The sequence below is a fragment of the Scophthalmus maximus genome, chromosome 7 (genome assembly GCF_022379125.1).
Source record: "Scophthalmus maximus strain ysfricsl-2021 chromosome 7, ASM2237912v1, whole genome shotgun sequence".
Classification (NCBI taxonomy): domain Eukaryota; kingdom Metazoa; phylum Chordata; class Actinopteri; order Pleuronectiformes; family Scophthalmidae; genus Scophthalmus; species Scophthalmus maximus.
Genome location: NC_061521.1, coordinates 3,523,638 through 3,648,153, shown reverse-complemented (window position 1 = coordinate 3,648,153; position 124,516 = coordinate 3,523,638). Strand labels below are relative to the sequence as shown.

General features: G+C 43.5%; 6 protein-coding genes across 13 annotated transcripts; 2 read left to right on the top strand and 4 right to left on the bottom strand.

Annotated features, from left to right (window-relative positions):
- Positions 1-3,035: 3,035 nt before the first annotated feature.
- Positions 3,036-16,409, top strand: drd4a (dopamine receptor D4a). Its single transcript, XM_035642582.2, has 4 exons — positions 3,036-4,106; positions 9,663-9,775; positions 13,235-13,815; positions 15,939-16,409. Exons 1-4 carry the CDS (start codon positions 3,795-3,797, stop codon positions 16,142-16,144), a joined length of 1,212 nt encoding a protein of 403 aa, XP_035498475.2. The 5' UTR covers positions 3,036-3,794; the 3' UTR covers positions 16,145-16,409.
- Positions 16,410-18,634: 2,225 nt separating this feature from the next.
- deaf1 (DEAF1 transcription factor) lies at positions 18,635-33,093 on the bottom strand. 5 transcript variants are annotated; one of them, XM_035642578.2, is made up of 14 exons: positions 32,544-33,093; positions 31,397-31,491; positions 30,810-30,936; positions 30,477-30,626; positions 29,493-29,632; positions 29,317-29,382; positions 28,281-28,325; positions 26,465-26,588; positions 26,046-26,186; positions 21,828-22,117; positions 20,728-20,817; positions 20,353-20,451; positions 20,169-20,255; positions 18,635-19,145 (listed from the first exon to the last, which is right to left on the bottom strand). In XM_035642578.2, exons 1-14 carry the CDS (start codon positions 32,743-32,745, stop codon positions 19,044-19,046), a joined length of 1,758 nt encoding a protein of 585 aa, XP_035498471.1. In that variant the 5' UTR covers positions 32,746-33,093; the 3' UTR covers positions 18,635-19,043. The 5 variants fall into 5 exon arrangements, with proteins under 5 accessions (XP_035498471.1, XP_035498470.1, XP_035498474.1 ...); XM_035642577.2 differs by having other exon boundaries at positions 20,169-20,258; positions 32,544-33,091; XM_035642581.2 differs by having other exon boundaries at positions 20,169-20,258; positions 31,397-31,518; positions 32,544-32,681.
- A 1,279-nt stretch (positions 33,094-34,372) lies between these two features.
- On the bottom strand, positions 34,373-40,216 carry bet1l (Bet1 golgi vesicular membrane trafficking protein-like). Of its 3 annotated transcripts, XM_035642583.2 has the most exons (5): positions 40,133-40,166; positions 38,879-38,932; positions 37,111-37,196; positions 36,386-36,442; positions 34,373-35,657 (listed from the first exon to the last, which is right to left on the bottom strand). In XM_035642583.2, exons 1-5 carry the CDS (start codon positions 40,149-40,151, stop codon positions 35,490-35,492), a joined length of 384 nt encoding a protein of 127 aa, XP_035498476.1. In that variant the 5' UTR covers positions 40,152-40,166; the 3' UTR covers positions 34,373-35,489. The 3 variants fall into 3 exon arrangements, with proteins under 3 accessions (XP_035498476.1, XP_035498477.1, XP_035498478.1); XM_035642584.2 differs by lacking the exon at positions 38,879-38,932 and having other exon boundaries at positions 40,133-40,216; XM_035642585.2 differs by lacking the exons at positions 38,879-38,932; positions 40,133-40,166 and adding an exon at positions 37,724-38,149.
- A 2,040-nt stretch (positions 40,217-42,256) lies between these two features.
- Positions 42,257-65,271, top strand: LOC118315857 (plasma membrane calcium-transporting ATPase 1-like). Its single transcript, XM_035643488.2, has 21 exons — positions 42,257-42,656; positions 44,316-44,607; positions 47,007-47,204; positions 48,058-48,315; positions 48,976-49,101; positions 50,738-50,941; positions 51,422-51,448; positions 54,771-54,914; positions 55,615-55,829; positions 56,394-56,636; positions 57,479-57,720; positions 57,804-58,041; positions 58,772-58,951; positions 59,357-59,444; positions 59,765-59,871; positions 60,370-60,561; positions 61,456-61,669; positions 62,669-62,880; positions 62,968-63,075; positions 63,263-63,451; positions 64,361-65,271. Exons 2-21 carry the CDS (start codon positions 44,412-44,414, stop codon positions 64,748-64,750), a joined length of 3,771 nt encoding a protein of 1,256 aa, XP_035499381.2. The 5' UTR covers positions 42,257-42,656; positions 44,316-44,411; the 3' UTR covers positions 64,751-65,271.
- Positions 65,272-69,805: 4,534 nt separating this feature from the next.
- rnf141 (ring finger protein 141) lies at positions 69,806-75,953 on the bottom strand. The gene is made up of 6 exons (XM_035643209.2): positions 75,849-75,953; positions 73,510-73,704; positions 72,504-72,612; positions 71,311-71,492; positions 70,203-70,310; positions 69,806-70,092 (listed from the first exon to the last, which is right to left on the bottom strand). The coding sequence occupies exons 2-6, from the start codon at positions 73,644-73,646 to the stop codon at positions 69,942-69,944; spliced, it is 687 nt and encodes a 228-aa protein (XP_035499102.1). The 5' UTR covers positions 73,647-73,704; positions 75,849-75,953; the 3' UTR covers positions 69,806-69,941.
- A 2,170-nt stretch (positions 75,954-78,123) lies between these two features.
- Positions 78,124-117,848, bottom strand: LOC118315933 (alpha-1,3-mannosyl-glycoprotein 4-beta-N-acetylglucosaminyltransferase C-like). 2 transcript variants are annotated; one of them, XM_035643627.2, is made up of 5 exons: positions 117,651-117,848; positions 113,358-113,455; positions 79,932-80,074; positions 79,646-79,793; positions 78,124-79,537 (listed from the first exon to the last, which is right to left on the bottom strand). In XM_035643627.2, the coding sequence occupies exons 3-5, from the start codon at positions 80,058-80,060 to the stop codon at positions 78,369-78,371; spliced, it is 1,446 nt and encodes a 481-aa protein (XP_035499520.1). In that variant the 5' UTR covers positions 80,061-80,074; positions 113,358-113,455; positions 117,651-117,848; the 3' UTR covers positions 78,124-78,368. The 2 variants fall into 2 exon arrangements, with proteins under 2 accessions (XP_035499520.1, XP_035499519.1); XM_035643626.2 differs by having other exon boundaries at positions 117,703-117,848.
- Between the last annotated feature and the right edge of the window lie 6,668 nt (positions 117,849-124,516).

Sequence of the window (124,516 nt, the reverse complement as noted above, 5' to 3'; positions counted from 1 at the left end):
ACATGGAGACAAGTGATGTCGTGTGACCTCGTGTTCGCGTTTCCCGAGAGGCAGACTGACGCTCAGATGTTCAGTCTCCGACTGACTGAGTGGAAACACAAGCAGCTGAGCTCTGACACCGTGACGGACACGCAGACTCTGACACGATCACACACACTGCACCGTTCATGTGTCAGATTATAACATAACACACAGGGCAGAGGTCCGACTGGTCGGCTTCCCTCGGGGAGTCGGCGTGACCTCCATCACCCTCGGGGCTATTTTTAGCCTCCTGTTGGAAGACTGGAGAGGACTCTTTATTTTTAAATATAGGAACATATTTAAAGCTTCACTTTAATTCAAATGATTTCATTTTTTTTTCAACTATTGCAACTGTTTCTGAAGCACGCCCACATTTTTGCCTCCAATAAGGTGCTCATGCTCTCATCAACGTTTGTTTTTTCTGTCAGCAGGATTGCGCAAAAAACTACTGAACAGATCTTCATGAAAAGGCCAGCCTATCACAGGGCCACATCCAGAGACGAACAACCATTCACAGTCACATTCATACCTACGGTCAATTTAGAGTCTCCAATGAACCTAACCCCGATCTGCATGTCTTTGGACTGTGGGAGGAGGCCGGAGAACGCGGAGAGAACCCACGCAATAAAAGGGGAGAACATGCAAACTCCACACAGACAGGCCCTGGTCGGTTGGAACCTGTACTTGAACCCAGAACCTTCTTGCTGTGATGCGACAGTGCTAGCACTGATTGATACCTCAGCTAAACTCATCACAGTGCTGAGGGGTGGGGTATGTGGCCTTGAGAGTTGGTCTGCATATAGACAGTAAAATGTATACCTCTGTCAAGGCCAAACAATCCTACATGTGTATTTTTTTACATTACATTCATTTTGCTGACGGCAAAGCGACTCACAGTGATCAAGGCAGGTAGCATTAAGGGCCTCTCCCAAGGGCCCACACTGGGATGACCTGGAATCGAACCCCAACCCTCAGCGGTGTATCCCACTAAGCTGTACCAGCTGCTGCATCCAGGTCTCTATTCATTATTCATCATTGTCCATTTGAAATATGAAAAGGAAAAAAGTAAACGGTCCGACAACCCAGTTGATTCATTTGTCATAAAAAACATAGTTTAAGAAAGTATCTGCACTGCAAAAAAAAGGAGAAACCGGTCTCGCCAACATGTTTCAGTGTCTCCAGGGCTTTTATTCTGAAACTGACCTTTTTTCTTTCTTTTTTTAACCCCACACACACTTTGGTTTAAACCTTTTAAAACTTTATCCTAAATTATTGGGGAGATCACAAAGTTTCACGAGTTCTGGCCAAATGTGATTAAAATGAATTATTATTATTAGGTCCTTGAAGTAACATCTAAAGTAATACCTGCTGTAAAACGCTCAAGTTTAACCTTTAAATCTAAATAGGATATTTCGATCCATTAATTGATGATAAATTAGAGGCTCATCAACAGGGCTTTAATGTATTATCTGCTGGTGTCCAATGGGTAAATAATGTAAGTTTAACCAGATTGCACACCCCATTCCTACATTCTCATCTTAACTAAAAAATTAAGGCATTTTTAAGATAAATGTTCATGCTATTTGTTCAACTTTAAAAATGTCCACATCTATGGCCTTAACATTCCATTACAGCCAATACATCAGTCATGAAACATTTTAATGGGATTTTAAAGGGATAGATAATGGATAAGTTTATGTAATGTAAAATATCTAGAGGTTTTATAGATTTATCTGCACGGCTTGATGTTGTTTTTAACAGTGTACAAGTGAGGACTTTCATTTCTTTTTAATTTAGGTAAAAAAAAATACCTGCATGCTTTTTTGCCGAGTTATATGATATTCTAAATCATGCAGTAAATGCATTGTAACCTAATTTTTGTCTTAGCTGCAACACATGAAAGTGTGACCGGAGGGAAAACGTCATCTTCACCAAACGCCAGACTATGATTACAGCAAATACAAACAACTTCACTGCATCTCACAGGAGGGTAACGTGTATGTTTCACTCCACTATACATTTGATAGCTTACAGAAGCTTACAGAATAGATTCAGCTCATCAATACATTATGTGATCGACAAATAAATGATCATGTGTTAATATAAATTCATTAAGATATTTGACTCTGAAATTGCCCACTCTGCATAATAGGTATTACTTATATGCAAGGCCGCGGGAAGGTGGGTGCTGCAGCACCCCCTAGTGACAAGGGACGGAACACACAGTCATTTTTCATCACGTCGTGAGCTTAAAATAGAAATTGTTAAACTGAGTAAAGCGCTGTAATGTCCAGTCTATAGCCTTGACAGATGCTCAGCTTTTCAGAATGTCTCCAAGCACAAATATTTGGAAGGGGATTTCATTCTTGCATGTTTTGTTTTGTTGTGCCGACACTCACTTTTAGTGCCTGTGGTTTGGCGTCCTTGTTAGCGCATTGGTCTCAAAGGCTGCAGGATCGTGAGTTTGAGTCCATCCTCTGAGACTTTATTGCATAATCCTTTCCCTTGCATTTTTCACAAATTGCACCGTGCACGTGCACATATATCTTGCACACTTACTGTGCAGCAGCCCTCAGTAAAAAATATTTTCTCGGGCGCCTGCTTATATGGTCCTTTAATTAGCCTATAGCTTTAAGCTCTACTTCTATTGAAGCTGTGGAGATAATGCCTTTAAAATGCCTCAAATCCGCAATTGAAAGATCCAACTAAAATACCTTAAAGTCCCCCTCCATTCAAAAAAGTGTCTTTCTTCTGTTTCCGTTCTCTAAAAATGTCTGGCATTGACCATAGGTACTTGTGTCTGAGCCGAGTGCGTTGGAGATTTCTGCGCGCTGCTCTGAAATTTGAAATTCAATCGAATCCTGGCCAAGCTAGATTTGGTACGTCACAAATACGGTAAAACCAATCGCTGTCCAATATGCAAATGTCAGGCAAAGAAACCGGAAACTTCCAGTGCAGCAGAGCAGGTGTGTCAGCAGACTGACTTTTTTGGGAGGGGTAAACAATATCAATTATATACTTTAAAAGGTGACTGGAGGGGGTGTTTAATTAATGGGTACAATTATGGAAGGGGATTTTGTGTTTCTATGTTCCAGTGTTTACATTTTACAACTATGGTGTACAAGTGTTGTTAATAATGACAGCTATCTGCTTGATAACGTGTCTCTGTGGCCAAGGCTATCGACTGACACCTTCGAATTCAATTTGAATTGTGGACATGTTCTGCAGCGGGCGCTCTCTGGTCTCTGTCTCTCTCTCTCTGGTCTCACACACACACACACACACACACACACACGGACTAGCCGCGGCTCCTATTGGAGCTCAAGGACTGGAGGACACCGCGAAGCACAGTTGATAAGCGGCTTTAATTGGCTAATTTGGCCCCGGTGGCCTCTCTCGGTGTGCGCGGAGCTGAGAGCGGCCGCAGCCCGACGCGCTCGCCGCTCCAGTCGGTCTCCACTCCACTCCAACTGAGCAGACGCGGATTATCTCGGCTTCTCAAAGATGCTTTGAGGATTTTTTTTAATCAAGATGTTGTTTTTTTTATCTCAAGTAGACTGACGGAACTTCGTCGTCATCCATGAAGGTTTCACTTCGGGAGTGAGGCACAAATCCGCCTGCGTGACCGTTCTAGTTTTTACGCGCGGTTTCTTGGCGCAAAGTGCGCACCGGTGCGCTCTGGCGCAACACGGCAAAGTCTGTTTTAAAAAGAAAGGTCTCCGTGACGCCGCGATGAGACCACGGTGCAGGGACCAGAGTCCGGCCCGGGATTCATGAGAGCCCCGAGGCCGCGCTGCTGTGGCTCGGACCGGGACGGAGCGGAGGGCGCCGGGGCGGAGATGGCGGCCAACCTGAGTGCGGCGGCGGCGGCGGCGGCGGCACCGGGCGCGAGGGGACACAACCTGCCGGCCCTGTTGTTCGGGGTGCTGCTGATCGTGGTGATCATCTGCGGCAACCTGCTGGTGTGTCTCAGCGTGTTCACGGAGAAGGCGCTGAAGACCACCACCAACTACTTCATCGTCAGCCTCGCGGTGGCGGATCTGATGCTCGCGGTGCTCGTGCTGCCGCTCTTCGTCTACTCAGAGGTGAGCTTCTGGTCTGTGGACACGTTGCGGGTCACACACACACACACACACACACACACACACACACACACTTGAACAGTGTACCTCTCTGCTGCAGCGTCCGGAGCAACCGCCCCAGGGGCCCCACAGAGCTGGGTGCCTCCTCGGATTTTCCTTCTGTTCTGACTTTGGGAGCTGAATATGCTCATGGGACTTTTGATGTCACAAAATAACCATCAAAATAACCTTGATTGACAGGGATGGCGATCCCCTAAACACTCGTTTGCCTTGGAAAAGGAAGAATCAACCCCGCCAAAGAGGTTATACCATTAATTCCGTAACCCATACCCCCCAATTTCTACAGCCATTTGTTGTTAAGACATCATCAAGTCCATTTTAAGGGGTGAATTCATCACCTTTCTCCTTGACAAACGTCAGACTTGTGTGTATTTTGTCTAATAATCTAATGGAATTAGATTAAGAGCCAAAAGAACCACACCAATTTGTTAATTAATTCATGACACGTTTAGATGTTTCCCTGATGTCAGGGGTTGCAAACCCCTTTCAATTTTTCAAGGACGTCCCCAAAATGTCCCCCCTAATTGAAAGATTGAGGTCATTCTGAGGTCTAAATTAAGGGTTGGCTGTCATGTCAGTGGGTCAAAGGGTTTTACATCCCTTTAACCATGCATAAATCATTAAAATCCATTGCAACGCAATACAGTTTAATTCAGCTCATGACCCAAAATCCCATGAAATATCTCAATCGCATTCTTTTCCTAGTATAAATAAATTAAAGTGTGAGGTAAATGCATTTCACTTTGCTGGTGCAGGAGGAAACAACAGGTTAAAATTTCTTGCCGAAAACTTTATGATCTTTTGTTCACGCAGCTCAGATCAGTTCAGCTCAGTTCAGGTTTTTCATTGTCCCGCCGGGGAGCTGTTTTGGCAGCAAGACAAACGTAAAAACGTAAGCACAAAGAGACAAAGGATGATGCGGCGATGAAACAGCCGTAATGAGAACAGGGATATGAGAACGCGCCGAGCTGCACAGGGAAGGGAGAAAAAAGAACACAGTTTAATAAGGTTGTTGCGCTCGAGATAAGTAAAAACATGGAGCTAAATTTCCTGAATCAGCATCTCCGGAGGAAGTAGAGCGAAAAGGAGAAGGTTGTTCAGGTTTTTTTTTTTGTGTTGATGGGGATAAACCGTGAGGAGGCCGTGATGCACAGTCCACTGACTGATGAGTTTTGTTTTCCCCAGCTCATACGGGCTTGTGAGACACTAGACGCGGAAAGTAACTAAGAACATTTACTCATACTGTACTTACAGTAATACTCCTGTGCTTACAGGGGCTTGTAATCCGAGTCCTTCATTTGCATGCAGCTTTCTACCTCGGCTCCTCTACATTACAGAGGGATTCGTTCAACTTTTTACTTTACAAATTAAGAAAAACCAAATTGCACAAACTCATAGATATCAGTCTCCTAAATATGCCAGATTTTTTCAAGATCAAGATCGATGATGTATTCCCTGGGAAATGGGGGAAAATGGCCGCGCAAAAAAAAACAACCCTATCTCACGATATTAAGGAAAGTGATTAAAAAGACGGTCTCCTGTCTGGATCCACGGCAAAACTTTCACAGAAATCCGCTCAGTAGTTTTTGCGTAGTCCTGCTGACAAACATACAAACCAACCAACCAGTCGGGGAACAAACGGGCGGGGGTGAAAGCATAACCTCCCTGTGGCGGTACTTATGATTCCGTGATATGATGATGCAACAGTCAATATGGCCTTTTGTCCACCGTCAGTATTCTTACTTTGAATAGGTTCAACACATTTTCTTGATTACATACACTTTTAATTCAGGAATTTGACTTGAACAGAGTATTTCTACAGGGTGATATTAGTAATAATAAAACTAACAAAGTACAGAAATGGACTTCATCTTAATCTGACTTGCCTTGTGTCTTTTATAAATCTCACCGAAACAAATTCCTCTCAACAGGCACATAACAACTTACCCGCAGACATACACAACATACAGGACTGATCAGTGCAACACAAAATGAAATAGGTCCGAGCTCAGCCCGCCACATAAACGCTGCACTTCAGGATTTTCACAGTTCCTGTAGTAAGCGTCGGCTTATTCTACATCTCCTTCTTCCATCGCTCCTCAGGGAGCTTTAGTAGCTTCTTGTGACAACACGTCCCCATTCAGCTTTTACTGTAGAATCATTTATAAAACATTCAGTAAATGCTTTATAACGCATCATCATGCGGTAATAAGCAGATATGTGTTCATCCTGGTGTTTATGAACAATCGTAACTCCTCCCCGTGGGCTCGCCTTAGTGATGAACAACACAGTATTAATAGGTATATATCTTCCCAGGAGAAGTTATGTATATTCCATCTATATCGTCGATATAGATATATATGAAAATAATCGTTAGTTGCAGCCGTATACATTTGAAGTCATCAGAGGAAGCTGATGTTTTACGTCAGAGCAGTTGACTTCATCTCACAGTCTTCATCAGCAGAGTGCTTTTGCTCATTTGTCATGAAGGATTTTTGCTTGAAAGTTGAGTTCGACCGTTGGAAACGACAGCAAACACGACCATCTGAGTCAAGGTCCACTCGCGCTCTCATTTTTTTGTCCACCAATTAACCTGTGATGAAATAATAATCAACAAAAATAAATAAATTAATGCAAGCAGATTATTTTTTAAAATGTTTTAAACCATGTTATTGTTGAAATAAGTAATGAATGTCAGTAATTAATTTTTTTTTACAGCTTACATGCACAGTTTATTTTGGTGGCTTCCCTGCTGTTTTGTCAAGATTGTTTTCTAACCCTTCAAATCCATTCCACGGTGCAGATAACCCAATCAGAGAGCCTTGACATCTGTTACTGATCCATTTATCTGTTAACTGACGCACGGACTGATGGACGGAGATGGTTTTCCTGCAGAGGAGCAGTGATGGTATCAGTTCGTTGGTGTTTTGGCAGCAGAAGCAGCAGAAACTAAAAGTCACGTGTGTGTGTTCTTGATTTAAGGTGCTTGGTTTTTACCTGGTCAGACTAATGGACATTCTTATGGAATTCTGGCTTTATTAATGTCATAACATTTATTGGGTATTTTTTAATTAATCAATTAATTTGTATTTTATATACTTATTTATTATTTTGTGATTTATGTGAATCCATTGACTTTTCACCTAGTTTGTTTGTTTGTTTGCTTTTGTCTTATTGGGCAGGCTTATGCAGCGAGTTAATGTTAAGTCGGATTTAAATTCAGTGAACTGTCCCTTTATCTGTCAGCTCTGACCTCCAGCTGACCTCACGGCAAAGCCCCTCCCACTCCTGTGACGTCACCGAGCAGCCAACCACATCACATACTCTGATTTAATTTGCTCTCTACATGACAACTGTGTCTCGAACGCCTACTCTTACCCTTTTCATTTAATTTGATTTCATATTTTATGTAGTTTTTTGTTTTTTTTATCTTCTCTTTCACTCGCGTGGATACAGAACTTTTTTTTTTTTTTGCCAGCGATCACAACTGAGTGACAAACACTTGTCAGCCTGTCTTTGTTTCCCGGCGCTCAGAGAACAACAGTGTGTGCATTCCTCTTCAGGTCGCCTCCCGCCCAGGAGCTACAAGTCTGCCGAGGGGCCCCACAGCCACAATAGATTCAGGAAAACAATCCAGAATGAGCCTGTGTCCCAGTCAAGCGTTTGTCAGTTAGTGGCATGTTTTTCATCTCGTCTTCTTTTATTTATCATTTCATCATATTATCCTGTTGTTCCTTTGTGTCTACACTGTTTTTTGGGGTGTTTTTTTGACGTTTGGCCACAGAAAGTAAACTCATCAAAACAAATCAGCTCCACTCGCCCATGTCTCAGTGTCAGGGTCCTGGTGCAGATTTCTGCTCTGTGCCACAATATACAATAAATTTAGCTGCATATATGCCATAGTTATTACAGGTCCATTAGTGTGTAAGCAGTATTTTGGTGCTTCAGCAGTGTCAAGGATGAGCTGTTCTTATAACAATGAGCTTATATATGTTGCCGTGTGTGAAACATTAACGTACAAAGTATCAACAGATATGTCGCAGCTGAACGTAATCGAGTGGAAGTAAAAAGTAGTACAAATTAGAAATACTCAAGTAAAATACAAAAAGAATTATTAACTATAACTATATAACACCAATAACAATTTGTACTATAACATTAGCTATAAGTATATTTCCACCACAAAAATTGGGATCAATAAAGCACCTATCTATCTCTCTAGACATCTATCTATCTTTCTAGACTTCAAGACACCTATCTATCTCTTTTTCTACACTTCTAGACATCTATCTATCTAGACTTCTAGACATTTATATTTCTAAACTTCTAGACATCTATATCTATCTATGTAGACATCTATCTATCTTTCTAGATATCTATCTAGACATCTATCTATCTTTCTACACTTCTAGACATCTATCTAACTTTCTAGATATCTATCTATCTATCTAGACATCTATCTATCTTTCTACACTTCTAGACATCCATCTATCGTTCTAGACATCTATCTAGACATCTATCTATCTTTCAACACTTCTGGACATCTATCTATCTATCTTTCTACACTTCTAGACATCTATCTATCTATCTAGACATCTATCTATCTTTCTACACTTCTAGACATCTATCTATGTAGACATCTAGACATCTATCTATCAATCTAAACTTCTAGACATCTATCTATCTATCTAGACATCTATCTATCTTTCTACACTTCTTGACATCTATCTATCTAATCTTTCAACACTTCTGGACATCTATCTATCTATCTTTCTACACTTCTAGACATCTATCTATCGTTCTAGACATCTATCTATCTATCTAGACATCTATCTATCTTTCTACACTTCTAGACATCTATCTATGTAGACATCTAGACATCTATCTATCAATCTAAACTTCTAGACATCTATCTATCTATCTAGACATCTATCTATCTTTCTACACTTCTTGACATCTATCTATCTAATCTTTCTACACTTCTAGACATCTATCTATCTATCTTGACATCTATCTATCGTTCTACACTTCTTGACATCTATCTATCTATCCTTCTACACTTCTAGACATCTATCTATGTTGACATCTAGACATCTATCTATCAATCTAAACTTCTCGACATCTATCTATCTTTTCTACACTTCTATCTATCTATATATATATATAATCGATCTATCTAGACATCAATCTATCTAGACGTCTACAGATCTAGACATCTGAAACATGATGAGGAGCTCGAGGTCACTCGAACTGTGAACTAAGAAGTTTAAGATCCACTGGTTTGCTGTATTGTGTTCTTCGAACGTATCATGTGTTTTGTCGGTAAAAATCTTAAGCTGACAAGTGTCGGATACATTTAATGGATTTACAAGTACAACATCTCCCACACACAGTGAAGCAGAGAGTGAAGCAGCGCAAAAAAGAAAGTAAAAGTAACTCAAGATTGTAATGAAGTAAATGACCGAGTGACCACACCACACGTGTCTCTGCGCGTCTCAGTTTCAGGACAGCGTCTGGACGCTCAACACCACCCTCTGTGACGGCCTGATGACCATGGACGTGATGCTGTGCACCGCCTCCATCTTCAACCTCTGCGCCATCAGCATCGACAGGTCAGTGTGCACCATGTGCGGGCACGGGCAAAAACACACGAGTCCCCGCTGCAGAAGAGCGACAAGCAAACGGCCCACGCAAGGAAACGTGTGAATGTGAACCCTCATTTCAAAAACACTCTCCTGAGGATTTAGCTATTCTCAGACCTCTTTCGCACATGCATCTGTACATGTTATGAAAATTTAACAAGCGGCTGTGTCACTTTTATATAAAAAGTCATGTCAGCAGTCTTGGTCAGATATTTTTTTATGATTATGAATATATGAATAATAAAGTGTTATCACAGGAAAGTTATAGACTCACCAGAATCACACTTATCCATCCTCTGGGGAGTATGAATAGATGCAGGGAGCTAAAACTAATGCAGCCTCATCCAACAGCCTTACACTATCACGTCCAGATTTCAGTGGAGCATTGATTCAACTCATTTTTAGAGGATGTAGATTGCAGTATAGATAAAGTTGCATAATACAGAGAGGTTATTTTTTCAATAAAGGAGGGCTAAAAATAATGGGGAGAAGTGGAATTCCCAATGAAAGAACAATGTTAGAATCTTTCACCCAAGCTTCAACAGGAGACATGGTCTGCGCCAAATGTGTGCCAATTGACCAAGACATATGTTCCATGTTAAAATTTGGACCCACTGTTGGCAGGTCAGAGGTCGCAGTCATTAGGGAGAGGTCAAACTGCAGCCGTAACTTATGGACTACGCGTGAAAGCCAGAGCTTTAATCGGCCTAAGGTCAGGGCATCCAGGAACATCAGGCTGATTAATCAAACCGGAGCCCCTGAGCGCTCTGTCAGGATCACTGAGGACGCCCGACTGAGGGTTTCAGACCTCCACCTGAAGGTTGTCATGGTCAGACAGTCACGCCATGGTTCACTCTGATGTGGACATATGACAATGACCTTTTGTCTGTTTCCTGTAAAAGCTCCAAGAGAAGAAGAGAAATCTGAAAAATCCGAGCAGACAGAACAATTTAATGCCCCAGAATGAAGGATGTGCCCGCGGTGATGAACCACCAGCTCCGCTCCGCACTCATTAGTTTGACTCAATGACATTATCTGAACCCTCGGCTGATGTTGAGGGATGAAGCTCTGAGCCGAAAACCCAGGCTGCTCCTCAAATCCCGCGTCCCAACTCCGGAAAATATGATTACGCCAAAGACCGATGGGAGCAGTGAAGCTAACGCGGACTGATGGTGATGATCTGAAGCTTTTTGAAGCAGTTAGAGGTTTAAATGGAAGACGGAGTCTGAATAATTCAGCAGACCGAGGAGGGAACAGATCCTGAGGGTTCCGCGGAGAGAGTCCTTGTGCTGCTGGTGTCCACGGGCTGAGCGAAGGAAGCCTGGTGGTCTCTCTGCAGGTTTGATGGTTTCAACAGCAAACTGACTGATTAAGCTGCTCTATCATTCAGAGATACAGTAGATTACTGAACAGGACCAGGGGCCACAGGGGCCAGTGGGGCCCTGAGCCTTTGAACAAAGTGACTGTTCATTTCTTGTTGTAAAGTCAAAGAGGTCAGTGTCATGTTCGTGGCGCTTATCTTAAAGGAATTTTTTTTTGACATTTTGGGAAATACGATAATGTGCATTCGGTGGAGGGTTGTGAGTTATTAACCATTAAGGTATAGCCAGCAACTGATTATCTTAGCTCAGCACAAAGACTTGAAAGAGAGAGAAACAGCTTGCCTGGCTCTGTCCAAAGGTAACAACATCCTCCCACCGGCACCTCGAAAGCTTAACCTTGGTTTAATCCGTACCAAAAAAACTGTGTGTAAAACTACGTGTAAAAATTTGATTATACATGCTGGTCTGTTTATCGGCTTGTGCCAGTCATTTCTTAAGCTCCTTTGGGAATTAATGAGCTTTATAGGTGCTGGTAGGTTGATTTGGCCTCAGTCTTTAAGCTAAGCTAAAAAGCAGCCGTCTATAGATTCATATTTAATGTACAGATATGAGAGTGGTATTGATCTTCTCAGGTGGAAGGAGCATTCAGATCTTTTACTTTGGTAATGAAAAAGGTCATGTTGACCTCACTTTTAAACGTCTTATCGTCTGAGAACACCTGTGGAGGAGGAGGATTTTGCGCCTAAAGGTGCTGATGTTGGTCAAACCATCAAGCTCTTCCTGCAGCTGCAAGCTTCCGCGTGGTATAAATATCCTCATCTGCTCGTGTGCACGAGGGTTTGCAGCCCAAAATGTGACCGTGGGGAATGTGCACGTCCAATTTCAGCAGTGGTTCCCAATCTGGGGTGTTGGTTGTGTGTGCAGGAAACTCAACTCAACCTTTTCCACTGCTGACATTTTAAACCTGTCAGTCACAAGTGGAATTACATTTTCATGCTCCACTACAATCATGCCACACGTGCAGTAAGTGCTTCACGTGAGGGCGGAAAAACACGAGCGACGGGGTAGAAACATCTTGGCAAGGTCTGTCACATACAGGCGGTTAAGAGCTGCAACTAACATTATCAATTCATCTGCAGAATATTTTATACAATCAAACATAATCTGCACAGTTTTCGACAGCCTAGCCCATAGTTCCTCTGCCGTTGCCGCGGCTATTTCAGCCTATGTGGGCTACGCGGAACCTGACGGTGGAACATTTTAAAGCTTCACCGCAATTGTTGCTGGAAGGCAGTATTGTAAATATCATTAGTTCCTCCTGTGATTTTCCGATGCTGACAGGTCAAAGTGTTTGCTGTAAAAGAAAAAAAGGAGAGAAGAGAAAGCTCTGTGAATCCGATTCTTTTGGGAACAATAAAGAAAGGAGAGTGCTCTGGTTCTGCCAAGATTCAGGTTAGGAAGATGTATTAAGAGAGAAGAGCAACTTTCTGCTGAGTCGTAAAGGTTTGCTGTTGGTGGAAGTGGGATGTTCGGTTTTTCCTGTGTTTGTCTAACTGTTGTATCACTGTCGATTATCTTACTTCCCCTTAAGAAGATTTGTCAAAAGCCGAAAAATCTGAACTTATTGATTATAAATGTGGAAAAAAAAGATAATACACATAACATGTGGAGTACTGCCTCTACTTATTGACATTGGACGATGCTGTGTGTCTGAAGATGAAAGAGTTTTCAAATGCCCTGGCCTTAATGAGGTGGAAATTAATTTCATTTCTCTCTCTAATGTACCTTTTTCATCATCATTTTCTACAAATATTGTTTTAAAATGCCAATTTTCCAGAATTAGATACGACTAGAATTGCAATTGTTTGTGCGCCATAGCGGTTCACCTCTGGCCTTGCTTTCATTCCCTACCAACCATTCCCATGGATGTGTAAATGTGTCTTCACAGACACTGCATGAGAACCACTGTCGTCATAAATATGATAATGTGTCAAGAGAAATGAAAACCAATAAATAACAAATGAATAATGATGTGGCCCTTGTCAGTTTGTGCCACATAAACATCATTTATTGCGGCATGTTATAATGTTTCTTGCCCTTGTTGCAGATTCATCGCCGTGTCAATCCCTCTCAACTACAACAGGAAGCATGTGGACCTGCGGCAGACGGTGCTGCTGTCAGCCACCTGGATCCTGGCCCTGGCTGTGGCCTCGCCCGTCATTTTCGGCATCAACAACGTGCCTGGTCGTGACCCCAGCGAGTGTAAACTGGAGAATGACGACTACGTCGTCTACTCGTCCGTGTGCTCCTTCTTCATCCCCTGTCCCATCATGCTGCTGCTGTACTGCGGCATGTTTCGCGGCCTGCGGCGCTGGGAGGAGGCTCGCAAAGCCAAACTGAGGAAGAGCATCCAGGCCTGTCGCAAGCTTCAGGAGGCTGCTGCCTCGCTGCCGCCACTGGCCTCGCTGCCCCCGCCACTGCCACCCATCATAGAGCAAGAACTGACGGATACTCCGGACGAACCATCTACCTTCCCGTCTGCAGACCACCTGTCAGAGTACAAAGACGGCCCTGTCCCGACGGTCAGCTTCACGGACATCAGGTTCAACCCTGAGCCTCAAAAGAGGAAGAGGGCCAAGATCAACAGCCGCGAGAGGAAGGCCATGAAAGTGCTCCCTGTCGTTGTGGGTGAGTTCGCCCTCATACTCAGCAGCATCGGTGCAATCCCAAACATTCACTACCTCACACAGCTGTATTGGGAACTGTTCCGGGGGTACAAGTATGATTTCAATGTGAGACTGACAAATGACACGAGCTGAAACCCATTGACCTTGCAATAAAGTTGTACGTCCTGGGCCCCACGGCCACAAAGGACGGAAGATTTATGTAGGGGTTTACGCCGTATCAAAGGCTCAAAAATTGCTGTATTAAAACGTAATTTGTTTTCAATGTGTCAATTTGAATAGATACAAAACAGTTCAAACACTGAGGCTCAGAGAAAACCCAGCTCTGGTCTGTCCCTTGACACTGAGGCTCTTGTTTGTCCCTAGACCGTGCAATTGTTCTTTATGCTCAATGTACTGCTGGAGTTTTGACTTCTGACGTCTGTGTAAAAACTACCCTGAATCAGCTCAAGCATGTTTGAAACTAACATGAATTCATGTGTTAATTCACAAACATTAAAAAGTCACTTTGAAGTTACAGAGGGTTCAGAAAAAATGGCATCCATCCATCCATCCATCCATCCATCCATCCATCGACCCAGACACAGCGACATGAATAGGGATATAATGGGTGACTGCAGGTACCCGAATGCCTAACCTCCACCTCTGATGTCTGCTCAGAGGCACTGACACACCAGTTGGAGAAGGATGGCCTATAAATAGCAGCCAACGTTGGTCCTAATACGTAGAAGTGCTTCCCTTTAGCACACGGCAGCTAATCCAGCAGGTCCCTAATCTGAAATCCAATTATTGCTTAAGAGTCGGTCAGACACAATTCTCAGCGTGCGGTTACTTCTCATGCATCTCACTTAGGACACGGCCTAAGAGCAGGAGGAGGAACAGAACATTTTGTATCAATTAAAGTCCAGGCTTCTGTGGCTGGTCTACATACTGTGCTATCAATTCCAGAAAATAAAATGCAGTTGCACAGCCGTCTTCTCCAGTCTAGTTTTCTTTAAATGACGGATTCAGAGAGCTCTGTCCGCCTGCTGAATGTTATTCACACTACCACAGAGCTAGGTAACATATGTCAGCTGGTGGAAGCTCCACATCCATGACGTAGTAGTAGAAGTTATGTAGTCTGGGAAGTGAGTAGATGGGTAGTTAAATTAAAGAGATAGTAAACTGGTATGTTGGTAGGTAGATTAACCTGGATTGGTAAATTGGTAGTTTGTTAAAGGGATGGTTGGTAGGTTTGAAGTGTGGTTGATACTGTAGATCAGTAAATGCCATTGGTGGGTAGAGGGTGGGTACGTTTGTATACTGGTAAGTAGACGGTAAATTGATAGATTGCTTGGTAGGTTTGTCCGTAGGTAAGGAGGTTGCTGTGGTGTGGGTTGGCTAAGAAGTGGGTAAGTAGGTAGGTTTTTAGGATGGAAGGTATAAGGTCAATTGGTAGGAAGACATGTTGGTAAATTGGTGAGTAAGGTGGCGGTTTGATGCCCAAATTGGCAGGGAGATAAGTAGATGAAGCTCTGCCTCATTAGCTAATCTGAGTCAGTGGCAAATTGGGTGATCGGTAAGTAGGTTTTTACATTGGTAATTAGGTAAGAGTGGTTACCAGGGAAGCAAATTGGGTGACCAGCTGATAGTTCTGTAAGAAATGTAAGTTGTAAGTCGGTTGGTAGTTTGATCAGCTCATCTGACCATTTGTTGTCAACCTGCGAGCAACGGCGGATTGGTAGGAGGGTCAGAAAGTTGGTTCGGTAGATAGGAAGGTAGTAACAGTAGATCGCTGATAATTAAGTTAGGATGAAAATCTCCCTTTTCCGAATCAGAATTTCAATATGAAACTTCAAGAGAAAGCTTTCTCTGTTCCTCCTCTGGCCAGAAACTGATTCTATCAAGACTAAGTATGAAGAGTCAATGTCAGGGTGGATATTGTCCTGCTCCTAGTGTTTAGCTAAACCTTTGTCTGTACTGGATGTATTGAGATTCAACCAATATCCGGAATACATCTGCCTCTAAGGAAGAAGAGGTGAGGTTATCTAAACGCTGATAGAATCAAAGTGCGCTGCTTGGTGTCCAAGTCTCGCTGTCGGCAAAAACAACTGACTTCTGATTCTTTTCTTCTCCAACCGCATCCAGGTGCCTTCCTGTTCTGCTGGACTCCCTTCTTCGTCCTCCACACGCTGCGAGCTCGCTGTCAGGACTGCCACATCCCGCCAGGCCTGATGAGTGTGGTGACGTGGCTCGGCTACGTCAACAGCGCCCTGAACCCCGTCATCTACACCATCTTCAACACGGAGTTCAGAAACTTCTTCAAAAAGTTCCTGCACCGCTGCTGCTCCTAGAATTTGCCCCACTGCTGCTGCCGCGAGAGACGCTACTGACTGTTTCGATCTGGTTTCTTTAGTCTGTGTTTGTCGCCATCGTCTCCTTCCTCTGTGAGGTTTTTATTTTTCTACATGTGACGACAGAAAAGTTTGTTTGTGAAGAAGCTTTAGTCTGAGGAACAGACTGTTCAGAGGACCAGCAACACAGCTACATCACATAACCAACAGGAACTGATTTTATATGTGGAAAGTCATCTTTTCAAAATAAAAGTATTCACTAAAATTGCAGGTTGTGCGTTTGTGGTGCAGTGACGACCCTGTGGTCAGTGACAAACAATCTTATCTTACCCCTGGTTTAGAGTGAACTTCATCATGTCCACAGTGATTGGTTGTTGACAGCGGACGGGTCTGTGTCCGTTTACGAAAATAAAATATGCATCAACACGGGGGAGCGCGAGGAACAAATCGAATTGGATGAGCATAGATTTGATTACCTAAATTTCATTAAGAGATGATGGATATTTTATAAACTGTCAGAGATTATAGTCATGAAAAAAAGTGATATATTACTATGTAGATTTGTCATCTAGATTCCACTTGGCATTCTATACCATTACTCAAATGATTACATAACAGGTGAGAATACATTTGTAATAGTTCTACATATAGCAGCAGTTTCGCCGGATAATCCATCAATGGCAACGGCGTCACCTTTATTCACATGTTTACTGCAGGTGATCACGAGTTAATTGCTATTTGAATCAATTTGTTGGTGAGCCAGTTGAATCCTTACTATGCGGCTGCTATCAAAATATTTTAAAAGTTCTCAAACCAAAACTTTGAAGTGTAAAGGTGAGACTGTATTTAGCGTACATACATACAGGTGTGAAACAAAGACACAGGACGGAATAGTAGAAGTGCACTGTCCTCTTACTGTACAGGCACGTCAGAGCAGTCGGAGACGTCCCTGCACGATCTGGTCCTTCACAAAGTCATCTGAAGGTCTTTAAAGTTTTATGACAAAAAGAGACGAGGCTTTAAAAGCTTCTCAGCAGATTTCGTCAGAGTCGAGACAGATGACAGCTTGGAGGACAGACTAACAACAACAACAACAACAACAACAACCACCACACACTCCTGATGCCTGTGGAGTTTCTTCCATGATGGTTTTGCAGGAGAAAGGAGCTTGTTGTGTTGTCAGAGAAACGCACAGTTTCCTTCCATTTCCATTTCAGTTACTGTAGGAGACGTCTGTTCCTGAGTGGTGGTGGACCGGGTGGGGGGGCCTCTTCGCTGTCAGCGAGAAGCAGTAGACGTCTGAAACACAGCAGAATCAATCTTGTCATCTTGTCCGTGGTGATTCATCAGGAGTCGCTCTGACACATCACCCGAGTGCCGACCGCCAGCAATATAAAAAGTAAACTCTTTGTTTCAGCAGCTAAACAAGAAAAACTGTGTGAACATGAAAATAAAAAGTGAGGCAGAAGACATCATCTTTGTCTGTTGGGAATCCTGCATGAGTAATGATGCCAAGTTTTCCCTTCAGAGACTCGCACCTGATCTTTGCATTTAGTAATAAATTCAACATCTGAGGAAATGGATGAGGACGGAAGTCTCTCGCGAGTCCCGCTGACAGAGAAGAGTGACGGAACAAAGAGTTGAGAGAATTCTATTTTCGTTCAGGTTCACCTTGAGGGAAAACGGATGAATCCAGGAATTTATGTTTCACTTTCCTGAACATGAGCGCGAGCGTGTGTGTGTGTGTGTGTGTGTGTGCAAATTGAATTCATCAGCAGTAACAACAGAAAACTACAAAACAACTGAGTCTTTGCACAAGAGAACTTGTGTCTGTAAAAAAAGACATTAGGATTTTTGAGGTCATCTCTAATTAAAAAACTCCTCTGGCGTCTGGCAGTGTATGTACATTAGTCGCCCGTCAAATGGCAAATTAAATACTGGCAACTCTGCTGCAACTTTTTTTTTTTTTTTTGTTTATCTGAGCTTGAATCACAAGTAAACATGGCTGATGATTTTTTTATCTTGCACACTGGAGAAGATTAATAAAAAAGGAGTTTGGTTGCTCTGTAAAAATGTAAACTTTCACATGTGAAAATAAGACCTGGATCCCGAACGTTAGTTTAAAGAGAAGAAAAACCAGGCCGGGATGGGGTGGGGTTTTAATTTAATATCATTTTCTATTTTATTGACGTGTTTGACCTTTTTTCTAACCAGGACGTCTCGGAAGATTCCAATCTGTTTATCCATCATCTATAACGCTTTATTCTTTAAGGGCCGCGGGGGGGGGGGGGAGCCAATCCCAGCTGACTTTGGGCGAGAGGTGGCTACACCCTCACTGGCACAGACAACCATTCACTCTCACATTTCACACCTATGGTCAATTCAACCTAACCCCAATCTGCATGTGTTTGGACCACCCATCAAGAGTTGATGTGACAGCAGAAAATGGTTTCGACCAAGTGACGGCAGCCACTAAGGGAACATCGGGAATAAAAAATATAAAATCTTTATGGCTTATAAATGTGAAATATATACATTTTGTCCACATGGTGTTCACGTGTGACAGTTTTTTCAGGTTTCCAGAAGCAGAAGTCTGACCATCGGAGCTGCAGCTCCGCTTAACGTCCACGTCATCAAACTGTCGACTGTGTTGAAGAGAGTGGGAAAACTCCCAACTTCTCTCTAGAGATAATAAAAAAGTCTTTGCAGTTTTCATACGAGCAGTTCATCTGTCGGGAGATCAAAGACCTTCTTCTCATGCTGCTCTGTGGGGAAGCTTTCACAATGAAAGCCCCTCTAAGGAGTCACTAAGCAGAACGCTCTTCTCCTAGCCCACACACGGACTTCCTGTCGGCTGCGGCCGAAGGCGGGGGTGACGCGAGGTCCAACTGCGACATCGTCATTTTACTTTGTCCATGTCGTATGCTGTGATCGGCTCCTCCTTCTGCATGACCACGCCCCCTGCTGACTGACAGCAGGTGTGCTGATGATCCTTCCAGTCCTGCGTAAGAATAAAAGGAAAAACTGATATGAGAGTCTCTTCACACACTCATAGTTTTCTATTCATACATTTCTTCGTGCTGATTGACAAATTTTCATTCTACTCATATCTCGACTAATATTCGAGGGAACTCCAGAGGAGGCGTTCAGACGAGCAAGCGGAGAGATGTTTTTAAACGCCTAGATGATAAGTTATGTTTGTGATGCAGAGGGGAACACACAGCTCAGCAGAATCAGCGATGACTGTATCAGAATTCATTTGTTTATTTTGTCCGTCATAAATCAGACTTTCGTGGCTCTAACAGCTCCTCATAATGTGCTTGACAAGTTCCTCAGCAACAGCGCTGCATGAGCAATACTTCACAATATATGTGTGCGAGTTGCATTAATAAAGGCATTATAGGACAATGTTACAGGACAGGGCTGGAAAATGTATGTATATTATGTAAATGGTGTATCGGTAAATATCACTATGGGATTATTAAGACATGCATTCATTCTTGCATCATATTTTTGCAAATAGAACTTTTGACCACTCAAGATACACATAAAAAAGTCATATTTGAAAAAAAAAAACAGCAGATGACAGACTCCAATATGTTCTCAGTTCACTTACTTGACCTATATTTCTCATATTAACTTTTAGGTATTTGGAGAGATTAGAGAACGAGGTGAATGTTTGTCTGTAGAAATGCAGAAGTTTGATTCATGATTACACTTGTTCATATATTGTTATCTGTCTTTCCTGATCCTGGCCAGGACACCCTTCAATCAGATTTTCTTTTTTTAGTTTAACCTTAGGAAATAAATACTTAAAGCCCCAGTGTGTAATTTTTGTAATTTTCTGGTGGCATCTGGTGGTAAAGTGTCAAACCGCAACCAACAGAGCACTTGACAGGGGACACTTTATGGTGGCGCACCGCTGATTCCATTTCCGGTTCCCGGCAGAGATGAAAAAAAACGTGACTGCGACGTCCTCTGGATGTTTGCGCAACAACTGTATTCAACACGACGGAAGTCTTACCTTTCTCTGACAGAAGGGGGAACAGTAGTTGACCTTGTGACAGCCCGTACACTCGCTCATCGCCACCCGGCCACAGTTCACACACATCTGCTGCAGAGGCAACACAGCAGAGCACATTTCACAACGTTACCTTCACAGACATGTCTGATAAGTGTGTGCGTGTGCGTGTTTGTGTGTGTCATACGTTGATGATGATCTCAGTAATCTCAGAGCTCCTCTTGACCTCGGGGTCGTCCGGCTGCTGAAAGGAAATGTGGTTCTGAAACGACTGACTGAAACCACACTGAACACACACGCGCACACACGCACGCACACACACACACACACACACACACACACACACACACACACACACACACACACACACACACACACACACACACACACACACACACACACACACACACACAGAGACAGACACACACACACAGACACACACGTGGTCAATAGGCAACTCAGCAATGCTCACCTCTTGTCTTAATGCTTAATACTGATGATTGTAAAACATAAAACATCTTTTTAAATACTTTAACATGGAAGTTTTTATATGAGACCACACCGCTGCATTAAGGATGATCATCGGCTGTGGCTCAGGAAGTAGAGCGGTCGTCCCTAAACCGGAAGGGCGGTGGTTCGATCCCTCTGATGGCTATGCCGGTAGTGTATGAGTGTGACAGGGAAAAAAGCGCGGTAAATAGCAGTGCTGAATGAATGGGTATGTACATGTGACTTGTAGTGTAAAAGGGATCATGGTTAAAAAAGATTAAAAACAATATTGAGATCACGATTATTAATTATGTCTGTGGAGATTCTCACTCATCCAGGTCATAGTTATCCACAAGGGTGTTACATCAGGAGCAACTGGACCTGGTTGTAGTTTCTTGAAGACGTTTGACCTTCATCCAAGAGAATGGATGTCTTCCCTCACTCCTCTAACAAACCATGTCTTCCCTGTCTAAAATATATGTATGTATATATATATATATATATATAATATGTATCTACATCTGTATAATGACACTTCTTTGTAGATACTGAAGAAGCTTCTTGGATGAAGGTGATACGTCTTCAAGAAACTACAACCAAGTCCAGTTGCTCCTGATTAATTTTAATTTTATTGCCCTTTCAAATTGTTCTTTATTTGAATTTTATGCATTATATATATACTTTTTGAAATGTTATTTTATTATAACTAATCATGATTTTTTTGTAACTATTATACTATTCTGAGGGTTTCAATATTTCCATTCTATCCTATTGTCATCTTCTCATTATTTTATCAAGTTGGTTTTAGTTTCCGTCATATGTAACATTAGTTATGGTATTTATTTAACCCTTCAGTTTATGTCTTTTTTTCATATGCTGCATTCAGTGTAATCTCTTCGATGTGCAGCACTTTGAGCTACATTTCTTGTATGAAAGGCACTATACATGTGAAGTTTATTATTATTAATATCATTCTAAATTCTGACAATATATGATTGTAGTAACTGTTTTGCTGTTTGGTTCCAACTTTGTCCTTGTCCTAGTATCAAATTTATCTGTAATTATTGAGTGTAATAATCATAATTTTGATCGATTCTGCTGATCTAAATGTCAGACTGTGTGTGTGTCTGTGTGTCTGTGTGTCTGTGTGCGCACGCGTCCGTTCGCTCTCACCTCCTTCCGGCCTCCCTGACCTTTGAACCCCGCCGTGTCCCCTGCAGAGCTCTTGGCCTGTTCGATCAGAGCCTTCAGCTGCTGGACGTTGCTCAGCAGCGTGTTGGCCATCTCCTCCAGGTAGAGCCACGTGTTCCTCTGGCCCTCGCCCGCCGCTGGACTCACCCCACCCACGGACCCCTCCTCCATACCGCCCACTAGTCCTGCCGACGGAGATGTCACCGCCGACACCTCCATCTTGGCCTGGAGGGGCTGGGGAGTCACGGCCAACGCTGGCAACGCCGTCAGCACTGAGAGAGAAGAAGAAGAAGAGAGACACACAGAGAGAATTTTTGAAACAATCTTCTGTTCTTTCATTCCAATTTTTGGACTCAAATATCCAGAGGACATTCGCCAGATGACAGGAAATGAGTGGACGATGAGCGACAAAATCCCTGATCAGACGCAAGCCAGGGGTACAGTATATCTCAGTTTAACCCTTTAACTGCTTCCTTCACTTGCACCTTTTCCTTTCATCTACGTTCTAACAACGCCGTTGGAAGACACCGGCAAGGATGCAAGGAAAAGATGTGAGGAGAGAGCAGAGCTGGATGAAAAGAAAGAAAAAATATATCTGATTAATCAGGATTTTCAATTGAATGATCCAATATTGATTCATTAAATCTTCACATCTGCACTAAATGTTATGTGTATGCAGAATGCATAAAATGTTTACTTTGTGAAAATCAAGTTTTTAAAATATGTGCAAAAAGAGGTTATATGAAGTCAAAAAGATACATACGAGTATATGTGAGAATAAAATAAACATTTTGTAGGAGAATAAAGTTGTAAATTTCCTGAGAAAAAAAGTTGTAATATTATGACAATAAAGTCGTAATTTTACGAGAATAAAGTCTTGATATTATGAGAATAAAGCCGTAATTTTTAACATTTTTTTAAACGCTTTTGCTCATTGGCCCAGACTGAAATACAGCTTCACAAAGTGGAACCGTTCTTCTGACATTTCAACACTAAAATAACACAGAGACCAAATTTACGACTTCAATCTCATAATATTTTGGCTTTACTCTGGTAAAATTATGACTTTATTATCATAATGTTATGACTTTTTTCTTGCAATATCACAATTTTTTTTCCTTGTAATAGTACGACTTATTACCATTCTCGTAATATTATGACTTTATTCTCAAAGTCTCAAATTTTTTCTCTCTCAATGTAGCCCTAGTACTTAGATATGTTATAACAGTCTATTAAATGTTTGGTTTGAAATGTGCCCACTGACAATTCACCAGGGCAAAAGTAAACCCAGAACCGGAGCTTCAGTTTGCTGTCACAAGAGAAACCCAGCAAATATTCATAACCAGATAAGCCTCACTAATGAGAAACGGAAGAGCGAAAGTGTCAAGCCTGCTGTGACACTTCCTGAGGTTTTACGTCAGTCCCAAGGTTCCGCCACCGGCAGCTCAGGATGCAGTTGTGGAAGCGGAGCGTGAAGAATCGAGCACAAGCAGGTGGTCCTAGCAGAACCAGGCCGGCGTGTGTGTGTGCATCCTCCGTGCGTCCACTCCTGACCTACATACACCAGTCTGTGAAATTATTCCTGCGGCGGTGGAGTCATTGGCTGAGCTCCACTGAGAATAGTCCAAAAATAACTGGACATCCATCTCACACTGTGATTTGACACGTCCCGATGAAAAGTGTGTGTACGTGTGTGTGTGTGTGTGTGTGTGTGTGTGTGTGTGTGTGTGTGTGTGTGTGTGTGTGTGTGTGCGTGTGTGTGTGTGTGTGTGTGCATGCACGCTCACAGGTAAATGGGAGGTCTTCAAGTAACAGTTTATTTTACTGGAAAATGTCCAAGTATTTTTCCAGGGAGCAGTGGTGTGTAACTTGTCTATCTTTAGAACATTTTCCTGCAGTGACTTGCGTCATTTTGCAGGATTGTGACAACAAGAGGAAATATTCAGTCGGTGCAATCGTTAGCAGGGGCATCATTTGCACTCGGAAATGGGGGAACATGTCTCCGAGCGCTGTTCTCTCTCCGTCCTGACACCATGATGTAGATGAGATGTGAGAGAGCAGCTGGTAAAAATGATGATTGTGCCCGTCTGAATGATCTACAATTATGCTCAGCGAGGACTGCTTTACAGACTTTTCTTTTCCCAAAGTTTTGCCTCAGGTTAAATACAGGCTGTCCTGCCTTACTGGTGGAGGTTGCGGGACTTTTTCAGGACAGGACAAGTATTTTTTATTTACGTTTGAGATTCTCCCAAAAAGATGGCAGAATCAACCATCACAGATAAAACAGTAAAGCACAGTATCATGTCTCTTTCAAGGAAACAAAAACGTGTTTTAAGTAGGGTCTGTGCACCAATACACATATTATTAGTATTACTATTATAATGATGGATTTATTAGTTTGTTTTATGGTACCATAATTATGATTGGTCCCCTCAGGTCAGAAAGCAAACCCACACCATTGGCTGGTAGAAACTAACTATCTTTGACTTCGGCTGTTCATACTCAGTTGGACAGAATTAATAGTTTCCACTGATTGTAAATGAAAGGTAATATGATAATAATAAAGTAACTGTGGAGCATAAACTTCACTTCAGTTGTAGCAGATGAAGTTGTTGTTTTTCTTCACGTTGAATTTTACTCTTCGCAATATCTTATATTATTTCCCTCCAGGATTTGAATCATTATTAATGCTGTCTTTTGATAAACTCCAGCGTGCTATGTATGCTGTGTGTTTCTGTCCTGAATCAAAGCGCCTCGTCTGTCTAAATATTTTTGTGTGAGCTGCTTGTAATTTTCTGTGTTTTGGTGGAGCTACGGCGGCAGAGGCTTTTTCAGCTCCCTCTTGCTGGAGATAAGAATAAATAAAGGCTTCAACAGCCTCATCGTTCATCTTCTCTTCGTCGAAAGAAGGAAAAGAAAAACTTCTGTGTCGATTTTTTACAGATTTATCGCGGGATTTAGTTTTGATCTGTAGATTGGAATTGAATACTCACTGAGGCTCAGGAAGCTTCGTTAACCTCAGGGTGAAGGACGGTGTGACGGTCGTAACAGCTGGATCACTGCTGTGTGTGTGTGTGCGTTTCCCAGTAGTCTAATGAAAACCCTTGCCAATCAGGACAGCCTGAATTTAACGCGTACGTGGGAGTGTTTTGACCGGGAGTCGGGTCCACCTAATGTAACTATAATTAACTGATTTTCTCAATTTCTATTACCAAGTTCTTCTAAATATTACACACCGTAGCTCTAAACTCGAGACCTTTTGTTTGACTTCTGGATTAAATATTATCAGTTTGTCTGTTTGTCAGCTGATGTCTGACCAATAATTTATCAGCCCCTGAGAACGTGGACAACTCAGATTTAGTGTTTCGGTGTTTGTCGCATCACTCGGTCAATGTGGCAGAGAGCAGATGTGGGACGATGTCTGATTGGTCCTTTAAAGAGGAGGTTATCATCAGGTAGGGAAACTGGGACGCTGGGCGGTGGGGACGCCCTCATTAGTCAACCAAAGAGCCGTCCTCTCCCAAGAGCTCATTACGGCAACACGACAGCCAATAGAAAAGCTCGACAGGATGATGGATAGGCTGCCGTGTAGCAGCAATGCAGGGGAGTTTGGGAAACCCCCTCTACAGATGATTTAGGAAGGGGAGCATGGATGTACTCAGAGAGCTGGGTACAATGACGCCACCCAGCCTTGCTGATAATTTGTCCCAGTGGCCACTCACGGTTTTGCAACAAAAATAAAATCCCCCGCGGTCCAAAAAATATTTTCCCCAAGAGGTGTTTATAGGTGCGAGTAGATAACATACAAAGTCAATGCAAAGATGCGACTAGACGCAAATTATTTTAGTCGTGCAACGCAAATGGCTCGAAGACGCAAAATTGGTGGCTGTCGCATCAGTCGCATGAGTTGAAATATTTGAACTCAAGCGAAATATTTGCATGACGCTTAGACGCGATAGATGATGCGATTATTTGACCAACAGGTCAAAACCCCAGACATATCCAGTTTACCATCATATAAGACTTAAACAAAAACATCTTCGTATTTGAGAAGCTGGAACAGTTCAATTTCTGCCATTGATGCTTGAAAGTGAATCGATCATTAAAATAGTTTATTTTTCAATGTCAGTCAACTAATCTAACATGGTCCACAAACGATGGACAGCAATTGGAATAAGTGACATGGGCGGTGGATGGTACCTGCTGTGCTGGCGAACACCTCGCTCTGTGCCGAACCCTCAGAGATGATGGCAGCAGCGGCGGCGTTGGCGTCAGCTGTCGGAGAGCGGTCAAAGGTCAAGGTGCCAGGGGCGGTGAACTGTCCTGACGGGGACACGGTGACTGTTGACGGAGGACAGACAAGCCAGACACATGAAGGCAAGGTTTCAAAAGTTTAGAAACTCCAGGACTTTCAATAACTTTTAATGACTGACTTGGATGAATTTTAGGGTCATTTACAAGGGGTCAAAGGACAAGAAATGCCTAACATGATAATTGGAGGACATTTTTCTGCCGTCACCATCCACCTTTTTTAAAACAAGCAGACGTGACTGAGAGCGCATGAACCTGTGATATCGACTGATCTAACAGACACGTCCGACAGAGGTCACCTGACGCACATGTGGTTCCAGGCGACAGCGTAATGTTTTTGGTGGAAGGAAGATCCTTTTTCAGCGGGATGACTGGAGGGTCCGTGTCCTTTTTCCGTCTCTTGTATGGGACGAAGAGGCGGACTGGACCGGTCTGAAGCGAACAGAGAGGAAACAGAGGCAAAGGGCTTTAGGAAGGCTTTACATCAAAAAAAAATACAGAGTTTGATTCAACTGATTCTTTTTTCTCAAAGTTTCAATAGCAATATGTTAAAGGGCCCATATTATGCCCCTTTTACACAAGTTACATTGGTTTTCAGGTGTGTGAACTACATGTCTTTGCCATTCCATGTCAAAACACCTCAAGGATCAAGCCACACAGCACCCTCCTCTTTCTGTATAAACAGCCCTGTGAGACTACGGTCGATTCCAGCGCTTTCCTGCTCACTCCTCGCCCCCCTCCCTTCGTGTTCCGCAAAGCTCCGCCTCGCACCTCCCCGCGTCTGCTGCCATGACAACAAGTCGCACGTAACAAGGCACATACACGATGTAGAGACCCGGGAGGCCCAGAACACGTTCTCCATAATTACACACAGAGCACAAGGGGCTGGGCGATAGAACGTTAACGATAGAACGTTAACAACATCCCGGCCGCGAGTCTAGCTCCGCCGCAAGCCGGGAGCCGCCGCAAGCCGGGAGCCGCGACCAGCAGCCGCAAGACGGGAGCCGCGACCGGCAGCCGCAAGACGGGAGCCGCGACCGCCGGCAGACGCGACCGAACGCCGGCAGCCGGGAGCCGCCGCAAGCCGGGAGCCGCGACCGACCGCCGGCAGCCGCAAGCCGGGAGCCGCGACCGAACGCCGGCAGCCGCGACCGACCGCCGGGAGCCGGGAGCCGCGAGCCGCGACCGACCGCCGGGAGCCGCGACCGACCGCCGGGAGCCGTGACCGAACGCCGGGAGCCGCGATCTGTTTTTCCGCACTTCAAGGGGGGAGGTGCTGCTCAGGTTGGGGGCGTGGTTGCCCCAGTAGCAGGAGTCAACTTATGTCACTTGACGCCCGGGCTGTGAATGGCTCGTTTACAGACCGTCTGCACGATCAACCCAAACCACGAATCAACGACTCATTGTTTTCTTTTCATTCTTCGTGGGCTGGCAGACACCCCAGATAACAAAATATACGTGGAGGCAGGCTGAAAAGGTGCCTGGAGCATAATATGACCCCTTTAAAATGTCTTCTTGTGTCCGACCATACTAAACCCAAATATAGTCAGATTTTAGTGATACTGAAAAGATAAAAAATCCTCACATTGGTGAAAGTGATTTCAGAGAATAGTTGGGAGATAAGTCGGAGGAGCTTGGGGATCAAACCTGCCCGGTAACTAATGGCTGACTCACTGATGTAAACTGTTGCTGTGCTCTACGGTAACAGAGACTGTAGTGAACTCACAATCTGTGCTGCACAGTTAATCATGACACTAAAACAACTAAGCATTAATATACGTAAAGATGAAGGCGAGGCTTTTTGTTGAATATTGTAAATGTACACGGTGAACTACTGTTGTAGTTTAGGATTACACCACACCTTGGCTTGAGTTAGTTTGAACTTTGAAGTCAAAGACCCTTGAAAATTGATACAATAAGATTTGATAATTCAGTTTTCAAAATAATGTGTCTCCTAACGTGCCGACGCGTGATGTTTACAAACTGCACTCGCAGTGTTGTGCGACCCGGGGCATTGTGAACAAAAGTCTGTAAGAGGGTGAGGGTCCAGGTACGGACCACGTGTTCAGAACAGGAGGGGAGGATGATGAACTCATAGAGACAGATTAACAAAATTAACTTTACCATACTGATGCTTTCTGCTACCACGGAGTCTCCATCCTTTGGACACTGAAGAGACAGAGAGGGACAGACAGTGTGAGAGAGAGAGAGAGAGAGAGAGAGAGAGAGAGAGAGAGAGAGAGAGACAGACCCAAACCAAGCTCTGCTGAACAGGTTGGTTGAACCAGGTTAACTTTGACCACAACATGATTATTTCTTCATTAATTGATTAACCCTTTACTTTATCAGATGGCAGCAAGCACCAATGTTTTGTCAGTTCGATTGAGTGTTTCTTCTGCCTGATTCAGTTTACAGTGACACAGAGAACAACCGAAAGTCATCACAGAAACTGGATCCAGATAGTGACACCACATATTTGAATCCCATCCTCAGACCTGCCCAGTTACATCTTTATTTTAAATTTGGATGTCAGATGGTTTGCTTTTCCACATTACGGCAACTTTTGGATTTGTCCTTTGTTGCTGGGACGAAGGAAATTATGATTTGGCCCTTCAGATCTTGGGCTGAGAAACTAGAGTCTGAGTCCGTCTTAAAGAAGTGAAACAAAGTGTGCGGTAAAGATGCACCACCAGTTTCGTTTGGGTGAGCCCACAACCGCAATCCCAATAATGATGAGATTTCTTTTAAACAACGCTACACTGAACAGAAGAAATTTTCACAGAATTAATACATTTGTATGAGGCTTTCATCACACAGGTAAGACTGTGTAACCAAAATATTATGTGGATAGGGAAAAAATGTATCAGCTTGATTGTAACAAATGAAATTACATTTGTTGTTCAGTCATAGTCTGCCCATCTGTGGTCAATCCATTAAAAACTGTCCAATAACTACAGAGGAAAAGTGTTCAAATGGCATCAAAATAAGAACTAGCCGACCCCAAACTATTTTCACCTGCCCATTCAAATAAAAAGCAGCTCAGTTGGGTGGAAAATGGCCCAATCTGGAGACAACCGGCAGGTACATTTTGGATATTTTACTGGAAAATGACTGAACTGAACATTGAGATATTATTAACACCCGAGCTAGAGAGACTCACCCCTGTCATGTCGTCACAGCAGGCTGCACAGGTACAGGAGGCAGCGTGGGGGTTCAGGATTCGTTCCTACACAACACACGCACACGAGTATGGTGTAATACCGTGTATTGCTGCAGTAGTACCAGTAGTAGTAGTAGTAGTACTGTGTTACTACAGAGGTATCAGTGCAGTAGTACCTGTATGAGGCAGAGCAGAGGTCTGCCAGCGTATCTGATGCTCCTCTTCCAGTCTTTGCTGCTCGCTCTTCCTGACATACCTTCAAACTCCGTGGGGGTGAACCACTGCTGGTTGTGTTTGATGCAACGACCTTTACCCCCTGAACACAGCACAACACAACACAACACAGTCAGTGTGGGTAGCAACAGGACAAATTACCCAATAACTAAGAGAAATTACAGGCAAAGTCGAACGCATGCTCTCTAAGACAGTTTGAGGAGACTGACAGGTGGATGGATACTTCTGTCAGCACTGCAGACTGGTTTTGCGTCTTCCTACAGTTTTATCTCAAGTGAGACAAAATTGTCTTTCACTCTGACAGCTATTTTGTAAAAGTAATAATTTACCTAAAATACTCATGCTAGAACATACAGTATATACACTTTTACAAGGCACATGTTGAACACTACTTAGTCCTTTTAAAAAAGAAAAAATTGTCAGTATATGGTAAATGCACTGTAATTGCATAGCACTCTTCTAGTCTTATCGAACCACCCAAAGCACTTTACAGTAGAATTCACATTCACACATTCATAAACACATACAAGCAGCACTTTTATATGCAGCGCTTTCACTATCACACATCATTCGTACACTTGGGTACGTAGACTGGAGGAGCCATGGATCGAACCATTGACCCTCTGGATAGTGGACGACCCTCTCTACTGCCTCCTGAGCCACAGCCGCACGTGTGTCCCACTGTGGTAAATCTTGCATGAAAAGAAAAATCGGAACCTTCATGGAGGAAAAACGGAGTGGTACACACCACTGGTTCAGCCTGAGATGAGGCTAGGCCTGAAAACTAACTTCACCGGGACCTGGTTCATCTGGAGGGAAAACTATCAGTTGAAACTAAACCAGACAATAAACCTGTTGTACTGAAGAATGCCTGGTTTAACTGTGTTGCTGTGTGAAACTGTGCTGAGTAAAGGTGCGTCGATCACCTGATCCCAGTCGGTTCTTGTAGAGGACTCCGCTGGTGTTTCTACAGCGGACCGGCAGCTCGCTGTTGTAGACCGAGGGGTCCCAGTTGTACTTTGAGCAGGAGCCTTTGTCGTGGGGAGGAGTCAGTGGGGCGGACGTGATCCGTGGACCTAAGAGGGTGCACAAGGCAGGATGAAATTACAGATCAACGTCAGAGAGACCAAAGTTCAGGTTTTTATATTTGTTTTTTTTAACAACGTGTTCGATTTGGACACCTCAGAGACTTTTCCAGTACACACACACACACGCACGCGCAAGCACGCACCCACCCACCCACACACACACCCACACACCTGGTGCGATGGCGGTGGCTGACTTGAGGCCGGCAGCCTCCACAATGCTGCCATCGGTGTGAACCACAATCAGGGTGGCTTTCTGGGAACTGAGACCCTCACCCAGCTGGAGGGTCGTCCTCCCACTCTGAAATAAAAATAAAAACAAACACACACACACACACACACACACACACACACACACACCCACACGCAGACACAGACACAGACAGACAAATGTTTTATGCAGAATATTCAGGTGCAGGTTATCTGTAACACACTAGTTTAACCAGCAGATGACAGTGTGTGCTGTTTGACTTAAAGCTTTAGGTACCTTTTAATGATTCACAAAGCTTCATTACACCATCATTATTACCTCACGGTAAACTACACAATAAGGCTGGAACAAATGATCATTTTCATTCTCTATTGATCCGCTGATAATTTCGTGGATTAATCATTCACAAAATGTCACATCCAACATCTCCCAAAGTCCAAAACACAAAGACATTCAGTATAGATTGAGAAAACAGGCCAACTGGAACTGAAACATCTTTGAAAAGGGATCATGTGCGGTAGCGTAACCATCAGTGTGTGAGTTGATCTACCAGCAGTTCAGGGAGGCTTCCCGACGTCGCGACAGTAGTGGTGAAGACGTTGTCCTCCGCAGCCTGAACATCCCCCACCGTCATGTCTGTCACCTCTGATCAACAAGGAGAGATTCAAATATCTGATCATCACACACACCCACCCACACACACACACACGTCCAGATTAGCAGCAAAGCTACCACAGTTCACCTGTAGGATGAGACATGCAGTTAGAATATCACAGGCACACTGGAAGAGGGCTTTCGCAGGGCATGATGGGAATCAATGAATATCACCACAATCAGAAAACATTGTTCTGTTTTATCCATCTGGAATTGCATGCATCTGCGTAAGCAAAAACAGTGGACATCTCGAATTTCTCAGCTGAGTGGTCAACATCCTCAATCTGACGCATCATTTCACGTTCACTTGAATGTCACATGATCACTACTGAAACTTGTGTAAGCTATTGATTTATTTCCCACAGCAGGCTTGGCCAGTCGCTCGTGAAGTCTGTCCACCGGTGACGCCGCCTGACCAGCTGAGGCTGTCCCCCGCCGAACTACGTTCAACATCTGAAATATTAACGCGGAAGAGCGGGCAGAGATACATTCGACTACAACTAAATACACGAGTCTGCGTGCGTCAGACTTAACGCGAACTGCTCTTTAATTCGGCCCGCATGTTGTTCATCAAATCACTCGAATTTGACACAAAATATAGACTTTAAAAGTGTTTCACGGCGCCCACCAGTGACACTGTGGTGGGCGTGTGAACCAACTGTAAAAGTTGGAATAGATTCTTATGAATGGATTAATTATCTCTTTTTTTTCTGCTTCAACTGTATCACGATCAAAAATGTGTAAAGGGAATGCGCACGCTGTGGTGTATATATGTAAGTCGTCGATATGTTGCAAAGCTTTAAATTGTACAATAATTAGACGGGGGTTGGAGCATTTATGTAATCCCGCTTGTTTATTGTAGACCTGCAAGTTTCACGTGAGAATCAATGCTGCTCCACGTTTACCGATGAAGGGTCGAGCACTAAACAGCGTTCGAGTCTGTGATCACTTCGCTAACCACCAGCATTGTGTTTCACTTTGAGTTTTAGCGCCACCACCCAGCACGGCAGCGGCCTGCTTGCTAGCTTAAAGCCCGCCCTCACCCGCGAACGCCGCTTCGGCCTCGTCCGGGTTCGGCGGGGACTCGGCTCCCATGTCGATGTTTCCCGGTTCCGCCATCGCTGCCATCGTGGCGACTTCGGCCTCCGACTCGGTATCCGAGCCCGCTCCCTCCAGCGGCGTGGGCTCGACGAGGGGCGGTTCATCCAGCCCGAGCGCCTTCGTGGCCGAGTCCGCCTCGTCCATTCTTGCCGCGGACCGACAGGAGCCGAGTGAGACCGAGCGGCGGCGGCGAATGAGCGGCGGGTCCGGGTCCGACTCCGAGCGCAGCCGAGCAGCCGAGCCTGGCACGAAGGGGAGGAGCGCCGCGGGGTTCGTGGGACCGTGAAACGATGATCGCTAATAATCTGCGGTATTTCCCCGCTCCCCGAAATTAACGTAAATCGCCAAATAATCCTGGGAGCGACGCGGAGAGACGGAGGCGGCCCAACTGTTTTCTTTCTTTCTCGTTGAGTCAAGGGATGCGATGCGCCGAAGACTGCCGGAAAAACCCGAAGCGCTACCAACAGCGCCCAGTACTACACACATGCAGAAACGAACACAGCGGACAGAGACGGGGGCCAGACACTCTGAATTTACACTCAATTTATTACTTGTCGGATTTTTATATTTAATACCCCAGACGTTCCCATTTTTAAAAAAAAAAATTAACTTTGCTTTGTAAATACGTTAGTTAATGTTTATGTGCCGAAAAGTAGAGCTGACTGCCTGAAAGTTGCAAATGTAATATTCGCCCGAAATAAAATGTGTACACGGTTTAACATGGACGTAGTTCTTTCAAGCTGATTCGGTTTAGTGCGCAATAAAGTGGAAATAAAATTGTTTTCTAAGCCTGGAGCAATAGAACTGAGAATTTGATTTGGGGCCCCCCACCACCACTGATGCCAATGCTTGATCTTTTTTGCACCACTTCTGTAAATCTAACACACCCATTATCAATTGAATTGATGGAAACTGTGTTGCTTACATTATATGTCAACCTTTAAGCTCCTTTGTCTTTTTAATCTTAAAGGTAGCCAACTCACAATAGTGGTCCAGAGTTAAATTTGCACTTTAATATTCAGAGCGACACAGTACTGAGTGGAATCTAGCTGTCGTCATATTTTCTTAGCTAACGTTAGCTGAAGATACCCTGACTGAACCGAAGGCTTGTTTGACGGCTATCTGGCCGGTGAATGTTTATGGTAAAATAGTGAAATTAGTCATACATGTCCCTTTTTTTGTGACATTGCCTTCATCTTTAACTTTATAGGCTACTGCCTTTTCCATCAACTGTCTGCCTGACTATGATTGTATCGTGCCTATAGTTCACATTGGGCATGGGGCCCCCCTTGATGGCCATGGGGCCCCTAAGCAGCCGCTTAGTTCACTTATGCCTTGGGCCGGCCCTGAGTGTTTTTACAGTATTTTTTAAAATTGGTGTAATCACACTGGACTGTACCTTTAGACCACAAAGGCATACATGCAGCACGACGAATGACCAATTATGCATTTCCCCATCACTCAGTGCTTCCGAAATGCTGGTTTCCACCTTGTGTCCAACAGTAACCATGAGTGATATGGTTGTTAAGCTTTTTCAGTCAAAATGACGCTGACGTGATGTAGTGTTGTAGTCTGGCGGAGGTTTATATTGAATTATACTTTATTCTCATTTAGCTATCAAAACTAAAATGACGTCTGTAAGAGTCCCCATAAATATTTTATGACATTCTCATATAGAAGAGCGAATCATAAGTTAATGCCAGTATACCTCACGTGATGCCCAGAGCCGTAATGAATCGTGTAAAAAAGAAGCAATTTTATGTCAAACAAATTCCACAATTAAAACCATTTATTGCAAATGTATTAATAATATGCAACTTCTGCTGAAGTTTATCAGCATCATGAGTGGGAATGTTTTATTTAATTTTACTCCCCAAGTCTCTTTCACCAACTGAGGAATAAAAAAACAAAAAATGTAAATATACACAAAATGTCTGTGTAAACCATGAACATGAAAGATCCCAACATTTAATATTAATGATAAGAAGGGGAATGGGCTGAGCCACATACAAACATTGAACTGAAGCCCACGTTGTTTGTGTGTGTGTGTGTTTCCCCGTCTCCTGTCAATCAACTGCAGCCACTTGTGAACATCTCACAATGTCAAACCATCACCTGCTTCATACCACTTCCAGTGGATTAAAATATATATTCTTACTGCTACAAAACAAAACTTAAAAACGTTGCTGTTGTGCTGATGGGAAATAATAAAATTACTTCTACTTGTGGCTTTAATCGACTCTGACCTCTGAATATCACTGTTGATTTAACTTAGCAAAGAAACACAACTTCATTATATGACCTTTCTGTAGCTGTCACCGTTAAAGATTGAAATTTATTGCGTTTATTTTTGGCGCTGTGAGTTCCTCCTTCATTTCTTCTGCACACTGCTTTAATGTGTAAAGTGTAACATCTACAGCATGGTCACATTTCAAGTTTTTTAACTGAGACAGCTACTCTTTAATGAAAGTTTGTCGTAACTGACAGGTTCATCAGCCAATCACTCGGCTATGGCGGGTATCTTCCCCACCTGCATTCAGGCTCTGCCCTCTTTATGGCCATGTAAGGACTTCCCGACTGGCTACAGAAAAGGTGAATTCAGTGCCAAGCACATAACCCTGTCCAGGTGTGTCCTTTTTTTTTTTTTCTTAGTCGTTGCTATGATCAATACTGCTGCTGTTTCCGACACCGCTTGCTGGTCTGTTGCAACGATTTAAAAAAAAAAAGACTCTGTCCGTTTCCCATTTGTTTTCTCAATTTGGTGTAGAATAAAAAGTCTTTCTCCTGCGCAGGAAACCAAACAGGGATGATATAAATCAGTCAGATATGGCATCAGAGTCAGAAGGCTCCACATCGGGGACCAGCTCCTGGCTGATCTGGTTGTCGCGTCAGCGTTGAATCCTGGAGACCAGGTAGTAGAGCAGGAAGAAGCCCAGGACCAGGCCCCCAGAGACGTAGCAGAGGATGCGACGATTGTCTCTGCTGGATCGGACCATGGTGGAGAAACGCTTCACGCTGCCGCTCAGCAAGCCTGTCACACTCAGGAAGTTCGAGTCCTGAGAGGAAAAGGAGCAGAAGAAGGAAAAATTATTCATCTTAATAATTTTCACAGAGTGAAAGGGACTGAACACAAAAGCCGACATATATTTGTGATAACCAAATATTTAAGAGTGACTTAACATCCCATTTTAGCTAGAACATACCCCCCCTCACATTTTCAGAAAAAATAATGGTTAAATCCTGAAGATTCATGTGGATGTGTCAATTTTAAGGAAGCAACTAACAATCATTTTCATTATCAGTTAATCTGCGGATTCGATTCTGGATTAAATGATTAATTGTTTGGTCTGTCCACATGTCAGTATATAGTGAAAATGACAATGTTCCCAATGTACACAATGTGTAAAACAAGTAAGAAAGGAAGACAGGACAACTGAAAAGCAGCAAATATCTGAGGCTGCAACTGGAACGTTTCTTATTTTTGTTCTGGAAGTGACAGAACAATTAGTTATCGAAATCTGTTTATTGAGAAATGAATTGTTTTATTCTTCTTTTATTCTAATTCAGATAGTTTTGTTTTGTTATCATTCAACAACTACATTTCGCATGAGGCTCAGACGCATGAGGTGCCAAAAAAGAAAGAAGAAAAGAAAGATAGAAAACAAAAAGACAAGTTTTCAGATTCATAAAAAACAGCTCTTTCCAAGGTCATGGCGTGTAAATGAAATCAAAAGCAAAGGTTTATTATATTTTCCATGTAGTTTTACAGATCAGACAGACTCACCATGTTGTCCAGATACTCGTTCTGATCCTCAGCTTCTCTGTCAACGTCGTACGCCAGCTGTCAGACACAGACGGGACTCGGATGAGCAGGTAGGATTGGAAGAGTGTTACACTACACTATAAGTTTCTTGGTTTCATTTAGAAAAGAAATGATTGAATGACGTAAAATGAATCTTTACATCATCTCGGGGTCAGACAACAAGACAGAAGAGAGAACATGGAAGCAAATTTTGAGAGGGGGGGTACATTTAACAACAGAAGGTCCACAACAACAAAACAGAAATGTCTGCGTATTTCTGTAGCCCAATCTGTACAGCATACCACACCATCTGTTCTGAGTAGGGCTTGATTATTTTCATAATCGATTAATCTGTAGATTATTTCCTCGATTAATCGATTAGTTGTTTGGTCCATAAAATGTAAAAAAAATGTTGATCGTGTTTCCCAAACCCCAAGATGATGTTTTGTTTTGTTCACACACCAAAGATATTTAGTTTACTGTCATAGAGGACAGAGAAACCAGAAAATATTCACATTGAAGAAGCTGAAATCAGAATTGTGACTTTCCTTCCTTCATAAAAACTAACTGAACCGATTCATCGATTATCAAAATAGATGGCGATTACTAATCGATTAACTGTTGCAGCTCTAGTTCCAAGACAGTGTGGACACTCATCAAATGTTGAAACTGTTGGATGAAGAAACTAAATGTGTGGGATGGCTCACAGATTTCAGTCTGGAGACTTTGGCGGCCAGGTTCTCAGCCAGTCGCTTGTTTTCAACATCGAGGAGGTCGTCCACGGAGCCATGAGCTGGAAACACACAAAACACACGGGGTTGGAAAAGAAACAATGGTACGAGTGCTGAACTTTGGGGTTGGGAAGCCCGTTTACGGATCCATCACTATGTTTCTGTGTTAAGTCGTCAGTAGGCTCTGTAGGTGAGATCATCCTTCTCATTGACAAAAAGTGAAATTGATGATTAAATGTGAATGTTAGCCTCTTTTAACACTCTGTAATGTGTCCATCCGTGTCTGAAATTGTTTTCATCAGCTGCATGGTTTGCTCACAATCTCCTAGAAAGAGCCCCGTATGTAACTTTGGTTTTTCAGGAAGGTTTTGTGGCGGCAATTTCTAGGACAAGAGAGAAACAAAGTGGATTCTTGTACTTCTCCAAGTTTAATTCAGCGTCAAGTATATCAATCTCAAGTGCATGAGATGTGTAAATGAGTACAGAGCTCAGGAAATGTCTGGTGAGTCACATATTGCCATGGCTTTCGGTACTAGAACTGCATCTCAGAGGATAGTGTTCTGTCTTTGGATATTAAATGAACACTTACAGAGACCCTGAGTGTACTTGCAGAGAAGTAAAACATGGTTCTTCTTCACCTTTTGTCCAGAAGAATACATAAGATCTGGAAATGTCCCAGGACAGTTTCCATGGAAAATGGAGGAATTCATTCCAATTAACTGGTTGCGAACCTGCAGTGTAACATGCTCAGAAAATGTCAAATTTGTCTAAAGAAAATAAACGTATTCAACAAATAAATAAATTCATTTTGGTGTTTAAATTGTTTTTTACAAACAATATGAATCCATTAGTACTTTAAAAATACCTCTCCTAATAATTAAAACCTTCTTGAACTTTACATAATACCTATGGTATAATTTCTTCTTTCTACTGATGTTAAAAGATGAAACAATTTTCAGTGAAGGTTTGTATAGGAGCTTGAGTCGTTCTCTCAAAAGCATGTGGCCAAGGGTGCCCGAAGCTTCGTTTCACATACACCTCTCATTCGTTTCACATACACCTCTCATTCGTTTCACATACACCTCTCATTCGTTTCACATACACCTCTCATTCAAAGGTTTAAAAATGTGTGGCAACACTCATGGGTTTGTTTGTTTATTGCTTTGTGTTGAAATGTGCGTTGTACTGCGAGAGTTAGAAGCTACAGGGCAAATCACCATGGTAACCTGCTCCGGAGCAGGTTAAGTTCGAGATGAGCGATCAAAGCCAGTGACCAGTCCAACTACTGACCAATCAGATCGCTGGAAATCCAGAGTCATCATTCTACACGTTCCTGACTGGGACTGGGTGAATTTAGAGTTATGTGGCAAATATTAAACCGCAGCAGATATTGAGCTTATCAGTGACCGCCCACTTTACGAACACCTACGGTTCCAGAAGTGAATTTCCAATTCACTCACACCATTGACATTTCATAAAAAAAGGAAAGAGTTTTAAGTCTAGGTCCAAGCCAATAAACCACGAGATAAATTAAAATACATTTTATTCGGAGCAAAAAAAATTTGGAAAACGAAGGAACAATTTGAGACTGTGCTACTCATCCCATAAACCATTGCGAATGCCTTTCCAACGACTTCCAACCAATCAGAGATGTCGATGTTACATCATAGGATTGTGGGTAGTGTAGCACTTTTCAATGATATCGCAAATCAAACCTTTTTTCTTCTTAAAACAAGGTTGATACCTGATATCTCCTCTGCTTCAGCAGCAGAACCAGTCTGATGTCCCTTGAGCTTCTCTTCATCATAGTTTGATCATCGTCAGACAAAAAAAGGGCAAAAATATTCACTCATTATTAAACTTGATAGATCCCTGTTCTTAATTACATATTCAAACTGACCTGCACGTATCAGCGTTTCTTTTCGTATCACATTAAAAACTTTATTGATTATGGTTCTGACTGCATCGCTTGTAATAAACGACTAGGTTTGACTGATACAGTTGATATATCCGGCTTCGTAGTACATGTTATTCAGAAAGATCAATGTTTGTTTAAGTCAAACCAGACTACGAATACATATCCTGGGTACGTTGAACTCGCGTCGTAGTACAGGCCTGCAGATTCACACTTAAATCGTGTGTGTGTGTGTACACACATACCTGCATTCATTAACTTCCTCCATTAATGAGTTGTATTTGTTTACAAACAGGAACTTTGTCAAAAATCCACAATGCAAAATATTATTTTGAATGTTTGGATGAGTATGCAATGGAACAGATGAAAATAAATTGTATTTAATCATAACTTGATCCATTCATTCATCTATCCATTCATTTATTTATTTTTGCGTGGAGTTTCATGTATTTGGCTTTACCCGACTTTCACCAGCAGAGGTCCTCGTCGAGCTCCGACTTTAAAAGCTTCGAGTGATGAACCTTTTTTTTCTCGATTCACACTTTTTCCGAAGCTTCACTTCGCCATTATTACTGTCCTTACACATATTATGGAAGATACACACTGGTATCATGATGTGCATTTGAGGAGAAGCAGGCCATGAGCTGTCGGAGGAAGTGTCCACGACCACACACAGTCTTTTATAGCTTTTCCTTTCGGTCGTTTGCAGCAGCCTCGCCAACTCCGTCAGCCAATCGACAACACACGAGTTCGTCCTCTCGCCGCTGCATATTAAATCATTTTTTTCTTCACACATTAACCGCTTTAAAAGTAAAACCTTTTGCGTTCACAGCGGTAGCAGAGGTGTTTACTGTCAGGGCAGCTAGCCGCTACGCTCCCCGGCTAGTAGCCAGCTAGCCGCTACGCTCCTCGGCTAGTAGCCTTTTGGCTAAGTTAATGTGCTCGTTTAAAATTGCAGAGTCAGACCTCGAACGCACCACTGACGTCGAGGTTAGCTCAGACGTTCGCCCCGAGCTGCTGCAGCAACTCTACACGGCCGATGTCTGACTATTAACTAGTGAATACGTGTCCAGAAAAACTTACCTCTGTTCCACTCCGCCATGTTGGAGAGTGTGACGTCACGATCAGCTGTTGACAGGCGCCTTTTGGTAGACACACGTGACCTCCAGCTGATCGCCATTGTTATTGTCTTCTTCTGATGATTATTCATTTTTCCGACCCACGTCGGATTCTCCCGCGCTAAAGCCAGGAAATCACAATTTAATGTGACAGGTTTAAACAAAAAGCCCAACATTTCAGAGCCGACCTTCAAACATCTTTTTTTTAATTGTCTTATATTTCGAATTTTAAGCTTTACAAAATATGTGCAGTCTTCATTATCATGATTACTATTATTACAAAATGTTGTTTGGTGCATGACCTATAAAATGTAGCAAAGGGGCTTTTGTTTGTTTTGTTCATTTATTTATTATTCAAAGAAAAAAATGATGATATGTGACTCTAAATAAGCAATAATACATGGGAGACAAAAGGGGGCTGGGGGGGGCAGTCACCATTTGCAATGTGAGGTCTACTGAGAAAGTATGGTAAACTTGTAAAAAGCCACTGTACAAACACATTTGGCAAGAATTCAGACAAACACCCGGGGACCATTCAGCTCCTTTGTTTTTCCAGAAAATAGGTTTCACAATTCACAATTGTTCACGATCTATTCACAATTTCACAGCACCCAACACCCGCTTGTAAGCATAAGAATGCAACATATGACGACGTGGCTCAAGTGTATTCTGTCGGCGGTGTGTTGACTTCCTGTGACCACTGGGGGGCAGCACACACAAATTGTACAGACTTGTGAGCTGATCCCAGGTCAACCTACCCAGAGACCGACTGAACCAATTCACCCACAATGAATCTATCAAGCAGGTTTACGTAACAGACTTGCCAATCTTCTTCATGCAATGAACTAAACATTTTTCAGCCATAACAGGCTTTATTACTCTCAGGCCAGACGCCAGGACCTCGCGAGGGCGGCTTGTAAACTGATTGGAAGGTCAGAAGTGCTGAATACAGAAGCACTTTGTGAATGTCTGAAAGAGACCTGTAGTGTCAAGAGCTTTGGCTGGTCGGGGAGAGTAGAAAAACACTATACAAAATACAGTTTATTTACCAAATGTGTACTAGATTATAATGTTTGTCAGAAATTTGCACAAGTCACGGTTTTGTTGCAGCATGAATCCAGAGCTGTAATAGACGAATAATGACGCGGCCAGTCGCTGGATGATCTGTCCAATGAGTCCTTGCACAGCTGTCGGGTCAAAAGTTACTCTAGATCAGTGTGAAATCACTATCCTGCAAATGTGAAACAGCGATAACACGTGTGTGTGTGTGTGTGTGTGTGTGTGTGTGTGTGTTCAGTTAATCCTCTGGTTCTCTATGTGCTGTAATCCACCTGTGTGTGAGTGTTTGTGTGCGGGCGTGCATGTGTGTGCGTGCTTGTGTGTGTGTGTGTGTGTGTGTGTGTCACCTGACGTCAGCCGGCTGCTCAGGAGGTGGGGGCAGGGAAGTGTGTGTGAGTTTTGTGCGCATTTGTGTCTGTAACTAATGAAAACTACAGTTGTGAGCAAGAATGTATGCAGTCAGAGCACAGGGGACAGAATAGACAGTAGCTGGTGTCCAGGCTGCTTGTTGCTGGTTGTTGCAAGCTGGTTGCTACAGTCTCTATTGGCTGTTGGCCGTTGCTATTGGAGGCTCACTGGTTGCTAGGGTGTTTTCTGATGGTTGCTTCCTTCCTTACTTCCTTAAGCACACTGTGACCTCCCTGTCTTCAGTTTTACAACCTGTTGTGTAGACCTGGTGTGTGTAGACCTGGTGTGTGTAAACCTGGTGTGTGCAGACCTGGTGTTTGTAGCGGTGGCGTGTGTAGACCTGGTGTGTCCACCCCTGTTGTGCGCAGACCTGCTGGGTGAAGACCTGGTGTGTGTAGACCTGGTGTGTGTAGACCTGGTGTTTGTAGAGGTGGTGTTTGTAGAGGGGGTGTGTGTAGACCTGGTGTGTCTAGACCTTGTGTGTGCAGACCTGGTGTGTGTAGACCTGTGCAGACCTGGTGTGTCTAGACCCTGTGTGTGCAGACCTGGTGTGTGTTGACCTGGTGTGTGCGCAGCTGGTGCGTGCAAACCTGGTGTGTGTAGTGCTGGTGTGTGTGAACCTGGTTCTCTATAGACCCGGTGTGTGCAGAGCTGGTGTGTGCAGACCCGGTGTGTCCCTCTCAGCAGAAGGAGCTGCAGTCGCAGTGTCTCTGCCGCTCAGTGGAGCCACAGATTGTCTAATTAGATTAAGCAAGGCTTTCCTCAGATAAGCATTTAGCCAGCTCCTGTTTTTTCCTCCGATGAAGCACTGCCTGTGACTGTGAGCTCGCTGAAGGTCAAATCGAAATTCCTGGACGACGAGCTGCTTTTGGGAGTAAATTGTGTCCTCGGAGCAGGTCTTGGTGCAGAACTGTGGCCGGGTTATGGGCTGTGTCTGGAGCTGTGTGTGTGACGCTGCCCAGAGTAATCGGACTGCCGCTGATACCTGCTGCTGCTAACGGGACGCGATGGGGGAAGTTTCTGTAAGTGAAGCCTTTCTTCTTCTCGGTAGTCACTAGACGGCTTTATCGCAAATGAATAGGTTTCCTGTGAGCGCGTTTCCCCCTTTGTGGAGGACTGACTGCTCAGTTTATTCCGCTCTTTCACACAGCCATAGTCTCCCGTGCTGCTGTATCATTAGTTCATAAGTAACTGAGCAACAGAGATTTAATTCGCTTCAAATCCCTCAACCTTGTTGCAGCTTCTTTGATAAGAATATGTGCAGGCCCTTGTGTGCCTCTGCTTTGTGAACTGGATCTCTGTATGTGTGTGTTTGGACTTAGTTTTGTACAGCGAGCAGCGAGGCTTTATTCAACCAGTTTGAGCGTCATGACTCCTGCTCAGTCCGGGTTGCGCTCAGCCGCTCGTCTCTTCCTCGCCTTCAGCCTCAAACAGGCTGCTTCTCCCTCGCTCAGATTAAGGCTCGGCTGACTGATTGACACAGATTACAGCTGAAGGCACAGAGGTCACACCATGTGAGGAACAAAGGCTTTCAGGTCACACACCAGCATGCACAGGGCTCCACGCCACACACTGTGTGCAGTTCAAAGTGAATCAACAGTCGAAATGCACGCGTTACTTTTTTTTTCTTTTCCCTCCGGTAACTGGGCTTAAAGAGCTGAGCAGTGTGGCTGGACGGAGGCACGATCAGATATGTTGCCTGCTTCACAGTTTCCTGGTCGATTGTGAGTTTCACACTCGGCTGATTACTGACAGTGATTAGGTGAGACCACGTGACAGCAGTACAAAATTAGACATTTGAAAGTAGGAAATGTTGAGTTTGACGAGGAGAGAATCCAGAACCCTAATACTGTGTAGATGTTGTTTCCTTATATTTATCACTCCCCTGCTGCTCAGAACAAATACTTTTTTATGAATATTTTCTTTTGTTAAATTCCTTCCTTACCTAGATTTAATGTTTACACCCGTTGCTGTCTGGGTCTGATGTGATGATTGATGGAAGAGTTAGTTGCGAACAAGCCAAGCAGTTCTGGAAATATTCTCATCAGTTCAACAAAATCAGGTCATATTAATTAATGAATAAAACAAATCTTATCTGACTGGTAAACAAGTAATTTGGGTGATTTTTTGAAATTTATTTTCAGCTGAATCACGATACGATACGATGCAATGCGATGCGATATGATACAATATTATACGATGTGATTGTATAGATACAGACCTAAGAGTCCAAGTTTCCCAAGTTAAATCCTATTCCAACAATGGAATTACCACCCCAATAAAGATAATTTTGGATTATCATTATTATTTCACATTTTATTTATTGAACAGTTTAATTCAATGTAATCGTTCTTTATGATGATGGACATGCTATTTGACAGCATCCACAATCCCAGGGATTAATAAAATACTAAATCGCTCTTACTTTTCTCACATCAAATGATGGAATATAACATACCAGTATAGTTTTGAAGAATTAGCATGTAATTAGTGAGAGTAATGCTCCACGTTCCTGGGACCATTTCAAAGGACATGACCTCGGTGTCCTGCGCCCAGCCACAACTGTTAAGTCCAGTCACGTCCTTTATATGTTAATATTTGTACAATTTCCCCCTAGAGATATATGTATTTGTTTTCCGATTAGGCCTCTGACATAACTGGAACTGTCTATCCCCCTGCAGTCACAGAGTCCCTGTAAGGCCAGATCTGCACCCCAGGCCCACCACTGAGTCCGTGTTTGTCGGGGAAGGCCTCTGTTGAGTCACAGGGGAGCAGACATGGCCAACAACTCTTTTCGCGGGTCTAAACACGGCCGGCGCGATGAGGCCAACCACGAGGCCGAGTTCAGCTGCTCGCTGGAGGAGCTGCGCTCGCTCATGGAGCTGAGAGGACCGGAGGCTCTGACCAGGATCCAGACAAGTTACGGAGACGTTAATGGGCTGTGTGCCAGACTGAAGACGTCAACTGTAGGAGGTAAACATGTTTTAAAAAGAAAGAAAAAGGATCTGCTTCAGTGCTCAACTTGTGTCCATACAGATTATATTTCTAGAGCAACGGGGTTGACTGCCAGCTGGAGCGTCACGGCAACAATAACGTGAATCCTAAATCTACCCCAAGCTACGAGATGCTCCAATCTAAATACAGCTGATTGTTTTCAGTCACGGTGACATGTGATGATGTTTTAGGCCCCTCCGCCAAGTGACTCACGGACCCCTACCCCCCCTCCCCCCCCCCGCTGTGGATCCCATTAAACCGACAGAGGACGTAAAAAGTTCCAACTGGCTTGAGGGACTGTTGACTGTGCGATGGTCAAAGTCGACCGTGACCTGCAGCCTCTGTTGATCCTGCTCTGCTTTCTGTCAGCTTCAGGACAACATGAAACGAGCACAGTGTCTGTAAATAACGTGTTTAAATGAATGCAAAATTCAGATAGGGGGATATAAAGTAGCGAGGGCAAAATTGTCTAATGTGTCTGGCTGTTTTTCTGAGGCAGTCTCAATGATGTGAAGTGGACACATTTTAGACCAAAGAGGTTTTCAAAGATGTTGTTAGAGCAAAATTGTCCTGTTGGATTATCCATCATCGGCAGTGAAGCTGAGACGAAGATTCTAGGGATGTCTTGAATTGGGGATGCACTGATCATGTGATCAGTCAGTCACTTGACAGGTATTGGTGTAGATATTGACCTCTCTGAGCAGCATCACTACTGTTTGTATGATTTATCACATGTATTACAAATCAGAGGTTGATCTTTTCTTTCTTTAATCAGTCTTTGAGTTACTTCTCTCCACACACACTCAGTGGTTTTTAGATCCTTTCTGTACACGACGATCCATCACAGGTAATTTTAGCCGTGCTTTTTTAGTAGAGTTGTGCAACGATCTCTCAGTGGACCCAGTGTGTCCCAGTGGACTCGGTGTGTCTCAGTGGACTCAGTGTGTCTCGGTGGACTCAGTGTGACTCATGCGTCTGCCCTTTGGCATTTCCCTCCTCATCATTAATTCAAGTCTGTCCGTCTTGCACACGCTCAGTGAACACCTTAGGCATCTCGACTCCTGCTGACAGAGACCAGTAAAATGTCAGCAGCAGCTGGAAATAGGTGGAAAATCCATCACACAGCTTTACTTCTCCGAGTCTCTGGGGTGAGAGCCAGCGGGTGTAGACGCATCCACTTTTAGTCGGATCACCTGAAAGCAAAAAAAACAACAGAGAATACTCAGTGCTCTGTTCACCGAGTCTCATTTCCAGAGAGCGCGAGGAGAAAATGTTTGGTTAGACCCCAGCTGAGTCCAACCCGAGTCAGCTGCAGTCGCGCAGGAGCGGCTGCGTGTCCAGAGGGACCCGAGATGTGTCCCGACATGTCGCTCCGCTCCACGGGGGAAACCAGTCTGATCCCTGCTCCCACTCAACGCCGCACTGCTGCTGCAGAGACACAAACAACAGACGTGATAATCCACATGTAGCCTTTTCTTCCACTTCAAACGCATGAAATGTTATACATTTTCACAAGAGGAAGTTCCCTATTGGCTGCCCCTTCGCATGGGGAAATAATGATTGAGTGCCCTCTAGGGTGCCCTTTCGTGCAATAAATTATGATGATGTGCCGTCGTGTCTTAATGAGAGCCCTCCTAGTGGAGAAGACATGATGCAGTGCCGTATGAGGTGCCCTTACAATGGTCTAAACTTGACGTTCCCTACATGGGTGCACTTCCAATGGAAAAGGGTGCCCTCTATGCCGCCCCTACATGACAAGTGCCCCAAAGGGTGCCCTTTCCAGTAGAGAAATTGGGATGCAGTGCTGTATACGGTACTCCTACAGGTGAGAAAACATGATGCCCAATTCGGTTTTCGATTCAATTTTTGCGCGTTGACTGGGCCCCGTGTCGTGTAGGTGCCCTTTTCTATTTTTAAGCTCCTGTCCCTCAAACAGCCTGAGTCCGCCGCTGGTCACAGTCCTCATGTGCACTCGGCCTAAGTTCACAGAGCTGTAAACTCTGTAAACGCATTTTTGCTCATCTTTTTTTTCTATAACCATCAAACCAGTTCACATCCCTCAGCTTGAATTCCTTCTGCAACCAAGAATGAACCGCGCTGAATATCAGATCATCACTAACAATCATTTGAAACTTTGCAAACTCCTATAAAATGTTGAATAAACTTTGAGTTTGTTAAAATGACGAGACTGGAGTTCTGTGGGGTTAACTATATTGTATCAAATGATTTGACAAATAATGTCGTTTAATTAGTCATAATAACAGTGTTTTGGCTAATCAATATTAGTTAGGATTAAGCGTTATTGTGGATCACCGGATACTTGGAGAGGGGCATGTACGGTCAAGATGCTGATGTTTTCCTTGTTTTTCCTGCTGCAGGTTTAGATGGAAACGCAGAGGACATCAACAGGAGGAAAAAGGAGTTTGGACAGAACGTCATCCCTCCGAAAAAGCCAAAAACCTTTTTGCAGTTAGTGTGGGAAGCCCTGCAGGACGTCACGCTCATCATCCTGGAGGTGGCAGCCGTCATTTCACTAGGCCTTTCTTTCTACAGACCGCCAGCTGCTGAGAGACAGAGTGAGCTCATCTTTCTATTTTCATTTTTTCGGCAAAAGTCGCTCTTATTACGGGCCTGTGTGTATCCTGGCAGTATCATACAAATATAATTCTGATATGACTTCCTGTCATATCAGCATTGTATGATAGGACTAGTTCATGAAATTCATGTGCCCAAAGTGAGCAACTGAGCTGCAACTTTGTTTTTTGAATAATCAAATTTAAATACACATGTTTTAACATTCTCATTAATGTTTTTCCATTAAAATTAGGAATGCTGTATCATCCGTAGTCTCTTCTTTACTTACACTTAACTAACCTGCAAAGCCGATGCCTCAGACTAAAATATAATTAAAATATAAAATGAAATATAGGACAGCGCTCATGTTTAGTGCCGTTGCTGTCATTGTACATGACATCATCGTCATTCGTGATTTACTCACAGTCAGAGGACAGTGTGCGTCTTGGTCACAGTTATGCGTCTGAAGGCTTATTCGTGTTGGACCCCTTCACAGGAGTCACAGGTTCATGTTTGGCTAATTTTTGCCACTTTCCATTGCTCATTTTTTTTTAAATGTATCTACCTGTGGTTGCAAGGAGAGTTGAGAAGCAGATTCGGATGTGCTGCCCATATGCAGATCTGATTCCTACATATACCGATACTGATTTTCCATCAACTTCTTCGTGAGAACTGCACACAAACTGGTGTTGGCTGCCACTTTCAAGTCTTTATCAGTTGAGCTTCTTCCTCATCTGAAAGTCCCACAGGACGTCTACTCATTGGACACGTGGCGACAGCCAGGAAGACATTTAACGAACACTAACTCGGGATCTGACTATCTCAATCCCCATGTTTTGCCGTTTCAATGCTCAGACTGTGGCAGAGCGGCCGGCGGCGTGGAGGACGAGGGGGAGGCGGAGGCCGGGTGGATCGAAGGCGCCGCCATCCTGCTGTCCGTAGTGTGCGTGGTCCTGGTGACGGCCTTCAACGACTGGAGCAAGGAGAAGCAGTTCCGCGGCCTCCAGAGCCGCATTGAGCAGGAGCAGAAGTTCACCGTGGTCCGAGGGGGGCAGATGATCCAGATCAACGTGTCCGAGATCGTTGTCGGAGACATTGCACAAATCAAATATGGTGAGAGAACGGAAAGCATGAAGAGGTCGAAAGCAGAGTCATGGTCACCAGTTAACCCTGAGTGATGATTAGACTCAAGATACATAATGTTCATTCTTTGTTTACATTAGATTTAAATCCTTTTTTTTTTTTTTGCCTGTTGTGTTCAATGAAGTTTGTGTGTTACAATTTTCAAAGTAAGGCATCAGTGTGTAGGATTTTGGGGGGAAACTAATGAGAGAAATGTAATATAATATTTATAATGAGATTCTAATTCGTGTATAATCCCCTGAAACGAGGAATCATTGTGTTTTTGATAGCTTCTACATAGGGAGCGGTTTATCTTCCATGGGGTCCGCCATGTTGCTGTCCCTGCGGCAGCCCAGAAAGGTCAAAACCAAACACTGGCTCTAGAGGGGGGCTCCATGTCGTTATGTTACCTAAAGGCCACCGTAGGAAGGGGAGGGTGAGAAGAAGCTCATGAAACAGTTTGAGGTCATGTTCACGGTGCTATAATGATAATGAGCTGATTTTTCTCTGCCGCAAATACAAAACCACCGTCTCCGGAGCATTAGACCCATTAGAAAATTACTAAACTATTTTCCAGCCTCGCACTGCTGCAGTGCGTTACATGTTTTCTTTCTCCTCCACTAAATGCTGTGAACCTCTGTGTTGTCACAGGTGACCTCCTCCCCGCTGACGGCGTCCTGATTCAGGGCAACGATCTGAAGATCGACGAGAGCTCCCTGACCGGAGAGTCGGACCATGTCAAGAAGAGCGTCAACGAAGACCTCATGATGCTGTCAGGTGCTTGACTCGCAGCAAGTTATGGCCAATTTATTCACTGTGACCTGAGCTGTCACCGTCAGCTCTTACCAGCCCATTTCTGAGACTGTTAAATCTGGGGGTCCTATGGTTTTCACACCTTCCAACACTGACATGATACAACTTTGAACCTCTTTGACTTCTGAGGGTCACCAAATGGGACCCTTCTTATTTAAAAAGCCTGCAGCCACGCCGACTGCACATGGTTCCTTATTGATGATTGGCTTGTTGGTCTCTGCTCTGTGTGACACGATCGCACCCTATTCCATCTTCTTCCAGGCAACATCAGTTTAATAATAACTAATGTAGTTTTCAAGATGAGTGGAGCATGGGGCCTGGTTGAAGACACCATGCTTCTTGTACAACGTTGCTGTGAGAGGTTTAACTAAGAACTGCCACTTGTGCTGTTTCCTGGTTTATTCTCCAACAGTAGTAGATTTGTCAACAGTGTGTAATGGAAACTTCTACACGGACAAACATGCAAAGTGTGTGTCTGTGCACGGACTAACTAGAACATGAACAGCAATAGACGGGTGCTGGTTACATCTAAAGGCAACGTGAGTGGGATTTATAGGACACAACACGACAGACAAAACCTATCACCGCCTTCAAATCAGTACGTATCAGCAATGTCTCTTCAAGGACCCAATGTTTACAATAGCATCGTGATTCTGGGCTGAAATCATCATTTTTTTTCCTTATTGTTTAATCAGATCGCAAAGTATAATTTGGTGAGGTCATCCACCACTGGCAGTATACATGGCAAGCAGCAGCAATCCGTGGTCTGATGAGTTTGATCCAACCTTGCAAAGTGAAGAAATGTGGAACCTTAACAAAAAACATGCAAACCCTGCTCTCTTTACTTCAACTGTAAATTAATTTTGAGTTTTCTTTCTTGCAAATTTATGACTCCAGAAATGTCAGAGAATATATTAATTATTCTTCTCGTAAATGTGATGGTCAGAGGTGATTCTTGAGATGATAGACGAGTTTCATCTTGAGGAAAATCTTGAATTCAGACACGTTGATCAGACAGTTCGCATTCAGACGCTGTTTATAACAGATCTGGTTCGACGCCGTCCCTGCACGCTGCGGGGACGTTCGACCACGGACAGAGCAACACAAAGGGTTTATATACAAAACCATGAACTCACGCATTAAGATTAAACCATACAAGGTTGAAACTAGTCCCCCGGAAAGACATCCATCACCCGGGAGGTATTAGTCTCTCCTAGGGATATCTGTCCCTTGACCTTGACCTGTTCACTCATGCCTTTGCTTCTGCTGCAAAGGCATGCCATGAATGAAGCGTGCAAACCTAACATGTCCAAACTTGGAACATGCTATACATAAACAATTTAAAATCTTAATAACAAAATGAACGACTTTAATTACCCCCTTCTCTGTCACAGTAATTTTTTTCTTCACCTACAATGGCCCAAATACGCTGTCATATGCTCAGAGCCTAAAATATGTGACGTGATTTTGTCATGTTATACTGTCTCTATCTTAAAGGAGACAGAAATGTAGATGGACCCATGTGAGTGCATTGTCAGTGGGCATTGTAGTTCTCCAGTGGATACTGTAAAAATCCCCCAGCCCTCTCTCGCCCCCTCAGGTACCCATGTGATGGAGGGCTCTGGCAAGATGCTGGTCACCGCCGTGGGTGTGAACTCTCAGACGGGCATCATCTTCACGCTGCTCGGGGCTGGTGAGGACGGCGACGGTGACGGCGAGGAGAAGGCTGAGAAAGAGAAGAAGAAGAAAGAGAAAGACAAGAAGAAAGAGGAGCGGAAAAAGAAAGAGAAGAAGGACAGGAAAAGTAAGAGGGGACCTGTTTCAACTTCAGCTGGTGATAAGTTCATCTATGTAATGTGAACCTGCCTTCCATCCATTCACACATTAACACATTCGCTCACATACAGAGTTCAACCCGCTGAGCCACCTCACAGATTCACTAGTCCACACTGACTCTGAGAGATCAAGATGCGATTCTTCTGCTTTTTATTACTGATAGTCACACGTGGACTTGTTGCACGGATGGAACACTGACAATTAATTTAAACTCATGGGCCGAGATGTACCACTGACGTCTGAGACCAATGGTGGACTGGTCAAGAGTCCGACTTTGCCTGCTGTGTTGTGTTAAACCACAGTTGTTCCCAAAACGTGTCATCAGTAGATTATTTGTATAGGCTACAGTATAATAAATGTATGGGTTTTTGTCTCTTTTGAAGTTTTATTAATGTTCCGCTCCATGTGTTTGAATAATTTACAGCTGCTGCATGTTTTTCTTTCACAGGTAAAAAAGAGGAAAAAGGCAAGAAAGGTGAGCGGCACATTACTGTGTCAGTAGTAATGAATGTGAAGCTTGTGTTTAACAGCAGAATCTTCAGTTTGTCTGTCCATCAGTTAACCTGAAGCCAGGGCCGGCTGCCTTAGGGCCCCCTGCCCAATGTAACTATAGGCACGATACAGCCATAGTCAGTCAGACAGTTGATGGAAGGGGCAAGTAGCCTATAAAGTTAAAGATAAAGGCAATGTCACAAAAAAGAACATGCATGACTAATGTCAATGTTCTACCATAAACATTCAAACAGGTCTTTCTGTTCAGTCAAGGTGTCTTCAGTACTGTATCACTTTGAATATTAAAGTCCAATTTAACACTGGACCACTATTGGGAGTCGCCTAGTTTTTAAGATTAAAAAGCATAAAGGCTGACATTGGTATAATGTAAGCAACACAGCTACAACTTATACAGTTGATAAGGGGTGTGTTAGATTTACAGAAGGTGCGCAAACGATCAAGCATTGACAAAAGCATTAGTGGTGCCGGGGGGCCCCCAAATCAAATTCTGCTGAGGCCCCGATATAGGCTAGGGCCTGAAGCTGACTGGTTTATTCACAGCTGTAGTCTCTTCTTGTGCTTTTGTTTAAACATTATCAGTCACAGCCGAAGTACAGTCCCTAAATAGTTCACATTTAGACAAGAATTCCCTAAACGCTGCACCAGAAGATGTGTGGTAGATACGTATCCTGATTTTCACATCGGTCACTTGTGATGGTGAAGGACACGAGTAGTGAGGCCTCAGTAAGACCCACCGGATCGATATCCCTGGGTCTTATTGGCCACGACGGAACCGAGCCACATCACACCGACGTGAATGATCCACCCTCTCTGTCGTTTGTCACATTCGTTCAGTCCGAGTGGATTCGTTTGTGAGGCTCACGGTGTCCCTGGCCTCGTGTTGCATTGCATGAATGTCATCCCGCTCTGTTCCTCACTGATTTTGAATTCAGGAAAAAAAACAAAAAGACAGCACCCTTGATTTCGTCTCTTACTCTGTCTCTGCAGCAGGTAGGAAAGGGTGGGTCAGTACGTCATCCCAACACATGAGCCAGACTTGTATATTTTTTGTCGTCTTGATAACTGTTCAGATGAAGGGGCTGAAGGCTTACACTTTGAATATTTGATCTTTTAAACAAAGGAAGGGGACTTCATTTTTTGTTGTTGTTGTTTCAGTGTTTGCTGAGATGTGAGGACAGTTGTCAGTGTACAGATGTGCTGAGATGGAAATATAGTGGACAACCTCCCTTTCATGGGTGGGGGTTGTCCACTATGCAGTATTTCCATAGGGTTCCAAAGGGTGATGTAATGTTCTCCCGAAGATTTCCGTTAAAACCCTCATTAGTTTTGGTGACGGTATGTGGACTTGTGTGGCTGTTTGATGAGACTTTTGTTCTGGTGAGACTCAAAAATGACAATGATATAATGATATTTTTCTGCAATGCTTTAGATTTTTTTGATTTGCAGATCTGTACAATGTGATCTGGCATATGATCACCTTTGCTGTTGCTGCCTTGAGGGTCTTGTGAGCCAATACAGCTCAATTGGAGAAACAAAAAAATCGACTGTATGTTGGCTTACAAGAGGTGGGTCTGATCAGACTGGTCACATAACTGCAACAGATCCGTGTCATTGGTGGACCTTCGGGGTTCGGAGGTCAGTGAGACCCCTGCTTCTTCCCTGGGCTCATAGTTCATGGTCTCCTGGCGAGGTCTGCCGGTTCTGCGCGGTCCCCCGTGGTCCCACACGGTGCAGTGCTGGTCCCTGTGGTCTGAGCAGCAGCAGCAGCAGGTGCTCCTGACTCGGTTGATGGTGATTAGGACCAAGCAGATTATCGGCCTTAAGCTTGGCAGCTGCTTTCTTCTCCTGCCTGCTGCTGCCGCCTGCCTGTCCACTAATAACCTCATTACTGAGCTGGGATCAGCACGCTCACACACAAACTCACGCACACACACATACACACACACGCACGCACGCACGCACGCACACACACACACACACACACACACACACACACACACTCTGTCAGAGAGCCACAGTGCGTTTTGAGTGTTCATTGTAACTCAGGTGATACGGACAGAACAGATGACGGAGTCCGGTTGGTTACTGGGTTAGTTTGTTAGTAAGTTTTTCTGGCCCATTCATGCTGCTATCCAACGCATACTATAAACCCAGACTGGGATTAGATAAACACCACTGACATGTTGACCCACCCCCCGCGCGGCCCCGCCCTTTACTGGTCGTTTCGTCACATGCTGTGTTTCAAATCGGATACCTCAGGTAGTACACTTACATGTAGCACACGGTATACACACCGACGCAGTGTGGGGATTCCGACAGCCTAGCGTTGTCGCAAATCGAACAGGGCAGTCGCCTGAAATGACGATTGCATGACTATGATTGTCGCCTGACATGATATCTACAGGCAGCATCGCTTACTTGACTTAAAAATTGGCATTGTATTTTGTTACTTCAATGTTGGCTCTGACGACGTGTCCTCCCTTGTTGCCATTTTCACAAGTTTGAAAATATTTTGCTGGTCCCCCCATTCCTGCTACGTATAGCCAACAGATGGCGACCATTGGAAGGGAGAATCATCCAGTGTTTTCACAAGCCCTCTGTAGGATTAAATGCAACTATCTGTCCCTGTCTCTGTAACGTTTAAATGTGAAACATCTGCAAGAATTGTCGATTTTATTGCCAGCAGCTTAACAGCAATTGACAAGGAACAAAGTTGAAGAAACATTTTCAACCAATTTATTCATGTGGCTTCTTTTTAAGACTCTACCGGCTGTCATTTGAGAATAAAAAAGCAATTTATTTTTTTACGTTGACTTGAAGTAGCTGCACTGTGGTGTAGTGGTTAGCACGTAGTGGTTAGCACTTTCGCCTTACAGCAAGAAGGTTCTTGGTTCGAATCCCGGTTCAAACCAAACAGGGCCTTTATGTGTGGAGTTTGCATGTTCTCCCTGTGTATGCATGGGTTCTCTCCGGGTTCTCTGGCTTCCTCCCACAGTCCAAAGACATGCAGAATGGGGTTAGGTTCATTGGAGACTCTAAATTGACTGTAGGTGTGAGAGTGAATGGTTGTTTGTCTCTGTATGTTGCCCTGCAATAGGCGGCGTCCCTCGCCCAATGTTAGCTGGGATTGGCTCCAGCCCCCCCCCCCCCCCCCCCCCCATGGCCCTTAAATGGCAGTAGACGATGGATGGATGGACTTGAAGTAGCCTAGCAGTTGCAGCAGTTTTGATTTTTTTGTGTCTTAACAACTGAAGACCTTACTGATTTAAATTTGTCCTCCGAAGGCAAAAACAAGGATGGAGCCAATGTTGAGATGCAGCCGCTCAACGAGGACGAAGAACCAGATAAGAAGAAAAACCTGCCAAAGAAAGAGAAGTCTGTTCTCCAGGGGAAGCTGACCAAACTGGCTATGCAGATCGGCAAAGCAGGTACACAGCCTGATAATCAGATAAGTTTGACATTCGAGAGAAATCGAGTGACAGATATTTGGTTCCGTTCTCGGAATAGGAGCGAAAGCTTTTTATTGTTTGTGTTGACTTGTGAAATTACTTCAACCAAACGAAAGTATCATTGCTGACATTTGAAAGTAAAAGATACTGTAAAAAAACGTGCACATGTTCTCGCCACAAGGTCCTTGCAGTCTTATACTTTTTGAAGCAGTCTTAATTACTGTATTTCACAACCAAATTTTCCAGTGGCAGTTAAAGCATCTTCGACTATTCACATATTTATTGATCATTTGCCCTCCCCTCAGCATGAAGCATTTCAAAAAAATAAGCTTGATTCATGCAAATCTCTCAAAAATCCCAGTTTTCCAGGCCGCCACATTTTGGAGAGAGGTTTGTATTGTTAAAGACTATTTATCAAGACTGAGAATTAATTTCCCCTACATGTGAAGACGCATCAGTGAAAAAGCAATGGTCGTTGAAAGGTTGAAACATTCTCCAGGGAAAGGATGTGTGACACCACTGCTGCATGCGTGACATACAATATATGTTGAAGATGTGTTGGACGAGGCATTGTAAAACAACGGGGTTGTATGGCACTGATGAAAATGTGTTGACAACACCTCCCCGTCTCCCTCTTTGTGTCCCTGTCTCCCTCTATGAATCTCTGTCTTTGTCTTAGGTCTTTTGATGTCGGCTCTCACCGTCCTCATCCTCATCACTCGTTTCCTGATCGATACCTTCTGGATTCAGGGGGTTCCCTGGGCCAAGGAGTGTGGACCCATCTACGTGCAGTTCTTGGTCAAGTTTTTCATCATCGGTGTGACGGTGCTGGTGGTTGCTGTGCCTGAAGGTCTTCCTCTGGCCGTCACCATCTCCTTGGCCTATTCAGTCAAGGTCTGTATTCAAGAAGGGGAACCTTTTTCCTATCAAGGCCAATTCCAATCCTTAAAATATCCTTTCGAATGCAATGGGTGGAAATACTGTCCATCTCTGATGTCAGAGGGATGATGATTATGACGCTACTCACAGCAGGTTTTAGCCTCAACAATTTGCTCAAACTAAACGTCACCTTTGGTCGTGCCATACAAGACAATACTTGAGCCCTTGTCATTGATCCCACACACAAAATGGCTCGTTGGGTGATATTTGTTATGTCTGTCGCCGTCATGCTTGTCCAACCTGAAGGACATCTTATTCTAATATTTGAATGAATATATTTTGGGTTTCTGAGCTGACGTTGGCCATTGACTTGGCCATATACAGCCTGAAAGCTGGAGGTTTGATATCAAAGCACTCGGTGAATTAACAGGTTTCACATTATTATTTATGTGTTGACCTTCATGGGCCTATTTTACCTTCTCCAATCAATCCAGACAATCAATGTTTGTGCTGTAATTGTCTCATAAATTCAGAATAAAGCACTCAGACTCAGGTAATGCTGCCATCCTCTTTTGTCAGAAAATGATGAAGGACAACAACCTAGTTCGCCACCTGGACGCCTGCGAGACGATGGGCAACGCCACAGCCATCTGCTCCGACAAGACAGGCACACTCACCATGAACCGCATGCGAGTGGTGCAGGCCTACATCTCAGGATCCTACTACAAGGAGGTGCCGGAGTCGAGCAAGATCCCTGCCAAGACGCTGGACCTGCTCATCCTGGGTATTGGGGTCAACTGCGCCTACACCACCAAGATCATGGTGAGCTGTAAAAATAGCTCCCCATTCAGGAAGCTCTGTGATTTAAGCATTTGCCTGAGAGAGCAGTTTGGTTTGGAGAGCTGCCACAGCAGCTCAGGACTCATCTGATCATTGCCTCCGAGATCCACTGCACAGCTCAGGGCACATGGGAAACAAACAGGTTCAACTACAAGAAGTCCATAGCAGTGTTTCCTTCAGTTCACTGCTGATGGTCATTATCCTTTATTTCCACTATCAATCAGACTAAGCAATTCAGTTGTCAAGGTGTTTAGTGTATAATTCTAGTAATATCGTATTGTAATATATAATGTATATTGTTTTCCAACCTGTGGTTTATAACCGCCTAATAGCTCATGGCGAGCAATAATAGACAAAACAAATTAGAGTATTTTTTTTCCTACTTAAATGTTCCATCATGGATTAAACTACTAAAACTCAAACTGACTGTGATGAAGGGGTTGTTGGAGAGTGTTGACGTAATTCAAAGTCTAGTTTTGTCTGAGTAACAGTCCAAATACCAAAGTCATACAAAAGTGGTAAATCTGCACATTCGAAAGGGTGGATTCAGTGAATATTTGACGGGGCAGACTGATCTTAATGGAACATCTTGTCTGAGGCATAGCACAGGTTGTTGAAAGGGAAAGTGACTCTAAAATGTCATCTGGAACCATGATGCCCCTAAATGTTAATGTTTGCTGAAAGTTTTACATCAAAGCTGCAGCTGGATTGATGTTGCTGTCACGTGCAGCTGCATTTGTGAGTTTGATTTTTCGCACCGTGTAAAGAAGCTAAAAACTTGAAAAATTCCAATTTAACGTAATTTCTGCTGCTGCTTCCCGTAGCCTCCGGAGAAGGAGGGTGGGCTACCACGGCAGGTGGGAAACAAGACTGAATGTGCCTTACTGGGACTCACCCTCGACCTGCACAGAGACTACCAGGCCATCCGCAATGAAATCTCAGAGGAGAGACTGTTCAAGGTCTACACCTTCAACTCTACGAGGAAGTCCATGAGTACTGTGCTAAAGAACCATGATGGCAGCTACCGCATATTCAGCAAGGGGGCCTCTGAGATCCTGCTCAGGAAGTAGGTTTACTGCTGCCGCTGCTTCTGACAGAGCTCTGACCTCAGTCAGATGACAATCGAATGACGCTCTCCTGTGTTTCCAGGTGCTGTCGGATCCAAATAGCCAGCGGCGAATCCAAAGACCTCAAACCTCGCGACCGAGACAACCTGATGAAGAAGGTGATTGAGCCAATGGCCTCGGAGGGCCTACGAACCATCTGCCTCGCCTACAAAGACTTCCCTGCCGCTGACGGAGAGCCTGACTGGGACGACGAGGCCCAAATCATCACCGGTCTCACCTGCATTGCCATCGTCGGTATTGAGGACCCAGTGAGACTTGAGGTACGTCAGCTTCATCCAGAACAAATACACACAGATCTGAGGAGGAGTTTCCTTAAACACTATGGTCGGTTCCTATTTTAAGACTCTTTTGGGTTTGATTTTAAAGTACATAATGGGTCTTTTTTCCTAATAAAATCAATTCCGAATTGTCTGAAAGGGCTGCAGGAGATGGATTTCAGGCAGAGCCATTCTGCTTGAGGAGCGCTGCTTTAGGAATGGTGATGACGATGAATGTATTGAAGGGACAACATGTACTGTCCGTTCTCTCTGCCACCGAACATGGTTTCTTGCCGGGAGCAAGAACAAGAGGTTATAATACGCTCTCTGGACAGCACTACTTCTTCAGGGCAGACTAGAAGCTACAGTGACTCAAAATTGGAAAAAGTAAAGAGACTGGCACCTGGTTACAATGCTATACCTTCAGTAGAGGCAAAAGCTAGTAGCAAAAATACAAAAAATTAACATTGGCTTCGTTTTCCAAGCAACAAAAACTTCCATATATCATTGTGAAAAGAAAAGGTTTTTTTTACAAAAATTCAACAATTCTTTGACTGACATGGTCTTGGATGTAAAGAGACCCCCATGCTCTCTTAGCAGAACCTGGGGTCCTTCAAGGCCCAAAGCAAGGTGCTTCTCAGCAGTGAGGATTCTGTGTGCCGTCACCAATCCTAGGCTCTCCTGTGAACCTCGGCGAGTGTCACTCTCTCCCTGTTGATGCTGTTCTCGACAGGTACCAGAAGCCATCAGAAAGTGCCAGCGGGCCGGGATCACGGTCCGCATGGTGACCGGAGACAACATAAACACGGCGCGGGCCATCGCCGCCAAATGTGGCATCCTGCAACCGGGAGACGACTTTGTGTGTATGGAGGGCAAAGAGTTCAACCGACAGATCCGAAACGAGCTAGGAGAGGTGAGACCAGCAACGCACAGCAATGTCTGTCTCAAAGTAGACCTGAAGTCCTCCTCCTTGACCACTAGGGTGTTGAATCAGGAACAACTGGACTTGGTTGTAGTTTGAGTCCAGTTGCTCCTGAAGATAACTGTGACCTGGATTAATGAGAATCTCCACAGACATCTTCCTCTTTGACATTTCCCTTTAGCTCCACCCTCACCCTGAGGGTCCAGAGTTGTTAAATCATACTTTCCCAACGAAGTTGTGTTTATGGGCCTGAAATTTTATCTGGTGACCCTTCTGGGAGGGGGCACCACTTCCCCCTTCAGCACTTCATTTGGATTAAGTGAATAGAATTAAATTGAATTAATGCTTTGCAAACAATATCATATTTGTGTCTCTTTATTCTCTTTCCCTCTGCAGATTGAGCAGGAGCGTATTGACAAGATTTGGCCAAAGCTGCGGGTCCTCGCCAGATCTTCACCAACAGACAAACACACCTTGGTCAAAGGTCAGATACACTCAAATCAGGTGGGCGGGATGGGGGAGCGAGACGGCCAGATAGCTGTAGTGGTTGGTCAGACAGGGTTGACTATTCATTTAAACAGTACAATTATTTCAAAAAGCAATTTTAAAGAGTTCTACATGCATATAAACACTTAAATTAGTAAAAGACAAACTTGCCCTGATATTAGATTAAAACAAAGATAAATAAAAGTGGTAAACACAGCAGAGACAACAAGGTAGTAGCTTATGTTAAATCACCTTAGAGCCTATTTCCTCAAAGAATGTGTGTGTGTGTGTGTGTGTGTGTGCGTGTCGTCCTCTCAGGTATCATCGACAGCACGGTGCTGGAGCAGAGGCAGGTTGTCGCGGTTACTGGAGATGGAACAAATGACGGGCCTGCCCTCAAGAAAGCTGATGTTGGCTTCGCCATGGTAACGACTGTTGCTGATATCAGACTGCTGCTTTTAGTTTGTCAACATTCATCACAGTTTTTATTAGAATCATTAACGGTACATAAAAGATCTTCTATCCAATTGACTTGTTATTATAAACTGAAAGAAAAAAACCAAAAGGTGTGACCGTATGTATATCTGTTGATGCATGATAAAATATTCAGATATACTGTGGCCCCTCTCCCCTCAGACGTTCAGGCACACAACATTTTTTTTATATGTTTCTGTCAGGTTTTGATCAGAACAGCCCAAAGAACTGATCACTCTATCAATTCAGATGATGATAATAGATTCCGCTTTTTGGTCTTTACTATTGTCATCCATTTTATCGTTTCAGATAGATTTAAATGATCAATTAAAGATGATCTCTTAAGTATCCCTCACATCCAGAATGACGGCAGGCAGATTCATGTTCGGTTCTGGAAGAATCCAGAAGGATTTAGTCAGGTTTGGTTACCCACCTGCTTTGTCCCGCAGGGCATCGCAGGGACAGACGTGGCAAAGGAGGCGTCTGACATCATCCTGACGGACGACAACTTCAGCAGCATCGTGAAGGCCGTGATGTGGGGCCGCAATGTCTACGACAGCATCTCCAAGTTCCTGCAGTTCCAGCTCACCGTCAACGTGGTGGCCGTCATCGTGGCCTTCACCGGGGCCTGCATCACGCAGGTCAGAGCCAACACACGCCAATACGCCAGCAGCACCTCCGGGTTCAACAGTTCAGTCCCACTCCCACAGACAGCACACCAGCTTGTTACGTTGTCATCACATGGACAGTTGAGAACAGCAGGATTCAAGTTACAATTCATTTGATATCTCTCACAGTATTTCCATGTAGCCGTCGACATTTGAGTCAAAGACTAACGACAGTCATGTGGTAGTTTGCAGCCACTGCACACAGTCCTGTTCAAGATGGCTCAGTTTAGTCGTGAACATTTAATGTTATAGACCAAATCTTAAGGTCTCAAACAGAAGCTGCAGAAGAAGGATCGGGTTATAAAAAAATGAATAGTCATTACTGTAGGTAATGGGCTGCATTTTTATAGTACCTACTTACGATACTTAATATACAGCATTCCCACGCCACTCAGACAATCACACAAAAGAGGCAACTGTGTCACCATAAAGTCCTGGTCTGTCTCTGGTTCAGTGTCTTGTTTTGGGACATTTTGGAAGTTACTGCTGCCCATGTCGTACATGTACATTTTCAAACATCAGGAAGATCATCTTTGTAAATCAGGAAAAACTTTTCAACATTAGGTATCTTCTTTTCAAGGACGGCCAGGCCACAGTGGGCAGCAGTGATTCTGAGCTGCAGACAGACGACATGACATATACCGTACAACAAATCAGCATAACCAGTCAAAAGTCCAATGTGAAGTGATGAAGAAAAATTCATGACCAAGAACCGCCCTGAGATTCATCATTTTTAGTCTAACGGGTTTTAAAGTGGATATTGTCAAATCCAACATTATAAATTCAGTCTCTTTGTTTACTGGTGTCCTTAGTGGCCCCTGAGGGTTATCTGGTCGTGTGTGTGTGTGTGTGTGTCTGTGTGTCCAGGACTCGCCTCTGAAAGCCGTGCAGATGCTGTGGGTCAACCTCATCATGGACACCTTCGCTTCCCTGGCCCTCGCCACCGAGCCTCCGACCGAAGCCCTGCTGCTCAGGAACCCGTACGGCCGGAAGAAGCCGCTCATCTCCCGCACCATGATGAAGAACATCCTGGGACACGCCGTTTACCAGCTGACCCTCATCTTCACCCTGCTATTCCTAGGTCAGTGGTCGCTCCACAGCTTCAGGGCCACCGATCGACATGAACATGCATTACATGAACTGACTCCATCGTAGTGGTGTCATGTCCATCCATTATCTATACAACTTTATCCTTTAAGAGTCGCGGGAGGGACAAAAGGAAAAATCAAAATCACGCTGATTTCACACTTTGGCAAAGTGAACCAAAGTAGGGAAACCTTCATGGCAAAGTAACTGGCGTACCACTTTGCCGTATTACAATATTTATTCTAGCGTTCTTCGCACTCTTAAAACATCGTTGCACTATTTTTCACTAACGTCCATGTTCATTGTAGTTACATGTCGGTGTTTGCTTATTTCTATGTGTCTCTACCTGAACACAGTTCCTGGAATTTGTCTATTAAAGGTGACATATTTTGCTCATATTCACGTTTATACTTTTAATTTGGGTCACCACTTGGAAAGGTTTACATGCTCTAATGTTCAGAAAAGGCATCAGTGTTCTCATACTGCCAATTCCTGCAGCTCCTCTCTTCACCCTCTGTCTAAAACGCCTGGATTTATTTTAGCCCCGCCTCCCGATAAACCCCAGTCTGCTCTGATTGGCCAGCTGGCCCAGTCTGTTGTGATTGGTCAACCGATTTCAAATTGTTTAGCAAATGTCACACCCCTTCACCAGAAAAGTGGAGATTCTCAGATTGCAGGCGGGGTTACCCCCCAAAGAATCCAACTGTGACATCAGAGTGGGAGAGAAATCTGAACCAGTGGTTCAGAGTCAGGCTGTAGGGTTTAGCCAGCTCAAAAAAAAAACAGGGTGGGCAGGCTCCACAGATACACACATTTATGCTGAAAAAGTGATTTTTGCTTCATATTTCAAGACACAAATTCCTTGTATTTGTGAAAATGACATAAAGGCTTGTTCTGATATTAAGGGGGAATGCTGAGTGTTTAAAAATAAAAATGGAGGGACCGGCCTCGATTTCTCTGCCTCCTCAGTGTTCTTTGTCCCTCCCTCTCACAGGCGAGACTTTGTTTGACATCGACAGCGGCCGGAACGCGCCCCTCCACGCCGCGCCCTCCGAGCACTACACCATCGTGTTCAACACGTTCGTCCTCCTGCAGATCTTCAACGAGCTCAACGCCCGCAAGATACACGGCGAGAGGAACGTCTTCGAGGGCGTCTTCAAGAACCCCATTTTCTGCTCCATCGTCCTGGGAACCTTACTCATACAGGTGACGGGCGAGGGCGTTCGCAGGCGGTCGCCAAACCTGCTCCGGTTCACGGTGTCGCGTGATTCTAAAACTCTGTCTCTCCTGCAGGTGGTCATCGTGCAGTTCGGTGGCAAACCGTTCAGCTGTGTGGCTCTGAGCCTGGACCAGTGGCTGTGGTGCCTTTTCCTGGGCCTCACCAGCCTCTTGTGGGGACAGGTGAGACACATTTTTTGGATAGAAGACAGGAAATGTGGGGAGAAAATAGATACGTGATCATCTAATGTAAACTGAGGGGACAATAAAACCTCCAGTCTCTCCAGCCTTCAGGTGGTCTCAGTAAGATTTTCAGGTCGGGCGAGGGGCTCTGACAGGCCTGTGGTGTTTGTGTCGGTCCCCCTCTCAGCTGGTGTCCAGCGTCCCCACCAAGTGGCTGAAGTTCCTGAAGACGGCGGGCCACGGCACGCAGCAGGAGGAGATCCCCGAGGAGGAGCTGGAGGAGATGGAGGACCTGGATGAGATCGACCACGCCGAGATGGAGCTGAGGCGGGGCCAGGTGCTCTGGTGCCGCGGCCTCAACCGCATCCAGACACAGGTAGGGGATCCACTTTTAAAAGGAAAAACCCGGGCCAGGGGATTCAAGCAGATTAAGGAACTCTGCAACTTTTATTCAACTCAGACCCAGGCTGCAGTGAAGTTCTATCTTTGCTATTATTGATATTTGTGTGCAACATTTTGTCAAAGCAAGATTATAACCCGTTTCTTTTGACATTTTTCACATCATGAGCATCCACCCACCTACCACACCCCGAATCTCCCTTGGTGAATAAATAATACAGCAAACCGTATCGACTAACACAGCAGTAAGGTACCAAAAGGTAGATTTTATTAGCACAAAAAAAAAAAATGATGAAGGTGCTCATTCTGTATGTTGACACAGGGATTTGTCGGTTGACATTGCCAATGTCTGTTGATGAAAGCCCCTTCCCCCGGTCCAGGACTGGGCTCCATATCTAATCTCTGTGTCCTGGGAGTCTGAATGTGTATCGTCTCTAACGCTACACTGAAGTTCAACTTCGGGAAACTTCGCCCCAAACTGCACCGGTCACCTGTGCCGTGATAGGCTGACAACAAATATTTCTGAATCTTAACTGTGAAGAAGAAGTCAGGATCACATCGAGACCAACCTGAAAATCTTTTTTCCCCCAGGTGATTTGCCATTTGACAATGATAAGTCGGATGCACCAACTCCCCGAAGCAGTCCTGCTCACAGCAGAGCGACACACACACACACACACACACACTGGCAGGATGTTTTAGAGTGAGACTGTTTGAAAATCTAGAAATGTCCACAGACGAGTGATTCCAGCTGATTACAATAAATCCTACACCAACTCTAGAGATAGATCCCATTGGTTACAGTGGATACATCCAAGAGGCTGATTCCTGCTAAGACAAATGTTTGATATAAACTGTTCTCATTACCATTCCTCTCGTCTCTCAGATCCGCGTGGTGAACGCCTTCAGAGACAGCGTGTCTCCCTACGAAGGGCTGGAGACGCCCGAGGCCCGCAGCTCCATCCACAACTTCATGAGCCACCCCGAGTTCCACATCGAGGACTCGGAGCCCCAGATCCCCCTGATCGACGAGAACGACGGCGAGGGCGAGGACGACGCGCCCACCAAGCGGAACTCCGTCCTCGTCCCGCCGCCGCTGACCGGACTGTCCAGCCTGCCGCCGCTCCCGGCCTCGCCCAACCAGAACAACAACGCCACGGGCTGCGTCGTCCCGCCGCACAAGGACGCCTCCAGGCCCGGTCTGATCCCGTCCAACTCGGCGGGGCTGCCGCCGTGTCCGGGGAGCCCCCTGCACAGCCTGGAGACCTCACTGTGAAGCCCCCCTCCCCAGACTGACCACTTCCTGTTGCGGCAGTCTGCCCCTGTTCGTACTGTGTTCCTCACTGCGAGAGCGGTGCATCTTCTGAGAGCAGCGGGATAAAAAAAAAAACGAAAAACAGACTCATCTGATTGTCAGATACTGGTTTTTAGATTCCAGGAAGCAGAAATGTTTCCAGGTGTGTTTGTCGTTGTGTTCGAGGAAGCAGCAGCAGCGGCGGCGGCGCCAGATTTACAGACTGTTTCTTCCTCCCTGATGTTTTTCCCTTCTGTGCTTAACCGAACTCTGCAGTTGTTACTTTTAGGTCGAAGCGTGTTTGTGAAGTGGTCAATCAATAATCAGTTTTTCCGATCTGTAAATATTGGTGTCGATGTTCAGACGTAGTCAGGGGCTCATTGGGATCTGCAGCGTTGTCTGCTTTGCCAGCGGACGAGCGCTGAAGTGAGCTGACGGTGGCGAGGTGAGGTTAGATCGTGTTGAGGTTTATGTGGAGGATCTGTGACTGAGATTTAGAGTTAATCGAGGGTGGGTGGGTGGGTGGGGGGAGGGGGGGTATTCTTACATTGACTTGTGTTTGTAGACAGAAAGTAAAGTAAATGTCTCATGTTATTGTAGTTTGGGGGTTTTTTTGTAAAAAAAAAAATGTTTTAGGTTGTTTCAAACGGTGTAAACCCACAAGTGATTAAAAGTTAAAAAAAAAAGAACTTTAAGAGCAAGGTGTTTGTTATCCGAAAACCCGATGATCCATCTTCATATCGGATGTATCTGCTAAGTTCAGAGAGAGAAAACGATAAGTTAAACTGTCAATTCGTCCGGGCTGTAAAAGAAGAGACGGGTATTAAAGCAAATCAGGTCATCATTCATCACACTCACATCTTGAATTGAATTTATTTAAATACTTCGAAAATTTAAAAAAAAATAGAAATAATAAATAAATGTGAATATATGTGAGGAATCAAAAAAATCGAATATAATATGTCTGTTGTGTACATCACAGCCTTTCACAGTATAATAAACATAATCCGTTCGAAAAGGAGCAGGAGAAGCAACATGCTTATCAAGTCCTACCCCCATTCTATACAACCATAGTTTTAATAATACTGTTAATAGTCAACGATCAATTGTTTCTATATCCTATTCGAGTGTGATATAGGCTTCATCGTGAAGCAGACAAAGGCTGGATGAGCAGAACAATGTGACAGCAAAAGATCTGGGCCAGAGAACATTTTATATCAACAGGTTATGGAAATAAAGTTATTGTTTCCATTACAAGGGGGAAAAGGGGGTCTTTATTCCAAAAAGTCTAAAAATTTCAAGTGGAAAAAAAACACCCTCAGATAATAATTTCATCACATAGTTCATGGTAACAATTGACTCTATGTGAATATACTTTAGATTTTTTAATATTTTAAGTTTATTTTGTGTTATATAGTCAAGCTACTGTGTATATCTCCCATGTAAATGGTCAATGGACTGTATTTACATATTTAGCTTTTTCTAGTCTTATTGACCACTCAAAGTGCTTTACAGTACATTCACTGAGTCACATTCACCCATTCACACCCATTCATACAGAGATAAAGGGTTGGGGCTGCAGATCACCAATTGACAGATTGTTAAACTGCGTCACTGCATGAACAATAACAAAAAAATATGAACATTAACAAAGGGTTAGAGATTGGGAAGATTAGACCTGTCTAATGACTTGTTGCTTTTTATTATAGAATATAATAGAGTTCAACATGGGTTAACTTAATAACCAGAAAAGTGTAGATACATTTAAACAATTAATGAAAGCAGCATTATTAAACTAGTGATAGCAGCACCTACCAGAGGTTTTGTCTGTATCGTCTTGTTCCCTTTTCTGGTGAAATCGTCATATTGGCTTTGTGGAAGAAGGAACGAGCCGTGAGAGGGTCTGTAGACATTGTTCCATTCAGAGGATGTGAAAATTATTATCTAAAAATATTGTCTGACAATGTTGAACATCAGAATTTGGTTATGTCTTAATAGCCAAATGACCAAATAAACAACCCAAGTGTTGAAAGTGCAAATAAAAGCAAGTACCTCTTTATTAAAGGATAATAAAGTAAGAATAAGTTACATTTTCATACACCTTAAATTCAGTTTTTGCAAATGAAATGTCTGCAATAATTCCAGAAGTCATATCAGTAAAAAAATGATAGGACAATGCTTCCACCTTCAGGTTTCAACATTACATTACACACATATGTGCGCTCAAGAGCATATAAAAAACATTAACATGGCATGTTATGTATATACGCTCATATGCATCATAGTGATATTATTATCAATCATAATAGCATGATGAAATGCAACCTTGGAACTAAATGCAACATTTTATCATTCTTTAAATACCAAATGTGCAATAACTTTTCAATCAACCACACAGTCATGTGGCCACTTAACTCGCTTTATTTGGAGGAAACATAATGCTACTGCTGATAACACATTCTACATCGTGCATTGTCTCAGCTGCAGTTGTGTCAGCTATTATTTTCCACCGCAGAGGAATAGTGCACAAACACTGAGAAAGCTACAGGTCAAGTTTTAAAGTGCAATTTGTCAGAATCAACACCAAAATTACTTTTGGGTCCAGTACAATATCATGTTTATGGTCTATTAACAGAACAGAAAATGAAAAAGCAACATACAAAAGGCTTATGTTAGATTATTGTTAAATAATTGTGACGTTACCGTCTCACACTTGGAAAATGTAACACAATCAAATGCAAAGCTGACTCACTGTCACACAACAACAAAAAAGCTGTCAGCAATTCATATCTCTACAACTTTGAATAAATGTTACATTTCAGTGAAACAGAAAGTTATGACTAATTGAAATGAAGGTAAATACATATTCACATTTCATGAAATACTTCAACGTGGATCCAGTTCACAATCTTTATATCACAACCACACCCACTCGAAATAAAGGGCTTCTTGTGATTTGTGTGATAGAGAAAATAGGAGAGCTATACTTATTTAAAATAAAACTATTAAGAGGCTTTAAATTCTACAAGGCTGTTCTTCTAGAACAGGTCAGTTCACAGGACAAACTGCTGATCTCAATGAATCAGTCTTCTTGAATTAGTGACATAACAAGCAAAGACAATTCTAGTAGTTAGAACTACAGTACTACTTCAGCAGTCTGATTAAAATCACCTTAATAGAATGATCAAATGAAAAAAATAAATTTATAAAAATAACCAAAAAAACAGATGAGAACAGCATAGACTAAAAACAGTGGTTATTTCCAACAGTAAAAAAACTGCACCCACTGCAAAAAAACTGCACCCACTGCACCAAGCCAAGTCCTACGGTCCTATAAAACTCATTCGCCCCCTGTCCACCCAGAGCGTCAGTTTATAAGAAGTTCACTTTACACAGCTCAGGAGACATGTCATGTGGGATATAAACATGCATGGTTAAAGGACAGCTGTACATGTGGAAATTACATTTGGCTTCACTGTTTGACCAGATACTCTGGGGGTATGGGGGATGAGAAAATCCACTGTTCTAAAATCTGTCAGTAACACAGACGGCTACAGCCTGCAACTCTAAAGCTCACCGACTCACGCAGCCAAAATACATTAAAGTTGACATATTATGCAAAAATCACTTTTTCAGTGTTTGTGGGGTATCTGGGGAAAAAAGACCACCCTGTCGTATTTCTGTGAGCTGGCTTCACCCTACACCCATCTCCATTTCTCTGGTGAAGGGGCGTGACATTTCCTACACATTTTGAAATTGGTTGACCAATCCAAACAGACTGGCCAGCTGGCCAATCAGAGCAGACTGGGGTTTATCAGGAGGGGCGGGGCTAAAAGAAATCCAGGCGTTTCAGACAGAGGGTGAAAAGAGGAGCTGCAGGAATGGGCATGATGAGAACACTGATGCCTTTGCTGAATATTAGAGCATGTGAACCATTTCAACTGGTAACCCAAATTAAAAGTCTGAACGTGAATATGAGCATAATATGTCACCTTTAAGTTATAAAGGTGTCAATATGCTGTTTTATGTGTGTTGTGTGCCAGACTATTTCTTGGCTCTGAGTTGTTGTCGGCTTACAGTCAGAAACTAGAGTGGTATCGATTCAAACTTCTCATTTGACGTCCTATGCCAGGACGCACATCTTTTCCAGAACTATTCATTTAAATTTGAATATGAGCCTGTAGGAGTCATATATCTATCAGCCCTCTCTGGATATGAGAGCTGACAGTAGTTCACCTCTTTGGTCTCATCTTCTGACCCAATTATATTAACACGAAAGGCAACTTCACCTCAGATCAGCTCTCATATCTTAAAGTATCTGGTTTGTCCCATCACAATTCTTCTGTAGTACTTTGAGAGTTGTGCTTATCGTAGTTATTCTATGTGTACAAGATTATAATTATTCATAGCATACTACAAATACTGAGTTTTCACTTCAGACAACATATTTACACACATTTTCACCTCTACAATATGTGGGTTACAAGATGCAAATTAGGGTTTCACCAACACTTTATTTTATGGATGCCATATTTTCCAGGTAATTTCCTAGAAACGTTTCTCGTAATTTCCCACAATTTAGTTGAAAACAAAATGTCCTAGTTTTGAAAAACTACTTTGTTTTTTGTGAGCAAGTTAAAAATTGTTCGTAAACAGATGTTCTCCATCTCAGTTTCCTAGGTAATTAGTTAATGTCAATGTAATTGATGTTTGTCCTACATATTTAGTGAATTGCAACCTTGTGTGTTGACTCATACATATTTTTTACCTAATTTTAATGGACCAGGTCTGTGATTAAATGTGGTATATTTTATACTCTTTCTACATTTCTCTAATAAGTATCAACTTGTGTAGGCCACTGTTGAAGCATTCTGGTAATTTGTGGTTAAATAGAAACCAATTTTTTTCTTTAAATTGAGGAAGGTTTCCAGGAAATCAGCTGGAAGAAAAGGGAAATTTAGAATGAAACGTAACCTTGTTCATGTTCCAAACCTGTCACTGAGAAGATTAGAAAAGCTTGGTGGCTTTGTCTGCTTCATTAGCTTTTTAAGAAAAGAAGAAAAAAAAGAAAAAATCTCCTCCTCAGTGAAAAGTGCCATTTTGTATCCCAAAGTCTACTTGTAACGGGTCGACTCCCCTAATCTGCCATCACGTTGTCTCGGTGTGCTATGTGTTAAGGCCTGTGTGGGTGGCCCGCCTCATCGGCCAAGTTGAGGATGTAGCCGGCTATGTCGTCCCCTGTGGGGAAGTCAGACATTACCCACGATTCATTGGCAGCGGTCACCTGCAGGCGGCATATCGGGCAGTTTCGGCTCTGCCCACTCCTGCACACACAGGGTTAACAGTTTGCGTTATCGTGAGAAACTAACACTTTTGGGAGAAATGATTTACAAAATTAGAAATGAATTGTTGAAACTTTTTTCTATCATCTTACCATTTATCGATGCACTTCTGACAGAAGCTGTGCGCACAGGGCAGGATGAGGTCGGCCTTTCCGTCCATGCAGATACAGCACTCCTCCTCATCGGTCAGCTGCTTCACTCTGTATGGAAACACAAACAATTCGATCAGAGGCGGAAGGTGGTTTTTTTTCACTTCTTCGAAGCGGTCGATGACTTATTTCGGAATGTAATACTTTAGGTTGGATGGATTTCGATGCCTTGCTAGGCTGGGGATTTGTGAGAGAAATATGTCATAAAAATGTATGAGACGTGATATCTACTCGCCCTGCCCAAAGCTCCTCCTGTGGATCTGAGAAAAACAATTATTTGACTTAAAATTTAAAAGTAAAAGAAACAAAAAACATAAACTGCTGCAGCTTGAAAAGGGCCAAAAAAACACAAAACATCAGCGAAGACTAAAATATTTAAGTAGTTTTTAATAATCTGAAGTTTGTCATTGTGAGCGACCCGTGTCACATTACACTTGGTCATTTAATCAATAAATATATTAACTAGAATCATTAAAAGGTTCGTTCTTTTTGTACAGAATATATGATTTGTGTTCAGGCTACTGTAGTGCACTACTATAATCATGTCATTTTGTTTATCGTTTTCTTAGTCAATAAAATTGTATCCCAAAACTAAGGTGGACTTGGTTGTCGTTTCTTGAAGACGTTGAACCTTCATCCAAGAGGCTTCTTCAGTTCATACTGAAGGTGATGGTGTCAGTGCACTGTGCAACACTATTCACTAGACTTCCTGGGATCCACAGAAAACAACAACAAGCCCCTGGTTCAAACCCGTAAAGAGCCTTTGTAGAGTAGGACATGCATTCAACATCTTAGGTCTTAAAGGTGACATTATGTTCATATTCAGGTTCATACATTTAATTTGGGTTACCACTTGAAAAGGTTTACATGCTGTAATGTTCAGAAAAGGCATCAGTGTTCTCATACTGCCCATTCCTGTATCTCCTCTTTTCACCCTTTGTCTAAAACGCCTGGATTTATTTTAGCCCGCCTCCAGATAAACCCCCAGTCTGCTCTGATTGGCCAGCTGGCCCAGACTGTTGTGATTGGTCACCGAATTTCAAGAACTGACCTTCCCATCCACATGCTGGCCTGGCAGGAGTCTGTGGAGGGGAGCTGTGCAGACGGGCCCTCGGTGGCGCCCTCTGCAGACAGCACCTCGGCGGCCTGACTGGTGACGTCGCGGTACAGCTGGATGAACTGGTACAGGTTCATGATCCGGGATGCTTCCACCGTACCAGTCTCCTTGTTGATCTGGGGAGGGGGGCGTCAAAGGGGATCACGTGAATCCTCAGTTCTCATCCGTTCAGTCTCAATGCTACACTGCCCTTAAACAGCTGGGCTCAACCGAATGCATGCTTCTAACACACGCAGGTGTTTATGTAACACATTTGTTGACTAAAAGCTGCTATCTGAATGCATAATAGGATAGGTTCCCCATTTTCTCCATTTTACTTGCTGTAGTCCCTCCCCCCCCCCTGACTTATTGTTAGAACATAGAAAATGGACCTTTCCATTAAAGGGTTAGGGTTTAGCCAATGAAGAAACCTACTGACTTACAAGTACCACATACCGAGAGAAAGAATTACTGTAGATAAATATTTGACTTATAGCTACTGTGTGTAATATTTAGAAGAACTTATTCACAGAAGTTGAATACATTGTCCATAACTATGTGTTCATATATGTATAATCACCGATGTTATTTCCGTCAACTCTGAATGAGTTAAATATAGTTACATGAGGTGGACCCGACCTTTGTGTAAGTCCCCATGTTTGCTAGGTCGTGTTGAATACGTCGCATTGGCGTTGAATGTTCAGCGCTGCCAGAAACCGGAAATGTAATCAGCGGTGCGCCACCATAAAGTGTCCCCTGTCGGTTTCGGTTTGCAACTTTACCACCAGATGCAGCCAGAAAATTACAAAAATTACACACTGGGGCTTTAACAACGTGATAAACCGTGTTATCGATTGGGGCTGGAGGAGCGAGTGAATGAATGAGAGGTACAGATAAATGAATAAATGTGTAGATACGTTCAAACCAAACAGTTCAAAACATTCACTTTTACTTGTTGTTCCTTTTCCTGAAAAGGATATGGGCCTGATAGTGGTCCTTCTCCAAGATGATTCATTTGTCTAACTCTATAATTTGTGGGTGTATGGTTTCAAAGACATCCTTGTCTTTCATAATGTCAAAATTTGTGGACAGACGCCAAGGTTGGCATGTGTGTGTGTGCGTGTGTGAAAAAGGACATTTGGTCTCACCTTGGTACAGACGATCCTGACAGCCACCTTCCACAAGGCTGTGGCATCGGATCCTGGCTGCACCTCGAACAGCAGGTGCTTCTGCTGTCCAGCAGCCAGCTTGGCCGTACTGACAGAGATCCAGCAGAGAGGAGAGGCTATGTTCAAAATTTTTAATTCATTCATGGCCATGCTGAATGTTAGATTTTTTTAAAAAAGACGAAAAAAATCAAACCTAAAACAGTGTTTTCAACTCAACTGCTGTTTGCTTGTGTTTGGCTGCTGGCACACACATACAGAATGCAAAGGATTGGAAATGTACTGTGTGTGTACTGTACTGTGTACTTCACAGTGTATTGTCAAATGAGCCAGATCCTGTTTCTGCAGATCAGCGCTGGACACAAAGTAGATTCAGAAAGGATTCAGACCACTACACTTTTTGCACAATTTATACTCAATATTTACTCTTAAATGAATAAAATTGCCATTTTGCCCATAAATCTACACTAAATAATGATGAAAGGAAAACATGTTTTTAAACACTTTTTTGCAAATCAATTTACAATTGAACCTACCAGACAGATGTTTTTTGGGAAACAACTAAGATTAGCTCATTTTAAACCAGATTATCCTGCATCCATATTACTGTCTCTGAGCTCATGTGAGTTCAAATTGTACTAGCAGAAGCTGGGCCTGATGGGCCTTGGGAATAAAATGGGCCAAATCCTGAATAATGAATAGTGCTGCGGTTCTGCAGAACAACCTAAACTACAAAAGAAAAATCCTCAAAAACATTCCGGTCCAGGCGTTCTGGTATCCATTGTGAAGTGAGTGACGTCACATCCTTCAGTCTTCACATTCTTCTCAGTTAAAAAAATAAAGTCAAGAAATCTATTCATGCCACTGACCCTCCACTACCTTAAAAATGTATATTTACAATCATTGAACATCTATTCTTCCTACTGGACATTTCCTTTCCCCTGTATAGAACAGTTACAGTATGCGTCCACAACAGGCTCCGACTTACACGTCGTTGAGCTCGGCCACTCGAGCCAGGAACTCCTCGTAGGTGACGTAGCCGCTGTCACGCACCAGGCCGACGTGTTTCACCAGCTTCTCAGGCAGACGGGTCATCACCGCCTGACCTGAGATCTGCTGGCCCATCCCAGCAGCAGCAGCACTTACAACGCAGCAAAGGCAGGAGACCGCACCTCATTCAGTTCTGCAGGGCAAAGGGGGAAATAAACAGATTGTGGAGGGTTTTTACAACCTAGATTGGACTATTTAGTCATGATTACCTTTGTTTATACATGCACACAAGTTGCACTAGTTCAGTGTTATGCCTCACTGCATTTTCTGTCTCACTTGTACTTTGTACAATGTCAATGAAGTTGAATTTGTTAGTCTGAGTTCAGTTGCTAAAGTCTTGTATAGGGATATATATATATATTAACGATTATTATTTTCATAATCGATTAATCTGGTGATCATTTTCTCAATTAATCGATTAGTTGTTTGGTCCAGAAAATGTCATATAATAGTGAAATATGTAAATCTTGTTTCACAAAACCATAAGATGATGTTTTGGTTTTGTCCACACACCAAAGACATTCAGTTTACTGTCATAGACGGGCAAAGAAACCAAAAAATATTAACAGTTAAGAAGCTGAAATCAGAGAATTTTGATTTTTTTCTGATTAATCTGTATTTAAAATAGTTGGTGATTAATTTAGTAATCAATTACTAATAAATTAATCGATTAACTGTTGCAGCTCTAGTCTTGTAGAATCACCTTATTGTTTCAAGGGGTCATGACGGCCAGTTTCATTAAAGTATGAAAGCATATATGGGACATTGCGTGTGAGTGATAATAACTAGAGCCCGACCGATAAAAATAGGTTGGCCGATAATATCGTCCGATATCAGCCTTTCACAGACATCACAACGGATTTGAGCCTTTAAATGTGCATTTATTTTTACATTTGATGTTAAAATAATATTTGTATTCTCAATTTATAGTTATTTTTTATCATAAATAACAATTTATAGTTATTTATGATAAAGTTTATGGATAAACTAAAAAATCAAGCCTCAATTACATGTCTTTGTCATAAAGGTTTGATAACAACATCTTAGGAATCATTGGCAGATTAAAATATATATATATATATATATATATATATATATATATATATATATATATATATATATATCGGCCGATGTATCGGTATCGGGAATCTTGTACTCCCTAATATCGATATCGGCATCAGCCCCCAAAAAATCCATATCAGTCGGGCTCTAATAATAACAATAGTAGTGGAAAATCATCAACTTGACGGTAAAAGCCATGCTGATTTCTGTTCAGGTCTGACAGGAGGGTAACCCGAAACGGGGTTTTCTGCATATGTCTGAGATTCCTCTCCAATCTCCACATTTGTTCAGAGTGGTTATCGGACCTGTCTGTCAGCTCCAACCAAGACCCAGTCGTTCTCCTCTGACCTCTCTCTGGTCAGCAGGGATGTTGAGGAAAACAGGATGTTTGTTTTGCGTTTGTCATGCTCCTCTGAGGAAACTCCACAGAGACGGTTGTCCATACCTTTGCTGTGGTCAATGATTCACTGATCAGAGTATACACCCCCCCCCATTCTGATGTTTGATGGGGAAACTAACTGAACCTGCTCTGTAGCTGTAGATGATAGGATGCATTTCATGCTGCCACATGAAAACAACAAACAGGTGCAGCTAATGCTCCGAATGAGCGCATGTGCAACACGGTAGATGCTAACTAACAGTAAGTTACCTGTACAATATGAGTTTGTGAAAGTGAAAATATTACTCAGTCATTTGGTAACCGGAAGTAAACAAACCGTGTCACGTGGACTTGAACACACACACAGACACACGTCTCCTGTTAGCAGCGACGTTTTTGTACAGTGGCGAGGCATCCGTTAAAAAAAAAAACAATAAAAAATAAATAAATTTAAAAACCGACGCGAGGTTTCAAGTCACAGGAAACGCACGTGAACTGAATCAACCCTAATTATTACCATTATATAACCAGGTCCAACAGGAAGCTAACGGTGCGGGACGCGACCCAACTTACCCGCGACTTCGGGGCTTTGAGAGGGAGGGAGAGAGAGAAGACATCATTTCAATAAAAAGCACAACCGCGCCCCGGTTACTCGAGGTAAACATTGGCTCTGCCATGGTGACAGCCACACAAGCCGTTCGCTAACCAGGCAAAGCGCCACTCGGCGAGCCGCGGGCGACGGCGGGGTGTGGACGAGCGCCCACGGCCGCAGGAAGACGAGGAAACGACTGAGGCGATACTGTGGCCAAGTGACAGAAAGAAAAAGAAAAACTTACCAGACTGTCAACACCGGAGGCAGAAGTTCGCCGCTAGCTGCGAGGTTAGCTCAGCTGCTGCGCGGTGTTGACGGCACGCGCAGTCGCTGTTTGATGACGTTCGGGTTGCGTCACTTGACCATGTAATCTAGAGACGTTGTAAACCCAAACAGACAGAAAAAAGAATTTCTGTTTGGAGGGACATGTCCCTATGAATCTAAAAGTTATTACTTATATTTGACTGCAAATCCCTCATACTATATTGTTGTATGTATCCAATGAACCACTGCACATTTTAGCCTCCTTTTCACAAGAAATTACTCTTTTTTTTACAGTCTTTTGTATAGTCCCTTCTACTTCTATTGTATATATTTTTTGCCCTTTGACTCTTGCTGCTGCTGTAACAAGTGCATTATAATGTGGGATTAATAAAGTCTTATCTTATCTTTTTCATATGTCCACCTTGTATAGTGTGTCCTGGTGAGCGCCTGTCTCTGCTCGAGTGTATGGACAAAAGGCGTGGTGTGTGTTTGTGCATGTTACTGTGATTGCCATTACAAAAGGGTCAAAAAAAATCTTCCGCAAAATGTTCCAAAATGTTAAATGAACATTGGTGTTATTAAGTTGGTTGAAAGATGATAGGTAGGTAGATAGATAGTTGTTACGGCAGCGGGTATCAGTCAAAAATATAGAAAATATACAATGGTAAAAATGTAAGAATCGCAAAAATATAGAAGAATAAGGAATATACCTCAAAATACAAACTGATTTTATATATATATATATATATATATATATATATATAAGCTACTGTTTCTCTGTAAGCACAAACTTACTGTCATATGTAAAATTATATCTCCCTTCGGATACACTCTTAAAACTGCTTATGAATCACGTTTATTCTTGAATGAATTAAAAGGTGTGAATTGATGTTGGCATACTAATAAACCGTACAGGAAAAACTAGCTCCAAGGCAAATTTGTGGTTTGGGGAGAATATAAATACAATTAACTTTTCCTGACACGAGGGGCGCCACCCAAAAAGATCTGTGTGCCTGCTCATCCCACAATGTAAATATCAGTGTTTGCTCTGATCCTAGTTCAGAGTGACAGAGAAAAAGAATTTAGAACTGAACAGGTTTCAAGTTTCAATGTGAATTCAAGTTAAATAAAGTTCATTAAAGTCAAGATAGCCCCTAACTGGTGTTGTAAAGTGTAATAAATGTTTTGAAATGAGTGAGTTTGAATGAATATTTTTGCCAAAATAACAACGTTGATGTGTGATTAATTATTTTGATTGAGTTTAAGGTAAATTAAGCTGAGTCAATCCTCTTAATGATATTATATCTCTGTAACATTTTCTGTTCAGCTCTGACAAATCAATAAGAGCTAAGTAATTTCAGTAATTAAATTGATTTGTTAATAATCATGAGCTTTTACATTTATCACAACGGCCTGGTTGTCATTATTTAAGACATCTTCAAGTACTTTTCAAGCAGTATATGCGGTAATAATTATATGAGTTTAAAACTGTTTAATTTATTTTTTGTTGCCCCTTTGATGCAGTAATGAGGACACTTGACTACATTTCAAAAAAGTCATTGCTGAACTCTCCTCAGTTGTTCGAAAAAAAAATGTTCCCTCTGTGCCACACTGTAAATTTACCAGTAGATGGCAGCAAAGCAAAGCAAGCAATTTAAAAATGAGGCCCAGATTGTGATAGCGAATACATAAAACTCTTAGCCTGGTAGGATGCTGACACATCCAGGAGATTTGTCATTACATTGAAGAAATCCAGCAGTTTAGAAGAAAGAACAAAGATCGTAGTAAGAGGATGTTTTTCCCGATGCTGACCTCGGCGCTTAAGGGAATAATCACAGGGATTATTGCCATTACATTGCTGATTTGTAGAAGAGAGGTGTCACCTGACACAGTTGGCAATTTTCTTTTAATTTTCTTTTACCCAACTTAAGAAATGCATAACTTGTTATTACAGGACTTTTGAGGGATATTCTCCTTTTTTATCGTTATCACTTTAAGGCTTTTTCCCTTTGCTCTACCTCAGCTACTCGCAGATCCTCACTCATAACATACAGTACATCAACATAGAAATACTAATATATTGGGAATATTTTAGGGGTTAAAAAATTGGGTGTGAGTGATGATTCGAGAGGTGTGGAACTAATCTGTGTGAACCAAGAAAACATCACATTTATGAGGCAAGATCATTGTTTTTACGCTCAGATTCTGGGGAATTCCCCTTTAAAGGCTTAGAAAGAAGGAGAAATGAAACAAGCCAGGTATGAACAATTTTATATACAGATTTCTTTTGAAAATTAACACAAGTATAAAGGCTCCACATTGTACATATTGGTCATTTGAATACCACCCATTGAAAACATACAGTAGATCAATGAACAACCCAAGAAAATATGGATTGTTTTGAATTCAGTAAACAGCAGTGGTCCAAAATGAACTTTTAGTTCAACTGCATCCATCAATAACACTGCACACACAGATGATAATTAATAAGCACCCTCTGTTACTTCCTCAACTGACTCACGGGCTGCGTGGTCCATAAACTGATAGTTCTTATGATGAGCCATTCTTTTTGATTGGCAGTAACGACTATTCGTACACACTCGATGTCAAAGCCGATCTTGTGGTCCACATTGTTAACCTCAATGTTTCCGCCTTTGAACTCCCCTAATGTGATGTAGGAAGTACACTGTCTTCCCTGTTTAGTCTCAACAGACCTCTGTCCCACTTCCAGCGCTCCATGATGAAGAATGTCATTCTGCCGATCCTCTGTGCCCGTTACGATTTTAATTCTGCTTATCTTAGTTGATTTATTGAAGATTATGACAAAGAAATCTCCAGTGCAGGGAGGTTTCCCCCAGAAATATTCATCAACGATATTACTGTAGGCCTTGGTGGCGTCGTAGTTTTCGAAGACGTTGATGTTCGTGTACAGGCTGGCGGGCGGGTTGTCAGGAATGTCTATGGAGTCTTCCTCGAAGTCGTCGTCCTTCAGTTTGTTCTCCGCTCCCTTGTAGGAGGAGTAGTAGCCCATGTGCTGGAAAAGGGAGGGCTTGAAGCGGATCACATCCTTCTGCGCGAGCAGCCCCCTGAAGTGGATGAGCAGCCAGTCGCAGGGCATTTCCTGGTAGAACATGAGGAGGAAATGGGCCAGACGTGGCAGGTCTCGGGAGTGGTACAGCTTCCCGATGTAGCCCAGCTTGGAGAACTCCAGCATTACCCAGTAGGAGCCTTCTCTGGACGTGATCACCTTCTTCAGCGCCGTCAGGAAGTTCCTGGAGCAGCGCACGTCGTCCTCCAGCATCACGTAGAAGTGGGAGAGGTTCGTGCAGAAGTTGAGGAGAAAAGCGTAGTCGACGTTCTGCTTGGAGCGGAAGCGGACCCGGTCCTCCGGGTCGTTGTAGTTCCTCTTCAACCCATCCAGGGACGGGTAATACTCCTCTGGGGCCTGGATCACCAGGAGGCGTCCGGATATGATGTGGTGAGCAAACTTCCTGGTGATCTCCTGCACCAGGTTCTCGCACCAGGCCAGGTCAAAGTCCGCCAGGTGGACCACAACCACAATCTCTTTCAGTTCCTCGTAACTGGACTGGTCGAAGATGGATTTGATGGTCTCCAGAAGGTAGTTCCCCTTTTTCCTCTTGACAGATGACAAACCAATGGTGAGATACTCTGTGGACAGAAATTACTTTGGTCACTTCATCATCCCATAGAATCATGAATGTTTATTGTTGCTTCTGATGCTGTTCAGACCTCAGAAACTGACATCAGAACACGTACTTTTGCGCGGAAGAGGAATTCCTGCAAGATAGCGATACGTCACGTTAATGGTCCCAGAGAAGTTGGACAAGTCTGTGAACGTGTGGACGTATCGTTCAGTGTTGGCAGGATGCATCAGTGTCTCTCCCAGTCGTCTTTTTTCGGCCTCCTAGGATTACAAGAACGACAACAATTACAGGAAAATAACGACAACACGCGCACGCTACGCAAAATTAAAATGCAGATAGAGAGATGCATTCGAGCATCACCATATATCCTTTGATACATCTCAAAGGCGGGAACCTACCAGTACATATCCGCCATCCATGTAAAGGTTGAAAAAGAGCAGGAAGGTGATGAGGAAACCAAGGAAGGGTAACATGGATCGCTTCCTGAAACACCTCATCTTGTCCACGGACTTCCATATCAGCCTCATGATCACGCCTCTCGCTGCAGGAAATCAGAGACAAACAGGGAGGTGGTCATCGAAAGGATATTAAAAATGGATGAGAGTTTACACTCATGGTGCATTGTAATCCTTGCTGACCTTGGGGTTATGATATTGAAATGAAAGATTAGTGGTAGACTTCTGTGAATAGATAATAGAAAATAAGAACCTCATCACCTGTGTTAATCAAGAAGCTTGAATCAGTTTTGCTGATACCGAACTTAATATTTCACTGGGGAAAAATATCAGAAATCAATTTAACAACAGAAAATTCATTATTTAACTCATTTATCAAGCCACCCACCCCCCCAATCTCACTGGTTTCAGCTTCTCAAATATGAGGTAATGTATAGAATCCTGTTTAAAAGCTAATATTATTCTTTGAACTCCACTAAGATAAGTACCCTTTTTTCTGAAAACTAGTGTTTCCACATAGAGAATACTTTTGGTATTTGAAATAGATTTTCATCCAAAGGCTGGAATTACAACTTAACTGCTTTATGGTCTAATTATGTTTCCTCAAGTAAAGGATTGGAGTGCTCCTTCCTGGACCGCAGGAGACGCAGAGCAACATTAACATTCATTTGGAGTTGGAGCTGTGTTTGTGTTGAACCATTATTCACTCTCTTTAAGCTCTGTCTTTGGTCGCTTCCTGATCCCAAGGGAAATATCTGGTTCTTTGGGCCTCATACACAATACACGACTTTCAAAGTGTTGTCTTGTAGTCATGAATCATTAAAAAGAAATCGCTGCAGTTTGCAGAGTATATGACAGTGGGCTTAATGATTACAATTATAAAAACATGATCTTTCACCAGGAGGAAGCCCCACTGAGTCGGTCTAGTCTCCAAACCGCATTTTGTCACGAACAAGCACATGAGAAGTGAGACAATAAAAGCTTTCTTTTTTTTTAAACGTATCTCTTTATTGAACACACATGGTCTGGCTAATGGTTGGCAACAAAGTCTGAGCCCATAGAAATCAATAAATTAGTTTTCTTGAAAATAAAACTTGTTAAAACATTAAATCATGAATTGGAAAATAGCCTTTATAATCATAATGTTGTACATAACTTTCCATTATTACGGAAAATCTGCTGGAGTAGAAAATTAGGGCCAAAATCTTGTCACCTAAATGAGGCCTGAGTTGCTAAATGTTTGTCTCTAACAGTTTCTGTCTGCTGTTTGGTGCGGAACATGCGGTGCACGGTGGGTTTCTCGAGCTTTTCCGCTAAAATCCACTGCAACAGCTTGAAACAGAGGAGCTGCAGATCAGAAAACCAAAAGAATGAGCTGAAAGAGGCTAAAACGTTTGGTAGCCCTGAGGGGACCTGTCAAATGACTAGTCTCTGTTGGTTCATCATCACTATGAATGACTATTTTCCTATTATTCATAGTTCTTTGTAGGGTTGCAACAGTTAATCGATTAATAAAGCAGTAATCAACTGCTTAATTAATCGCCAACTATTTTGTTAATCAATGGATCTGTTCAAGTAATTTTAATGAAATAAAGGTCAAAATTAAATTCTTAAATGTGAATATTTTCTGGTTTCTTTGCTCCTTTATGACAGTAAACTAAATATCTTTGGTTCGTGGACAAAACAAAACATCATCTCGGGGGTTTGGGGAAACACGATGGAATTTTGCACCATTTTATTTATTTTATATTTTATGGACCATACAACTAATCGATTAATCGAGAAAATAATCGACAGATTAATCGATAATGACAATAATCGTTAGTTGCAGCCCTAGTTATTTGATACATTGTTGGTGTAAAAGATATTGATCACTGCAGATTTCATTCAAAAGACAATCCGTAATTGCCCTCCTGAAGTATCAAACCCGGAGCTGGGTGGACAATCATCTTTAATTGGGTTGCGATGAGGCACCCGACATGACAGATGTGGCCAACGGCACTGACACAGACAGATGTTTTCAAGGTTTATCATTGGATTGCTAATAGTGAGTCACTTTGCACGTTAATCTAGCTGCTCGCGAGGGGAGGCGTCAGTCATCTGTTCAGTCCGCGAGCAGCGGTTGTATGGATTTCAGAAATCAGTGAACGCCAGTGACATACAAACAAATGCTCGCCGCCTCGTTCGGTGTGATGTTTGCTCACAGCGCTGACGAGTCCTTATACCAGAAAGAATCACTATCTGTCCAATTTGGCATCTCATCTGACGAAATGCCCCTGGTCCCATGACTCCCTCCCTAATTCCGATACCGCGTGATATCAAAATGAAGCTTACAGTGCGAGTGACCATGAGCTCCCGTGTGACAGGGACAATATCAGCATGGGCAGCGGCACCTGCAACCAGGCACAATAACTCAATAAACAACTTATTATTCATTGTGTTTATCATGGGGGGGGGGGGGGGGGCATCTGCCGGAGAAGTAGGCCATTTTGTGTTTCCGTCTCTGTCTCTCACCTGAGAGTAAATGGAAGCACAATGACAGCTGGGAGTCGGTGTTATGAAAGCCCTCACGAAAGCGCCTCCCCACGCGCCGACATTTGAGACGGCCGCCTGCGGAATCAGATATCCAGGACGACGGAGGAATTTCTAACAAGGCGAAACAATGGCCACATGCTTTGTCCGCCAGCGAAAAATGCTGCAAAGAAATTCGATTTTTGTTTGCTTTCTCCGAGCGAATCTAAACAACAAACAGATAAACCTCGAAGAGGCCATGCGCATTTATATGGAAATGAAGGTACATCTATGAATAAATAAAAAAAAACATTTGCCGGGCCCGTTTGCTTTTGTATATATTTTATTTTTTTCCTCCTCAGAAAATGATCAGTGCGTACGCCCGGCGAGCTCATTCCTACCGAGGAAGTCATTTTAGATTAGAGCTAGTGAAATAATAACAGGTACAGAGGAATACTAATGCGTTGCAGGATTAAAAAATGTTCTATAGGAGGGTTTGTCCTCACTGGGGAACATTAATAACAGTCTCCGGGAGATTTGTCCTGTCCACTAATCTTTTGTTTTATAAATGTAAACCCCACAGAAAAAGGGGAATAAGAGCAGTACTTGATGTTAGTATAAGCCCCGGCTCTCCTGGCTTACAGGTAAATCTTCCGTTTGAAAACTAAAGGAGGTAAAATATAAGACTGCAATTTTCTCCTTCAAAAAAAATTTCTGGGATCTACATCTAATCAGGCTCAACAATAGCCTGAGGACAAATGATGTAACAGGTAAAGGGCAAATTGTCTGAAGATGTTACTGCTGTGAACTACTTTTCCTAAATTGCACAATTAGATTGCCAGCAGTCAAACACTCTCTTTAATGCATGGCTGAAAGGGTCTCGGTGTTTTCTCTCTCCTCAGACAGTCTGTCAGTCTCAAGAGTGAATCGCTGCACAGCCACATTTCTTTCAAGGCAAGCTCAAGACCCACCTTTTTAATCAAGCTTTGAATTGAAACTTGCCTCTTTTTTAACTTCTCTTTCAATTTATATTTCCGCCTTTTTACTGTTTTTATTTCATCTATATAGGCTTAATCTAATTTTTACTTCTATTGATTTATATATTTGATATACTCTCCTTTTGATAATATATTGCATTAACCCTAATACAACTTTTCTCTGTGAATTGTAATTCATTTTGTATCCTCTTGAGTTTTAGCCTTTTTTAACCCTTGCATCGTATGTTTGATCGTGAGTAGATGTGTGCATGTGTGTCTGTGTCTATCGGAGGGAGGGGGTATCTTTTTTTCTTGCATTTCATTGCATGTGAAGCACTTTGTGTTGTATTTTTTTGAATGAAAAGTGCTACATAAATAAGTTCTGATTGATTGATTGGTTCTTTCAGTTCTGTCTGGAACTGCGTTTCAGTTGGCCGTGACCTTGGCCCTCGAAGCTTGCGGCTCTTCCTTACTGGCCGCGCCAAAAGGTGTGACAAGTTTCCAGTTGTTGTTTAGGGGGGCAGTCAATGACTCGGCCCAGTCAATAACTAATAACCGAGTTATTGACTGTTAAAGTAAACGTAGATTAAAACGGTGCAGTCCCAACACGTTGCCATCCCCTGTGGAGTGGACCTCAAATATCCTGTTGGCTTTGCTCTTCACTACTCAGAGACTGTGAAGTTGTCCAGCAGAGAAACAAATGGAGCAATAGCTGATGCTTGCAGTCAACTGCTTACTAAGGACCTCTGCCAAGGAGCTTATGTGATGGGTTCGGTCTGTCTGTTTGTTTCTTAAGCAGGAGTCTTCTCCAAAAAAGGGTAATGGACGGATTGTGGACAGGGGATTCCATTTTGTGAGAATTCTTTGGAAGGATTCGTCACCTTTGCGAGATAGGGCAAAGCTTGATATATTGAGTCATATCTTCATCTATACATAACGATGGAGCCGATCCCAGCTGACATTGTGCGAGAGGCAGGGTTCAAGTTCACCAACGTATCGCAGGGCAACATACAGAGACAAACAACCATTCACACCTACGGTCAATTTAGAGTCTCCAATTTACCTAACCCCAATCTGCATGTTCTTGTTCTAAGGCGACAATTACCATTACACCACCATATAAACCGTATATCTATGTATATATATATATATATATATATATATATATATATATATATATATACATTTCCAGCCAATTATGATATGAACCTCAGGTCAGAAAATGTTGTTCAGAGGCGACAAAGACAGAAATCACAGCAGAAATACTGAATGGTAAAGGACAACGATCAGGACAAACTTTGATGTATGAAATAAGTGATTCTGCACATTCATGGATTTTGTTGTTCCTATATCCCAGTGAGTCGCAGTTGGTAATGGATTCAAGCTAGAAAGTCCGATTGTCGGAAAAGAAAATGAGTAATGCTTTAAATTCGACTTCATCCATCAGGGTGCACTTCAGCAGGGCCACTTAATCCTCATTTGTTTCAGCAACAGCGGCAAAGTCTCCACCAGTAAGAGCCTGTGGTTGTACTGGTAGGGCTCCCGAGTGGGAATGTGTGTAAGTGTATGAAATGCTGAGGCAGAATGTTGCCCGCTCAGCAAAGCAGCCACGGCTGAATAAATGGAAACGGAGAAAGATTGATGGGATACCTGTTGCTGCGGAGACAAAGCGCTGTGAGACCCGACTGAGATGAATGTACACAACAGCCGGCTCACATTATTGACTCTGTGAACACGGATGATTTAAAACCGTTAATGCATTTATTTTTTTTTAAGATCCACCGTGCAATGTTTTTTTTCCTCCACTTTTTACAGCTCCTGCTGTGTGCTTTGGAAAGAAAGATTTTCATTCCACAATACACACTTTACTCCAGGACATAAACCTGTGTGTTAAGTTTTTTCGAAACGAGGTGATTTTACATATCTCATAAAGGTGGGGATGCGGCCCAGAACCCACCACCACACCTCATTGGGATTGGTTATGAAGTTATGAAGTCATGTGTCCACGATCCATTTTGCAGTTTTTGTGTGGAGAGTCTGATAAAATGCTTCGCTGACAGAAAACTTTTTTTTAAAACATGAAGCTTCCGGTGTAAAGTCGACCAGGTGAGTCACCGTCCTGTTCGCCCTGAAATTTGGCATGAATAAAAATCAAATTCAAGCTGACCATTGGACTATGAGGAATACATTGAAATCCATTTCGGTTACAAAGCATTTTACCAGACCCAGTTTAGATTATTGGTTGACTCTTGTGGATGTACTGTCATCTGTATGAGGGACAGTATCAGTTCAGTATCATCAGAGGATACTGGGGCTGTTCCCTGTAAGTCGATGAGTTGACGTATCAGTTGAGAAGACCCTGAGTCAAGTTGCATTTTGAGTCGTCTCACCAAACCCTTTTTTACGGGTTTTTTAAGGGTCATCATGTGCCGCGCATGGTGTGGGGCCATTCATGTGGCGTGTTTATGAAAACATAAAAATACGGAAGAGAAAAAATATGAACCAGTGACTCGGGGGCAGCCATAGATGATACAAGGGTGTTGATCGAATGAATAAATGTTCTCTTAAATTCTACAGTTTGATTAAAAAACATTGGTATAAGAGTCTCTGTGGCTATGGCTCATCAGCTTAACAGGAAAGACAGGCATTTTCTTTTCTTTATGTCATTATTTTTTCTTATTGACAACTAACGGGGAGGAAAAACTTTCGGACTCCTCTACTTTGTCTGTGGCTCGAAGATACAAATGGGACCTTTTGCGGGAATATCTAATGGATTTGTTGGGGCCTTTTTTCAGCCGTAGTTCCATTATGTATTGACAGCAGCAGGACAGTGTGCGTGTTATTGATATTTGTTTTAAACTACAGTGCATATTTATGGTAATCAAAGTCCAGCGTGGCTCACTAAGTGTGCGTTTCAAGTTTTTGCGAGTGAGAGACACAGGAGCTCACACTGAGGAGTAATACACAGACAGGACGTCATCGGTCGGTTCATGGACTTTGTTGACGGCAAGAAAAATACAAAAACCCTGCCAGCTGTGTCTTTTAACATTGCCGTTGCCTTGTTCGTTTTCACCACCTCTGGTTTTGTAATTTCACTTCGGTGGACGCTAAAGTTTTCCACAACTTTTGAAACAGCCTTAAACTAAAGGTCTCTTCGCAATGTGTCACCTTGTAAAACAAATACAAACAAAGGCAACGTTCAAGAAAGTTGCAGGGACATCACTCCTCTGCAACCAGACTTACAGTATTAAAAGACCCGGTCTCCATAATCAGATAGTCTAAGCAACGTTTAAGTCAAGAGATCTTCACAGCGCCGAGATGTGCACGGGAATCCGTGCCAAGAGCTATTAATCTTTTTGTTTTTAATCCCCTCTACTTTACGAACTTCACACAGTCTTGTGGAACTCTTGTGAATATGATTTAATATACAATGAGCGTCTCAGACACTATATCCAGCTATTATTCTCCATCTCCATCCTGCCTCTGCGGGCCTCTGGCAAAGCGCTAATGTGGGTCAAAGCACTGACTATCCTCATTACAGTCGCCACCGCTGGGAACGCAAAAGCCTTTCATGTACCTCTCTGACCAGAAAGGTAAATACACTCCAGATGTAATTTACATTCACTGCAGGCCTGCTGCAGACGCTTCAGAAGTAGAGCATTATGTTTGCTTGGGGCCAAAAAAACACACAAAAAAACCCCTCCTTTAATCATGAACACTGAGCAGCGTTACTTATCATTGATGACATGATCATGATCAGTGATCACAGAGATGTGATTATTATTAAACAATGGTAATGGTAGTCAGAAATGAGAGATTAATACAGCACCATAGCATCTTAAAACTGCTTTAAAACTGAGTTTTTTTCTCAATATGTATATATTAAGTAAATAATACCAGACACATTTTTTTTTAACTTTCTATCCTACAAGTGTATACCTGTTACATACAGGAATGCTAAAATACAGTACAGTGTAAAAGTTTAAAGTCACTTTTTCAGTGTTAGTGCACATAAATGTGTGTATCTGGGGAGCGGGCCAGCCCTCAAACTGTGAAAAAAGACCACCCTGTTGTTTTTCTGTGAGCTGGCTAAACCCTACAGCCTGGCTCTGAACAACTGGTTCAGATATCTCTCCCACTCTGATGTCACAGTCGGACTCTTTTTCTTTAACCCCGCCTGCAATCTGAGAATCTCCACTTCTCTGGTGAAGGGGCGTGAAGTTTCCCACGCAATTGTGCAATCGGTTGACCAATCACAACAGACTGGGCCAGCTGGCCAATCAGAGCAGACTGGGGTTATCGGGAGGCGGGGCTAAATCAAATCCAGGCGGAGCTGCAGGAATGGGCAGTAACATAAGAGCATGTAAACCTTTTTAAATTCAATTTATGAAGCTGAATATGTGCATTATATGTCACCTTTACGGCACTGAAAGTAATAGGAGGAAGCTGTTAAAAAAGCAATACATAGTTTTTATCATTAGTTTTTTGTCAGTTCTAGTCAAATAAACTACAGCAAACAGGAAAAACACCCCCTTAAATCAGTATTTGCTCTGACAATACATAGACTGTATAGAAAAAGGGACGACATGACTGCTCCGATTGTAGAAGCCAAAACATCTGGATCGTTCCCTGGTGGCAGCCTTTAGTAAAGGTCATAAACCACGTCTCCTCCATGTTAGGGGATGGAACATGGACCAAACAAAGTCCTTTGCACATCAATGGCGATGAGAATAAAGGGCACAAAATTGTGAATAATTTGGAGGTGAATTTTGACGCTACTGACCATTCACATTGAGCTTGACGCAAATTAGCGGACAAATTATAACGCTAAGAGAGTAATGCTCCTTAAAAAGGAAGAAAAACAGACAAAATACCTAGGCACGCCCAATATTAACAGACATGAGCACTTGGTGAGTTTCACTGCTTGTCGACCTGGGTCCCCAAAAAATAAAAGCTGCGGTAACGCACAGAGAAATTCCATCACTGACGTGAAAGCTTGCATTGACTGGATACAGGTTCGAAAAAAAATATTTAGGTATGAATTAATTGCACAGGGGGAACAATGTATAGTGTGTAACAGCCTTTAAAGTCAAAGAACACATCAAATAATTTTTTCCCCAAAGAGGGTTTTTGGTATTTTAGTATATTTCTTATCACACTGATGAACATTATGCTCACACGTTAATATTTCCTTTAAGTTTGGTTTTTAATTAGTGATTTGTTGTTAAAAAAAATGGGGCATCAAAAGAATGTTTTTTTTTTGATATGCACAGCTATATTATGATTCAATTTTTTTTTAATTTGTATTGGTTGAAATGATCCGGTATAGGTCAGACTCTAATCGCCACCGGGGAAACCAATTCAAGTTTTTTTTTGTTGGTTGATTAATTGGCTTTGCAGCCAGATGTTTTGATGAATGTGTACATTATTCATAACTGCTGTCCTTCTTCCTTGGGGTAGAGCCGCAATTTATCCAAAGCTCGTGGGATGTGATTGAAGGCTCCTAAACTGACCCTGTGGTGAAATGATTTTGTAAACTGCAGCTGCTGTTCGCATGAAGAACAATGGACTTTGAACTTCATCTTTGGAGACGCTAAAAAATGGTTAAAAGGGATTTGAGAAAAATACCATTGAAAATGTCTTCTTCAGGGCTTGTGTTTGACATTCAGTGTGCACACCGCCACGGCGGCGCCACCTCTGGCTCATTTCCCAGCCGCCTCTAAGCTTCCTGTAATATGAAAACGTAGGGCTGTTACGGTCACAGCGAAATCCATACGCGGCGCAGAATATTAATGACGAGAGAGTGCTCTCCGGACAAAAAAAAAGAAGCAATTTATCCCATAAAATGGCTACTTAGTGCCTTTAATGAGATGCCATTTTAATAGGCCTATGTGTTGAACAACAAGGCCATCTGGTTAACACTATTGTTCATCTTGCCTGCTGACATCCAGGCAGTGGTATGAACCCAGAGACACCAGAGTGGGCTGGTGTGTGTGTGTGTGTGTGTGTGTGTGTGTGTGAGAGAGAGAGAGAGAGAGAGAGAGAGAGAGAGAGCAGGAGAACGGGTGGTGAAAAGGAGAGCAAACAATAATTCTGTTTTGATTTAGCAAAATCAACCTCAGACATTTTTTTTTTTTTTTTTTTAATTAAAATTATGGCAAACATTCTGTGCTATTACTGGCAACTGCAACATTAAGGAAGAATCTGGGGGAGAGATCTTTAAATCAAACAAAGACGAGGAGATGTGGTCAGCTTCACTACCACGGAACGACAGGGTGACAGTTACTGTGCGAGTTGTTGAAAAGACGGAGGTTTATTCGTTTACTCAGGGAATCGTTGTTGTTGTTCCTTCTTTTTGGGGGGGGGGGAAACAAGCAGTGACAAGTATCAGAGAGTGGTCGTCTGATCTGCTGTCAGGCCCAACCCAGCAGTGCTCATCAACAAGACAAGTCCCTCTTACAACCAGGTAAATAGAAAGTAAGACGTACACTGGCAGTTCAAGACTTATTCTCCACCAATGGAAAAGTCACACCATCCCTGTTTTTTTTTGCGGAATGGTTAAATTGAATGATGTACATCTTTAATTGCAAAGAATAAGCAAATAAACTTTTGTATAACTGTGCATTTTATGCCGCCCACCCCTTTATTTTCCTTTCCTCCTTAATGTATTAGCCTCATTTATTTTTATGTAGAGCAGCCGCTATGTGCTCTAATTAATTCTGTTTTGTTCTGTTTGTTTAGTTACATCTTCCTCATTGTGTTACTGTAATATGTCGTCTGGTGTAAACAGGCCCCCCGCAATTATGCCCGATTGCCACGTAGCGCCATGAGATTTGGCAAAATTCCGCTGTTTGTTTGTGACCAGTTCTTGAGCAATTGAAACGCGAACCGGTGTGATTTTCGATATTGGCTGCGTTAAACGACGCGGTCAAAATAATTGTATGTCTGCAAAAGAGGTTTACACACTTCGCAGCATGGCACTCAACTGGCAGACCACCGGTACGCACGCCCAACAAAAGATAACATGCAAGATTTAAATCGCCCTCCCAAATACCAGCCGGGCCGTCGGGGCGGCACCGCCCCTGGGTGCAAAGTCAAAATGTGGACGTGCCTCTCTAGAGCCAGTGTTTTGTCTGTCTGCTCTGGGCCACTGTAGGAAGATGGCGGTGCAACATGGCGGACTCCACGGAACTGTGTGTAGATACGAAGGGCTCGCTCTGAGGTAACGAAAACACAAACATTTCAGATGATCACGTCACTATGAATATTATGAATAAATAATTACCCTTAATCCTTTCAAAATGAAAACTCAATTCAATCAAATAAAAAATGAACACATGTTCACGCAGTATGTGAAAGAGAAGGCTGCACAGGTTTTTTCAAGTCAATCCCAAACAACTCAAATGGTCAGATAACTTTTAAAGGAATAGTTTGACATTTTGGGGAGTTAAGCGTATTCGCTTTCTTGCAGAGAGTTAGAAGAGAAGATAGTTGCCATGGAACTACCCAGATTAAAAAGACAACATAAAACATGTCAATTAATAAGTGTTAGAGCTGCTGCAAAGATGAATTTTTGTACTTTGGACAGGGCCAGGTGAGCTGCTTCCCCTCACACTTTCCACTTGAATGGACACACGTTTGCATCTGTTCACTTTTTGCCTGCAGCATATCCGCGTCTGCGTCTTTGCGCTGGCTTTCATGAAATCTTTCATCTAAAATTCTCTTCCTGTTCCGACTGGACAGACCTGTGTATTGTAACCTTCTGACTGGAGCACTGAAATACCTGATATCACCTCTTCACAGTCGCCAACGTCACACTACAATGTAAGTGCAAAGACTGGACACAAATAAATCTGTTAATTATCGTCAGGAAACAAATAAACACATTTTATCCGAGAAAGCCAGTAAACTACAATTTTGACAGCCACATATCAAGGATGAGGTGGTGTGTGCGTGTGTGTGCGTGTGTGCGTGTGTGTGTGTGTGTGTGTGCGCTTCAAACGAGGGTTGCTGCGAGTTTGATTGAGTCACAGAAATGTAATCTCACGGCCAGAATTAGAGTTGACGCATGGATCCCGACTCAAGAGGAAAATGCTAATAGAGTTCAGGGGGAGCGAGCCGTGGAATCATCAGCAAGTAAACAGCATTTCTTCCGGAAGAGAGCAAATCCGCTTGCTTTCAGCTGGGAGTTTCGCCCCCGACTGCATCTCTGCCCGGTTCAATGTGTTTATTTATTCATCAAGGTGGAGGGGGCCACTTGGTTCGTCAGACTCCGGGCCCCGGCGGTTACCCTCCTCCTGCTGTCGGACAACGGGGGCAGGGCCAGATTAAAAATGCATGGGGAACACGGCACGGCATTTTCATAAAATGTTGAACATTTTGCAAAGGCATAACCAGGAGCTTCATTGCATCTATAAGTGTCAGTGTTATTTCTGTAATTACAAGTAGCAACTACTATGCAACTGTTCTCCCCCAATTCTCTCCGGTGGAGGCAGATGGCCTTTCTCCTCCACAGGACCCCCAGGACTGTTTCACAATCCAAACTCTTCCAGGGTTTCTCTACTCTGAACATAAAAATGGCATGTCATGTAAACGTTTCCCCGTCAAAGTGTGTTCTTTTAACTCATTACTGAGATTTTACACGAGCGCTGACTGAATATTGAGCCGTGCGCCTATGAAAGGTCTATTTGGTACTTGCTTATTTGTTATGGGATGTGAAAACTACGACTTGGCCGGTTTTGTTATGTAGGGTCCCAAGTCGAGTCTGTGAAGGGTCAGTTTTCACAGTCCTGACCCTCGCCCTCTAGGCCTGGTACCTGCACTGTCTAATGACAAGCCATGTTACGCATTCATCGCATGTCCCACAGTGTGAGCTGGGTCAAAATAAAATCTTGGTCGTCATTGGTGTAAGTCTACATAAGGCTGAGAGGCAGGTGTTTTTTTCTAGTTTACTTCTTTATTTGTCACTTATGCCCAGTTCACACTACACGATTTTAGGCCCTGTCTACACGAATGCGAATTTGTTGTAAATACGCGGAAGTCTTGCACGTATCGCCTCCCGTCCAGACGCACCCGGAGTTTTCGCTGTCTGAAAACGCACTCTTTTGAATCCAGGTCCCAGGGTGGAGAAGATAAATCTCCCCCCCCTGCGTTTGTGTATTTGAGTTTGTGTGAACGCCAGATATGCATACGATGATGTCATCGCCCCACATCTCGCCCCTCGCCCCTCGCCCCTCGCGCCTCGCCCGCGGCATCTCCGACGACAACAATGGCGGACTACAGGCTTGTGACGGTGCTGCATCGGATGCTGACTCTTCTTGGGTCGCTAGGGCAATATATACTATTGCTCGGTCACTCCATAGGGCCGGGGAGAGGGGAGAAACCAAACAGTTGTCACGCGGCTACTGCTCAGAGTGAGGATTCCTCACTGAGACCACAGAGCAAGTAGAACCGGCAAAGTGCGAGCTCCGGCCACCGCTGCGCGCCACACACGCACAGCCACGGAGCACAGAACCATAGGTCGCAACAGCAGTTCGCACTCAGAATCGGACCAAACAAAGGGGTCTACTTTTCCCTTCTCACTCAACATCTTCGTGCTGTCGTTGTTGTTCGGCTTCTTCTTCTACGAGTATTTGTATGCCCCGCCTCTTGTTCTTCTTTTTTGGTGGAGTTCTGTAGCAGAAAACAGCGCCACGTACAGGCCGGGAAGAGGTACTACAGCGTTTCTACAGCTAGATGCGCCTTTTTCAAATGAATCCATCATTACGGAGAAGTTTCAGGCCCCCCTGCTGAGGTAAATGGGGAGGTTTTCGCAATATATCTTTTGGTGTGGAAAGGGCCTTAAGCTCGCCGACAAATCCTGGAGTTGCAGCAAATCGCAGGAAAATCAGCTCGAAATCCGACTCACAAATCGGCACTTGAATGCTATGTGTGAAATACCAACGACCCAATGGAAGTGACTCATCGAGGCTGCGCTGACGTCTTTCAGATATCTAGCAGGCTAAATATCTGGACACGTCGGGGGAACCCATCTCCCGTAGTGTGATCTGTGATGTGGGGGAGGAACTGACGCACAACACAACACAACACAACACTCTTCACCCATATTCTCTGCCTTACCCTACAATTATATGTGTATTAATACCAGCAATGTTCCTGACAGCCAGTGAGGTCTGTGTCACTACGTGCAGCATTTCAGCGGGCTGATATGTAGCCACGGGGTTGAACCACAACGTTCGGCGAAGCCTGACTTTGGTCTCCAATGCTCCTGGTGGAGGTGTCCCACCGAGTGTTAACAACCATGGGTCCAGGTTGACAAACTGAAGAATTTCGTCACGCTTCTTTCCTGTGGTACGTCCCACAATCACACGGTGTCGAGGAGCGTTGAGACGTGAAGCCGACTGCAACTCTGATACACACTCGAAATCGATCGCCATCAACATTAAGATGAGGTATTCATAGTTGGTCTGGAAAATGTAGAAGTAGAAGTTGTTAGCCGGAACGCTATAAAACGCTTTTTTCATTGTCACATGATTTCTTGTAACAACTTATTTAATCCATTGCGAAAGCAAACAGCTGTTTCTAAGCTTGCAGCAAAATAATGATACAAGTGGATTTCACACAGGAGGAGCAGAGTTTCAAGATAAATCACACGGTTTCGAAATTGTTTGGTGTCTCAGCTGCTCCGTTATCTAAGAGGCGGCAAAAATATTACTTCTTGAATGACGCAGAACGTGGACTGATTGTCTCTGTATTTTCGACTTCGCCGTTCAAACGGCTCGTCTGATTATTATGCAGCGTTCGGGACCGGTGGCGATGCACGATGACTCAGTCAGCCCCCTTTCACCAGGTTTTGCGTGACATCATAGCCGAGCGGTGGAAAATGACTGGCGAGGGTGAGAAGCTGAGAACAAGTGGGCTGGGTGGTGTGATGGTGAGCGGGGTCGCCTTGGAAACACTAATTGCCTTTTGATAATTTTGATGACATTTTCTCCCTGTGTTGATCTATCCAAGAAAAGTTGGCCGAGGTCGCTGTTTCCCCAGCACATGACATATTCTCGGTGCGTTCAAGGACGAGCAGCGGCGAGGTCCGGGTGCCTCTCTCGAAGGCGCGTTTTTTTTTTATGTTCCATTTTTGTTTAGATGTATTCTGCTGTATCTGAGAAAGCTCACAGCTCCATTTAGTTTTACTGCTGCGGCTTCCTCTCGGCGTGCTTTGCCAGACAGTAAAAGGTTGTTTACACGTTAGAGACACAGGCATGTGAGTGTTAGTCAGTGTTTGACAGGTACTAGAATCATTTCTCTTCCTGCAAGAGGTACGTGATGCTTGACATAGAAATATGAAAACCCTTTATTTTACTTTTCATGCATTAGAGGTAAAATGTATTTCCAGGGTCATACGTAAAGTTGATCCTGTCAAAATGTGTAGCATAATTGCTACGATAACATGTACTGTGAAATGTTGAAAATAAATACCCAAATCATAATGAAAATAAAACGGACAAAAAATTAAATTATATTTGATGGTGAAATTTCCTATTCTTTTTTAATTATTATTATAATTATAATTTTTGTCTCTTTGTATGTACGCCTTTACTTGCTTATTTTATTTATTCACTTGTTTAATTATTCTGTATTTAAGAGTCTGTTTGTCTTTTGGTACCTGTCTTTGTTTTATGTTGAATCTTTGATTATGATTTATATATGTAAAGAATTTATGATTTATGATATCATGGCTCTTTGACATAAGAGCCATGATATGAGGTGAAGGATATAAATGTTGTATCTACAGATGTAACGATTTAAAGAGATAAAATGGAAAGGAGGGAGAAAAAGGAGGAGGGACGGAGAGAAGGATGAGAAGAAGGAAACAAAAATGAAGGCAGAACAGCAGGATAGAGGAGTGGAAAGACAATGGCAAAGAAGGCAAAACATAAATGACATCAACTAAAAAGAAATCCTACATTATTAAAGACCTTTTGTGACTTTATCTCAACAGGGCAACAGATTAAAAAAAGAACAAAAAAAGTAGAGTATATCCTAAAAGGCCTGATGGTACAAGTCTCATTCAGTACACTATATATATAGAAGTATACATATAGAAGTATCTCACACAGTTTCATGTCCAATTTCACTGAGCTTACTGTAGCTGGGCAGGTGCCAGGTCCAAGGGCACCTCGGCATTAATCACTGAGGTTGGAGAGCTTATCAAGTTGCCCTCCTAACGCACAGATCTTGTGTCTTTTACGCAAAGTGAGCAGAGAGAAAAAAGAAAAGAAAACAGTGAATCCCATCTTTTGGACCACACCTGTCGCATTCGACATTGTGTTCATGGTTTTCACTTTCTCCATGAGGCAGACCTCCGTGGACCGAGGACAGTCATTCTGCCAGAAAAAAAACATGGAGGACAAAGTCTAAAGCAGCTGTTGGCGAGGTCACAAATTCATCACGCTTGTGAGGCGGTGACAGGAAAAACATTTCACCCTCTGTCCACGAACGCGGCCACGAGATGAAGGCTGCCGCAAATTTAACCGATTCACACAATGATATTTTTTAAAGATTTGTCTAGAGAAATCGCTGGGCAAGGCCCCCCAACCCCCAAGGTGTTAACAGTACATGACAACCCCCCCACCCCATTATTTGGCCAACACTGATCACCACTTGCAATGCAAGAAATTAAACTAATAAATAATTTCATCCTTTCTCGACTCATTTTGCACCTGCAACTCAGAGGCAGACCTGGACAGTTTTGGATGGTGCATAATAATGTGTATACATTGGTTACTAGCTCGTGACTGACAGTTCAGGGGCAGTTTGTCTATTTTTGTAATTAAAAGTGTTCAGGGCTGAGCTAGAATTTTGGACCCAAAATGGTGGCGACGTTGAGCAGTTAAGTAGAGAAGCAGGAGCGAGGCAGCGTGAGTTCGGCAATGATTTCGTGACTAAGTACCAGGCATTACACTGAGGATTTAAACCAGTAACGCTCTACTTTTATACTTAAGTCTGTGAACATAAGTCCCCTGCATTGCCCTATACACTGCCAAACGACTGACCTGGGTGGAAATTTTGTTTGTGCGGCCAGTTATGGAAGCACTCCGACTCATTAATCATTCATCGGGCAGCGGAGCGTCTGTCGAGAGCTGGTTCTTGGCATTTAGACGAGGAAGAAGACCACAGTAAACACATTCTCTGAGTGCCGCTGTATTGTCCACATGTAATCAATTCTCCTGTTATTACATTTCACGTGCAAGAGGGGAGCGGATGGATATGATATCACCAAGGATTTTCCAATAATAAATTCATATCAGCGAGAGAGCACCACGGGGGCACTGGAAAGTGTCAGGCTGGTCTGAAACACATTTTCAATAACAAACAGCACTCTTGCGAGAAGTCAACAATGCCCCAAGGTGTGGCGCCTGCTATTTGTCACTCCAGATGCAGGACACCATGCGCTGTATCAATGCAAAATATGTGCTATCTACCGGCGGGGGGAACTCAGATTTTGCATCTGAAATGAAACTGCCTGAGAGGGAAATGCAGAAAAGTATTCTCAAAGCCCATCACTTTCTATCAGCTCTACAGAACGGGGGCAATCCATGTCGAGGCAGAAAGCAGTGAAAGGGGCACAGTTTCATTGCCCCCTAATTTCAAAGGTAGATATAGGGGAAATAGAGAGATTAAGAGAGGCAGTGAAATATGGGTGAGACGATGTTGGTCTCCATGGCGACGTGCAGTGGAAAGATGCCCCGAATCTTTGACATTCTGAAATGACACTGCTCACTGTAAAGTCATCCCACAGCTCTGCAGAGAGAGATGGGGAGGAGGAGGAGGAGGAGGTGTCAGAGCACACAAGGCTCCGCTCTTAAACTCATTCAGTCGCTTTTTTCCTTTTTCCAAGAGATGAGGATTCAGACGTATAATTGAGGGAAGCGAAGCTCGATTCACACTACAGCTGAGCACGCCCCAATTAACATTGGTGTTCCAGTGTCTCAGAGGGAAATTCAGCATGACGACGAAGAGAGATGCGTGTGTGAAGCTTCACGCGGAACAAACAGGACTTTAGATGTAACGGAGCGGTAGGAGTTTTTCTTTTTACAACTTTGTCCGGATAGGGATGATTCCCATTTGTTACAACTTGGCTCTTCTTTTCAAAGCTCTGGCCCATCATGTCTATTGGATATAATGCGTTGCACAAGTGGGTTAAAGCACTAAATTATTTAAGGGCCAGGATTGTAGAACGTGAGATTCCCATGCCTGCTTTGATTATAAAGCAGGCTTTAGATGCTGTTTAAATACAGTGAAAGTATGGACGTGCTCCATCCCCGACGAAATGCACGCAGTGTGTATTCAGAAGCTGTGCATTTATAATAACTTTCACCCGTCCATCCGTCCATTTCCTTCAGCTTGTCTGAGATCGGGTCACGGAGGCAGCTGGCAAACCAGGGTGTTCCAGACATCCCTCTCCCAGGTCACGCTTTCCAGCTCCTCCTGGGGGTTAGGGGGGTCATCCCAGGCCAGATGGGATATGTAGTTCCTCCAGGGACTTCTGGGTCTACGTCTAGGTCTCCTCCCATTCGGACGTGCCCAGTAAACCTCCAAAGGAAGGCGCCTAGGCGGCATCCTGACAAGATGCTCGGACCACCTCAACTGACCCCTTTCGACCCAAAGGAGCTGCTGTTCTACTTCAAGCTCCCTCCTCATCCAATCCCTAAGGCTGAGCCCAGCCACCCTACGCAGAAAGCTTATTTCTGCTGCTTGAATTCACAATCTCGTTCTTTCAGTCACTATCCAGAGCTCTTGCGCATAGGTGACTGTCGGGTCGTATATTGACCGGTATATGGCCTGATACAATGCATGCATTCCTGCTGACGCGGCCCCAATCCACCTGTCCATATCCCGCTCCATTTTCCCCTCATGCCTGAACAAGACCCCGAGATACTTAAACTCCTTCACCTGGGACAGCAAAAGGAGAACAACCGAACGTCTTCCAGCACAGACCCATCACGACTTTAATAATTTAATGTTATAATGAAACAGTAACCGGCCTCAGCTGTGCCCTCAACACAGACCACCTGGACCCATCGTCCTATACCTTATATTACCTTTGATCACTCCTCTTTTTTTCAACAAAATTAACAGGTTTTTCTTCAACAATATATTGCTTCTTTCACCAACAACATTGTGTGTTTAAATAGTTATGGTTAGATTAAATGGTCAGTTTCGTCTTATCATCATCTTGTCTTGGTCATGGAAAAAACGACCCTCAACAAACATATTTAATCATAGTTTTCATTTAGGAAATTAACACTAGTGAATCCTCAGTCGGTGTAACAGGGGCAAAATCCTCAGTCAGACCAACCCATGGGCAATGCACGTCCCGATGCACATGTGTGTTTTAAGGTTACTACCCAAGAGGACCTGATCCTCCTCCAGTGGAAATGGAGGTTGATTACCTGATTATGTTAAGGTTGATTAAAGAAGATTATAAAACGGGTAGCTCAAATCAAGCGATCTGATTGGTTCATAGCCGTGGTATAATGAGCGTATACCAAGGCTATGACGTTGAATCAGTTTGCACAGGTCCGTATCACTCTGTTGCTGAGGAAGTAACGGCGTAAGTAGACGTGAGTAGCGACGGAGTGAAGTCGAGGAAGCTTACGAGAGCTCAAAGCACGCGGCGAGGTTGAATGGTGGTAGTTTTGCCGTGGGCTACGGCCCACAGTAGCCTGCGAACCTAAATTGCCGGCGGACCCAGCTACCGTCTCGTAGCCTTCTTTCTGAGGAACGCAACAGTGTGTTGCATAGCAACTGCCGTGCACCGTGCACAAAGCAGCCATGACGGACTACTTTTTTGTCTTCGTTAAAAAAATGTTTTTTGGACTAAATAAAAAAATCCAATTGTGTGGATAGTGTCTTATTACTTTGATTTCGCCATACTTGTAACCTTTTTATGAAAGCACTAGCTCCCCTCAGGCCGTGATATACGCTCATTATATCACAGTTAAGGGGCCGTTGTTCGGCGACCGCCTTAACTGTGATATAATGAGCGTATACCCTGTCATGAACGATTGCTTAAAATTTTCTAAGGAAAACCTGCTTATTTTCACTTGTGTAAAACTGTTGGCAAAATAAACAGAGACAGAGAAGAGAAAAATTGTGCAGTTCAGAATAATGCAGTCTCTTTCCTTATTTCAATAAGACCACAGCGTCGGCGCAGCGGGGGGTACAAATGCAGACAGGCTTCATCGGGCAACACGCCGCGTTGGACAGATACATGCAAGCACACATTCCTGATGGATAGATTGGTAACTCTAACACATTGAGTCTATTGATTCATTTCACAAATGTCACAACAGAGGGCTAAAATGATCGCCGCTTCCCCGTATTGTTCGATCATTTCTCTGTCTGTCATTTCTTCACTCACATTTTAACGGCAGAGCTAAACGCTGTCCAATTCACCGTAGTTTTCATACAATTTGTCCTCAAAATGCTGTCTGCATTTCATAGTTCATGTCCTTTCCTCTACGCTCCATTCATCCGGCTTGTACTTGAGATAGTGGTCATAAATTTGGTTATCACCAATTTGGGTGTAAATTTGTCAGCAGCGAAGGCATGGCGGCTTTTCCTATACCCTCTGAACACACTCAGGCGTTGCTGGCAGCTCATGTTGAAATCAGATATTTATTACATCCAAGCAGAGACATTAACGCTGTTCCAAAAAAAAAAATACGACAGGAGCAGTAATTTTGGAACCCAGGCCCGAAAGCCCATGTTGTGAATGTAGAGTGCAGAGCGGCGAAACCGTCATGCCTCAGCTTCCTGCCAAGAGTGTACAATTGAAGCTGCTTCTATAAGACGAACGTGATGCTAATACATCCCCTGGTGATCACTGGGGGTTTGCATTTTTTTCCCAGAATGCTCATCAATCAGGTAAGCGAGAGCCTGACTGGTTCTTGGAAGGTGTCCTGTTTCAGCACCGCTCCGCTTTGTCAAGAGCGCAACCCACTCTTGTGTTTTTCAGTAATATCTCAGTATGATGTAAATAACCGTCAGTTGATGAGTAGTGCGTCACTGTTACTCAAGCCGGCAGCACTTCCAGGCTCTGACTTGCTGCATGTCTGTTCGGGCTGTCCTGTTTTCTCCTGTCTTGTTGTGTTTGAGAAGTTTATCTTTCAGTGCTGGAAAAAACACGTCCACCGCTGTTGTTTTTAACTTAAGGTCCTCTTAAAAGCTTTTGATGGAGCTTTAAGACAAATCTCAGTGTCTTCCTCAGCAGATGGAATAAACTCATAAGTAAGTAGGACGACCTCAAATTAAAATTTCCCACAGTTACGATTTAACTTCCATGCACAGTTGGTTTAAAACTGTCCTCTATAAAACCAAGTTTCTCTATTAATTGGCATCTTCTGGTCTCCCCGTGGAAAATATGTCTACGTTGATCAACAAGAGGGTTTTTTTTCATTGTGTCATCACGAAACCGTCTCATCATACTGACATGAAACATGAAACAGTTTCTATTGGAACTAGCAAGAAGAGCTGTTGTAAATTATTATTACCCTTACTGATATCATAGTATAGTCATAAATATGACAAAATGAGCATTTACACTATGTAAAAATGCCACATAAAGACTTCTTATCTGTTTTGATTGAAAGTGAGTGTGGAAATGGAAATTGAGTGGATTGCAACGGATTGGATTAGATGAGATTGGATTGTATTGGATTAGATCGCATTGGACCGGACAAAATCTGATTTACCTGGATTCAACACAAGCAAAGTTAGACGTAAACCTAAGGACGAAAAAGGAAAATCCTTTTTTTATCCACGAGGCTAAAATGACAAACTCTCAGACTTTCCACGATGATCCTCAAAAGACAAAAACAACGCGACTCCATTCACTGAGAGCGTGAAGAGATCACATAACATACAAGGGGCACTGGATGAAGGGTTCTAATCTTCACCACTTAGCTCCATTTTTCAAATGAATTGTGGGGTAATGTAAAACATGAGCAATTAATTGATAAGGCAGCATTATGAAACTGGTATTTAATTATCTGGAATGTATTACTGAACACTACCATGGCACCAACCGATTCAGAGAGAACATTTTAATTTGTGCAATTTATTACGCTTTCTGTCAGCCAGAAGTTTATTATTACTATTACTATTATTTATTTATTTGTTTTTCTGGGTGGGATTTTTTGTTTGTTTGTGTTCTTGAAACTATGAGCCAAGGACAGTGCCCCGTCTCTATTTATCAGCGTTTAAAATGGAGATGTGGATGTGCTGGAGAAAAAATAGAATTGTTTGATGAATTCCTTTCATGGCTGAGAGCGGCAGCAGCAGCAGCTCGCATCAGGAATGTTTTTCTTTACCGGCAAGCTGTTTTGATGAGAAGGAGAATGTGTCACCGGAGAAGGACCTCCACACCAACCTCGGCCTCATCAATTAAGAATTTTTTATTTTTTTTGGCCATCTGAAGTCATTCTCATTTCCAGCACCGCATGCAAGAATAATGAGAGGCCGACTCTGCCAGAGGTTTACTCCTTCAACAAGCATAACAATTCACTGCAGGAAGTGTAAACCATCTTCCCTCTGCCGAACGGATCAATTCTAATTCTGTTCCTGGAGTCAATACTCTCCTCGTGTCCCCTCGTTTTATTCGGCTACCACATTTGTCGGAACCTCTCCGTCCGTGTAGAAGGTTAAATGATCAAATCTCAGACCCCTTTTTCAGAGTTCATGATAGATGGTGTTTTTCACTTCCAATTGGGAGCTCAGAGCTGACACCTTTATGGTTCAAGGAAACTTGTCTACCTGTACTGCATTCAAGGCCAACCTTCACTTTTCTGACTGTCTGGGAAGGCAAGAATTTGATACCACTCGGGGTGGGGTGGGGTGGGGGGGGGGCGCATTAAGAGATGTTGAAGGGGCACCAACTGCTTCTGTGTTGAGTGTCCCAACAGCAGTGCCGTAGTTCCATCCGCAAAAGTCTACAACATGCAGACAAACTATGTTGGGTGCCCTGTAGGGGGGGTCCGGGGGCATGCTCCCCCGTGAAGAGAGTTGTGTACATTTCAAAGTTAAATCTATCAATCTGGTGAACTATTGACAGCAATTTCGGAGATTAGATCTTTCAAGAACTTTATGCTTTTGTAAACAATTGTGTGCCATAGTGAAGAATTTAATCATAAACACATAGGTTGTATGGATATGAATGATTATCACCAACATTCTTATCCTTACAACCTATGTGTTGTGTGGACACACAAAAAAAGGCAACACCAGTAGAACGTCACGAGCCGCACAGTTGCAGCCAAAGAGCCGCGTGGTCATAATAATCCATAAATCCTAACATAGGCTATATAAGGAAGTAAAGAAGTACTTTTATTATTTCAATTCGTGACATGTTTGTGATTGGCCAGATCAACTAGGACAAAATAAAATACTCTTAAGTCATATTTTGATTTCAGAATGAAACAGATAAGTTTGGTGGGGCAGTCAGAGCCCATCCCTAGGACCGGGCCCGATACCACCGATTAGTCTTCAGCGTAACAAAAACAACAAACAACCCAATATGGATCTGATCTAAAACAGTGAGTGAGAAGAGCAACACTGGCAGCAGCATGATGCTCCACCGACAAAGGAGTAACCAATATATGGCCTAAAAATCAATGCACACTAATGGACTTTTTGTACACCTCAAAAACACATCCTACCTGGAATCAGTCATTAGGACCTCGCCATGGGACCCATGTTGGATGTTAGAGTGGACCTATGAATACCTGGCTCATGCCCTTCGTAGTTCCTACATCCAGACCATGGTCAAACCTTTACACCCCAGCCCGTCCACTCCGCTCCGCTACTGACAAATGGCTTGCTAGTCCCTCACTGCGATGGGCTGGCCGCCACCGCTCATCCGAATCCCGTCTGACAGCAGAAACCCTTCAATTATTCCGTCGCAGACTGAACTCACCTGTTTCAGACTGCACCTTACTTCCTAAATCACTAAAACAGAAGAAAAGTGTACATTTACTCGCATGATTCTTGCACTTTTTGGGTAACACCTTTGCGGTTGAATGCACTTATTGCAAGTCGCTTTGGACAAAGAACGAATGTAATGTGATGTAATGTAACATCTTCAGTGACAGCACTGAGATTCATGCTATCAGAGAAATCCCTCCCCAGACCGCGCCCACGTTCATTCAGACACCCAACAGACCAGTGGAAGACGCTTGCACAGCAACAATGAAGCAATTCCACACTGGCTTCCCCGCCCACAGACACTACAAGTTGCCCACGCCAGAATGTGAACCCCGGACCCCTGCGGCGGTAGGGACCAGCATTTTGTGTCTGTGCGCTGCTGGACAAAACTTTTAATTTTTCACCATTTGATCTGACCCCTCCACCTACCGCGGGCATCGACAGGAGCATGAGTACGTTGTCAGAATGAGATACCCCACAATTTCGGGTTTTTTTAACAAACACTGAGAAAAGCAGCATTCATATCTTAACTTCACTACTTCGAGTAGAGAGAACATTTAAAACACAACAATGAGCAGAAGAGACCCATACACTGCACTCTGGACTCCACTGCTTCCCACGGGGTTTGGATAGGTTGTGAATCCTGTTGTTGGTCAGCATTCCTCTGCTATTTCCCTTTGTACAACAGATTTTGAAATATGCATCTTTTGTGTTCCAAAAGATCTCCAACTTTTCCGTGCTGTTGCTCCATTGTAGAGCTGTGTGCAGAGCTTTTTTGCCCCACTGACTCTGTCACTTGCTCTCTCTCTCTCTCTCTCTCTCCCTCCCTCTCCTCTCTCAGGAATTCACCATAAACTCTGTGAATACCGCTTTTGTGAAGACAGCCCTCAGTCTTACACCGGCCCCTGCTTTGTGAAGCTGGGCTCAGACTTCAGGAACTTCTGGACGACTTAAAACTCAGATTTTGCCCCCATGCAGCTTAAGAGCAAAGCGCGTGCGTGTAAACCTTCTTGCGGTGAGGCAACCACGGTGGCCATGGCACCACTCTTCTGGTCGTGGTCTTAAAACGCTGTATACAGTTACATGTCAACTATTTTCTCTCTCTCAGTTTTGTTTTCCTGGGACCTTGGCATGAAGACAACTGGATGCTCAACCAACACATCTGGCGAAAGAACAGTGATTTTAAAGAACAATTCCCATTATAGTCTCTTTAAACTCCATTGGGAGATTTTTTTTCTTCTCCTACACATTCCGGTTGTACAAAGAAAGGGGCCGGCAGGAAAAGCTGTGCTGGTAAGAAAAAAAAACAACTCGCAGCCTTGCTGTGTTGCCGCCGTCCGTGAGAATAAAAAGGTTCTGTCGGGAAACTGCAAAAGACGTCCCCACCTTTGGAGGACCCAGTTTGTTCCAACAAACCTGTTGTCCGCGTCGGGTGTAAGTAGAACATGCTTCATATTATGCAATGTCAGCTAAAGCTGGCAGATGAAACCATGTCCACTGCTGTGATAAGTCCTTCGGAAACTGTGCAGTTTGTTTACGTTTCACTCCCGACAGGAGACCTCACCGCATTAAAACTGCACAGGACGAAGTGTTGAACAAACTCGGCAGTCAATTAAGTCTGACTCACAAAGTGGCTCTGTAATAATTCTAGCTGTTATGCCTGCTGTACGAACAAAAGCGACAGGTGAGCCGACGTTTTCACACAAACGTGCACAATACCCGGAATTCAGCCGATACAAATTTTGTTATTCACACCTGAGCTTGTTCCACTGTGACATGTTAAAAGGTGGTCATTGAATGAGGTGCATTAGGTCTGCTGCTGTACAATTCAAGCAGCTGTTAGAATCAAAACAACCTCCGAGAGGTGTGAGAGTTTTAAAAGGAGCCGTGTCTCACTCGACTGGGATTTGTAGATATCCCTGGACCCATCGAGCGATGGTTTGGAGACAGCTGAGACAGTGAATGTGAAGTTACTATCTCGTTCGCGACCGATCTAAGTGAATGAGCGGTTAGCAAACCGAGGCTGAAAACACCTTTTTAATCCATTACGTACTTTTGTACATTATCAGACCCTCATTCACAGCCGCCATGTTTGTAGTTGTCAGAAACTCTTGATCTCTGCGATGCCCTCTAGTGGATAACCGGTGACGGTTATATCATTTGGAACAGATAATATCTCTGAATGTAAAGGCAGCATAAATAATGCTTAAAGGGGAACTAAGCAATTTTGGAGCAAGATTGTTTGTTGTTGATTCTTGAGCCTCGGGCATGGGAGACGGACGCACTAACCACAAGGCCAAACCCCTGAGTCGTAGCCTCCGTCGCCAGTGATGTTTACTTATCACTGTTCAAATTTTACAAACAAAACATGATGACAATGCTGCTTGAATAGTAATGCAACATTTATACTAGGACAATAATATCACTTGTAAGTATAAGATATCATAATATGACACTGGCAGCCAATTTTATACACATGCGCGGATGTGAGTGGAAACTGAACTTGCACATTATCGAGTTTCTTCTTCCTGAGCTTCAGGAGGAAGCGGGAGCAGGTAAGCGAGCAAGTGACACTGAGATTTATCATCTCAGAAAGGTGTAAGTGGTCCCGCTCATTCACCTCGGTCAACGTTTGACGTGGAACGCCTTCGCGGATGTCTTAATTCAATTTACATATTCAAAGTGAGCCATGTGACATAACCGCGTCTTTAAATTCTCTTCTGCTTGTTTTTCCAATGTCTTTTTCTCTCTGTTTATCGAGGTGTGGGGTCCTGCAGTGAGTTCGAGAGGTGTGAGACAGTGTATTTGCACTTTCACCTGACGGCGTATTGGGGCCATTGTATGAAAAAAGAAAAATGATGGGGGGGGGGGAGGAACTACATCGCTTCAGGATCAAATTATACTTTGCAATCGGATTTAGCAATTAGGAAATATTTGTGATTTTAGCCCAGAATTATCATAAGCATCTGGACGTCTGTGGTGATCCTGAGGGGTTTGTAGCTCCTCGTAAATTTACCTCATTAATCCAAGAAATTCTGTGATTTTTTCTCTGAATATTACCCCCACTCCCCCGGCTCCATTTATTTTTTTTTCAACAAAGGCCCCAATACACCCTCGTAGATATCAGTTATTGCTAAATATTTTCCAGAAAACCATTGTAGTGATTCTTATCCAGATATTTTTTCCTCTACACTGCACATTTGATGTGTTTACTCTCAGGAAGGAGTAATCCTGACACTTCTTAAGTCAGGGACGAGCGCAGAGAGGTGGAGATGTCCTGGCAGCAAGCGGCAGGAGAGCGACTCTCAGCAGAGGAAAGACGTGCAGCACAAAGTACTTTGTTCTTCGCCTATCTGTAAAATTCACCACTGCTGGAAACGCATCCCACCACCGCCAGCATCCGCTGCACTGCGCCTGCATCGCAAACACCAACGGCGCATGGGAGATCACGCCCATGTGATCCTGCTCAGTATTCCGACTGACGATAGGAGGATGACGACACTGGAGCATAACAATAGTCGGACCTGGACCGGATCGACACTCCTACGGCACGGTGCAACCGCAGGGGCAGAAATGGAAAGGAGGAAAAACTGAATTTGAGAGCTCAGTATAGCAGGCAGACGGTCTGTGATGAAATCCTCCCGGGGATTTGCGAAAGGGAAGGGTAGGACCGAGCTCTGAATGTCAAACGCCCATCCGATCCAATCACTGAGGGGCTTCGGTATGTGTCAAAGAAGGGGAGCATATCCCCGCTAATTGGTGAACCAATCCCTGACCTGAATCGCCATCACCAGCGCAGCACAGAGCATGTACTGGGAATTTTCACTGGCGTGCTCTTCATGGTTCACCGGGCCGCTGATATGAACTGAGGTCTGACAATCTCCCATTTGATTGGCCTTCTGGTGCCAAATGGCACACTATGTGATTACTGAATCGCTAAGTGGTTTCATTTGCTTATCGCTCATTTTGAACAGTTGTATCACTGCTGATCATTCATTTACATTCATGTTGGTCCAATGTGACTATTACATTACATTACGTTTAGTGGGGGGATGGGGATTTATTACTGTATATAAGGAATTGAGTGCAACACCTTCACATAACCGGAGGACACGAATTCTTTAGCTGACGGTCGTGCATTTTGCTGATAACTGCACAAGTTTAAAGGCTATTTCTCAGAAATGTTATATGTGCTTCATGTTCTTGTCGTAACCTCTGAGCTGTGGGAGCCTCAGAAACGCTAAATGTAGAAGTGTTTGCACTGTGGCAGTGCTGCATTAGTACTTCTACTTCTATTTAACAGACTATTTCTGATCATAAGACCCTGTTAAAGTATGATTATATCGCCGTTAAATTGGTTCGACGTCGTGGGGACACCACATTTTTGACGTCTGAGTTGTTTCGTGAACATAATGACCAGAAAGAAGAATACAATTCAAGGAAACACATATTTCATGTTTTTAAATCTGTACTAGGTAGTGTTAAAGGGGCAGGGAGCAATTTCAATCCTGTACACCTTTTGTAAAATTCAGCGAATAACTCCTCATGGTTCGCTAGCTGTTGGTTCTGTGTGGCTGAATGCAAATCGTGCTCCCATACCCAATAACAAACAATCTTTCTCCAAAATTGCTCCTTGCACCTTCAAGGCTCATTTATGCTGCCTTCATGTACGAAAAGCGCTACGTCTGTTTCAAACGATCTAACCGTCGCCGGTCGTTAAACAAAAGAATCCACTAGAGGGCATCGCGGAGTCAGCAGTTTCTGACAGCAACAAACATGGCGACTATGAATGAGGGTCTGGTAATGTACAGCTTCAAAAGAGGAGGCTCCGTCCGTCTGTGTATATGTGTGTAATGTCGAGCAAAAATGGAGCAAAGGTAGGTCACATTTAATTACCAATATCTGAATACTTTTTCCACTGCTGACTAGTACTACAATTGGCAGAGGTATTAGTATATTGTGATGGAATGCGTTAATGTCTAAATTATTATTTTTCTTCCACAGCCATGTACCATTTGGACAATATTTTCCATCAATTGACAGTAATAGTGTTTGTATGCCTACATTAGGAGCTCGGTATTTTTGTGATTTCATAAAAATAATCAATAAAAAGATTGCAACAATGGTCTACTTTCCTCCATTATAACAAAAAAGCTTTTCCAGATATAACCAATATCCCATTAGTTAGTGTTGTTGAATGGTCGCTGCCTGTGCTGTACCCTGCCCCAACAGTGAAGCAGAAGGCTCTAATGCATCCTTAATTCTGACTCTAAAGTAGATGACTGTCAAGAATTGTGCACGACAGTGACTTGTGTTCGGTTTTTCTGATTATCTCGGCCGCAGTGAGATGTATGATGCGTTCCTCTTATGTTGGCACTCCTTCACTCGCCCTCCCCGAGCCTCGCACGACTTTGTCGTAATTACTTTTGCCGACAGAGGTGAAAGAGGATATTTGAATCATTAGACGCCGACACTTGGTTCACCTCTTCCCATATCTGATCTCCTCATATATCACAATTTGATATCTCTCTCCAGTCAGGAGGAGGAACACAGTACAGCGGTGATGACGGACATATCCAAACATCAGAGACATCAGCTTTGACGACATAATAACTGAATCCTTTTTTTTTTCCTTTTTTTTTTTGTTGATAATATCAGAAATGTTATAAGGAGATTTCGTTCGGGACCAGATTAGTGCGGTCAAGTGCAAACCCAAATCACAGCTTTTTGTGTATGTTAAGCAGCTTAGCAACATCACATCTTTGCTAAAGGCCTTTTGCTCAACAACAACAAAAATGCAACGCATTTGCAGTGCAGGTATACTAAATAATCAACAATGAAATTAAACAAAGAATTGGTTTAAAATTTAAATACTTTGTTATGGGCTGGGACGTAAAATTTGCCGGAATGGACCATGGAAAAAGAAGCAACCTCGCAGATAGTTCGAACCTATTTTAATCTGTCATAACGCAGAAAACTGAGAGGGAGGGTTGGAAACAATACTCTCTCTCTCTCAGGTTTTATTGACCTTATTACTATTGACTTAATCTTTACCAGCAGCAGACAATTATGCAAAAAAAAAATTCAATAGGAATTGAAAGTGAGTAGTCATGTATTTTTTTTAACAGCAGACATTAGCACACGTTTGATGGCACAGTAAGTGAGCTTCCGATCCTGAGGTCAGGATGTGTTGAGTGTTGTCGAGGCCTTGTGATTGGCCCCGTTTCGGGAAACTGAGTGAGAAACTGGAGTGATCTCCGTCCCACGCCTCAACAAGGTTTACGTGTCCTCTAGACTATAAAAGGGAAACACTGATTGTTCACGAGTATGTTCCTCTGCGCATACACTACATACATCAGCTCTTTTCAGACGCATATATATATGTATATATAAAAATAATTAGCAATTTTTTTTAGATTTATTTTATTTTTTTAATCAAAACATGTCAAAGGATTGATAAATAACTTGATATACCACCTTTGTGAAGTCTTATTTAAAATGCGAAACTCATTTGTGACACAATCCTATTGAACAAATCGTAATGCTACAAAATGATCAAAAATGTCTTTCAATCACTTCTCTCCGTCCAATTTGGTTTTCCTTTGACAGAAACCGCTTCGTGCCTTCACATCTGTATTTACAGTCGAGCGCGTGTTTTCCGTCGGGAGCAGGCTGCCAGCGGTGTCTCTCCACGCCCATCGAGCTACACGGCGCCGGCGGTTTTTGGCAGCAACTAGAGAAATCGAGGGGGATTATGTGCTCCGCCTGCCAACACGGCACTTTTTTGATCAGAGGCCAGGTAATATCAGGCAATCTGCATTAATCCTGCCCTCTCTGTCTCCCGCTAAGTTCCTCTTCTCTTCCACGGCCTCCCCTCTCACCGGGCCGCTATCATCAGTCTGAGCGATAATTGAGCCGTGCGGGACCGCCGCGGGCCTTCCTCGTCTGAGCCCTCGAAGGTGAGTCGGCGGCAGATCAAACGAAGTTCAAAACGAAGTTCTGAGAACACAAGTGGAAATCAAATTTTTTTCCAAAAAGCTCATCTGCGAGGGGAGACAACAGACGCAGGAGTCATTTTTTTGTCTTCTCCCTTTCACCGTCACCCTGCACTTTGAAAGAAGAATTCACACAGAGGCTTGAACACCGAATGCAACTACCGACAAGACACATCAGAGTTTGCCACTGTAATACATCCGAAATGTAGTGCTTTAATTACAATTACACTATCACAGGAAATAAAGAACAATTTCAAAAGTGACTAAATGCTGGTTCTATGAGCATTTTTCACTGTTGTCTTCAATGTTTGTTCACGAGATACCTTCTCTCCTTTTTCCGTGCTTTTCATGGGATTCTTTGCCTATCGGAGGGTTCAAAATCACAGCCATATGCTTTAATATTCAAGCTTCCGGGCGTGCCAATGTCCTGTCGCGTGTGTCCGAGGTCACGTTTTTTGCGCCGTCACCCTCTGAGCAGCTCTGACACACGTCTTGTTGTGGACAGGCTTGGAGAGAGCGAGCGGTGCGTGTCTCCGATTACACGGGAGTCAAGGGTAGGGGAGAAGAAGAGGAGAGGGGAGCGTGGCGCTTTTTCTCTGTGCAGGAACCACACTGTGTGTGGGCTGGGGTTTTTTTGTAAGCCGTGGCTGCTGTTGTGCGTTTGAGCATATACCGTCGCTGCGTCATCTTGACTCATACTTTGCGACGGAGCCCTTCTTGTGCGGCTGAATGTTGAACAGGGGGACGATGGGGGGCTGCCACGCGTTTATTGCTATCATTTTCATAAGGATGACCAAGTATTGGAATATTGGAATGTACATAGATATGTACATAGTGTGTGTGAGTGTGTGAGTGTGTGTGTGTGTGTGTGTGTGTGTGTGTGTGTGTATGTGTGTGTGAGTGAGTGTGTGAGCATGTGTGCGTGTGTGTGAGTGAGTGTGTGTGTGTGTGTGAGTGCGTGTGTGTGTGTGTATATGTGTATGTGTGTGTGTGTTTGTGTGTGAGTGAGTGAGTGTGTGTGAGCATGTGTGCGTGTGTGAGCGTGTGTGTGTGTGTGTGTGAGTGAGTGAGTGTGTTTTGTGTGTGTGTGTGTGCGTGCGTGTGAGTGAGTCAGTGTGTGTGCGCATGCGGTGCGTGCGTGAGTTAGTGAGTAATGATGCTCTGCAGCGATGAAAAACAGATAATAGATAAAGAGTGAAGTTTGGTCTAAGTACAATGATAAATAAATACAAGCCCAGCAGCTGTAGGAGCATTCTGCAATTCTGCTTTTTATCTGATTGGAGGGAATTGGTTGTGGAGACGCCGCTGTCCACCGCACTCGTACAGTAGCTTGTCAGGCGGTCGCCACTTGAAAAGCTCTATAATGTGGAGCGGCAGACGAGCGTCGCTGGCTCCACCGCCTGCCGCTCCAGCCGCCTCCCTCGCTGCTTCTGCTCAGGAAAGTTCTGAGGTAATCCTCAGGATTTTAAATCAGGTGAACCGACGAATCGGTCTGAGCCCAGCGTGAGTGCGGATTTCAATTTTTTTGCAATCACGAGGCAACATTTCGTCAAAAGTAAAGCTCCCTTCTGAGACACTTTTAAATTAAAGGGCAACGTCTTGTCATTTGACAAGTGACGTTTTGGGGGAAACATCATGTCGTGTGCTTTGTTTGATCTTCTCTTCAGAGCCGTATCAGGTTTCTTCATGGTCGCGCCCCTTGATATCCACCACAACAAGGCGAACAGACCAGTTCATCCACCCGCAGTGACTGGACCCCGAACGCAGAACAACTGCAGGTCGTGTTTGCCTTTAGTATTATGCACAGCGTCGATTGGAACAGCCAAGCGCCACAGCGGGCGGTTGTCCACGCACGCCTATCTCAACCTGCCACATGTTCGCTCCACAGGGAGTGAGGTAGGACTTAACAAAATAGGGTAAGAGCTCAACATCGCAGACTGACGAGTAGCAGCGTCTAAATATCCAAGAGTGTAATTTCTTTCCTACCATCGTCTGAATATTAATGCTCTCCTCCTTCTGGCGAGATCAGACCCTGAAGCACTCTTGTAGGACTTCAGAGGTCTCTAAACACATTTTGTGTTCGGCAGTCTGTCATGTGAGAGCCCTCTTGTCGCAGTGAAAGTGTCATTGATCAACTTTTTCAAAGAAAAATTTGGAAGAGTAGCGCTCCTCTGAATTATTACTTTCATGAACTACACATAAGTGATCTGTCTAGTTTACCGACTAACGCTGAGAAGGCCTGTACCGGTGCTTGGTTCTCCGTAACCATCCTTTTGCAAAAGGAAGTGATACAGTATGCATGAGCAAAGTGCTTTTAAAAGCATGCGTACTAAAAGTTTAGCAAACAGTCCAACAGGCAAAGGTTCTATTAATCACATCAAAAATGAATCTCTGCTCCTCCTCTCTCACAGTTATCACGATGCATAACTCACCCGAGAAGTGTTGGATTTGGGTGAAATCATGACAGACAAGTACAGACAAGACAGGCGGCGCGACTGTTGTTCCGGTGGCAATATTTAAAATGTGCGGGGGGGGGGGGGGCTGGGGGTCGTGACCCCCCCCCCCCCCGCACAAAAAAAAGGCAGCAAGTCAGCCCAGCAGCTGTAGGAGCACTTAAATATTGTATTCGATATATATATCTGATATTTTACATTAGAATAGGTACTATTAATTAAAATCAATAAAGTATATTCTTTTATTATAGTTAAATAGTATAGTTAGGTCATGGGTTTAAAGGAGCAGGACCCAAATGAAGGTAAGAGAAAAAGCAGTATTTACTAACTAAGGTAACTAAAAACAGACCTAAAGTCTTTAAAGGAAAAATAAGCAAACTCCAACGGCATAATAGAATTCCTGAAATGTTTTGATTTGTCCGACACACTTTGGCAATCTGAAACTCTTACCTGCCTGCTGATGCCGTCACGTCGAAGGTTGCTCGTGAGGTTTCCTCTCTTCGCTCCGTCGATTGGCATGGACGTCTCTAATCGTGAAGTGAGACAGCCTGAGAAAAGGAAATGATAAACGGTGATGCGGTTGTTTTAATAATTCAAAGGACTGTAATGCATTTTCACCCACTCATCTCCTAATGAACCGCCTGGCCAATGAGAGACAGAGGACTGCGTGTTCAGCAGACTCCAGCATCAGCTCCTCACAAACAGAGCACCCTCCAGTGAAAGTGTTCCTTTTCCTACATCTGTGTTTAGACAGGAATAAAATAAATAAAACAGGCTCATTATCGACCATCTCCACAGCAGCGCTCTCTCCACTTCCAAAGTTGAGCTACTTGCTGTCATCCGAAAATATGCACATTTCTATATTTTCATGTGTGTGCACGAAAGGCTGTTGTAAAGTGTGACTCACTATATATGTACATGTATTCATTGAAAAGCTGCACAACACAACTAAACACCAGGCAATACGCACATTTTGCATTTTACTTCTTAAATGAAATATGTATTTTTATTTTTATTAAATTTTTTCCCAATTTCTAATATTTGGTCTTTATCTGATTACAGCTCTTCATTGCACACCAGCCTTATCAGCACATGTAGATAGATAGATAGATAGATAGATAGATAGATAGATAGATAGATAGATAGATAGATAGATAGATAGATAGATAGATAGATAGATAGATAGATGGATGGATAGATAGATAGATAGATAATGGAAGGATGGATGGATGGATGGATAGATAGATAGATAGATAGATAGATAGATAGATAGATAGATAGATAGATAGATAGATAGATAGATAGATAGATAGATAGATAGATAGATAGATAGATAGATAGATAGATAGATAGATAGATAGATAGATGGATGGATGGATGGATGGATGGATGGATAGATAGATAGATAGATAATGGAAGGATGGATGGATGGATGGATAGATAGATAGATAATGGAAGGATGGATGGATGGATAGATAATGGAAGGATGGATGGATGATAGATAGATAGATAGATGGATGGATGGATAGATAGATAGATAGAAAGATAGATAATGAATGGATGGATGGATGGATGGATAGATAGATAGATAGATAGATAATGGAAGGATGGATGGATGATAGATAGATAGATAGATGGATAGATGGATGGATGGATAGATAGATAGATAGATAGAAAGATAGATAATGAATGGATGGATGGATAGATAGATAGATAGATGACCCATGTTTCATACATATTGTATTATAACATGATAAAGAAAAATCTTATAACCTGAATATTTATTGGATTTAGTTTGGTCTAAAAATTCAAGACCACAAACATAGAAAGGCTCTAAAATAAAACAGGAGATATCAAGTCGCTCTGTACAACAAGTGTGAGACAGAGACACCTGCGACCGACCGCAGATTAATTCGTCAAATGCGTCATCTGCTTATGGCACCGCAGCCACGGATCTGCTGCCACCGATATGTGGCGATGCGTGTTCCGATTCCCTCTTCATACAAGACGCTTCACCGCAGGAGGGAGAGAGAGAGGCTACAGCCGCGATTAAAAATACAATTCTGCACAACGAGCAGATGGCCACGCAGACTTTTCTTGCTTGTTCAAAAGTAGGCAGTCCACCCACCTTCTGTATTATTCACACTTATTTCACTTGTCGAAGGGAAAAAAACGGAAGGGGGGGGGGGGGGACAGACGACTGAAGGTCAAAAATAATATGGATTAATAAATAAATGTAAGACACTCGCTACTGTTCACGTGTCCACAGATATTTGTGGGGTTAAATTAAAACATATTTAAATGGAGTTATGCAGACAACTGAGGTGAATGTGCATGTTGGTTTATACTAACCAGGATGATTATATCATGGTTGTACAATTGTTGATATTAACTTTTAACTGTAACAGTTCTAACAGTTTACAAACAACACATTTGATAAGAAATCGATCTGCAACCCCGTCTCCGTATAAGTATGTTCATATTCGTATTTCTGTTTGGAAGGAAACGTAGCGTGTCTGGACTGTGATCACTGGCAACATGTTTCTTCAAGGCACTCGAGGGCGTGTCAGCACACTGTGATGTCACAGTTGGGTGTGGTTACACAGATGCAGCACAGCACCAACTTCTGACCCCGCCCAGCGATCACACACACACACACACAAACACACACACACATCCGTGATGTTGCCGATGATCCAAAACGCAATGTACTTGAATCTCACAGCCAACCCGTCCCTGACCTATAGTGCCTAAAGACAACCATGAAAATGTCAATCATATATCAGCTCACAAATAAGGGGTACTGAAATTCCCCCAAAATATGAATAAATGCTAATTACTCTTATGCTGCCACAGCTGGATATCGTAGGAGAAACGACAATAATATATAGATATAAGTGTGTTTGGCAGATATGTTCGGCATGAACATTTTGTGATTTTTACATCCACGTTCATTTTCATCATCTTCACTTAGGAAAAGCTCAAAGTCTATCTTGAAACGTAGCACACTGACTGAACTGATCGCAGAAACAATCCACGGTTTTGAAATTTAAGATGCGCAAAACAAAGGATCCTTGGCCCCCACAAGGGAATTCAAATTGGTAGTGTGGCTTCTTTTGCTTCACTCTCAGAACTTTGTAAGCACCCCCCACAAAATCACCCCCTCCCCCAGTTTAGTTTTGTTTTCTCTCAGTGATTTGGACATTGACAAAATGTCTACCTGACTTTGCACTCGCTGCTACATCTGTTAACCGTCCCCGATTGCTTCCCACCTCACAGTGCTGCGGCCTGTTTATCGAGCGTGAGCTATTTCGCCCGGCTGCACTGCTGAAACTTTACCACGCCGTCTCGCGTTTAAAAAGACGGCGATTCGGGTATTTCTGAGGAGTCGTTGTGTCGAACGTGAAACCCACGTCACAGGCACGTTGCCCCCTTTTCCGAGAGGAACGCGGACGAGGTCGGTCCGGGCGAAAGCCGTTTTCCTTCACTCGACTCCCTAAAGTTAAATCTATTCCAATCACAACAGAGGAGAAGCAGGAAAAAGAGAGGGAGACAGATCAACGGAAGGGATCTCTGAGCTGTGAGACAACAGGCAGGTGGAGAGGGCGGCGAAGATCAATGTCACAAAGACCACCCCAATATTTTGTACATTCAATCGAGGCCTTTGTCGAGGGCCGTGTATATATCGCGGGCCAGCCAACAAAGATAAAAATATCCTCAGCGGTTGTCCTTTATGGATAGTGATGGAGGTCCTTGCCGACGGTAAATCCGACTCGCAATAAATGTAATTTCAAATTTTAAGGGGTCCATTAATTCTTGGCCAGCACCTCCGCCAGTAGTAGTAGTGTCGATGGGGGTCACGAGGAGAGCGAACATTAATAACAGCTGCCATATTACACCTGGACGTGTCAGCCGACAGCGTGCAAGTTTGACAGTGTCCTCTTGGAAATAACGTATAATGCCAGTAGGTGCCATTACAGGTCAAACCCCACACAAACACATTGAGGCTGATGGGGAGCAGCAGGTAAATCACTCTCACCCCGGGCAGGTTATTCCCACATCGTGTCACGAGCTGAGTCATGACCAAAAGAATAGAGGCTCAGCCCGTCACTCAATCTGTCATCACCTGCACTTGTAAAAAAAAAAAAGAAAAAGAATAAAACCAGGACCGCTCGCCTCAGGCAAGCAGCGGCGTGGTGGCCAGTGACCAGGCGAAGATGCAGCTGCCCGAGGATCCTGATACACCGGGGAAAAAATACATTTCATCATTTTTGCAACCTTAAAAAAAGAACTGCAAACAAACACACACACACACACACACACACACAAACAGAAGAAAAAAAATGCAGCATTAAATCTGACAAGCAGCCAGGGCTTACTGGTGCTGGATTATGTCTTTTCTCTCATGCAGATCGGATCATTATCGCTGGTCCCTCGAGCAGAGATTTTTTGCCTCGTCTCCCTCTCATCCTCTTCCAGCCCACAGCCTCCCCCCCCCCCTCTGAGCCGCCTGTCAACACGGAGACAGCAAATGCAGCTTCCGACCGTACTGCACTCTACCGTACACAGCCCCCCGCCCGAGCACAACCCGTCCTCCGTCTGAGGCCAGAGATGAGGAGGACGCGGGAGTGACAAGACGCAAACTCTGCAGAAGTTGTTTGCTCCTCCTCGCGGCGGTGGGGTGGGGTGGGGAAAGAGGGCGGCGGAGATTTACACAGGGAAAGAAGCAACACGGAGTCTTACCTGGCCACGGCGCAGATCTGTTGCGTGTGTCCCCCCCCGCCACTCCACTCACCTAAATCACTTCCATGACTCACGCAGAGGGAAGATAACGGGCTCTCAGAGAGAGTGGAGCCAACAGCCGTTGCAGAGGGAGGCGGGGAGCTGCAGAGCTGCTGTCTCTCATCCTCCTCTCTCCTCCTCTCTCCTCCTCTGTCTCTTCCTTTTGCTTTGATCCCTCTCTCGCTCTCTCTCTCTCTCTCTGACTCTCTCTCTCTCTCTCTGACTCTCCAGTGTTGCCCCCCCTCTCTCTCTCTCTCTCTGACTCTCCAATGTTGCTGCCCCTCTCTCTCTCACTCTCACTCTCCAATGTTGCCCCCCCCTCTCTCTCTCACTCTCACACTCCAGTGTTGCCCCCCCTCTCTCTCTCTCACACTCTCCAGTGTTGCCCCCCCCTCTCTCTCTCACACTCTCCAGTGTTGCCCCCCCTCTCTCTCTCTCACACTCTCCAGTGTTGCCCCCCCCCCTCTCTCTCTCTCTCTCACACTCTCCAGTGTTGCCCCCCCCTCTCTCTCTCTCACAATCTCCAGTGTTGCCCCCCCCCTCTCTCTCTCACACTCTCCAGTGTTGCCCCCCCCTCTCTCTCTCACACTCTCCAGTGTTGCCCCCCCCCCCCTCTCTCTCTCACACTCTCCAATGTTGCTGCCCCTCTCTCTCTGACTCTCCAGTGTTGCCCCCCCTCTCTCTCACTCTCTCACTCTCCAGTGTTGCCCCCCCCCTCTCTCTCTCTCTCTCTCTCTCTCTCACTCTCCAATGTTGCTGCCCCTCTCTCTCTTACTCTCCAGTGTTGCCCCCCCCTCTCTCTCTCTCTCTCTCTCTCTCTCTCTGACTCTCCAGTGTTGCCCCCCCCCCCTCTCTCTCACTCTCACTCTCCAGTGTTGCCCCCCCCTCTCTCTCACTCTCCAGTGTTGCCCCCCTCTCTCACTCTCACTCTCCAGTGTTGCCCCCCCCTCTCTCTCTCTCACTCTCCAGTGTTGCCCCCCTCTCTCTCTCTCTCCAGTGTTGCCCCCCTCTCTCTCTCACTCTCCAGTGTTGCCCCCCCTCTCTCTCTCCCACTCTCCAGTGTTGCCCCCCCCCCCTCTCTCTCTCTCTCTCTCACTCTCCAATGTTGCTGCCCCTCTCTCTCTCACTCACCAGTGTTGCCCCCCCCCCCCGTCTCTCTCTCTCACTCTCCAGTGTTGCCCCCCCCCCCCGCCCTCTCTCTCTCTCTCTGCTACCCCCTCATCCTCCACCACAAGGTGTCACACTGCCTCTTAATTCTGAATTGTCTGCCTTAAAGAGGCTGCGATTCGAAAGGACGTCTATGAGGGAGTTTTGGCCTATACGGCCCCTCATAGCGTCCACCTGTGCAACGCAACACAACAAGCAGTGTCTCTCTCTTAAGTCCACAACAGGAGGACAAAATCTTTTCCCCCTCTCCTGATCTCAAGTTGACAGATCATCACAGCCAACGTCTGGATAAACAGGTTGGAGTTCTGTGGCGTCTCTGCTGATTAAACCACCACGTACACCGCATTTGTTAACACAACACTTTCTCTTGGCGATTATTTTTGAAAGGTGTCGCCAATCTAAAATTGCAAAGCGCCAAGAGAACCAAGCAGCGCCCCGCAAACGATTCAGACGCGAAACAATCACGTTTGAAATGCGCTGCTCGCAGAGCAATCTGCTTTTTTCACTCTTCACAAAATTACTTTTCATGTATTCGCATGAAAAAAACGCCGTGGTGCAAAAGTGTGAGCCATTACCCTTTCTATTTGGTTATTGAGTCTAGTTCCTCTCTATGATGGAAGGTTGTTGTTTTTCTTCTAAACTTGTAGTGAATAGAAAGAGCTCAGAACACTTCAGAGAAGCTATGTGGCAGAGTAATACTTAAAAGACCTATGACCTAAGATTGATTTGGCACAAATGCTACTGGTTGCTGAGTATTATATATTATTGTATACTGTATGTCTCATATAAATTCAGATTTTAAAAAGGCCTGCAAACGTGGAGCAAACGACAAACATGCGAATGCCCCCAAAAACCTCCTATCGTGCCATAAAGATATTTAATATTCTTAACTCTCATTTGAACTTTTTCACTATTTGGTAACAACTTGAACCAAAAACGTAAAGTTGTGCTGCACTGTATAACATGCTGCAATCTAAATAAATAACGGAACACTCAAAAGCCGCCCTGACTGAGAAGATGTGAGGACTGTGAATTTTGAGTGGATGCAGCCTTTAATGTTGAGTCCAAATTGGGTGTGTGGTGAAAGAGGGCCAGGAGTCAAGTTGCAAATTTGCAATTATAATTAGCCTTCAAGCTCCTTAAAATGTAGATTACATATATTCTCCACGCTGCCACGTCCTCGGCTGATAGTCGTTATAAATTGGTGTGAAAACCAGATTAGCGGCGGAGCCAGAGACGCCAGTGCCGAGGGCGTGAAGTGCTCTCGGTGTTGTCGTGTTTGGGGTATCTGAAACTGTGCCGCAGCTGCTTTAAAAATGTAAGAGAGCCTAAATCATTCAGATCACACCATGTAACAGCACGGGCCTACACCGAGTCCCCGCTGTTACAATGCTCCTGCAAGCGATGGACCGAACTCAAGTGCAGCGGCTTCCATTTTGAAAAGGAAATTCAAGAGGAAGGGTGGAACATCTGTCCCGCTCCCACTGGGAACTGGAGTGTCTGCTGTGGCCAAGAGTCGTCTGGTCGTCCTGCCCGTTGGGTTTTATTCCATCAGTCTCTGTCCGCTGGTCTGTTTATTGGCCTCAACGTCACAACTTCTTTGAAACTTTTTGGTCAGTTCTTTCCTTTTGCGTCGATCAACAAGAACAAGAACTACAGGTTTTTGCCCATGTTGTATTTTTCCTCTGAAGACAAAAACCTGGGGGACAGAGGTCAAGCTTTGTGCCGGGGGAAGCCGGTGCGCTGACGCACGTCTTTGCATCGATAGCGTCTTTATTGACTTTGAGAATGAATCATCCTTCCAGAGGCGTATGTAGCGAAAGGAGTTTTCAGATAAAGTGTGAATACGATCGTAGCGGTGGTTTTTGCACATTGATAAAAACAAGTGGAGACTGTAAGGTTTCAATTCTAGTTCAATGACACTAGATTCCAGCGCATTAACATATCCTGCAGTTAAAACCTTAAGATTTGGTGAAAACATTTTTTGTATGACTGATTTTGTGCGCTTCGGGCCCTTCCGCATTGGCTTCATTTTCCGGACCAGGCAACTACGTCCATTTTCATATTCGGTCCGTGCCTACCACACGATTACCGTGCGACCAGGTGTGTGTGTCTATAATCGTGTGTGACTTTACTGCACGGTAAACGAGGCTGAGCAGATGTTTACTGGGATGGATTATCTACCCGAAGAACATTTGGGTCACAGCTAGCCGATTTTCATGCTAGTGTCAAGCGAGAGTGTCGACGCGAGAGTCATAAAGATCAATGGGCAAAGGTGTGCCGCGGAGACAAACGATCACATGGAATGCAATCTGCAGTCAACGGGCTGCAACGTGCAAAGATACCAATATGTTTTTTTAATTGTGGTCGGATTTTGGTTAGAGGCTTCGATGGAAAAAAATACTACAACAGTGTAATTAGGTTTTAAGAATTAAAGAGTCACATCCAACATTACATGCTAGAGAAATGGCTCCATCGATGGAAATACTAGTCAAGCTCTTCTCCCGCTTTGGTTCAGATTGAAATACCTCGACAAATATCGACTGGATCACAGTGAAGTGTGGTACAGATATTCACGGTCCCCAGAGGATGATTCTCTAATGAATTTGATCCTCCTCCTTTCTTCCCCTCTTAAGCGTCATCTTGAGGTGCACATTCTACAATAGAATGAAACAATAGCTGCACTCCGTTCACATTTTCTACCATCGCTGGGTCATTATTTCTCCAGTGCTTTGGTCCGTGACCTAATGAAATTCCCAGCAGCTTCGGCTGGACTTTCTGTTTGGTGCTAATTAGCGAATGTTAACATGCGGGAGTGACTTCATTAAAGGCACAAGTTCCCCGCCAGCTTCTCTGAGCACTCACCTGGAGCCTCTGGCAGCCATGATGATGAGCGGTGGTCAGCTGACTACTGTTACAACAAGGGAATGCAATTATACACATCGGGGGGCGTGGTGTGTACTGTAGATATTCATGTGTGCTTTGGAGACCAGTGAAGCTAATTCACGAATAGATGAATAAATCAATTAAAAATTGATGAGGCAAACGCAAAGGCCTGCTGCAAGACACCCGCGGGTGACTGGTCTCCTGGCATTGCGCCTGGCATGACCTTTGTCTCTCTGAAATATGAATATGGATTTCCCACAGCTATGCGTGTGTCAGAACAAGTCTTAATTAATTGTTTCCAGAGTTCAACTTGCTCTGTGTGCGTTTTCCAGGGGGGGTCGATGACAGATGACGCTTTAGAATGTTGCAAATGCGGGAGAAACAAGAGGAGGGTGAAAACAGAGAAAGAGATCGAATTCTCTCAAGCAGTCTGATACAGTCTCATCTCGTCTCGCTGGTAACGGATGCAAATTGCTCTTTCCTCCATCTGGGAGAATGAAGAAAGAAGATCTTATTACATTTAGCTGCCAAACAAAGTTAGACCTATGACAACCGGGTGCATGGCGAGCTTTTGCAGCCAAATAGCGAAAGAGTTACAAACACATAAGGCTCATCTAAAGTTTTAAAGTTGACATATTATGAAAAAATGATATGATGATGTGGAGCCCAACTGGTTCACATTTCTCTCCCACTGTGATGTCACAGTTGAGCCACTTTCACACTGGCCAAAAAAACAGTTTTAACCCGCCAACACCCGGCATTTTCTGCAGTTTGAAAACAATTAATTGGCATTCAGTCCCGGGTCAAATGACTCTGCAATAGACCCGGGTAATAATCAGCTTCACCTCCAATTGGCATTGATCTGAACGTCAAACCCGAGTAAAGGCGCTAATTTAGCCAATGGAGGCAATGAAGGCTCGTCTCCTCAGTTGGTAACTGCGCAGAGTTTGTAAACTTTGAAAGAGTGACAAAAGTACAAGATATAAGGTAACGTGGACCACTGTCTCACTGGCTTTCATGCTGGCTGCTTTCTGTTGTTTACCACAATCTTCTTCTTGTTTGTTTCATGGCGTGCACCGTTCTTTACCGTCACCTTTCATTTAACTGTTTACGGGCGTGTTCACCGACATCATGATGTCAGAACATGACGCACCGCGTATGCTGGCGGTCATCAGACCCTGGTAATTTTTGAAAATTTTGTTGTGAAAGTGGTATTGGACTCTTTTGGCGTTACCCAATCTGTAATCTGAGAATCCCCCCTTCTTTGGTGAAGGGGTGTGAAATTTCCTACACATTTCGAAATCGGTTGACCAATCACAACAGACCGGGCCAGCTGGCCAATCAGAGCAGACTGTTTTTTTTTTTTTTTATCAGGAGGCGAGGCTAAAGTAAATCCAGGTGTTTCAGACAAAGTGTGAAAAGAAGAGCTGCAGGAATGGGCAGTGGGAGAACACTGATGCCTTTTCTTACATTAGAGCAAGTAAACCTTTTCAAGTAGCAACTGAAATTAAAAGTATGAGGCTGAATATGAGCATAATATGTCAACTTTAAACCTCTTTTCTACCCAGCATGCTCTTTTTCTTCCATAAATAGCCAGGGGTGGTGTGGAACTGATGACGTGTATTCAAGAACTGTACTTTCCTGTACTTGACTTTAATTCTGAGGTGTTTTTGCTTGAGTGAAATATTTCAATTATGGAATGTTTCGGATATTATCCAGCTGTTGTAAACGGGTATGACTCCGGACAATCTCCTGTTGCGTTCATCATATGCGAACGGCAAACTCACGGAACATGTTGTGCAGGCATTTTCAGGAGTTAAGATCCAAAAAACGTTAAAAAAATATCCAATAAAAAGCAAAGATTAGAGAATGCTATAAAAAGGACTTACAGATTTGCATCAGTATTAACAATGTGCATTCATGTAATTTTTAAATTTTATTATTAGTTACAGCTGCCAATTTTCTGCAAATATTAGAACTTGTATTTGTACTTGTATTGTACAAATATTTAAAATGCATTTAAGAGATAATACCACATATAAGTGATAAATGCAGGACTTTGACGTAATTGAGTCATTTCACACTGCAGTATCGGTAAAGGATATGAGTACTTTATCTACCTCTGAAAATAGAAATTAATTCAAAACCCGAAGCAATGAATGATTAATACCAGATCTAGGTGTTGATTGTGCAAGGTAAAGAAGTCAATACTCAACCTCATCTCTTTCATACATCATGAGATTTTCATCACAGAGAGAACAGAGTGGATCACAGCGGCAGCGTTGAGATTTTTTTTTCCCTTCATCTTCGCGCCTGGCAGCGCTTTACATCACCACCGCGACCCAACCTCGGCTCCATCCATTAGCTTGTCAGAAACTTTGAATTGGAATTGATTCCCTTTGAGGTAATTATTCATCTGTCTTCATTATTTATTGTTGTGACAATACTGTTGGTGCTTTTGCGTTGGCGGTTCGGTTGGATTCCTGGGAGCAGAATTCAAACATTTTGACCCCGAAACACCAGAAACAGATGTGTCTATGACAGCAGCCGGGGCAAAGTCAGCCATTTAAAATGCATTTACTTCAGAAGTTACTGTGTCTGGTTTACATCTCCACCTGAACTGATTCACTATGCATTGGACGTTATGACATTATTACAGAGACCTAAATGAAACAAAACTGTGACGACTGAGTTTTGAAAGGCAACGTGTCTGAGGCAGGGCTGGTCCGAGGCGTAAGCGAACCCCCGTGGCCACCAGGGGGCTCCCAAGAGCA

Coding starts and splice junctions, on each gene's coding strand:
- bet1l (XM_035642585.2), bottom strand. CDS start 37,844: ATGAATTCCTCCATTTTCCATGGAAACTGTCCTGGGACATTTCCAGAT. Junction 36,443..37,110: donor AAGTCTCCAGACTGAAATCT/GTGAGCCATCCC, acceptor TGTGTCTGACAG/CTGGCGTACGACGTTGACAG. Junction 35,658..36,385: donor ACGAGTATCTGGACAACATG/GTGAGTCTGTCT, acceptor TTTTCCTCTCAG/GACTCGAACTTCCTGAGTGT.
- deaf1 (XM_035642577.2), bottom strand. CDS start 32,745: ATGGACGAGGCGGACTCGGCCACGAAGGCGCTCGGGCTGGATGAACCG. Junction 30,937..31,396: donor GAAGCCTCCCTGAACTGCTG/GTAGATCAACTC, acceptor TTTTTATTTCAG/AGTGGGAGGACGACCCTCCA. Junction 20,818..21,827: donor GTCAGGGAGGCCGGAAGGAG/GTGAGAGCGAAC, acceptor CTACCGGCATAG/CCATCAGAGGGATCGAACCA.
- drd4a (XM_035642582.2), top strand. CDS start 3,795: ATGAGAGCCCCGAGGCCGCGCTGCTGTGGCTCGGACCGGGACGGAGCG. Junction 9,776..13,234: donor TGCGCCATCAGCATCGACAG/GTCAGTGTGCAC, acceptor CCCTTGTTGCAG/ATTCATCGCCGTGTCAATCC. Junction 13,816..15,938: donor AGTGCTCCCTGTCGTTGTGG/GTGAGTTCGCCC, acceptor AACCGCATCCAG/GTGCCTTCCTGTTCTGCTGG.
- rnf141 (XM_035643209.2), bottom strand. CDS start 73,646: ATGGGCCAGCAGATCTCAGGTCAGGCGGTGATGACCCGTCTGCCTGAG. Junction 72,613..73,509: donor GTGGCCGAGCTCAACGACGT/GTAAGTCGGAGC, acceptor GATCTCTGTCAG/TACGGCCAAGCTGGCTGCTG. Junction 70,311..71,310: donor GCCAGCATGTGGATGGGAAG/GTCAGTTCTTGA, acceptor GTTTCCATACAG/AGTGAAGCAGCTGACCGATG.
- LOC118315857 (XM_035643488.2), top strand. CDS start 44,412: ATGGCCAACAACTCTTTTCGCGGGTCTAAACACGGCCGGCGCGATGAG. Junction 55,830..56,393: donor CCTTGGCCTATTCAGTCAAG/GTCTGTATTCAA, acceptor CTCTTTTGTCAG/AAAATGATGAAGGACAACAA. Junction 61,670..62,668: donor CTTCACCCTGCTATTCCTAG/GTCAGTGGTCGC, acceptor TCCCTCTCACAG/GCGAGACTTTGTTTGACATC.
- LOC118315933 (XM_035643627.2), bottom strand. CDS start 80,060: ATGAGGCTGATATGGAAGTCCGTGGACAAGATGAGGTGTTTCAGGAAG. Junction 79,794..79,931: donor TGGATGGCGGATATGTACTG/GTAGGTTCCCGC, acceptor TTGTAATCCTAG/GAGGCCGAAAAAAGACGACT. Junction 79,538..79,645: donor AATTCCTCTTCCGCGCAAAA/GTACGTGTTCTG, acceptor TTCTGTCCACAG/AGTATCTCACCATTGGTTTG.